Source organism: Arvicola amphibius, chromosome 3 (genome assembly GCF_903992535.2).
Source record: "Arvicola amphibius chromosome 3, mArvAmp1.2, whole genome shotgun sequence".
Taxonomy (NCBI): Eukaryota; Metazoa; Chordata; class Mammalia; order Rodentia; family Cricetidae; genus Arvicola; species Arvicola amphibius.
Window position 1 is genome coordinate 46,101,323 of NC_052049.1, and position 144,179 is coordinate 46,245,501.

The following is a 144,179-nucleotide window of genomic DNA, read 5'->3' on the forward strand; positions in this document are numbered from 1 at the left end:
CATTCGCTAAACTGACTGATGGACAGCTGCAACATTTACTCACCCCTACACCAATCATGGCCATAAGCTTTTAAAATTCAGGAGCCACTCTATTCATGGATGCAAACGATTTTCACTTGGACATATAACAGTGAAAAAGGCCCTTTACCCTCTGCTTTTCCGGGTAACAATAATAGCTTTTCTTCTTAGTGCTAAAGGTTTTTCGGTTTTCTGTAATGTTAGGGTTTTGTTGCTGATGTTTCTGGTCAAAAATCATGTTCCTGAAGTAAATGAGAAAATGTAGGCCGAAAAGTAATATAGTTCCCACCACTGAATAAGAATGTGTTTGTATTGGGTGTGGGTGTGTGTGTTTGTATTTTTATGCAATTATTTTCCATCTCTATACATACACAGAGTTAAGATGCCTAAGTGAAATTTCATTCTGCTTTTCTTTGTACCATACTTTTCTAGCTTCTAGTGGTCATCCCCTATGCTGTTAGTATTTTTAAAACAGTAATCCATAATGAGTTTCAAAGATTTCCACCCTGTGCCTCTCCATGGTAGGACACAAAACACAAACACACACAAACAAACAAAAACCACGGCAGAACTGTAGAATAGAGTTTTGCTCATACCAGGCTGTACTGAAAACCTAGAATGAGCTACTCCTAACTAGCAACTTCAGGAACTGTACCCACGCTGGAAACACACCACTGTCCTCAGAGAAGTTGCAGAGTCCTAGTTGGTTTCCGCATAGGATTTGGAAAGCTCAGACCCACCTGCAGGTGTAATCCAAAGGGCACTGAGGCAGAACGGAAAGGAGCACAGGACACAGTGTGGGTGTGGGAAAAGGATGGAAGCCAGCGAGGGAGTGGTGACGCAGTGCACACAGGCACATGCTAGCGGCTGGCATCTTGCACCAGCTGACACAGTCTCTACTCCAAGGGGAGGAAGGTAAGAATCAAAATGCAGAAGGACCCAGTCAAAATCAGATGGGGCAGATCTTGGAAGATCATTAGACAAAGCAGGGGCAAACGGACCAAGGGCAGACAGTGCCCTTGGCGGTGACTGAGCACCTGTTTCAGGTAAAGCTGGTTCCTGACTGTGTTGAAAGGAAGAGAACAAAGGATCTTGGGTAACCCCTGGGGTAGGGGGGCTTACTGTCTGTCTGATGGGAAGATAGGGTATATAAGTCCTGTAAGCAGAGCGCTGGAGCTGTGTGAATGGAGGAAGGGAATCGAAGGGCTAACGAATGGTAGACCAACAGTTGAGGCACAATTCACAGGAAGAAGTTCGGGAGACAATGCTAAAGCCGAGGGAGAAGACTGGGACCTTGACCACAGGGAGAGTTTTCACAGCTGGGTTAGAAACACAACTGAGGCTTAAAGTTGTCCTTTCTTCAAAGCCAAGTGGGGACCCAGCATTGACACTATTAGATACAGACATGTCTTCCTTTTCTGCCATAGAGAAATTTCCAGAACAGTTTGCAAAAGATTTACTTGGATATTTTTCAGCATATTCCAGATAAAAGTGGACCCACCGTGTAAAAGAACCATACTATAAATTTATTATTTAAATACCATCTCTCTTTTTCTCACATGGATCTCCATGCAATCATGAAACAAGTGTCTTTCCGACTCTACCCATGAATTAATATCAAACCCACCAGGATCTTGCATAAGGTTTGTGCTTACTCACCGGCATACACACAAGCATGGACATTTGCTTACTCACAGAGTAAGTGAATATTCCACTCAGAATTCAGAAGGCAAAATGCAGATAAGAAGGCAAATGCGACCACAATGGATGGAAATTATTAAATCATATTTTTTTTGCAAAAAAATTATTTTTAATTATTTGGAAGCTTACGTGTTTGCAAAGATGGTTTAGTATTTAGTTCTCAGACTCTTCCCCTTAAAACTAGTTTACTTCCTTTTCAAACTTACACAGTGACATTTAAGGTCAGGCAAAAACGTAATTACAGCTCTTCGAATAAGGAAGCCAAAATGAAGAGGCAAGGCTAGCTACATTCCCAAGGCAGAACCTGAAATTGTCACCTATTACTACAGATGTTGTCTGCAGTTACTGGACCCTGCATCAGCAGACAATGGCCATCTATCTAGTCATGGAGCTGTCATTCCTTTTGTGTGTGTATGTATGTTTGGTTTGTCAAGACAAGATTTCTCTGTGTAGCCCTGGCTGTCCTTAGACTCACTCTGTAGACCAGGCAGTCCTTGAACTCAGAGATTAGCCTGTCTATGCCTCCGGCGTGCTTGGATTAAAGGTGTGCACCACCACTACCAGGCTGAAGCTGTCCTGCGTAAGGGCTGGGTCATGGTCCACCTCTGCTAGAGCCTTTGATGTCATTCAAAATATCTGGGTTAAGATACTTTAAAAAGACATAATGTACCCATGAATTTGGAATGGAAGGATCATGTGCCACACAGTTAAGCACCAGGGGAGGGGGCAGGAGTCTGTTCTTATTTTCAAGTAATTTCCCCCTAATCACCAGACTAGCATGTGTCTCACTGTGGTTTAGAGTAAATAAAGACAGACTCAGGGTGACTTTTTTTTTTCCAAAGAGAAACAAAATGCCCAGTCATCCTAAAGCACACTAGTAATGTGAAATAGAAAAACAACTGTAATTTAAAGACATTTTTTCCCATTTTAAGTTGAATTCCCCCCCAATACTCATATCTCATTCATGAATTTATAGTTTGAAGAAACATAAACCATGTTTCAAGCTTACATTTCTGAAAGTACAGGATGTTTTAGGACATCGCATAATTCTATGTTTAGAAGTTTTAGGTTGGGCGGTGGTGGCGCACGCCTTTAATCCCAGCACTAGGGAGGCAGAGGCAGGTGAATCCCTGTGAGTTTGAGGCCAGCCTAGTCTATAAGAGCTAGTTCAAAAACCAAAAAGGGAGAGAAGAAGAAGAAGAAGAGGAGGAGGAAGAGGAGGAGGAGGAAGAGGAGGAGGAGGAGGAGGAGGAAGAGAAGAAGAAGAAGAAGAAGAAGAAGAAGAAGAAGAAGAAGAAGAAGAAGAAGAAGAAGAAGAAGAAGAAGAAGAAGTTGTTTTAGGTCAACTGAATGATTTTCTTTCTATCATTTATCTATCAGTCTCAGAGTTTCTATTGCTGTGAAGAGACACCATGACTATGGGAACTCTTATAAAGGAAAATATTTCATCGTGGTGACTTGCTTCCATTTCAGAGGTTTTAGTCCATTATTGTCAAGGCGGGAAGCACCAGGAAGCATGCAGGCAGACATGGTGCCGGAGAAGGAACAGGCAGCAGGATGTAATCTGTCTTAATGGGCATGGTTTGAGCACATATGAGACCTCAAAGCCTACTCACAGAATGACACATTTTCTCCAGCAAGGCCACACCTCCCATTAGCACCATCACTGTTCCCTTTAGGGACCATGTTCCTACAAATCACTACAATATCTATCTATCTATCTATCTATCTATCTATCTATCTATCTATCTATCTATCTATCATCTATCTATCTATCTGTCTGTCTATCTATCTATCTATCATCTATCTATCTATCTGTCTATATATATACCATCTACCTACCATCTACTATCTATCATCTCTGAGTGGGCTATACCTCATAATAATGTTTTGCAACTGTATCTTTAATTCTGGGCTCTTTTAAGAATAATATTGTTGAAGACATTATTGTGGTCACTGTTAGTGCACAATTGATTACCCCCCAAACCAGCAGCTTAGGCCTGTCCTTTTGTTTTGTTTCCACCTTTAAGGTTGAGGATTCAAGCAGGGCTTCATAGGCAGGTCTCTCCCAGAATGTTTCCTGCAAGTGTAGCCAAACAGTATCTGGGGCTTCTGCCCCAGATGCGGCAAGCACTGGGAGCTCAGAGTTGCTACTGGTGGCCTGTTGCTTGTTGACTCCTACCCAGCATAGCATTGAAGGGTAGCTCAACTTCCTGCATACCTAGAACATGTAAGAGGACAAAGCAAGAGAACACACAAGAGAACAGGACCTCAGAAACTGCAGTGGTGGTTCTCAGCCACTTACTGAAGTTGGTGAGTTCCTGGTGGGAGGAGTAATACATTCTTTGAAGGCATGCTTTAAAGCTGTGGTGAGTGTTTCTTTTGTTGTATCATCTATCTATCATGTATCTATCTATCATCTATCTATCTATCTATCTATCATCTATCTATCTATCTATCTATCACCTATCTATCTATCTATCATCTATCTATCATCTATCATCTATCATCTATCTATCATCTATCTATCTATCTATCATCTATCTATCTCTCTATCTATCTTTCTATCTATCTATCTATCTATCTATCTATCTATCTATCTATCTATCTATCTATCTATCTATCTATCTGATTTTTGATACAGGGTTTTTCTTCAGGGTAACAACCCTGGCTGTTTTCACTTTGTAGACCAGGCTGGCCTTGAACTTACAGAGATCCAGTGCCTCTCTCTGCCTCTCGAGTGCTGAAATTAAAGGTGTGCGCCACCACTCCCCAGCCTTGTTGTATCCTTTAAAATGAACACTCTGGTGTTTAGATTTTTTTTTTTAATTAGACTATGGATCTTCTTTGAGACCCTTCAAGTTTGTGAGTTTGTTTTTTGTGTCTAGAATTTAGCATAGAGCTGTTGTGAACCACACAACGGAACCAAAGGCCTACAGCCCCAAATCCCTGCCATGGGAGGAACCAGGCAGAAGGCTTATCAGGCTGCTAAGACTGCTCTAGAGAGATAACCAAAATACTTTAGGTTGCTTGAGTAAAAGACCTAAGTAATATTGTAATCCAGTTCTTCTCTTTCTCCCTCTCATGGCACAGCCAAGTGGCAAAGACAGGGTGATTGGTGCTCAAAGTCTACTCATTGCTTCTTGTCCACCCTGAAGTGTTGTTTTGGCAGTTACTGTTTGAGGAGATGACTTTATTAAAGTTCGGAGGAACTCCAACAGTTTAGATCATTTTTGTACATGAGGATGAGGCAAGGGCTTCTGCCAATCTGCTGCAGGAGCCTTTCCCTCCCTGACCTTTCTGACCATTCTAGAAAGATAAAGTCTCAGAGGGCTCACCAGAAGGCCTTGGGACTGTGCACTGATCTCTTCAGATGTAGATCTTAAAACACTTACTTCTTGGTGTTTTCTTCATGTCTCCCAGTAAAACCTTGTAGTCTCTTGTGTGTGGGACTGAGCTGAGTCTGAAAGGCTTCCTATAATTTCCTCTCAGCTCTCCTGAAACCTTATCATAATGTCACACTGTATAGGGCAGGGTCTGTGACTTGGAAGTGTCATGTGGGATGGTCATCCTGGCCTTTTGGTGTCAGGAAAGCAGAGTGACCAGTCATTGCCTCTGCATCACAGAGATGCAGACTTGGAAAGAAGAATGGAATTGTTAACAAGTCCTTGCAGTAAGCCAACAGGAGGGACGAGGTCTTGCTTTCCTGCTTGAAGTTTGTAGAGTTTCCCTGAGCAGAAGGCTTTTGTTCTAGTGTATACCATGGCCCTAATCAAGTCTATTCAGGAAATTCTTTATCTATTGGGAAAGGAGAGGATGATCTTACTGTCTGGGAGATGTTCTTTCACAATTTTTAAGGTCATAAAATAGAACCTTAATTCATGTTATTGAGTTGAACTTTATGTAAATGACTGGCTCACAGCAAATGCAAACACTCAAGTCATGTTAATTCCCCTTTTGCCCACAACGCCATAGAGGAAGTGATTCATGTTCATGATGTTCGGTATTTATCTAAAATACTCCAAGTCCTCATAAGAAAAAAAAATTCATTAACATTTGGTCTCCTGAACTCACTAATGTGAAGCAACTCCCTAAGCTCCTTGTTCTACTAGAGATCGCCAGAGAAACAGAATTAATAGTGTGTAGTGTGTTTGTGCATGTGTGTGGTGTGTATGTGTATGTGTATATGTATGTGGTCTGTGTGTGTGTGAGCATGTGCGTATGTACATGTGTGTATGTACGTGTGTGTGTGTGTGTGCATGTGTGATATGTGGGTATGTATTCAAGCAAAGAGATTTATTGCAAGGAATTGGCTGATAAAATTACAGGAAGCTAACAAAGCTCAGAGTGTCTTAGAAAAGTCATGTTTATCACTCTGGGTCCAAAAGACTTAACCAGAGGCCAGATAGACTAGCTCTAGGCAAATGCCAGTAAGGCCAGAGATCCAGGGTGACTAGTACAGCAGTTAGAGCTTGGAGACAGGGAACAAGGCAAAGCAATGCCACAGCTCTGGGCAGTCAGAGGGGAGAAACCGTCTTTCCTGTGGGAGTCAATCTCTTTGTTCTAGGCTTCTGAAATCTCCTTGAGTCCCACTCACTTTAGGGATAATAGTGTATTACCCAGTCTACCGATTCAAGTATTGCATCCATCCACAAACACTCCCATACTCAAAATAAAGTTTGACTTAATATCTGGGAAATCTCTGGCACAGTCAGTTTGATACAATTAACCACCACAGTTATTTACAATGGAGGGCTAATCAAATAGAAATCTCAGATGGATCTGCATGACTGTAACAGGGACATCTCTCTGCTTACTGTGATCTAATAAGCATGTATAATATGTATAATGTTCTTCCTGTTCACTGTATGCCCACAGAATTTCAATTTAGGACATGTGACTAAATGGGACAGCCCATGTGTTTGATCTTCATTGTCATCTTGAATGCATTTAGAATCCTTAGGAGACACATCTGCCGTATGTCTGTGCAGGCATTTCCAAGATATTTAACTGAGGCAGGAAGACCCACTCTAATTGTGGGCTAACGTCATCCCATGGGCTGGGGTCCTAGGCAATCAAAAGGGGGAACACAGGTTGCCTTCTGCAACCTTAACAGCAGCACCCACTCTTCTCACTTTGATGCTGGGGCTGGCGTTGCCCTCAACAACCACTCTGTCAAGCTCACTTCCTGGTGTGATGAGGAATTCGGCTACAACAACAGAACAGTGGGCCTCATGCCTCATATAGCCTCTAGGAGCTAAGAAAGCCAAGATCATCCTCCCCAGCCAGCAAGAACCCAAGAAAAGAGAGGCCCTCACCCACTAAGGAGACCCTGTCCCAGCTCAGTACCCATGCATTGCTATTCTCTCCTCAGGGCTCCATCCCAGACTCCTAGAAGAGGAAGGGCTTATGGGACCCTACTTTGCTGAATACTATCAACACATTTGACTGCACCACCCCCCCAAAGAGGAAAGCAGATAAAACCTTCTCTCTATTTCCTGACTGTGGATGGATGTCTTCTTCCTATGTCATGACTTTCTGATCATGATGAACTACTGGACCTTTTAACTGTAAGCCAAAATCAATCCTTTGCTTCTTTAGATGGCTTTTGGCAGGTATTTTTGTCCCAACATGCTTCCTTTGTCCCTGTCCCTAGAAATATGTTCAGTGATAATGGGGACCTGGGGGGAGAAGATGATCTATGAGCCAGGGTTGCTCTGTGGCCATCTCAGGAAGAACACTCACACAGGTTCTTATCTGTACAGCAGAAGATGCCAGGCTTGCTGGCATAGGGGTGGGGTGGGGGTGTGATGGGAGTGGTGATCATGGAGTAGAGGTTTAAAAGAAGGCTTCAAGGATAGTCTCAGACTGGAAAATAAGTCATAGGTCCAGTTATGATCTTCCAGAACTTCAGGAATCATGAAGAGTCTTCACCCTGATCTGAGTCATAAATCAGGGGCCCCTTCTCATCTGATGGTAGGAAGTTTGGCTTGCTCCCTGGAGGCTGTCGTGTGTGTGTGTGTGTGTGTGTGTGTGTGTGTGTGTGTGTGTGTGTGTATTAAGAACATGCAGTCGCCAAAGCACCAACTCATATTCACTGGAACCGAGAGCAAAAGTGAGGAGATTGATAAGTTAAAATACAAACTAGAATTATATTAAATGGTGGAAGAAGGATATTGATGCTTGTTTAGAAAGAATTTGTTATATAATTTCATTTGTTATAAACAGATTATAATTTGTTCATAATTCCATGTCATAGAGACTCTCTATAATATTATGCATGTGCTGTGAACTGGATACTGCTATTGAAATTTATATAATATAATGCACACACTGTAAATTTTGACTCAGTTTTCTGTCCTGCCCGGTTCCCGCAGTTGTTAAGTCCTGAAGAAATCACATAGAGGTCTACATTAATTATAAACTGATTGGCCTATTATCTCAGGCTTCTTATGAACTCTTATAACTTAGTTTAGCCCATAATTCTTGTCTGTGTTAGCCACATGGCTTCGTACCTTTTTTGGCGAGGCAGTCACATCTTGCATGCTCTGAATCTGGGTCACGACTGCAGACTGAAACTTTCCTCTTCCCAGAATTTTTGTTGCCCCACCTCTATTTCCTGCCTGGTCACCCTGCCTATGCTTCCTGCCTAACTACTGGCCAATCAGCATTTTATTAAAAATAATACAAGTGACAGGATAAAAGACCACTGTCCCACAACAGGGAAGGACTTTATTATCTATATAATCTAATGTGTACATGGTGAAGCAGATACTATTATGGCAATCTATATAATCTAATGCACACTGTAAGGTAAGGACTGTTATCTATATAATGTGTACATGGTGAGTTGGGCACTGTTTGAACACACTGTGAGGTGGGACTGTTATCATCTATATAATGCACACATGGTGAGGTAGGGGACTGTTACCATCTGCATGCTTCAGTTGGGAAGTAGGAGTATAAAGCATACAGAGAGGCCGTCCCGTGGTCACTCAGCAGAGCTACCTACAGAGATGTGAAAGTAGGAAGTCTGGCTCCAGGTGGAACCCCCACATTAGCTACAGTACCCTTAGTTGTGGGAGTTTTTTCTCTGTCACCAAAACAATCTCAGTACAAGCTCTGCTGCACCCTCAAGAGAACTGCCTTGTGCCATCAGGTCCAACAGGACTACTGGACAAATGCTTCCTGTCCCTTTAGTCACAGGCAGAGGAGAACCACAGAGCATAAAGTGGAGACCAGCTCTGACTAGCAGGAGTCTCCTCCAGGCCTCCCATCATCCCGTGGTACAGCCCACCAAGAGTCCTTCTTCCTGTGTCTTTACCCTAATAGAATCTTTCCTTTCAGTGGACATTGTTCCTACATTGGTAGCAACCCACCTCCTTTTGGGCTTCACCCTGTCTTTCTATTGAATACCTGGCTTTCTCATAACTATGTTTGTTAAATTAGTGACAAGAATCTCCTTGCAGAATTTGAGTGCCACAACCCATGGGACAACCCTGCCTTCATTTGGTCAGTCAACACTCATAATGAAGTCCTCTGGAGACAGGCACCACCGAGAAAGGGTGTGATTTAGGATGAGCCCCCATCAGGAGTGGAGCTAATCAGGGAAGGCAGAGAAGCTTTCCCCAGGGGCTCCCACCGCAGAAAGCCCAATCTCCAAGCAGATGGAAGACGGCTGGGCAGGGTGGAGGAAGGAGGCAGCTGAGACAGCCATGCTTGGTGTTTGGACCTGTTCCCCTAGAGCTGTTTTCTTCTTTACAAGCAGAGTACTTTAGACTATCAGCAACAGGGTCCTGCTCCAAGGGGACTAAATCCAAAGTTCTACAAGGAAGGTGAGGAGACATGGCTTGTTGTTGTTATTTTGAATTTTCCAGGTAATGGTAAAACAACAGGAGAGGCCCATTAACCTCCTGAATAGCACTCCAAAGAGTTGTCTGAAGAATACAAGACATATTTTGGAAGATAGATGGCACTACTTTAAAAAAAAAAAAAAGCTTAGGAGGTGGTGGTGCATGCCTTTAATCCCAGCACTCGGGAGGCAGAGGCAGGTGGATCTCTGAGTTTGAGACCAGCCTGGTCTACAGAGTGAATTCCAGGATGACCAGGGCCACACAGAGAAACCCTGTCTCAAAAAACTAAAAACAAAACAAAACAAAAGCCCATACCAAAAGCAACTTAAGAAAGAGTTTGGGCTTTTAGTTCCAGAGGGCTAGAGTCCACTATGGCAGGGAAGGCACGATATGGTGGTAGAAGCAAAGAGCTGAACACATTTCATCAAATCACAGGAAGCAGAGAATAGCAAGAAGTGGAGCAAGGCTATAAACCCTTAGTGCCCATCCTAATGGTGTGCATCCTCCATCAAGGTTTCAACTCCTAAAAGGGCCATCACCTCCTTTAACAGCACCACTGACTGGGGACCAAGTGTTCAAATACATGAACCTATGGGGACACGTCTCATTCAGACCATCCCAGATGCAATGACGGAATCATTCAGACCATCCCAGATGCAATGACGGAATGATCGACACAACAGACTCTGGAAGGGAAATGGGAGCAAAAGACACCGGCCTCTGCTGAGGCCCCTGGGTTCTGTTGAGATAGGAACAAAGACCAGAACCAGAGAGAGCTAGAGGATGGATTTTGATTCTAACAACTGTATCATACTATTCATTTTATTTTGTGATTATTCATTTATTTGAGATAAGATCTCATGTAGACAGGTATTGCACTTCCATTTAACATAACTTCTTTACTTTTCTCTTTGGGTCATCAAGATATCCTTTACAAATCCTTGGTTCTTATTCATTAAAGCCAACCACCGCAGTCGTATCAGCAGCAACGATGAATATGACTGCTCTTGGAAAGCCTTGGCCTTGTGTCCACCCTCAACTGGAACGTGAAGGAGTTTATTGATAAATACATTTTTCCACACACTACACATATTTTCCTAGCATAATTGCCAATCTTGTGCTAAATATTAGTAATTGCATTCCAATGAGCTAAAACAAAAAGATCATTCTACCTTAAGGATACAAAGATATTGTATACACTGTGCTCTAGGAATTAATCTACAGGTAGGGCTGAGGGAAAAAAAATCAGCATTCTGATGGTGTTGCAGTTCTCTCTCTTCAGTGATACTTCCCTGTGCCTGCACTGTTCTGTCTCCTCACAAATCAGCATCTGTTGTAGTTCTTGTTAGTATAAAGAAAACATAGCAAGTGACAGCTTGTAATATGAAGGCCAGGCTTGCTCGTTGGGGTTTCAGTCCCGCCCTCCACGTGGGCGCCATTCTGTAACATGAGAGCAGGGCTTGTTGGGGTTTCTGTCCTGTCTGGTCCCCCAGCCGTTTAGTCCCAGAGAAAATCACACAGAGAGTCTGCATTAATTATAAACCAATTGGCCCATTAGCTCAGTCTTCTTATTAGCTCTTGTAGCTTATATTAACCCATTTTCTTATCTATGTTAGCCACAAGGCTTGGTACCTTACAGCCAGGCAGGTTACATCTTGCTTCTCGGTGGTCTGGGCTGCAATGGGAGGAATGTGCTTTCCAGCATTCTCCTGGTCTCATTGCCCTGCCTCTATTTCCTGTCTGGTTGATCTGCCTATACTTCCTGCCTGGCCAATCAGCCTTTTATTAAAATACATGATTGACAGAATACAGATAATTTTCCCCGCACCAACAGCTGCCTAGGGTTCAGGCCTAGACTTTAGACATTTGTCTTCTGCGGTATGAAATCCACACCTGACTTCGTCTGCACCAATCAACTGTGCCAGGAACTAGGACCCAGAAAATGTTATCATTGGCCCACTTGGGTTCGTATACCTTGATAAACTATAGCCAAAATCAACACTCCTATGATAGCTCTAGCTTCCTGTACTAGGACCGGGAGAATAAGACTTGAAAAAGAAAAACCAAGCTAATGGTGAGAGCTGGCTCTAGCTGGTTTCTTCAGGGTTGTCTGTAAATCCAGGAGTAAAATACTTGCTACTCAGAGTAGAGGAGAGAGGCCTGTGAGAGACAGGGCCTTGTGGGAAGTCTTTAGGTCATTGGGGGAGGGCCCTCAAAGGGAATTATGGGACCATGTTCCTCTTGTATCTCTTGCTTTCCAGTCTAGGGGTGAATGGCTTTGCTGGGTTACATGCTCCATTGCTTTGGGTTACCACATTCCCAAAGTGATAGGGCAACTTAGCATGAACTAAAACTGCCAAAAAGGTGTCACTGATAGACAACTTGACAGAAAGTTCACCAATATAATTCCCACTGAGTAAATTAATATGTATGAACCATACGATTTAAATGAAGATACCTCCAGGAAGGCTTGTAATTTTACAAGATATTTCAGTTTATTAAAAAAATTATCACCATGGCACCTAATGTTTCCAGAATGTCATATGAATGCCAAAAGAGGGATGTTTATATGATTTGGAGTATGAGGTTAGAACTGATTCCTTCAACAAAGCAAATTGCTCATTCTGAAATGATGCTGGTATAAAGTATCATTTGCTTTTTTGTAGGTGGAAAATTGTATAACCAACTCCAGTGTTTTGACTCTCATTCTGATGAACATGAATACTCCTCAGAATGCTGACATGAACAGCAGACACAGAGATTCCGGTGCATTTGGGAAAATATGGACATATGAGACAACAAGTCTCAGGGTGCTGGTGGGGGCCCTGCACTCTTCGACACCCCAAGATCAAACGCGCATATTATGTGCGGTGGCAATGGTTGCACATAAAGATCTCCTGTAGGTTGTTTTATGGATGGCATTTAAAAAAATAATAACATCAAAACCACCCCCTGACCCTCCCCACCAAAACAACACCAGGAAAATAGTTATTACAGGTTTCCTCTTGGTTTCCAGGATGTGACCCTGGGAAGGACCGGGAGACAGATGCCCTACTCCAGGTGTTATTGACTTACTGACCTATGGACTTTCCCCTAAGGAATCCACAACCATTGGGGGAAACATATAAATGGCCAAAAACATTTATAAAATAATCTATGGCTGAGTGCTCAGTAGGCAACCTACATTAGCATAGAGAGACATTAGGCACTGAGAATCCAACAGGCTTGGATAGTACTGCCAAGGACTAGCCTGGACAAAGTTTCAGGTTGTCTCAGCCTTGTACCCTGTTACTAGCAAAGGCTGAAGTCTCTTTCTTTAGCCTTCCTGCATCTGCTTGATATTCCTCCCAGTCTTGCTTATTGAATTGAAAGGGGCCGGGCAGTGGTAGCACACGCCTTTAATCCCAGCACTCAGGTGGCAGAGGCAGAAGGATCTCTGAGTTCGAGGCCAGCCTGGTCTACAAGAGCTAGTTCCAGGACAGGTTCTAAAGCTACAGAGAAACCCTGTCTTGAAAAACAAAAACAAAACAAAACAAAAAACAAAGAAAAAGAAAAAAAGAAAAAAGAAAGGGGATAAATATCCCTTTAATGGTGTCATTGACAAGTGTGAACTTAATAGATCTGTGGCGTCCTCTACCCTAAGGTAACTCAGGGGCAGAGTTTTTGGTTTTTGTTTTTTTTTTAATCTTTCTTATATTAATCTGAATGGTGAAAAATTAGAGATGATAAACTGTCCTTGGTTATTAAACTGCTGCTCTATATAACAGGAAGCCATCAGGATGGGTCAGCAACTAAAGGCCCTTACCTTCAAGCCTGATTATCTGAGTTTAATCCATGCAGAGAGAGCCATCTCTCACACCTTGTCCTCTGATCTCTACATCCACACCATGGCACACATTCCTCATCCCCATCCCCACCAAATAAATAAATGTAAAAAAATAGAGAAAAAACTGCCCTCATGTGTATTTGTACCTTTGACTGAGGTACAGAGGGACAGAGGGACAGTCTCTATTACTCCCCAGTATAAATTACTGCAAAGCCAATGTACTTCTTGAAAAGAGCCAAACAATAGTGTCAGTCTTGAGAGTTGTGATCCATATGGTTTCTGCTAAAGCCACTGAGCTACCGCACTCCGTTCTTGGATGGCAGCATGAAGTCAGAACTGGAAACTAAGCAGTAGATCACTTGCTTCGCTTTGGGGTCTGAGTTTGATGCCCAGAACTGCAAACAAGAAGAAGCAGGTATGGCCCTGAGTCTTCCCATGTGCTGTTTCGCAGATTCCTGTCTGCAGCGAATGGGTTTGAGCTCAGAGCTTAATTCTTTTCTGTAAAATGAGAAGATGGTACCGTAGCTCCCTCTCAGGACATTCGTGGAGGGGAAATGAATTAATATATGCAAAGCATTTCTCTGTTCAGGAACTTTCTACTTGAGAGCGTAGTTACAATCAAACTTTCTTATTACAGCGGAGTGAGTGCCTCAAACTTAACGCTTTGGTGATCATGTCACAATACCCCTTTGACTCTGTGACACGGGGCCTTGCAGCCTTTGGCAAGGTACCCTCCTAGAAAGCCAAGAGGCTTCTGAATCCCTTCCAAGAAAGAATGAAGGAGAAAAAACAAAAACACCGTGACATTCCCTCTGCCACCGGTTGGGAAGACCCCTCATCTTGTACTTTTACTATTGGTAACACTAGACTTTCAGCACGACACAGAGTCCCCAAATGAATGAGAAGGATGTAGGTATGAAGTTTTAATGGGGTCTGATGTGGGTTGTACGATAGAATTGGGAACAAGGATGCGTCCATACATCCAAGGTCACATGTGTGTTTAGGAACAACGGATGTATATTTTCTTTTCCTTTCAAATTCAGTCGCTGAAGGAAAGAGCAGGAACCCACAGGTCCTTTGCACAGAATTCTGCAGTGGACGGTTTGTAGCATTCAAACTGGGTAAGTTTCACCTCCGATTGCATCATCGGCTCTATTGTTCCTTGTGTTTTTCTTGTGGCACAGTGCCTGAAATTTGTACACAAGTATTAATCTTTTACAAGGGCATTGTTGACATTTCTTGTAATCATTTATTTGAGTCATAGAGCTCTTCTTCAGTAAGTTGATGGTGCCTGCTATGTTCAAGTACTGCCAGGAACTAGCTGATCTTGAACAGTATCATAAGGCTAGAGCCCAAACAGCCAGGTTGAGAGCTAGAATAGACTTCAGCTCTTTTCATTGTTCTGCCACCAATCAATCAGCTCTATGACTTGGAGCAGCAAATAATTTTGAAACAGAGAGATAGCTGGCAAACTTTTTTAGAACTCATTTTTCTTTATCAGAAATAACAAATTCAAACTAGTAACATATGACACCTGTCCATTATTCTAAGATGGGTGATACCCTTAGAAATCCTCTTAGAGCCCTCTCAAAGCTCCCTCCTCATGTGCGCAGATAATGGGATGGTTAATGATAGTTTTAGGTGAAAGTGCCTGGATGTGGCCTGGCAGGTTACAAAGGCAGAACTGGGAACAAACAGAGCAACAGGCCATGCGGTCTTCAAGTGGAAAGCAGAGGTTTTGTTCTTCTATGTGCATTCCTGGGATCAGGGCCCAAGGATGTAACCTCCCTGCATCTGCAATGTCGTCTTCAAAATAAAAAAGTCATCATACATTTTATTTCTTTGATCTAGGGCCAGTGCATCAAATAAAACCATCTTTATAAAAGCCCCTTTAGACATTAAAAATTAAAATCTGATATAAGAGCCATCAAGAAGACATAAAGGACCCTTTCAAACACAACAGTTCAAGAAATCAGCCTCTCGCGAAACATTTGAAAGGACTGTTAGTCATGCCTGCAGAACACTTTATTTATGGCTGCTGGAAGCGAATCCTCGTTAGCACGATGATGCATTCCCCCAGTGAGGCCTTTGAGTGACAAGATTCTAATGCTGTCAGAGAAATCCATGAAGTCCAAAGAGCCTCACCTTGTCTGAAGTGTTTTCTGAACATGCACATCATGGCGGGAGCAGAAAAAGGCTCTGAGATTAGGGCTGGATGGAGCAGGCTGATAGTCATGTGTCCCCTGCATCCTGAGAGGCTGTGTGAACACCCCTGACTAGGTTGTGTCAGCAGTCCCAACAGCTCTGGGTCCCATCCAATGGAGGGGACAAAGACTGGGGATTCTTTTAGAAAATTTCTCTGAGCGGCGACATTGTCCGACACAGTTTCTTTGATAAAGGGCTCATTATCTGTCTGTGTGACTTTGCTCTTGGTTTTGATGCTGGCAGTGCCAATGAGAGCATATTTAAGCAAATCCTTTTACCCCGACAGCTGTAGCAGCGCCCTGACAATGTGTGCCAGCGCTCCAGGCTTGGGTGTGGAATACAATCAACCATGGGCTAAATTTCCAATTAGCTGAATCACCAAGGAACGTAATTTATTAGCTTGCTTTCCACTCTGCTCGCCCTTCCCTGTCACTTTTCTAAGGCAAGCTCATTTTCAGATTAAAAAGAGCAGAGGATGCCTTGGAATGGTTTCTGGAATTCAACTGGCATGTGACTTCAGGGCCTGCGTGGGTCAAAAGAAGGCCACTCTAGAACACTGAGTAGCGGGGGGGGGGGGGGGGGGAGACGGGAATGACCTCAAAGAAAAGAAATCAACACAGTGATCCACAATTGAATTGTTCTAGGAGACAGTCTGTGAACAGTAGTGGGGGAAGATCTACCCTCCCAGTCTGAAACGGGTAATTAAGCTTTCGTCTCTAAGAGGGGGAACTGAAATCCGATGGCAAGTCAAGAAGCCCAAAGCTCGGAGAACTGCAACTTTTGTGAAGAAGAAAACAGGTTTTAATTAAAGTAAGGTAACTGTGTGCCATCCCAGGATAGGAAGGGAGGGAACAGGGACATGTTCCTCTTCATCAGACAATCACCAGAACATGGTCCCAGGCACACTCCACCAGGCACCTAGGAGATTTCAACAAAGATTTTTTTTTTCTATAGTCAGGATGACATATTCAGCAATAGTCCCCACCCATTAACCCATTAACAAGAACCTTTCAGTCCAGCCAGGGCAGGGCGTACCTGTAATTCCATCCCTTGGGAGCCTGAGACAGCTGGGCAGCTAGTCTCAGGCCAGCCTGGGCTACACAGTGAGACCCCCTTTCCAAAACAGCAGCCGCAGAAGTAGTAATCTTGCAGTGAATCATCCTGCACTGAAGTTTCCCTAGACTCAGGAAGGGATTAAGGTGAACGAGGAGGTTTTCAGGTTGCTATGCAGGCTGTGTACTAAACGAGAGGATCGTATCAAAGACAACATCAGTAATGGCATGTACTTTGTAGACTTGAATATTTATTGCAACAGCTTTATGGAAGACACTAGAAAACTCCCATTGTTCTCAGCAACATTAATAAATCATTGCAAATCCTGGCAGAATTTAGAATGCTGGGGGAAAAAAGAGCTATCCTCTTTTTTCTTATATCTTTAGTATTGCATAATTGGCATAATAAACTGCATATACTTAATGTGTAAAATTTAGGGAGTTTTAACAGACACCTGAGGCCAAGAATCCATCAGCATAATAAAGACAGTGAGCATAGTCATCATGCCCCAAAATTTCTGCATGCCTTTGCTTAGACTCTCCATCTCTTCACGCCTACATCAACCCAGCAGAGCAGCAATCAATTAATCACAGAGCAGTTCACATTCTCTAACATTTTAAGTGCATTTAAACAAGCCCTTTTAGACCATTTAGTTTGGACTTTCTCTCTCTCTCTCTCTCTCTCTCTCTCTCTCTCTCTCTCTCTCTCTCTCTCTCTCTCTCTCTCTCTCTCTCTCTCTCTCAGCATCGTAATTGGAAGTGGACCTGTTTTATTCTATCAGCAGTTGACTCCTTAGTTCCTTTGCCTCTGCACCTTCAGATACGACTGACAAGCAGTATCCCCCAATGAGCAAACACCAGAGTTTGTTTACTCCTTCACCTGTTCATTGCTGGGGGCAGTGCAAACAAAACGTGTGTGAACATTTACAGGCTTCTGGTGGGCCTGGACTTTCATTTCTCTGGACTGAATCCTTCGGAGAGGAACAGCTTGATCTTATTGTAGATATACACTTAGCTGCTTGGCTGTTTTCTTGACTGTCCCAGTCCGTATCACCTCTGCCGGTGTAGTGGGATCACACTTGTCCTGTATCCTTGCCATGACTTGGCATGGTCAACCTTTGGAATTTTAGTTTTTAGTAGACCAGGTATAGCGATGTTATCTCATCATATGTTCTTTTAAAATCTGACAGTCATTTATTGAGTGCACAGAGAATGCAAAATAACATTTCTTAAATAAATTGGGTCCTTAATTTTTAAAAACGTTGTTGCGTTGAAGTGGCTGTAGTGTCTACTGTGAACCTGTGGTGTAGTAGGAAGAATTATGCTTACAGCACCATGCAGCCATCACCGGCGTGTTTCAAATGGAAACATGCAACCATTAAAGCCCTTCCTGCCCTGCTATTCTGAACCCTCCCTTTCTATGAATTTGCTTAGTCTAGATATCTCATGACAATAGAATGATATTTCTGCATGGTTTCTGTCTCACTAGGCATGACATTTTAAAAAGTTTATCTGTGTCCAGCAAGTTCACCAAAAATATTTTATCTTATGTATATGCACATATGCATATGCTTTTTGTGTGACATGGAGGTATTTATCCATTCATGTGATGATGGACATTTGGATTTGCTTTGGGCAATTGTTGAATATGGCTGAATATTGTTCACAGTTCCTATGAACATGATGTATAAGTGTCTGACGGACATTTGTGGTTTTCATTTGTACTTCCCCATGGGTTTTTATATGTGAATTGGTTTTTCATCCATATTTTTTGTTGTTGTTGAAATTTTGTTTGGAACCTTTTGACCACTTTTCAAAACCACAATTTTTATTATTCAGTTGTAAAACCTTCAAATTTACTTTTACCAAGTTTGCTTTTAATTTTCATAATAGTATAATTTGGGGAGAAACATTTTGAACATTGATAATATCCAACATATTATTATCTTTTCCTTTCATCCATTTCAAATTTTTGTGTCCTAATATTCTGGAAAGCTTTTCCAGGCCTTCCCAAAACATTGAAAAGTTGTATTGCTTTAGCTGTTAAATTTAAGCTGATGATCCATTTCAAGTTAATTTGTATATAGTGAGCGGTAAGGTCAAAGTTCGCTTTTCCTTGTACACAACTTCCCATGCCCATGTCCCATGCCCATTGATGGGTTACAACACATGTAGACTGGTGGTACGTTGGCCCCACTCACCTGTCCTCAAGTCTGGATCTGGATTATATGCCTTTCAGATGTGCTGCATGCACATCACCCACACTGTAATATTTAACAGTCACAGATATAGGAGGTTAGCAGGGAGTCAGAAGTCCTACCCTTCAGACCTCTCTCCCTTGCTGAGTGCTCCCTTACAGAGCAGTTTATAAGGAAATGCATAAATTTTGCTTGTTTTATGTTTTATTTACTTAGCCAAGCGTATTGCTTCATAGCCTACCTTCTTGTTGAAGATGGCTTGAAGAGAAGATATTAGGCAAAATGTTAATTGAAATGCTCAGTGCCTCATTACTTCTCATTCATACCCAGACAGTCAGTCATATAGCATGACAGCACTTGCATACATGAAGCCTGAATTCCATTCCCAGTATCACATATGCACTCATGCATGTACTCCCATTCACCTACAAAAAACAAGGGTCCCCAGGGCATATGCTGTTATCAGAGATTTGTAAGCATGCAACCATGCACTTAGTCTTTCTCTAGAACACAGTGGGAGGTTCCCTCTTTCAAAACTTCATACATAATAGCTTTAATAAGCTCATTACACCTAAATGAGAATTATAGGAATGCTAGCTTCTTGAATTCTTACTCTGATTTTAAGCATCCTGGTCAATGATTTTTTTTTCATAGTATGTATTTAACCTAGATACTCATAATAGTTAAAGATATTGAGATAAGTAGCATGCAGCTTGGATTCACCCCAAGTACTTTTCAACTATCAGGCAGGAAAAAGGGGGAAAGGAAAGTACTGGGCAAAAGACCACAGTGTTTGATTCCAAGGCCATAAGCCATGGTCCTCACCAGTCACCAGCTCTGAGTCATCAAGTGCCTACAATTTCCATAGTATTGAAGAGCAGAAGATGTGGGATGGATGCATCTTCAGACCAGCACCGAAACATCTCAACATCCTTCGTCTTACTTATTTTAAATTCACAAAGTGGTGACCATCATACTCTTGGCTTAACCCATATTAAAAAAGAAAACCAAAAATCAAAAACGATGACTTAATTGCTACCACATAATAATTGGGATATTTCCCATCAATTCAGATTTTCAGTTTCTCTCTGAAAACTGGAAAGGGTGGAAAACCTGGGCTTAGAGTCTAGGCAACAACTCTCAACTAGCCTCCAGCATCAGCTGCTATACATGAGATCAGATGTTTCCACACCTGACAACCTTGCTGAAGATACCCTTTCCTACCTGCATTCTCCACGGTAGTGGTTCTTAAAAGCTGGCTTCACCTTGATGTTATGTGAAGATACTTAAAAAATAATTGATGCTCATGGCTTACCTCTGGACATTTTATAAAAACCATCTTGGGGATACAGGGTAGATCTTGGATGTTGGTAAACTCTCTAGGCAATTTTGCGGCGTGGTCAAAATTGAGGGCCACTTGGATACGTCATTTAGCCTGCATGTGTATCACCTTGCCATCTTGTTAACTGCAGTTTGTGAGCCACTGGGTTTAGGATAGGACCTCGTTTTCAGTCTTTCTAACATGCTCTTAATTCTGACAAAGTTGTTCATCTGTGGGCCTCGTGTTGAGTTAGATTCCAGGACATTTGTATTCATTTGGTTTGTGTTTGGAACTCTAAAATACACACAGGTTTCAATCCTAATGGAAGCATATTCTAAGATGACAGTTAATGCACTGGCTGGAGTACAAATGGTCAGCCAGTAACTGCATCCTACTGACTTTTTGTTGTTGAGGAAGGATATCATCTCCGTTTGTTTTGTTCACTCAAATTCTTTCTCTATAATGCAGGTTCTTTCTTGATTGACTCTGATTTCCAAACCATCTTTGCTGCTATGCATTATAAGTGATATTCCTGGATCCCTGTAGGGGGTTAGGGGGTTGCACATCTTCTGACATTTTTAGGCACCAGCCAATGCCAATGTCAACAATTTGACCAGTACCAGTTAAACTGTGTGTCCTGGTTAGCCTTTCTTCCCTTCTTTCTTTCCTTCCTTCCTTCCTTCCTTCCTTCCTTCCTTCCTTCCTTCCTTCCTTCTTTCCTTCCTTCCTTTGTTCTTGTTTTGTTTTGATTCAGTCAATTTGACATGAGGTGGAGTCTTTCAGGAAGAAGGGATCGCACCTGAGAAGATTCCTTGATTATATTGGCTAGTAGGCAAGTCTGGGGGACATTTCCTTGATTAACTCTTGATATGGAAGGACCCAGACCATTGTAGGTGATGTCACCTCTGGGAAGGTGGTCTTGGATCAGTGAGGAACAAGCTACAAGCAGTTCCTCCATGACTTCTGCTTTAGCTCCTGCCTTGACTTTCCTTCAGGATGGACTGTAGAATATAAAATAAAATTAGCCCTTTCCCCCCAAAGTTCCTTCCCATTTTGGTCTTTATTCCACGAACAGAAAGCAAACTAGAATACTGTGTCTATATGACATATGAGCATTTTATTGGAGTTGGTTCCAGGATGTCCCAGAAGCTCTGGGCCAATCATTCTCAAACCCCAGGATGCAGCAAATGACCTGCAGTTCCCCCCACTTCAATCTGACATGTTTGGTTTAGTGAAGACACCGAATTTAAATTTCCAGTAAGCTTCAAGGAGATGCGCATGGCTCTGACTCAAGTATCTGGAGGTTTTGTAGAAAAGAAAGGCAGGCAAGTCACACAATGGGCCCCTGCCTTATCATATCAGCTTCTTGCTTTATAACAGTTACATTTTGTTTCCAGATAAGATTTTACTCAAGAGAAAGTTACTAGAAAACACAAGTTTAAGGCTGTGCCTCAAAGGTTAAGAACTTGTCATGCAAGGGTAAATTCTCGCGTTCAGATCCCTAGCATTCAAGTAAACGCTGGGTGGGCATGGGGCTCAACTGTAATCCCAATGCACAGGAGGTAGAGACAGGTGATCTTTGGTGCAAACTGGCTAGCTGGACTATCTGATGGGGTGCTCTGGGTTCATGTGGGAGACCCTGCCTCCATAAATAAGGTGGAGAGTTATTGTCAACCACACACATGCACCCACACATACATACATATACATGTGAGCATGTATACACACACACACACACACACACACTCCAAGAATGAATAATGATGAATGTATTGTCACTGCTTTTAATTCATAGAACCTATACCATACTTGCTGTGGGACAATGGTCTGTAACCCTGCCACTTATATTTTAAATAAACGCTGATTGGCCAGAAGCCAGGCAGGAAGTATAGAAGAGACTACTAGGCAGGAAGTAGAGGTGGGGCAAGAAGAACAGGAGAATCATGGAAACAGGAAAGAGGCAGTCTGCAGTTGTCACCCAGACACAGAAGCCAGACACAGAGCAAGCAAGATGTGACTGCCTCGCCGAAAAAGGTACCAAGCCATGTGGCAAACACAGACAAGAATTATGGGCTAATGTAAGTTATAAGAGTTAATAAGAAGCCTGAGCGAATGGGCCAATCAGTTTATAATTAATGTAGACCTCTATGTGTTGCTTTGGGAATGAACGACTGTGGGACCAGGTGGGACAGAAACCTCAGTCAACACATACTAGTCATGTGTGGGAAGTTACCAACTTGATACAAACGAAACAGGTTATTTGGTGCTATGCATGAAGAAATAACTATTTTTTCCCATGTGACCCTCTCTGACATAAGTTGTGTGCCATGTTCAGCTATATGGGAAAAAGTCAAAGAAAGCATAAGTGTACAATAAACTGCTGAAGACTTGTCTAAAAGAAGAATCATGATTAGGAATCACATACTGTTTTCAGGCTGACTAGACTCCTATGGTGGGGTCTCTTTACAAGGCTCTAGTTAGTGCACAAGGAGGAGATAGCTGGAAGAGTTCATAGTTTTAGTTTCCTCAGAGGTGATCCCAAGGAAAACATTTGTGAGTGTTTATTATTTTAGTCATCTTAGTTTGGATTAGATCCAAGGACTTCTACCACAGGAAACACATCATTCCCATCCACCAGGAGGCTCTGCATTTAGCATAGTACAAAGAATGTTCCCTCCTTTCTTAGATTCTTATTGCTGTGATAAAAAAAAAAATATCCCGACCAAAGCAACTTAAGGGAGAAAGGGTTTAGCTCACAGATCCAAATAGTCGGTCATCACGGGTAAGTCAAGGAAGCCAACAGGAACTTGAATTAGTAGGTCATGATTATGTCCTCAATGAGAAAAGAGCAAAAACTAATGCGTGCATGCATAGGGCTCAGTTTCTTTTCTCCACTCAGACAATCCAGAACCTCCTGCCCAGGGGGGTAATTTCTCTACTCATAATTAAGATGGATCTCCCTATACAAATTAACATAATCAATATTTAGAGAGATTCTACAAAGCCTAGGCTGACTTGAACTTCAGACTCCAATGGCCACAACTTCAAAGTGCTGGGATTGCAGGTGTCGGTTACCACATCCCACATGACAGGTGGATTCTTAAATATGATGTGAGCAGCTGCCTGCTTTTTGTCTTTTGTCTTCACCAGAAACCAGGAGTAACAGAAACATTAGTGTACCAAGGAAATCTCAGATTTATTAGAATGAGAGTCGCCTTTAAACGCGGTTACATTTGCTAAGAATAAGCTGTGGGTTTCATCTTTTCCCTTCTGCTTCCAACACTCACAGTAACACAATACCAAATTTAGAATTTGACAAAAGACTAAGTACTTGGTTAAGAAAAGGTACGATTCTTGCCAGAATACTGGAGAAGTGCTGCAAAAAGGAACTTTAGGAAGAGAAGGGTGGGTGGCTGCGGATCCCTGAACTGCAAAATAAGCCATATTTTGGGAGCAAACTTTTTAAAAGTTCAAGAATTCCTGAACATTTTCAGAGAACAAAACACGGGCTGACATCTTCTCGTAATCATGGGAAGGAACATCACTTTTTTCTTTAGGAGCTTCAGGTGTGGCTAATGCTCCAAGGATCTGCATTCTTACATTTTAGAAACCATAGAATTCGAGTTGCAGCCTGTCGGAAGCATTAGAGGGCGGTGGGCTATCTGACCTACATTGGCCCTGCGGTCCAAGGACCGCCAGAGATCCCTCCTCACAGAACTCTTCTTTTCCCCCAGGTCCCGCCTGGCTCGGGAGGCGGCGGTGCCAGGGTTTTGCAGGCGGCAGCAGGCTGCGGGCACTCCTTGCTCCGGCTCACCCTTTCACCCCTCCTTCACCCCAGGAGTGCCACGCCGGGTGGCGCGGTTTTTCTGACCACTAGGGAAGCTGTGCTGGCGAGGCCAGGAATTACAGGGCCTCCCTTCTTTGGCGAGCCTTGGCATCTGCGTCCTCCTGACCCTAGCCACTGCTTCTGAAACTATAGTGTGTTCGAAAGACGCAGGGTCTCGAAGATAGCAGGTAGCAAAGCCGGGTTCCCAGGAGGCCAGAACTTATCTTCCACCTCCCCCTGGGTCCCCACCTCCACTCCCAGTCGGGTCCGGGAGACGCCCCGAAGACGAATCAGCCCCAAGCGCGCAGAAGTAGAGCTCCGCAGCGGGGACCGCCCGCCGTCCGGTCGCCTGGGACATCCCCGTGCCGGGGGCGGAGGCGAAGGCGGCGGGGGAGGGGATTGGGGGTAGGGGCGGTAGGCACCGAGTTCTGCGCCCGGACCCTGGTCGCCCGCCCGGAGACTGGTAGAGGCGGAGGGCGCGGCTCGGGCTCTGGGGGCGGGGTCTCTGGCGCTGATTGGTGTGTGTCTGGGGGCGGGGCGGAGGGGCGGGCCCGGGGCGGGGCTGGCGCCTGGCGCTGGAGCCGAGGGTGCTCGGCAAGGAGTAGCGAGCAGCTGGAGCCGAGTTGGAGGAAGCTGCGGCCAAGGCGAGGACGGCTGTGCAACCAAAGAGCCTGGACAGCGGAGCGCCGGCGGGTCGCAGCTGGATCGCAGGCGCCTGGGAGCTGGGAGCTGGAGAGGCCGCTGAAGCCCAGGCCAGGCAGAGGAAGGAAGCGAGCCGCTCCGGAGGTAGGTGGCGGCGGTGGGTCCCCGTGTGCCCGGGAGGGGGAGGCAGTGCGAACACGCTCGGCCGCCGCTCTTCCTGTCACCGGCAGCCGCTTCTGCTGCGGAGCCACTCGAGGGGAAGCGACCCAGCTGCCAGCCCCCAGTCGCCAGCATCTCCCCGCCGCTGGAAAACCTTCTCGGGCCAGTGGCTAGCCTGCATGGTCGCGATCACCTCCTGCTGTCGTTTCCTCGGTGCTACCCCGGTCCGGCTTTGCTCGCAACTGGGCGCATTCGGTCCCGGAGTTGCCAGCGATCGCCGGCTTCCCTCCTCCTTCGTCACCTCACGCTTCCGAGGGTCCCCTATTGCCCTACAGCTTCCTGGAACCGGGAGCGCGCGAGGAGAGAACCTGGATCTCTGTCTTTGCAATAGCGTGACGTCCCCTCCAGGCCCGCAGCTGCAGCCGGGGTCGCCGGCCAAGCTGGGCCACGGTGGTCCCCGGAGCTCGCCCCCAGCCCCCGCCCTCCGAAGTTTGCCGCCCTCCTCTTCCGGGGTGGGGGAAGTGCGCCTCGGGGCGGTCGGTGGCTGGGGCTCTAGCTTGGCGTCTGGCGGCCGCCGGGCTTGGGCAGGTTGCTAGAGGCATAATGAGTGGGATCCTGGCACCGCCCGGAAATCCAGCTTTTTCTAACGCGGGGCTACCCTGGAGGGACCTGCCCAGCAATATGTGGCCGACCCGGGAGAGCCGGCCCCGCGTCCAAGCCTAGACTAAAATATCAGGGGGAATTGTCTGCAAGCCACTTCCTTCCCAAAGGCAGAAACTGCCCGGCAGATCACGAGACAAAGAGAATAGAAACGCTCTGACCAGGCACGCATGTACAGAAATGCATTTTGGTTACCAGCTTTCGTGCACAATAATGCAAGGGTGTGAGCGGAGTGGCTGTGGCATGTTGAATGCTGTGTGCCGGCACTGGATTCAGGGGAATTCTGCTCCTGGCACTGCTAATACCGGAAAGGTCTCTCTTTCACCGTTAATTCTCGAAGGAGCTGCAGGCTCTGGTTCTGTACTGGTGTGAGTTTAGGCTTTATGTAGGGGTTTCATGGTTTTAGGGCTTAAAAATTTCTCCCCTTTCTTTCCCTGTCTTTCCCCTTTGTCAGACAGTGCGAAGTAGGAAAGGATAAAGCAGTTCCGGGTTTTGAATGTAGCATGAGATTGTCATTTTTAGTGAGATCGAGTTTCAAGTTTTAGGTGTTAGGAGCATTCACAGAGCTGATTGACCTAGACTCCATGTGGAGCCCTCTCTTAATATTTCGTTAGCTCATGGTGTGTTTTGGACACCTTAAGGAGAGTAAATTCTGAGCAAAAAAAGCTTGGAGTAGTAGGCAGATGGGGTTATTTCTGCCACGGATTAGCAGATTAATGGTTTCTAAAGTAGAAACCGCTAGGACTCCAGGGCCTTCTGCACAGGTGAGGTGTCCCTGCACCGTTTGTCACAGAACAAGAAACCAGCACCCCAGGAGAGTTTTTTTTTTTTTTTTTTTTTAACCAGTTACATTCATTGTTTTTGAGATAAAAACAAATGGTAAGCAGGTCGTTTTCTTAAGCACACAAGTTGTTTAAATTTTGGAAAACAACTATTTTTGCCTATTACAAAGAAAATGATCCTGATTCTTCTTGCACCTCTCCTGGTTCAAAGTCAGGCTGAAATAGGAAAGGCAAGTGGGAGAAGCTCCTGGCTTTACAGAAGTTCCCTGCAATGCCGCCACCGGCCGCCTTCCCCTGTGCGCCTGTTGCAGGCCACACTCCTTTTCCATAGCAATCTGTCCGTTCTTATGATTTGAAGAAAGTTGGATTTAGCTGATCCTGGCTCTCAGACTGCTGTGGGAGAGTTTGCTTTTAACTTTCATCTTGCCCTGGGACTTGCTCCTAGTTGCATAACAGAACTCTGCCATGTGCACATTGTTATCTGCTGTTTTATTTGCATTTTTTATGATAGCACTCTGCTTTTTCACATCTGTGATGCACTGTAGCCATGTAAAAAAGTATTTCACTGCCCACTGATCCGATGTGCTTTTTTCTTTAGTTTTATATATATAAAGTTGGTTTGGGGAGAGAGCAATAGAACATGTTATAGGAATATGTATTTTAACTGCTGTTGGTGGGTTTATGCATGTATCTTTTGGAAATGTTAATTACACCTAAGCTGATGGATTGCTTTTTTTTTTTTTTAAAGAATTTTTGTTAGTGCATATTAATTTTTTGGAACTTTTTCTTTTTTGTTTTTTTCCTTTTTGGTTTTTGTGGGACATGGTTTTTCTGTGCAAAGCCCTAGCTGTCCTGGAGCTAGCTCTGTAGACCAGGCTGGACTTGAATATACAGAGATCCACCTGCCTCTGCCTCCCAAGTGCTGGGATTAAAGGCAATGTGCCACCACTGCCTGGCAACTTTTGGGGACAAAAATGTTACACATTTTGGTCATACTCACTCCCCCATTACCCTTTCTTGTCCCTTTCCCCTGTCATCTAAATTTCTCAGAAGGCTTTGAATCTTAAGTACAAGTCTATGCAACTCACAAACTTTGTTCCCTTAAAAGTGTTGGCTGTTCCTTTAAACTTTTGCCACGAGCACCATGAGCTTTAAGGTTATAGTGTTGATTAAAATTTCCTCTCTGCCCCCCTTTCTCCTAAGTAGTGTATGGGAGTGTTGTAAAAAGCATTCAATGTAAAAAGCATTGAAAAATTGTCCACATACTTGTTAAAACAGAAACAATTCTGGTCCAGCTTTTATTGTGTTTGCATTTTTGATTTGCAAAATGTGTTTTATTGGATAGATAGTGAATGATCCAACTGGCGGGGGGGGGGGGGGGAGGGAGGGGATGAAGGGGGGTGTAGAAATTTATGGTAGCCCCTGTCAGGCCATTATGCGTATTGGGTTGGCTAAGCCCAGAGCCTCTTGCATGGTGCAGGGTTTTGCTAGCAAACGCAGGAATGAAGCAGCTGATGAAGCTTTGAAAACTAGAAAGTCACCTGTCAATGGAAGGGATTTTCAGGTGTGTGTGTGTGTGTGTGTGTTGTGTGTTGTGTGTGTGTACATTCATTATTTTGGAGGCAGTGTCACAAGTTGTCCTGACTGGCCTTGAACTCTATCTACTTGTACCAGAAGTTGACTTTGAACTCTTGAGCCTTTTACCTCTACCTCCCAAGCCCTGGGGTTATAGGCTTGTGCCACCAAACCCAACTGTCAGTTTTGTTTTTACTTTAAAATTTTGTTTTACTTTAAAATTAGACAATTTAAATTGTATCATTTTTCCTTCTTGAAACCTTGGTTGTGATTAACTTTTAAAGTTCTCATTATTTTTTGTGTTTTTTAAAGCCTCGTTTGTGTCCTCCCTAATGTGATTTTTTTTTTTTTTTTTTTTTTTGGTCGTGGTTTTGCCAGTACTCTTACTGAAATCACTTGCCTAAAGAAGTGGCAATTAAAGGCCATTTCTTGTACACTAAGGCCAAATGAACTGAAAAGTAGACTGTGTAATTACGTACAGCTTGTCTTGTTTGGCTTATGCTATCTCCCACCCCCCACCCCAATACCTTCTTCTGGTGAAATGTGGGATGAGTGTACTACAATCTTAATTGTAGAAATAAAAAGGGCCTGTAAAAACATGGCTGGAGATTTTGTTCTGTGCCGTTGTTTTCCTTAAAGTCAATCAATTGTATAGCCATCAGCACCTGTAGTCAAAATAGTCCTCAGGTTAATGATCACCTGGGAGCGAACTGAAGCCATAGGAACCTGGCAAAGGGTCAGGAGGCTCCACCAGTGGCTGTTGTGAGTCGGTGGAAGCCAGATGCCTTGCCGGGCGGTTCAGCCTTTGCCCCTTGCCTTCATCCTGGAATGCCTCTGTGGCTCTGAGGACTGGGCTTGTCCCATGAGGACCCAGCTGCCCTCATTCTCCTGAGCATTGCGTTAGCAGGCTCAGATTTTCCTTTCTGAGAGCAGCCTAGGGAGCAGCCATGAAACCCAATTAGACGACAGTGTCATGACTCCCACCTCGTGCCCTGTCACCAAGCAGGCTCCTGTCACCCTCCCTCCCACGCAACACCCCTCTGACCTCTACTCAGCTGCTTTCCACCTTGGGTCTGGAGAGAGAATTACTTGGGCTAAGTCCACAGGCAGGCTCTATCTGACTCTATTTACAGCAGGGTTTTATTTTAGGTAGCTTCAGGCTTCTTTTAGAACTGCTTGCAGCATTGAAAGGCAGCGCAAGAGAGAATTCCTGGCACCTGTCTGTTTCTGTTTTAAATCTGCATTGTGTAAAAGGCAGTGACGTTCAACGCTGATATTGCTAGCAGTCCTGTCGTTCCTGAGAGCAGTCTGCAAGAATGCCACCACTACAGTTGACTGTCACTTCAGGCATGCTATTTCACTCGGCTTGTTTTCTCATCTGCAAAATGGGGCTGATAATTAAGCCACGGCAGTTGCGAGAGTGCATGCAAAACTCCCAGCACTGTGCCTGGCACACAGTGAGCCCCCGAGTCAGGGATAATTATATTAAGCTGGTACCGAGAAGCATGGTGCTACGTGCTTTGTGAGTGTAATTGCCTTTAATCCTCATAATGACCTAGTGAGGGATAGGCCTACGTCTTCCAGGCCTCACAGGTGATGAAATAAATGGTAAGGGAGGGAGGGTTCAAGGACTTGCCAATAGCTACCTATCTAGGCAGGGATCAGGACAGCCCCTGTTAGTTGCAGGGCAGAATTCACCCTTCCTACCATGAATTTTAAGGACTCCTATTGTTTCTTCCTTCCTTCTTTCTTCCTCCCTCCCTCCCTCCCTCCCTCCCTCCCTTCCTTCCGTGTGTGTGTGTGTGTGTGTGTGTGTGTGTGTGTGTGTGTTTCACAAGAAGAAGTACTTTAGGGCATCTCCCTTTGGTCATTCCTCCCAGGGTCATCGTTTCAATCCCTCTCTACTGTGGTGCTGCAAGGAACCAGGCATATCGGCCTCATATCTTCTTGGTGGGAGGATCCCTTCTTGGTCACATGGCCCTTCGTCCTACCCCTCTCTCCATCCTGATCCTCTTAGTCTAGAAGGGCTGCTGTGAGTGGGCCAGAGGAGCTCTCTCCTCTCCCCTTCTGGTGTGCTCAGGGACACCCAGTGCTGTAACCGCTTTGGAGCCCTGTCTCTTTACTGTGTCACCTGGATGTGTACTCTCTGCCCCTAAATGGCCTGCAGGCAGGAATTACAGCCTCCACACCCTACCTACCCACATTAGCTACCCAGCCTGGAGTGTGGCAGCAGGCCGCGCATTCTGCCTAGCTCATTGCTTTCGAAAGGAATGAAGATATCAGATGCTCTGACACTGGGCTTACATTGAGCCCATCTTTTTCATCCTATTTTAATTGAGGCTATTCAATCCCATCACTTTATATATAGACTCATGGTCTTTCTAGACTCTTAGGTCAGTTTAATAGTTAATAACTTCAAGAATTTTGAAAGGTAGGCATATTTTCAAGTAACAGTTCTTGTTTCTCAGAAGACTGTAAGTTGAGGTGGGACATTTACCCTGGACTCTGAGCTCTGTCACATTCAGGGAGGAGGTTACACATAGAGGTGTAGGCTGCCCATCTTGTCTTGGCTATTGAGCCTTTTGGTGCTGCCACCCAGTGTCACACTGCTAATTTTATCACAGGATGATGATGTAGAAGTAGGTATCATCTTGTCTTTTTGTTTGTTTGCTTTTAATTTTAAATGCAGTTTGAGGAGGTCCATTATTTCTGACTCCTCACTCAGTTTCCCACATGCTGTCCTTTGTAAAAGGCGAATAGAAGAATGCGACAAAACCAGAGGGCTTTTCAGGGTGGTTTTTTTTTTTTTTTTTTTTTTTTTTTTGGTTCTTTCTGATTGTGCCTACAGATTAGAAGGTTAAACTAAAAATACATAAATAAATAAGTAAAAAAATATTTTTAAGCCATTGTACATTAAGCAGTCACGGATTTGTAATTGTCAAGCCTTAAAAACAATTTTATTTGGGCAAATAAAAATTGCTCAGTTTGTTAGCAGAGAAAGAAAATTTACTTCTAGTGACTGGGACTGTAGACAGCTATGAAAGGGTTGAGAGACTGGAGCAAAATAATAATAATAATTCCCATAAGGCAGTTGCATATGATCTTGTATAAGAATAAGTTACTTTTCAATTTCTTACAGAATTCCTTTCTGCTCCTTTGGGGGGGATACAATATCCTAGCCTAGCTTACAGTTTACAGCGTAAACTTGCCTGGGTATCTGAAAGTACTACTTTGTTGACAGTGAATATAAAGTGAATCTGGCTGGGAAGAGCTCGCTGGGCAGGTGCTTGTAGTCGAAGAGAGCTGGAGGCAGAATTCGGTGAAAGTGGGAAATAGCTGTGTAGTCCAAACTCCAAATTGATCTCAGGAGGGCGACACGGGCACTTCCCATGCTTCAGGCTGCTGGGTGCTGCAGTCCTGGGGACAGTGCAAGGGAGGGCTTGCCAGTCCTTGTGACTCTGGGTTGAGGCTTCGCTTATCTCCCCAGGGAGGAGCCAAGGTTTTAGAAACTGTGCCTTAAGAGGCCCAGGAGAGTAGCACAGGGCAGACAGGCCAAGAGGAATACAGGTGGCAGGAGCTTCCTTTACAGGTTTCGAGAAGTGGGCGGTCGTCCAGAAGTGATGGACTCGGGATTCTTTTATTCCCTAGTTTATGGACTTCCTAGGCAAGGATGTCTTTTAATGGAGTCGTGTTGGAGGACATTGGCGTAGCTGAGTCTTCAAAGCCGGGGCTCCACACGTTGACTGGATCTGTGTTTAGGTTCTGCATCTGGTGCTGAGTGCAGTCACGCCTGAGAAGCTAAACTTCCTCCACTTGTCAAGTGAGACTATCTAGAGTACCTTGGTTACTGTGGGGATGGAAGGGGTTAATGGAGGCACAGCGCATGTGATGCTGGTTGAGATAACACTGCCTCATTTAAATGGGTATGGCAGGCCAGAGAAGTGTACCTAGTGCAGTCAGAGAGGGCTGCTTGCCTTCTCTGCCAGCCACGGTCTCTCTGAACTTTGTCACCACACGACCAGGTCCCCACCCAAATGAATGACTTGTGTGCTCACTCTCTTTTTACAACATTGCCTTTAGACTGCTTCCCTGACACCCAACCATAACTGTCTGCATTGATCATCCTGGCCTTGTTCTACCTGCCATTCTTGAGACACATTCAACTTGCAATCCGCGAGCCATAAGAGATCTGGGGTTCCTGTATTAGAGTAAAACCCGGGGTTCTGCAGAGCTTTTAAGATTCTCTTGCCAGTGGCAAGGAGAGAGCATTGGCCCAAGCTTAGAGGCCTCGGAGGCGTACAGGGTGGGGATTGCTTCTGGAGAATCTAGCCTCCAACAGTTATCAGACTCCTCCCAGAGTCTCGCTCCCTTCTGTGGACTTAGCCCCAGGCACAATCAAGAGGCTCTCAGGGTCAGAAAGCCCTGAAAAGGCAAGGAGCAGTTTCTGAGTCGCTGGTGTGGAACATGCCTAACTGCATCATTGTGCTGTGTGCTAGGGGCTTGTTTCATGAGAGCTGGGGACTGGAGGCATTGCATTTCCTGTTCTACTGAGAATCCCACCAAGCTGGTCCTCTGGGTGGTTGCAATTGAGGAAGTGCAAGGCACCAGCTGGCAGAAAGATCCGGCCCTGGCTACTGACTTAGGACTTTCCCCTCCCCCCTAAAAGACATACATTGCCAGGAAAAGCTAACAAAAATTTCAGGGCAGATTTGAAGGAATTAAATTATTCTTAGGCATATTGCCTGGTTTCCAAGCTTTTAGGGATATGTAAATTTTCATGTTCTTTGGAGTTCTGTGTCTCTTTTGTACAGAGCACATTAGTACAAAAAAAATGAGATTTGCTAGTTCTACATTTTTGTGTGAATTTATGCAATGAATATTTAATTTAATTCTGGATCTTTCAGAAGGAGAGGTTTTCTTCAAACGTAATCTAGCTTATTTTTCTCATACGCTCCACTGGCCGCATTAATTTTTTTTCCCCACTGATGCTGAAATGCAAAGTAGAGCACTATCCCAAATTAATATTCTTGCTACACAAAGATTTCCAGTGTTTGTTTTCACTTCCTTTTAATATGCAGCCCTCCTTAGAGCGTTATTGTATAAAGCTAAGAGGCTTTAGCCATGTGAAGTTGAATGCTTTACACTTCTGAATGCCAACATAACAATTAATCTGTGATTAGATTTTGCTTCTTAAGACGCCTGCACTGAAAGAGCTCCTGCAACACTCAACTGCTAAAGTGTTTCTCTCTTCCAAACTTAGGAAAGTCTCTTTGATTGGACACAGACCCATGTGGCTGTGTTTGTATCGCTTTATTGTACAGGTTGCTGAACTGAAATCTTTAGCTTGAATTTCGCCTCTGCAGTAAAGGTAGCCTTGATCAGTACATGGGGTGCAGCGTGGATCTATGGTGCCTGCTGTCCTACTAGCCATCCAGGATGACTAAGGCTCTCCCGGATTGCTCCGCCCCCACTACGCTTGGCAACTGAAAGACAATGTTTGTCATTACCCTGGCCTCAGCCAAGCCTGTTTTACATAGTACTTCCGCAGCAGCAGCAGCAGCAGCAGCATGGCTACTTCCTTTCCTATCTTAACTCCTTAAGATCTAGCGGTATCCTCATTACTGGCCTGGCATCCAAGAAAGTCAGTGATGGTTCCTGCCCCCTGAAATCAGCTCTGCTTACAATGCCTCCGGTGTCCTCCTGATTTCAGCCAGAGTTTTCGGCCGGTCATTAGTACTTCTGCAGTGGCTGTCTCTATCCCATGAGCCTAGCATGGCTCATGGTCTCTTGGCTCTCCTTTGCCTAATATTGGTACAGAATTAATTCTCAGCAGCACAGGGTCAAGCACTTGCCCCCCTTGCTTCTGCCAGTGAGCCTTATCCACCTTCCACACATTTTCCCGGAACACCATGTACCACTTGAGCCTGCGCCTTTACAGGCCTGCTGCCGCCTCTCTGTCTCTGCCCTCCCTTTCTCAGCAGCCCTCGCTTCCATCCTTTCCCTGTGCCGGTCCCTCCAAAGCATTGAGGCCAGACTGGGATTCTTTTTGTACAGGCTTCGTCCCGTGACTGCTTCCCCGCATCGCTGTGCAGTGCGCACTGTCGAGGACTGACTTACACTGGCTGTCCGTGTGCATTTCAGATGGCCCGATTGCCTTTCCAACCCAGGCTCACTGTTCCCGCTTTGTCTTCTGATGGATGAGAATGCCTTTGCGTCTCTCTGTAACATGGCATTTGCTTGGTCCGTCTGTAGCCAGGAGCATGCCTTGCATTCCATTCTGGCTGCAGATTCCTGCAGTGTGGTCTCTCTCTCACTCGAACCCCATGGCATTTCGTGTCAGCATCTCTTATGTCATTTACCTAATGTTTTGGTTCCTTGTGTACTGGTCTTTTCTCCAGAACATTGCCACACGCTAGCACGGCTCCTCCTCCTGTCCCGCCTAGTGTTCTTAGAAGGCAGGGCCTGTCTTGCTAATCTTGGTGGTGTATACTGTGTCAAGCAGTAGCACACTGGCCCGTGTATGTCGCCTGCCAGAGTGATTAAGTACTTGTTGAATGGAAGTAGAAATTCAAATCCCCACAGATGGCAAAGTGTGATGTTCATTCATAAGCCTTGTTTCTGCTTTGCTAGGTGAAGCTGAGAGGGGAGTGTGGCAGTAAAATCAGACGACAGATGGACATTGTGACAAGAACGTCAGAAAGGATCGGGCCTCGCTGGGAGAGTCAGCCTGGAGTCGAGGTGTTGACAGGCCGCTGAGAAGGACACCAGGGCGGATTGCGGCATGCCGAGGGAGTAGAGCCTTGTCTTCAGTCACACCATTGATGGAGGACAGATGGACAGCCGGACGGCCAGTCAGCTCTCTTAAGCCTTTGGATAGCGGTCCTTCGTCCTCGGCTGGCCACCCGTTAGGGATTTTAGCCCATTCTGTGAACTCGCTTTCCCTCAAAACGTAAACTCAAGACTGCGGTGTGCAAGCCGACTCCTCTGTTGCCGGGTGACAGAGCTGCAGACATGAGCGCCGAAGGGTACCAGTACCGAGCGCTGTACGACTACAAGAAGGAGAGAGAGGAGGACATCGACCTGCATTTGGGGGACATACTGACCGTGAATAAAGGTTCCTTAGTGGCTCTTGGATTCAGCGATGGCCAGGAAGCTCGGCCTGAAGAGATTGGCTGGTTAAATGGCTACAATGAAACCACCGGGGAAAGGGGAGACTTCCCGGGAACTTACGTTGAATATATTGGAAGGAAAAGGATTTCACCACCCACTCCCAAGCCCCGCCCCCCTCGGCCCCTTCCTGTAGCCCCGGGTTCTTCAAAAACTGAAGCAGACACTGAGCAACCAGGTCAGCATGATGAGTATTTGGTTATTTAATAACCTTTTGTTTTTAGGTTTTTTTTTTTTTTTAACATTTTTTAATTGGTAAAATTTTAGATTTGAGCTGGGACACTAAGCTCTGAGTAGAAGTCATCTTGGCAATTGGACATGAACTGATATATAGTATATAAATGTTTGGGCAATCATGACATGGCTAGAAGTTTGCTTTTGTGTGTGTGGTTGGGAGCTTGTATAAATTGGGAGATGGTGTCTGAGAGCCTGTTTAGTGAGTACCATTGAACACTATTATTATAGTGGCCATTGACTTAACGCAGGCTTCCTATTCTTATGGTTGTTACTGCTTTGGGAAAGCGAAGGACAAGTCTAGTATAAGCATATTTAGTATTAATGTGGTTTGCACGGAAAAATGTCGAGTCTTGTAGTGACCGCAGAACTCAGCAGAGAAGAAACCATTGTTTTTCTAACCTAGAATCTGCCCCTGGGTTTCCTCTCGAGGCTTGGGGTTGGCATAAAAGGAAAGGGGCTTCTGTTCCCACAAGGGCTGTGCCCTTGTGGCAGTTGTTCCAGTCATCTGCTTGGCCCCAGTGAGGAGAAACTCAGGCTCACTGGGTACTTCTCTTAAATGGAGGCTACCTCCATTCAAAATCCATGTACTGGAGATGGCCTGACCTTGGGCTTGGGCACAGCTGTTCCTGGGTAGATTTCTTTTCCTTTTTTATTTTCAGTTTCTCACTGAGATGAGCTTCACAGTCAGCTATGGTGCTGTCTGTTTTGTTAGATACTGTTTCTCACTAGTAAATCTTGGGCCCCTTTGGGGCGAGGGGGTGGCGAGGGTGGTGGGGGTGGCATAGTCTTTCTCCCCACCCCCAGAGACTCAGAAAGGAATAACTAGGTTTGTTAGACAGATGAAGCTGCTGAGCTGTGGTTCCATACTGAGCAGAGCTGGACAGGTCCTGCACGGGAGGCTTCTGGAAGGGTTTTGAATCAGGTGAAGGAGCGCAGGAGAAGAAAAAGGCAGATTTCAGGGTGAGAGCTGCCTTTAGGCACTGGGCAGCAGGGTGGAAAATGTGCCAGAGGGCAGATTTGAGATATCCCCGAAGGGCTGGCTGCTCTTTTGGCCTCCCGCAATGGACTCCAAAGGGTTACTTGTTCTGAGAATGTTATACTATAGTTTTAAAACTATACTAAGTTAAGAAAGCATTTTTTTCCCCAATCAAACCAGAAAGTCTTGAACTGTGCATGTGTTTGGGGCACAGACAGTTTTCTAAGTGCTGTGTTTCTCCCATATTTTGGTTTAGGAGACTGAAGATTTACAAGTCATTGGTTTTTCTTTCCATCAAATAACAGCTTTCTGACCTGACTTCTCTTTGCCATTGTTGTTTGAAAGATTTGCTTATTTTCATTTTATGTCACGTGTGTGTGTCAGACCATGTATATATGTACACCACAGGCATGCAGGTGCCCACAGAAGTCAATAGAGGGCATCAGATCCCTGGAACTGGACTTACATGATGTCATAAGCTACCATGTGGGTGTTGGGAAATTGCACCCAAGTCTTCTAGAAGAGCAGCCAGTGCTATTACTTGCTTAGCCCTCTCTCTCTGCTCCCCTGCCTTCTTATTTTTTTTAAGTTAGAAACAGTTAAGTAGGTTCATTTAAGAAGAAAAATAACCTCGTTGCGCCCCAGATACAAAGGGCTGCAGAACCATAAACAAAAGCTCAGCTGAGTTCAAGATGACTCATAAGGTGGAGTTGAGCGCGCCAGGTCATAATTACTGATGAGAAGACTCTGTGAAAATAGCTTCTAGACAAACGTATATTCGATAACTTACCCTGTATAAGCTTATTTGACTGTCATATGTTGTCAAGGGATAAGACCTACAGGAAAAATGACCCTCTTTTCTGTAAGGCGTTGCGCTATTCATTGTGCTTTTGTACTCTGGTGAGCATGGAGATTTTTAACAGCCTTTTCATTTTTCTTTCCGATATGTGGAAAGAGAGAAAAATGAAAAATTATAATAGGATGCAAGAGGAGGCCCGTCATGATGTACGTGGAAATATTAGGAAGAACGGGCCTGAACGTAAGTGAGACATTTGGAATAACTGGAAGGTCGGGAAGACAGTGGAAGGAAGGGGTCACCAGGAGGGCACTGTACTAAATGTTCATCAGATACGCTAGGAACGTTAGCCTCATAGTCTCATTTAAATATGATTCATGTGACGTGGGAGGTCAGCAGCTCCCAGGTTGGTACCACTGCAGCTTTCTTTTGCCCAAGAAATATTCATTTCCAAAGCTTCGGTAGCGGAAACTTGTGTGACGGCAAGAAAAGAAGCGTTCTTCTCTCTCTTTTTGTTTTTCCTCTTACGTCGTAACTGATGTCCTCGGTCTTGTCGTTCTTCTGTGGACTCTCTCCATCTAAGGTGGCTCCTTTTGAATTCTCTGCTTTCTTTCTCTCACGTAAAAGGCCCCCCTTCAAGCCTAAGAACTGGGTGTCGTTCTCTCCTCTGGGCACCTGGACCCCAGATGCCGTTGGTGGGTGGTGATGTCGACAGAGGAAGCTTGGACCAGTGCGCATCTTCTCCCTATTTCTTTTGGCCTGTTGATTCTCCACAGCCCTGGGCATCCTCTTTTCTCTTCCTCATGTTTGAGAGGAGGTCCTGAACTCCTAGGCTCCAGTCATCCTCCCTCTCTACCTCCCAAGCACCTGGGACTACAGTTGTGTACCCACTGCTCCTGCATTTCAAAGACTTTAACTCTGGCCCAAAGTAGACTCCTTTCGAGCTGTTCCTCCCTATGCAGTAGAATCCACCTTTCTCTTCCCTTATAGTGCATGCATTTCAAAAGAAGACGAGGACATTTAGTTGTGGGGTTGAAGAAATGAGGACAGGCAGGCCCAGGTATGTAGCCAGGCTACTGAGTGCCAGGTACAAAGGGAATGCTCCGTAAATGTCAACAACAAAACCCAGCCTAGATGAACATCTGAGCGAGGAGCTCTTCTCAGGAAACATGTCAATACGTTTTACACGCCATTGTCTGGAACACCCTGGCCTGTGCCGTGAGTGAGTTTGTTTCTCGAACCGTCTTGGACTGAGGGCATCACATTCATTCAGTAAACACAGATGGGGTTCCTAGTTTGTGCTAGAAAGCAAAGCAGCAGACGAAATGAAGACATTTTCCGCGTCCCTTCCCTCCTGGCTGTGCTTCCCTCTCAGCTCCAGCAGTCCTTTCCCAGGTCCCTCATCTGCTCTGACCCCCTCCGCTTCTCCCTGAAGCTGGCCTTGCTGCCCCCCCCCCCCCCCCCCGCCCCTCTGCTCTTTCACGGGGAGCTCTCCGAGAGGAGGCGTGCTGGTCCTCTGTGATCCGGCTGTGCAACACAGTGCACTGGTGTCTCATCCAGTGATGAAATCCCATGCTGGAGCCTGATCCACCAGCCACAACACATGTATGTGTGTCATGTGTAGGTGCCCAGGCCGGATAGCTCAGCCTGCTTCTGGCCACCATGCCTTAGTTGCCCTTTGCTTCTCTTCCCTCCCAGGTGCTCTGTCTCTTTGACCTACAGCACTGCCTGTTGTGCCTCCAGAATGCTTATCTTCTGCCCCAGCCCTTGGGACAGATCGTTCTGCCTCGGGAAAAGTGGGTGACGCTGATAGGGAGCAGAAGGTGTGTCTTATCAGCGGGTGACCTGGGGCACAGATTTTTGTATTATTTGCAGCGCCCTCCCCCTTTATGGCTCTCTCTTTGCACGAGGGTTGCAGTTATCACTATGAGGTTCGTGCTTTATTCCACCTTCCTGTAACCTAGCTTCCCACTTGAGCTTCTTCTGGGACGACCTTGGTCTTGGTTTGTTGGCCTGTGCAACTGTCTGTTTTACTCTGAGGCACACAGCAGCGATCTGGCCCCTCTGCCTGAGCTATTGGGTAAAGGCATTCTGTCTGACACGCAAGCTGACGTTGTTGGGGACTCATGTTTCCTCTCCAGTACAAGGAAGTGACTCAATGGTAGGTGAGGATTTAGGGATGGGAACTACAAGCACATTCTTCTTGTGCGGAAATGTCTGCCACGCTGTTTAGCAACTTGAATACGTACTTTGCAGTCCTCCAGGTGAAGGCAGGCATTGGCTGGATACTTCGTCTTGTGAGCTTCTGGCCAAGACAGTTTGTGTAAATCTGTAAAATCTGCCAACTTGAGGGGCCCCTTGGGCACCCGAGTTTACATAAACCTCAGGCATGCCCCGTGCACCCATGACCCTGAGGTCTCCTGACAGCAGGTCCTAGCTGGCTTCACATATAAAACAAAAAGCAGACATGGGCTTGACCTGTTTGACATTTTGATCAAAATCCTTTCTAAATATGAGAAGAAAAGAGCAGAGTCTGTGTTCTGTTTTCATGGTTCCCCGGGCATGTTATCTTTCTGTTTTTCACCCCCCGGGCCTCTAAGTGTCCCTCCATGCCTGTTCCTCCTTGTCTGAAAGCAAGGCTGCAATAAATCACATAAATCAACTCTGCACCACCCAGAGGTCATAGAAAGGAGAGACCTGATCCCAGATTACACACCTTGTTGGGATGCCGTGTTCTAAATGCGCGATTCTCAGCTGGTGACAATAGATAGGAAGGCCTGTTTCAGAATAGGTCTTTCTTTTCCTTTTTCTTTTTCTTTTCTTTCTTTTTTTTTTTTTTTAACTTTGTCCACCTTCTTTCCTTCTCTCAAGTATGGCATCACCAGGAAGCTGGATGACTGTCTCGGGCATCTGACTTTGGTGGTGGTCCCTCCCTTGTTCTGCGTTCATGGTACTCTGCAGAAAAAGCAGGCTGAGGTACAGGACCTCTGATGAGAGACCCCTTGAGCCTCCCTTCTTATCTTTTTCTGGATAACCAGAAAAAGCTTGAATGTTTGCCTTCTCTGTTTTCCTAGGAAATGGAATATACGTCTTGAAAGCTCGTCAGTGTAATTGATTAATCACAAATATTTATTCTGATTGTTGTTGTCTTTTTACCGGTCATGATGATAGTACTGAGAATCAAACCCTTGCATTTGAGGCAAGTACCACATACCTAGCCCATATCTGTACTTCTTTTTGTTTTTTTGAGCTACAGTCTCACCATGTAACTGGCAGGCCTGGAACTTGCTATATAGACCAGGCTGGCTTTGAAGTCATAGAAATCTGCCTTCATCTGTCTTGGGAGTGCTGTGATTCAAACATCTATCATCATTTCTGATTACAAATGTAATTCTTAATTTTGATAAAATGAGATGACCCTAACCACTTCTTTGGTGATCATAGAATCTATTACTTATAAACTATTACATATTATGATCTAGCCCTCCCTTCCTTGAGAATATAAACACATAATTAACAATTAATATTCTTGTCTATAAATTCTTGATTTGTTAAAATACTTTTTCTGTTAGATTAAAATGTGACCACCCCTCCCCTCCCAGCCCTCTCCTCTGGAAATGATTGCAAGGAAGGAGAGGCATATTCATACCCCTTTGTAAAGGAAAACCAGAAGAAGAGAAGTACTCTCCCTTTCCCCCCTTTCCCAGGAGGCCTCAGTTCCTTCTGACACACTAGTTAGGAACTGACAGGCAGAGCAAAGAGCAGCTGAGTCAAGGATGCCCTGGGCATTCCCAGCCTAGAGGAAGGACACACCTCCCTCCCCTGGGTATTACTCATAGTGCTAGACTGGAGCAGAGCCGGTAGCAGTAAAGTTATTTGCCTGGATAACAGGACCCGTACCCTTCAGAATCAACAGCCGCGACAGGCAGCTTAGGTTCGTTCTTAGCAGACTTATTTCTGGTTTTGTCGTTATGTATGTATTTATGTGGGCAAGTGTTGGTGACCTTGAATTTCCCTGGAGGTAGAGTTACAGATTGTTGTGAACTGCCTGACGTGGATCCTGGCGATCAAACTCCTGTCCTCTGAAAGAGCACACCTGCTCTTAACCACTGAGTCATTTCTCCCACATTTTTTTTTCTTAAGTGAAATGCAGTAGGTCCCTCTAAGTCCCGGTTTTGCTTCTCTTGGCTACCTGAGGTCAACTGGGGGCTGAAAACATCACTATACAACCAGAAATTTTGAGTGAGAAAGGGGCAGTGACCATATTTATCTTATTTTTTAATGCAGTATATTGCTATGATTTTTATTAGTTGTTTATGCATTATACTCTTATAGGTGTGTATGCATAGGGAGAAAATGGTATAAATAGAGAGATTGGTACCATTTGTGTATTTAGGTGCCCATTGAGGGTCTTAGAACGCCTGCATTCCTCATGTGCTATGTTAAATTTCTGGGCTTTGCATTTTTTGGTTAGGTGTGTGCATATATGTGTATGTGTTTGCAAAGTGTGAGAAGGGCCACAGATCTAACCTGCTCAGTGTGGATGAAGCCCTCCCACTTTCGATTCAAACAACTTCTTTTAACCAGAGGGGTCTATTTTCTTCATTAAGGACTGAATTAATGTCAAGGGCCTAAGTTTTCGCTGTCATAAAGATAAAACCCCACAGACTACAAGTATTCTCTCTTTAGTTGTCGCTAGGGTTTTTGATAAGTTTGATGTCGAGTGTGGTTTCTAGGCGGATGTGTGTATCTTTGTCCAAAAAGGGATTAGTAAACATGTCTTCAGTACAGTTGGATCTGAGAAAATAAACATTAGAAAAATTTGAAAGTCAACAACAAATGGTGCCATACATCTGCTAAGTTGCATCCCACAAGGAAAAAAATTTGTACCTGTGGGAAATGCACATGCCAAGTGTGTCGTCATTTGCATATTCATAGTTGAGTTCGTAACGAACACACAGCAAGTAATGTTCACAGTGCAGCTGGCTGTTGCTTATATGTGGATTCCTGTTGCTAACAGATTGCCACAAGAAAGGATGTGAAATGAACCGAAGACCGAGATGGGGATCGGGGAGATAACTTGATAGCACTGGCAAGACAAGGAGCAGGATTGCTCGATAGACTGACCTTCATGCTTCTATGTCTTTGTTTAGCTTAAAGCATTTAATGTCCTGGCAATCTTTAGGTTTTTAATAAATCCACATAGAGACCAACAAGAGGAAGGCAGAAATTGCTTTTATTTCGGTAACTTGGATGCAATTGCTCTCAATTTTACAAAATAGTGTCAGACTACTTTCTTTATCATTATTTATGCAAAAGTATCCTTATTTCCCCTTATGCTAGCGCAGTGGCAGTAGAAACCTTGTTAACTAACAGTCTTATAACTAAAAGTCAAATACAGGGTACATTGTTCAAATACAACTTTGTAGTGGAGAGGGAAGCCTGTGGCAAGACTTTCTATTTAATGGTGTGTGCAGACCTTTCTCCCAGTGGCCCTCAGCCACTCTAACTGCCTGGACGGCATTTTTTGGAAGTCCTTTTCCGGACTATTTCTTTCCTGGAGGGGTTGGCAATCTATTTATTGTTGTATATCTTATCTGTTCTCAGCCAGTGGCATGCATTACACCGGGCTTAGATTATTCTGACTGCCAGCTTGATGCGTCTTGAAGTTGGTGTAGAAGATTATCTGTAATTTGTTGATTAAATTTGATATCTAGGGCAGGAAAGGATATCGGCATACTTGAAATATCTATTTTTTTTTTCCTGATGTGCTCTTTGGATCAGAAACTCTGCTTCACTTCCTAAATATTCCTTAACTACTTTAAGACCAGCGCACGCTAACTGTAAAATGAAAAGTTCATACTGACTCTTCTGAGATGAAGCTATGTTTTTTGCTTCAACCTCTCAATTTCTACTGCTAAGATTTGTTGGAGAACTAACTCCCGCACACCCTAAGGATAAGTTCTTTCACCAGTAATACTACCCTGAACTCCTGGATGCGGGACAAATAGAGAGTTTATGTGGAAGAGTGACGTAGGGTAGCTGGGTAGAAGAAGGGCCCACAGACCTCATCTTGAGATCTGCTCAGAAGCTGCTCTGGGGGTTATATGAATTATTGCTAATGAAGTGTCCAGTTGTTACTTTCTTGCCAATATCTATGAGCCACGATCTTAAGACATATATCACCAGTGTATAGTGATTTCTGTACTTTTATTGGTGGGCACTTGGTGGCTGAACTCCTTATTGGCTCATGACTCTTCAAGGTTTATGGATGGGAGCAAATTAAACAGTGTCTGTGGAATGCTGTCTAATCCTGTGCCACCTCTGGATTCATGTTGTTCTTCGGGATTTGTTTAATGGATATTTGCACTAAATTCTCCCGGATCAGTAAAGGATAGTGCTGTGTATAGATTCCAAAACTTTGTTTATGTAGACTTCACATCTATAGAAGAATTTGCATATTATTAGGCATGACCCTGCCATGGTACTAGTGACAGTCTTGTGTGATCATCATCGTGGTCCAGCTTTCTCTTCGACAGGAAAACATCTAATACCGGTCTCAACACATAGGATCAGTGGCTCAGCAAAAAGATGCTGTCTTAGCTTCTGCCTTGTTCTACTTGTTTTGATAAAATGCAATTTTCAAAATTACTTAAAGGTGCTGGGAAGTCACTGTTTAGTGATATTAGGTATTTTCCTCCAATGTTATAAACTGTTGTGACTGCGTTGAATGCTATTGGCTTTAATTTTACCTTATTTCTAAGAAATGATTTTTTTCTTTTGGTTTTCTGGTGCTGGGACTTGAACTCAGAGCCTTGTGGATGCTAAGCAAGCACTCTAACATTGTGCTATACCCCAGGCTTTTGATGTATATTTTAATTCAGCTTAAGAATGTTGTTTTTTTCACTAAGCAAGTCATTTGACTACTTTCTATTTCTCACTTATTTCTATCTTAACTATAGACACATAGTTGGTGTCATTGTTAAACTTGGTATGTGTGATTGCTTATAGTTTTTATATATAACACTTTAACTTTACATATTTAATTTGTATATTATATATAATTTTAAAGCATTCTCTGTCAGTATTGCGTATGTCGGTGTCATTGTCAAAGAGCTATTTATGATTAATTACAGTTTTTATATATAACATTTAAAAACTTTAATTTGTGCCGGGCGGTGGTGGCGTACGCCTTTAATCCCAGCACTCGGGAGGCAGAGGCAGGCGGATCTCTGTGAGTTCGAGGCCAGCCTGGTCTACAAGAGCTAGTTCCAGGACAGGCTCTAAAAAAGCTGCAGAGAAACCCTGTCTCGAAAAACAAAAAAAACAAAAAAACAAAAACAAACCTTTAATTTGTATATTATGTAAAATTTTAAAGCATTTTCTACCAATAACAAGCTCTACTAGGTTTGCTGTTTTTTTTTTTGTTTGTTTGTTTTGTTTTGTTTTGTTTTTTGTCCTCCCAAGACAGGGTTTCTCAATGTAAACGTCCTATCTGTCCTAGAACTTCCTTGGTAGACCAGGCTGGCCTCGAACTCACAGAGATCCACCTGCCTCTGTCTCCCAAGTGCTGGCATTAAAGGCATGCACCACCACTACCCAGCTCTACTAGGTTATTTTTAAAGGTAGCCAAAAATGCCTTTTTTAATTTTGAAAGAAACATATTTAAATAAGCCAGAACACTGACTTTATCTAATTCCAAGGAATGCGATGGAACAAATGTGTGTAGAATATATCAAAGTATGTATAATATCACTGTTGCTGTCCCACACTTTCTCATAGGTGTATATCTATATATACACTCATAGGTATATATCTACTGAAAATATCTTTGATTTTAAGCTGAACTTAAAATTCTGTAGACATAAGTGTCTACCAGGCCTCTGCTAGGCATTTTATAGCCAGGTTTTGATTTGCTATTTGCTTATCCTACAAAGGTAGGTTCGGTTCTTATAACAATTTTGAGATAAAGCATGAGCTCAGATTAGTGTGTGAATATTTATTTGGAAAGAAAGGGGATTCCATAGCCAAGCAGCCTTTGCTAAGTGAAAAGCCACATCCGGGAAAGTGGCAGCCACAGCATGGGTCTTGACCTGGAATCGTCTTTGACGTCAGGGGCCGCTGAAGTTTGCTTTGGGAATGACCTTCATGTGTGTCTGCCTCATCTGCTAAGTTACACCAGTCATCCCATTCACTCATCTGCAAAAACAGCTACCTTCATAGTACATATCACTTACAGCATTTTCTTATTTCTGATAAAGATGTCAAAGGATTGGCCTACAAAGAGATGGTTGAGGCTTCAGAAAGAAGGCCGTATTTTGGGTATATGCCTACATATGCCCCACCCCACCTCAGGAAATCTGTACCTTGGGTAGATAGTTAACAAGTTATATAGTTTTATGAACACACATAGCTGTCCCCACACACATACCCCGCCTCTCTTATTTTTCAAGCAACTAGATGCTGCTTCACATGCATCTGAGTTTCTAGTTTTCATATTTTGGGCTCATATCCTTTCGATGAGAATGGAGCACAGGCTGGGTCGGACCTGCTTCAAAGCCAAAATCCTGAGACTCTCCAGCCTAAGAGCTGTGTGTCTTGGCGTGTGAAGAGCGGCTGCTTGGAGTCTTTACATCCGAGAACTCGCACGTTGAGTCAAATGAACCTGGAGGCTTGTTCCCTGAATTATGTCAAAGTTAGCAGTAAACGCCGCGTTAGGGGGCTGAGTAAATTACTAAATTCCCGTGAATGTCAAACTTTATTTCTCAACAGAGTCTGCCACTGCCAAGTTTGTAATGTAAACATTGTGTTCTGCTAACCTGTCCTCCAAGGACAGAAGGGTGGATGAGGGCCTGGGTAGGGCACAGGTGAATTTTACTTCTAGGAATTTAAGAAGACAATGTGATAGTATCCTGTGTCTGGAGCAAGGAGTGTCAAGAAGACGTCTTGAATACTTTCATGCTTGCTTTTCCCTCTTTAACTGAAAAAAAAATGTCATGTAAAATGTTCCCTGAGTTTAAAAGGCCCTAACTGGTAGCTCTGGCATAACTTTTTGAGAGCCTCAAAGAGGCTGTCGCTTCCCACTGCAGTCATAAGAGGCAAGAACAAAAACTCATTCTCAATGCTTCCAGGAATCAGGACTATTTGGGGAGCCTGCCTGTTGTAAACTCAGTGGACCCAGGTTTACAAACACAGTAGAGTAAGGTTTGGGCACCCACAGGTATCCAGGCAGCCTCTCGACCTCCCTGTCTCTGTTTCGTCCCTGGGGTGTTTCTCTCCTCTTCCTCACCTCACCAACTGTACCTACCTGTTCAGCAGGAGGTAATAATTCCAAAAATAACCAAGTATGGCACCTGAGACCTGTAATCCCAGTGCTCAGGAAACTGAGGGGCAAGGATTTCAAGGGTAAACTAGACCACATAATGAGATCTGTCCAAAAAATCCAATTTCCCTACAGTAAGCTAGGGGGTGGGACTGTAAGGCAGGGTCTGTAAGGAGCTGAGTGGCTTACCAAGTCGTAGTTGACTGAAGAGCTGTGCATTCGAGGCCTTTGACCAGTCAGGACCTCGGACAACCAGACTAACAACCGGAAAGGATTGTTCTTTCAGGCTAGCAAAACTACGCTGAAATGTACATCTGTTTGGGAATGGCCTGGGAACTGTTGGCTTCACTCTGCCACCTGACTTTAGACTTGAAGCCAGCACCCAAGCGGATGGAGAGGATAGGCCAACAGCATCATCAGTGAGAGATCTTATTCATTCCTAAACAGGAAAAGCACCCCCCCCCAGGCCTCCAGAGAACTGTCATTTTGTGCACACCGTGGGTTGGAAGGCAAGAGAGACTTCTCACTCAAAGTGAGAGAGTTGCAAGTTTCAAGCTTGCCTGCTCGAAGTGGACAGAAAGCGGAGGGGTGATTATGAGCTGAAGAGACAATAGGCTGGGGTGACATGAAAGGGGAATTATTAGAGAAACTTCAGTCATAGCAAAAAACCAGGACGGACATTGCTGAAAAGTAGATGTGTCTTGAGAGGGACGCCAAAGGGAAGATCTTGCAGAGCCCAAAGAAGAAGAATGAGGGAGATGTACAAAGGGACGCGGGGTGAGAACCCGCGGCTTGGTGAGCAGGAACTCGTTCGAGTAGAACGGGGTAACATGGCCGAGGAAGCGTCAGGCAAGTGTGCAATCTCAACGTGTTCTCCATTGTTCCGCATGGTGTCCCTGTAAAGCCACCTTTAGGTAATTTGTAGAAAACTATAATAGAACGATTGTAACAGTAATATCAAGGTTCTTTGTCAAAATGTGTGCAAGGTGTTTGTTACCAAGCAACAAGTTTACCCTCCACCTCTAGCTATCGGTGCCCAAAGCTGTTCAGTTTTAACAGTTTTGAGAAGTGACGGCAAACTAGGGCATGAGCTGCTCCCCTTGGGCTTTGTATCTACTTCCTTTCAGAGATGCTTTAATACACACGTCTTCGGAAATAACGCATTAAACCTTTCATGTCATGTAGGGGCGGGGCTTAAAAATTATACTTTCAACCTTCAGTTCACAGCTAGAAAGTGCATACATTAAAATTAATTGTGATTAACTTGAGGCTTGTTAGCCATATGCAGGGTAAATCTTCCAAATTCCTCGAATTATAAATGATAAAACCAAAGTATACAAATGTGATTGGAAAAATGCTGACTCGGCATAAAAAACTTTAAAGAAATGTATGTATGTCTCTTTGTGTCTACACACATAAATCTAAAGCTAGATTTATACCCGAATTTGCATGTTGCACGTGTTTTGGGTACTCTTTTAACACTTAATAACATGTTAGCTTTCTACTTTTTGTGACAACTTTATGATGGTGGCCTTATATGTACACACACCTGTTGTAAAAGTGTAGTTAAATGTTGCCCCCAAGTCACACAGCCAGTAGAAAAGGGGGGATGGGACCTCACTATACTCTCGGGCAGATGTGCCATGCTAGCAAGGTAGTCATTTTACACCATGTGACTCATCCACTCCTGTTGAGCCAGGGGTGTGTCCTGGAGCCAAGGACAAATGACCCCTTGGCTTTCCAGTGACCTGTGGTCTGCCAAGACAAAAAGAACTAAACAAAGTGGATGTTTCCTGTCTCAGGAAATAGACTCGAGAAAAACTAATGTATGAAGCAGACGTGGGAGTCATTCTTCCTGACGGCAGAGGAATTGCCAGGTCAGCAAGCTGGGAAAGGGTGGTTCAGGTTAAAGACAGTTTATCCCCTCTGCATGCTGCAACCTGTTGTTGTTGTTTAAGGGGTGTGTGTCATTTGGGAGCCAGGGAATAGCCTTAGATGCCATCCTAAGAAAACGATCTATCTCAGCTGAGACAGGGTCTCTCAGTGGTCCAGAAACGTAATGTTTAGGCTAGGCTGACTGGTCGGGAAGCCCCAGAGACTGTCCTGTCTCTGCCTCCCTAGGACTGGGATTGCAGATGTGAACCACCATGGCCAGCACTTTTATGTGGATTCTGGGGAGTCTTTGTCCTGAAGAGGCTAGCCCTCTAGTGACTGAGCTATTCCGCCCCCACCCCAGTCCAAACCTGTGAGTCTATTAAGATTGGTGAAAATATGAGTTGTCAAATTAAGCCTTCACTTAACTAGTGCTTCTTGATGTTATATATCATAGTTTAATCATATATCATCTATACATTTCACATGTTTATATATAAAACATAAATTAGTGTTCATATGTACATTATTATACACTCACACATAATATATATGAAATTATATTTACATAAATAGATCCGATAGTCCAGCTTCTAAGGCCCTAGGGAAGGTTTTGCTGGGCTAATTATAGGAGTGTCCCTTTCTCATGGAGCCGCTTGTTCTGTCAAGCAGGCTGTAACTTGCTGCTACTTTACTGGCCTTCATTGTTTGGAGTTTTATGGACAGTTACATTGTAACTGTCACTTGTGGTCTAATCTTCCCCTTAAGGGAAACTTGAGAAACACTGTCGGCTTTTTTTTTTTTTTTTGAGTAGAGGAAGTTTAAACACATTGGCGCAGAAACTTCACAATTGTTTAGCTTAAACTCCCATTCCTGTCAGCCCACATCTCCCCATCCTCTCTGTGGCTGGAATCGGCTAACTTTGGCTCTCACTAAGGAAACCTTTCACAGAGAGCAGGAATGTTTACCTTTCTTTGCTTTGCCAGATCCCGGATCTGGGCAGCAGGTCCGAGAACTGGTCGCCTATCACAGTTTGGTCAAATAACTCAACTGTCATAGTTCACAGTCTTGAGTTTCATGACTGCTTTTGACCATTTCCAACTTGATTCTAAAACCTAGGCAGGTAATACTTTGAGTAAATTTTTTTCTAAGGGTAAAACAATCCTTCCCTCTCCCTTCCTCACTCTCTTTCATATTTCCCACCGGGCTCCTTCCTTCCCTCCCTTTTTTCTACCCTTCCTGTCCTTGTATTGTCTAGCTGTGAGAGACTTGCCTTTCATACACTTCACAAGGGGATGGGACAGTTTCGCAACAGCCTTTCCAAATGTAGAACTGCCGTCCAGCCTCGCCTCTCAGGCAGCCCGGCTCATCCCGTTTTCTAGCACACACGGAAGCTCCGGCTGTGGTTTCTGCTTAGACGTTGATGAGCCCCTCGGTTCAGTGGGTCCTTGAGGAACCTCCTATATCAGCCTCAGATGCTGTGTTTAGCTCACATTTGGAAATGTGTTTACTCTCACGGGAAGTAGGAAGGTTAGTTAATAGCGACTGGAAACTCGTTTGACACGAAGGTGGGAGTTTTTTTTGCCTATAGAGGATGGAAAAGGGAGTTTGTGTTTAGTGACACCATTGAAGGCAAGGCAGGTGCTAAGGAATGTTGTCACCTGACTCCCGACCTATCGTCTGTGGGCGTGCACCTGAATAAGTACATGGGTTTTCGATTTGCTAGAAAGGTTGTATTTGTGACTTTATGGTCCTAGATTTCACACTCTCATTTTCATATACATACGTGTAAGAGGAAATGCCCTGCTCGGACATGCAAGAAGTTCAGCTTCCACGTGGCCATTCCTAAGTGTGCAGGAATGCATGTGTGGAGTGTGTGTGGTGTGCTGGGCATTGTGCACTGCACTCTAGTGTAACTCCCTAGTCCTGTTTGCAGGTTGAAGCTTAGAGAGGAAAAGAAACCAGACCAGGGTCACGCACAGCGGCTGGAGAGTCAGTCTGCACAGCAGACTTGCTTCCGAATGTGTGTTTCTTAACACCATGCACACAACCTTCACAGCCAGCCCGGAGGAAAGGGACCTCTAGACAGCCGTATTTGACGCATTAAGAAAGAGCAGTGTCTAAACCATAGACTTAAATGTAGTTTCTAATTTCCGTAATTTTTGCTCACGTTCCTTTTACTCTCAAGGTAACTTACAAATACCACAGCTAGGGATGTTCAAGTGCTATATTGATCCATACCCTGTTTGTGTCAGAATCATGTACTTGAAGCTTGTAATAAACCAGAGACCCGTAGGAGGCAATTTGTCTACTCATTACTTTTCAAATTTGTTTTAATTAACTTTTTATTGTACATGGTTACACAAGGCTATTTTCATTCAAGTATATAATGTACACAGAACAAATTCCTCACCATTCTCCACGACCTTCCCCATGTACTTATTTTTATGAGACATATCCATTTCTTTCAAAGTTCCCTTTGTGAGATTTTACAGGTGACGCCATTAATTTAGCAAAGGTGGCAATAGTTCATTATTAGTTTTAGAACCTAGATTTGAAATTCTTACTAGCAATCCCAGTCCAAAAAGGCTATTTTTGCTTTATCTGATTGGTTAGGGGAAAGTTCACTGTTTGCTTACAAAAAGAACAGTTCTGAGCTCTTGAGTCAGGATGTGAATGTTTTTCATGGGGCTTAAAGCTGAGCCTTGCTCAGAGAACATAGTGGCCAGACTTTGTTTCACATCTCCGGCATAATTTGTGAGGGCAAAACTTTTAGGTGTTGGACAGTTCTGTGATGTCATCAGATGGATGCCATGTTTATCTTTGAAGTCCTGATTTCAGGGGACACCAGGGCCAGGAAAGCATGCTCTTCTGAGTCGTTCCCACGTTGTCCTCCCACGTTGGGCCCGTGAGACCGAGTGGCTGTCTGTGAGAGGCCACATAGCCTCAGGGCTCTCATTCCATCCTGCTCAGGAGTTGGGGTATCCCAGTGCTGTGAACAGAGTCACCCTCACTCCTGTGAGGAAGAAGTATGCTGAGCCCAGGCTTGCCCACAAAGCCAAGCAAGAGCTGAGGATTTCCCACTGTGGAAGTACCTTCCTTTGTCTTGTGGATTAAGCCCCTGGTGTCTGGGTAAACTCTAGTGTGTCTATCCAGGGAAAGCCCCTGCTTTGGCAGAGGAAGCTGGACCTAAGTGGGAATAAAATTTGCTGACCCCTGTCTCCGAGGGTCACATTTTTCATTTATGTTTCCCATTACTCATCATAAATTACAGTGCCTACAGATAGGGAACCCGTCCTCTTCCCACCCTCCCCAGACACCACATAATGGAAAATGCAAGTTTTCTGCAGAAAGCGGCGGTGGCCGCTGCTTCTGCTGCTTCTTTTTAAATAAACTAAACAGAATGTCTGTCTTTGATGAGACTTGCTTCCTGCCAGAATTCCCAGTGGTCCAGTGTCAGAGTTTCCGCACAGTGCTGAGATGAAGGGGGGAAACTGGTTTTGAACCCCCTTACGGGAAACCTGCACTTCTGCCTCAGGATGGGGAGAAGTGTTCTGGACCTCGGTGACAAGCACGTAACACCCACTGGACGCTAGCTGCCGAAGGATAATTTTGATTAAGACAAGATTTGTTCCGCCGCTGTAATCAGACACATAAAACTTTTTGTCAGGTTCTGTCGTTCATTTCCTGATTTTTTGTTTTGTTTTGTTTCTTAAAAATCACCCTCTCCTATGAACTCCTAGAAGAAGAGATTTTCCTCAGAGAAAATTCGGCTCTGGGAAGAGACATCCATAGAGGTCATAACCTAAAAACATCTTCAAAGGAAGTTGAAGTGAATGAAAAGAGGGAGGGGTTAGGAAGACCTGAGTTCTGTGGTGGGTGACTGTTGTGGGAATCTCAGGGGGGGGGGTTTAAAAATAATAATTAAAAATAAAGCAACATGAAGTTGAAGGGAAAGTAGTGGGGAGAGGGAAGAGTGCGGTAGAGCTGATCAATGTATATGCATGTATATAAATATTAAATAAATATTGAGAATCAGGTTTCGGTTCCCATATAGGGCCATAGTAGCGTGGCCCACTAGGAGTGTGCACCGGTCTTTGTGCCTTTCTCGAATGACTGCTAGAGAAAGTAGGTGTAAGCCAGCCATGGCCAGCAGGTCATTGAAGAGGCGGTTCAGCATGCCGGCTACAGTAAGCTCCTGCCACGGCAAGACTGGTCCAGCCGGGGTCTTCAGTATACGTCAGGTGCTGAATTGATTTTGATGGCTCAGGATCTGAAGCAGGCTATCTTTGGCACCCAGAGTGGACCGGCTGCCCATCATTGCGCAATCATGTGGCCCCCACATGACAAAGGACTGCTTAACTGAGAATATATAAAATGGTTCCCAAAGCTTCTCAGACAGTCGAGTACCTTCATTTTCCTTTCTGTACCCATGTTCATTTCCCGCTCCCCTAGAACCAAGCTTTAAGTATGCTGGTCTTTTACTATGGAAAGATTAACCAGCTGTAGTTTACATTAAACCGTTAATTTGGCGTGTTCTGTGGCTACATTAATTCTATTCTCTGTTGAGATTAAGTTCCTGTGGATTTGACAGATACATAAAAGTGACAATATATGCTCATCAAGGGGAAATAAAAGCTCCTGCGCACCGCAGTCCTTAGTGGGGTTTTTAGTTTTCTGTTTATAGTAAAAACCTTTTAAAATTGAAATGATTTAACTTGGTTTCCTTTTTATGGCTATGTAGAAGAAAACAAATCAGAAGCACGCAGCAGTTGAGTGTATTTACATGGAGACGGGACTGAGTGATGGAAAATGTGTCTTCTTTCAGTAGGACTTCGCAGAAAGCATGTGTTGAAAGTCTCTTACCTAAATGGGTCATAATTAAAGACATTGGGGCTTATTTACTTTAATTAGAAATAGTAAGCTCACTCAGTGGGCTTTACGGAAAAATTTTTTTCTAATTGCCGATTTTATTTTACGTCAAGTAATAAATTAAATTTTTGTGGGTACAAAAAAGACTTTTAGCCTTGACCACAATCATAACTCATGCTAAATATATTAATGTTGTGCTGATTAACTAACTGCTTCTGAATAGTTAGCTGGTTAGACCGATTGCTGACATTTGCTTCCTTAGTTTTCCAGTAATAGCGATAAGGGCAATCTGTATGTTCCGGAAGAAAAAAATGTACTTGTTTGAATTTTTCAGATCAATATGAATTAGTAGGACTAGAGGTTAAAAAGTGTAGCTTTTACTGTGTGGTCTTTAATGTTCTGCCTGATTCTATTGCGTTGTATTTCCCATGGGTTTTATAGAGAGTTTCTGAGGAACCCAGAGAGGCAGCAGCGTCCTCGGCCTCTCTTGAGTTCTCTGCACAAGGGGCTGAGCAGAAGGGTGACCTTTCTCACAGTTACTGTGGGATTAAGCCAGGCACCCGAGGCCCCTACTTCAGACTGATTCTTAGGTTTGGCTGCTGTCTGTAGGATGGAACACTGTATCTCAGCATCCCCGAAGGGCTCAGTGTACAGCATGCAACAGGCCTTGTGACTTGTCCCCTTTCTAGCGAAAAAGAATCTCCTGATTGTAGAGGAACCAATTCAGATGATTGAGTACACTGCCAAATCCCGGTTGTCTCTCATAGTTCTTTATTTTAATAAAAATGAATACAGTCAGCAGTGGAATAGTTTTCCGGAACATTCAGGAAGTTGTATAAAAAAGTTTCAAGAAAAAAAAAAAACACACCAATTGGTTAGATTTTTGCATTATTTGCTACATGTTGGGCAGGTGGAAGAGAACATGGGGTGCAGGGTGGTTTCTGCTGTTGTAGGGTCCCCGGATGAACCACTGCCCTTTCTTCACTCAGTGTCCCCTGCCTTTGGTATTGTTCCTGTGCCATACTTCTGAGTAAGCCAGGCACCAAGAACTTCCAGGGACATCCTTGGCAAACTGTGCATCTTAGTTACTGTGAATTGTTTGCTGCCCGACCCAAAGATGGTCACATACTTAACCTTGGCTTTCTCGTCTGTAGAATAGAATGGATGGCAAGGGGCTGGGGTATAAGGGCGCTCTCCCGGTCACCCCTCGAGTCCCAGAGGACAGGAGTGGTTAAAGCTTGCTATTTGATGACGATGTTCAAAATGGAAATTACACATTGGACACGCCCAGTCTTAGACTTAAGTGATAGGCCTAAATCCGAGAGAAACGAAAGGAATTGAAGTTGCCTAGCCACAGGAAATAAAGGCCAAGGGCCAGGTTAAACAGTGGAGGATGCATGAAGCAATGGTTCACGGAGAAGAGTGAACTCTTCGTTCCTGGCTTTTGCCGAGGTCCAAAGGAGAAATGACAGCAGAATTACCACGGTTACAGCAGCTGCCTCTTCGAAAACACTCAGCCGTTTGAGAGTTCACTTCATTCTCAGTGGAAGGTAGACAGGGCCGGTGGTGCTCTGTGGACCAATGTGTTTTCTCCGCAGCTGTGTAAGTGCTTTCCCACACACAGACATCCCTGGGCCAGCTGAGTTTCCTAACACAGAGCTTTTATTGACAAAAGCAGGCCCAGAACCGCAGGCCTCTTCTGCTTTGTTCATTTAGCGTGTTTCTTTTGGAGGAAAACCTTCATTTTCAGAACTTCATTTTCCTTTACAAAGTCGGAATTCACAATAGCAAAGTAATTTTAAAATATTTTGTTTTCATATCACTGATTCATTATAAAGTAGCTCGTTAGTAAAAGAAAGATGAGCAAGGCTTTGGTTGGAGGGAGGGGACGCCTGCTCTGAATCCGATTGATTCGCCCAATAGAGGCTGCCATCTGTTGGTAAAAAGAGAGAAGTAGAGGAAAAGGAAGTGCCCATGCTTCAGGTGGTGTGATAATGGGAGAGGAGTCTTTCCATGATGCTCTTTTTAAAAACGTTTGAAAATGCACAATTTCATTAGGAACCTAAAACCTGGTTTCTCTAGTCAGTCTCTGTAAGTTATGGTAAGTATTTAAGGAGAAGGCCGTACATAGCTCTTTTAAGTGCATATTTCTTGAGACCATCAGAATTCCATTTTAGTGGAATAGAAAATAAAGTTTTAATTAGACAAACTGATGGCTGATTTTGTAACTCTGCGGTTGGTTTGGGCTTTCTTTCAAAATTTCAGATTCCAGCCTTTGGAATCTGGTATTTCCTGTCCAGCTGACATGGGACAGGCCCTTGGAATGGGCGGCTGACGGCTCTGGTGCTGGGATCTGGTTAACTTGACCATGGGTACTAATTAAAGACTGTTGATCTAAGTAATGCATCTCTCCAGAGTTGCTTAATGTCATAAGGTGCATTTCACACACACACACACACACACACACACACACACACACACACGGATTCTGGTAAATCCTCAAGCCATTGCAAACAGGGAAAAGTGTTTCTTTACTATGGGTGGATATATATATATATATATATATATATATATATATATATATATATATGGGTGGAATATATATATATTGAATATATATATATATATATATTCAATGATTAAGACAGCTTGAACTTCAATAGAAAGCACTAGTATAGCAATAATTTGTCATTTAAAATCTACTTCTTATCCCAAATGTCTGTAAATAAACCTTATAGATCTTGAAAGCTAAATTGTATACAAATAATTGCTTTACTTGTGGGCTCTGTGTGTGTGTATGTGTGGTGTGTGCATGTGTATGTTAGGGCATGTGTATATTGGGTAATATCCTAACAAACTATGTTTAAGGCGCATATTCTAACTTGTGGCTTTGTTTCCTTCCCGTGTGCCTGCTCATCTTTGGAATTATGAGCATTTTTTTAAATGCCCTGTACTACCCAAATAATGATTTGATGTCTTGTTTTGGGCATTCCATGTTCAGCTAACTAATTCACGTTCTTTCCACCCTGAACAAAGTACGATGACAGCTAAAGAAAGAGGGGGAACAAGCGGAACCGGGGAACCCATATGTTATTTGCTTGCATCTTGACATAGTGCACCTATATATGTGTGAAACAAATATATAAACTGTTACAAAGCAACATGTTGCTAAAGTGAGCGGAGCATGATACAAGCAAGAAGCCGGCAGAAGAATGGTTGGAGGGAGGCCATGCAGAAAGAGCGATGTCTCCTGAAGGAAGGAGAACCTATTTCTGTGTACAGCAGGGTCTGATGAATGCCAGCATGAAGCTTACCCTCGGTGGTTCAGTGTGACTAAAAAGAGGGCCAGGGAAGAAAGGGCAGCGTTGTGGAGACTGTGGAGAAACTTGAGGCATGAACATCTCCTGTAGGCAAGCTGAAATGCATTGTTGCCGTTGGGCTGCGTAATTTCCTGCTGAAAAGGCCTGCCCATTTACCAGTAATGATACCTTTCTTTCTTGTCTATTTTTGTCCCTTCCTTTAGGAAAAGGAATATATGCTTACTCGTTATTTAAAATTCAAAGCCATTTTCCTGTTCGGGTTGCTTTTGTTCCTACTGTTTAAGAAGAATCGAATTAGGTATGCCAAAAGCTTTCAGTCCCTCTTTCAAGTCGACATTTCCCAATTATCTGATATGTATCCCTTTTAAAACAATCCAACAACCCCCTCTCATCCATCAGATCCGTATCTTGGTACCCCGCCTTGGTGTTTCTCTTTGGAATTCATAAGTGCAGATACACTGGGCTTTAAAACCCTACCTGGAAAGACTGTCTACCCTAGCACTAAGAAGCCCTGTTATAAAAGCCAGGATTGAAGCATACACTCAGTTTCCCTTTTAAACAATATTGAACTGGACCGTTGGACATCCTCATAACTACATTGTTTTCTCTAGATGGCACAGGATAATCCCCCAAACCCTTCTAGAAATTCTGTCGCCCACTGGTCCCCTGAACTGCCATTATAATGATCTAACCTCTCAGAGAGCTGCATTTTAGTAGGTGTTTATAGGGCATCACTTACCTCGCATTTCAAGGGCTGTTCGAACAAAAACTGCTGGGGAAGGAAAGGTAACCCTGGCATTTTCTCAAGCAATCATTTGAACATTCCCACACAAAAGTGAGCTGACCGACCATTTGGTAAGGGAGCGTATAACTGAAATAGCAACACTCCATCTCCTACTCCATCTCCAACTGCTGACGTCCAGTTGTTCCCAAGATAACTGGGGAGAATTCCCCGAGGACTCCTCTTTACGGTCTTGTGTGTTCTGTGCTCATTCTATGCCAAGTGCTAGCCTGGATCTCTTGAACGAAGCTCATAACATAACAGCAGGGAGCAGAATGCATGCCACCCAATCAGGCAAGTGGTGTCCTTTGGGATTGGAACTGGAGTGGGGCACCTGGTTTTCAGCTGTCTTCCTTAGTCCCGCAAGTGTTTCTCCCAGTGGCTGCACTTTTCCTTCTGCGGCTGGAGAGCTGGGGTTTGATAAGCCCTCTTCAGATGGTTGGGACAGGAAGGGGTAATAGGCCCCATGAAGGAATGCAGGGGAGTCCTGTGCATTGTTGCCTGCCCGTTGTCATCCTTTCCTTCTGTCTCCTGTGTTTGGTCAACTTTTGAGCTCCTTACCTATTATGGTGGCAGGGAGAAGCCTTGACTATTTCTGTTGGGCTTGACACACCTATATATCAAATGGAAACTTCCTTAAAGTGTGGTGGGTTTCTATATTCATTTGCTAAAATTTAGGTCACCCATAATATCGCTGGTATGCCCACTGGCAGACTTCAGTGCAATCATTAAAACTCATGTTGGTGAGGTGGACTTTGGTGTCCTAACCTGGAGCTCTAACCTTCAGATATATATCATTTCTAGGGGCAAAGTGTGTTTTAGGTTTTACATAGCCAGCTTACAGATGAGCTTGAGAAATAGTATCCATATGTAGACTGGAGACTTCCTGTGGCGACAGCCAGACTACGAGGAGAGCCTACTTTGGGAACACGACTGTGTTCATTGCTTCCCATTCCTAAGAGCAGTACTCAGGAATAGGAATGAGCTGCCTTGAAAGTTTAATATTCGTTATGAGATTTCAAAATTGGGCTTAGCGACATGACTCCTTTGAAAGAAAACTGATTTGTGTCCTCAGAGAGGTCCTTATCTCAATACTCTGCACATAGACATCAGTCCTGTGCTCTGTCCCCCTGGTGGTTTGTGACCCCCAAGGTAAGAGGGAAGATCAATATTAAAGGCTCAACCTCCAAACCAATGGCCTCTTCTGGGTCATTGCTACCACTGTTGTAGGTGCCTCTCTCTCTCTCTCTCTCTTTCTCTCTCTCTCTCTCTCTCTCTCTTTAAAAAAAAAGATTATGTGATTTCTCTCTTTTTCTTTCTCCCTTCAAACCCTCCCTATTGTACCCCCTCCTCCTCCTCTTTCAAGTTCGTGTCTTCTTTTTAATTTTTGTTGCATATTGTGTGTGTGTGTGTGTGTGTGTGTGTGTGTATTTCTAAATACATAAGCACAACCTGCTCAGCCTGAATAATTTTACTTATATGTATGTTTTTCGGGCTAGCCGTTTGGTATTGGATAACCGGTTTGTGTGCTCTTCCCTGGGGAAGTGTTTCTCCCATTCTCAGCATTAGTTACCTGCAGTTTTTTTCTCTATAGTTGAGGCTTTGTGAGCTTACCCCCTGCCATATGAGAAAGTGTCTGCTAAACATGTCAGAAGCTACACCCATCAAGTCTCATCGGCATGGCTGCCTAAGCATGATCTGACCAAGGAGAGTTCCCGATAGGAACTTTCGTTTTGTTTTGTTTGTTTAGTTTTTGTCCTGACAGGATTTTGCTGTGTAGCTCAGGCCGACCTTGGATTTTAGATCCTCCTGCTTGTGCCTCCTGAGTGCTGAGACTCCTGAGACCACGCCCATTTATTGTTGTTTCTGCCAACTGTATTTGATAAGATAGATAATAGATAATATGATTATTGTGCTGGTTGACATTGCCTCTGTTACTGTGGAGGTAAAAATTCTATTGTGGAACTCCTAGCACTTGGAAGACAGGAGCAAGAGGATTTAGAGGCCAACCTGCTCTACATAATGAGCTTGGGGGCTAACCTGGACTATAAGATCATTTCTCAAGCTGGGTATGATGGTGCAAATTTACAGGCTCAACACTCAGGAAGCCAAAGCAAGGAAGACAGTCAAGAGTTCAAGGATAGCCTGGGATACAAGCTGAGACCATGTTTCAAAAGAAAGGAAGAAAAGAAAGTAAAGCGATAGAAGAATAAGAAAAAACAAAACTCTAGAATAGGTTTTGAAATAGTAATGTCATAGTGTATGAGTGATATTATACTTTTGATAAAAATCTACGAAACATCCCTGGTAGCCTGTTATGCCCAAGTCCACTCATGTTCTCAGCTCAAATGGTAGAAGCGCCATTTCTGAAACCCATTGGTTGTTTAGGATCTCTGGATATATTTAGGTAGTCATTTTTATATTGAGTATATCCTTATAATCCCTGTGGCCCATGGCCCTTTAAGTCATAAATTGTTAGGCTATACTGAGCATTCTGAACCAGAGCTTTGGCACATTATAATCCCAGCTGTTTGGGAGACTAAGTTTAAGGCATCCCTGGACTACAGAGCAAGTCTGAGACCCCGTTGAGAAATGAATAAAGGAAGGAAGGGGGCGGGGGATAACTGACATATGAAGGTTAGCGGTTGTTTTAGGATTTCTATTGCTGTGGTAAGACACCATGACCAAAAGTAACCTGGTGAGGAAAGGGTTTGTTCCAGGGGGGTCAGGTCAGAAACTCAAAGCTGAAACCTGGAAGCAGGAACTGATATATAGGCAATAGAGGAGAGCATGGACTTTCTCTTTCTTCCTATGGCCTGCTTTCTTATAGTGCCCAAGACCATCAGTTCAAGGGAGGTACTGCCCCCATGGTGAACTGGATCCTCTCTTAGCAACCATCAATCAAAAAAAAACCAAAACAAAGAAACAAACAAAAAACAAAAACAAAACAAAAAACCCTGCACGACTGACCCATCTGGTGGTGGCATTTTCTTAATTGAGGCCCCTTCTTCCAGAATGGGCTAGCTGAAATAAAACTCGCCAGCACAGCGGTGGCTACTTGCCTAACACACAGGAAGCTCTGGGTTTAATCCCAGTACCACAAAAAAACAAAACAAAACAAAACAAAAGACTGAAAACAAGAAAACCCGAGGGCTCTGGGCCCTTGTAAGCCATCGATGGGTCAAGTTGCCCATGGGTGGGGGCTGCCTGGAGTTCCCTGTGGACTGGATGAATCAGCCCGCTGCCCATGACCATGGACCCAGCCGCAGAGGGTAGGGAGCCGCTTCGTAGACTAGAATTACAACTTCTGTTCTTTCTTTCTAGCCTTCTAGGTTCGTTCTCTTTCGTTTCCAGACTTTGCATGGTTTTGACGTTTTCCTAGATGAACAGAGCAAGGCAGGCAGCGGTGGGAAAGGCAGAACCTGCAGCCCCAGATTGGGAATCTCTGGGGCTTTGACCCTAGTTTGGGGTTGGGTGGGGCCCTGGCTGTGGGCAGGAGTGGCCTACCTGGGTGTGTCTGCTGACATCTTGTGATCCAGCCTGGCTGGCAGCACCCAAGCCTTATGAGCTGGATTGAGGAAGATTTCGATGCTTTGAGCACTAAGGTAAACCACCAAGTATTAGAGCAATCGTCCTGCCTTGTCTTTTGTCCGAGCAGTGCTGGCTAGAAGCCCTGCAGAGATGATGTTTGTTCCTGGGTCCCTTCTCTGCTATTTAGCTAAGGGTTATATCCTAGACCCTCGGGTGCACACCTTTTTCAGTCTAAGGATTATAGGCTCAATTTCAGTCAGAGCTGAGCTTGCTTGCATCTGGTGACAGTGAGGGCCTACATGTGTCTTTGATTATCCTGTTGCCCTGGGAGATGCTGTTTAAGTTGGCAGAGGTCCTCACTGCAAGCAAAGCTTGTCATTGGTGAGGTTACTCACTCCCCACCCTCCCCCCTACCCCCGAGGGAAGGAGGCAAATGTGTAGCATTAAAAAGTGTGGTGAAGCCATCAAGTTCACCAGAAAAAAGTAGGGGTGGAAGTGCAGTTTCAGTTTCTTTCCTGGGCTCAGGATGACAGCATCTCATTAGCAGACTACAGAAGTGTGTGTGTGTGTGTGTGTGTGTGTGTGTGTGTGTGTGTTCCTGTTTGCCAGCGTGCACATGTGTGCCTGTGCATGGCATGCACTGCCCAACTTGCAACCCCCTAGAAATTATCTAAAAGTTCTAGTTGGTTTTAGTCTTCAGTTCCATACCTTGATAATAATTTTCAAGAAATTTATTAAAACATCGGACAGAGATTTGTGATTTCTAGGTCAGAAGTCCCCAACCTTTCTTTGTAGAGAAGAGCTTCCCCCCCTTTTTAAAAAATCCTCTGGGACCTCAGAGCCAGGCGTGTTGGAGAAAAGACAGTAAAGCCATGAGCACGTTCACTAACTAAAACCCCACTGCCATCCAGTGGTGGTTGGCTACACAGCACAGGCGCTGAAAACTAGACCCACTTTTTTCTCCCAAAGCAAAAACTGCTCACTTTTGTAGTTTTTTTTTTCCTTTCCTCCGCTGTTCAATTTTTTTCTCCGCTGGTTAATTTTGTATATCCCCCTCCCAATGCTAGGGATTGAACCCAGGACCTCACCCAGGCTTAACAAGCCCCCTGCCACCGAGATAGCATCCCAGGCCCTACAGATGGTCTTCAACAAAAGAATTTGACTCGAAGTTGGGCTTCAGGCATTCTGGGTAAACTTGAATCTATTTACCTGGTCCCATCTTCCTAACAGTCGTTGCTATCTGGCTACGGGTCCTAGTCTCCAATTAGTCATAAAGTGTGTATTTTCTCCTTGAATGTTTCTGTTCCTTTGGCTTAAAGATTAATGCTCAGTGGTGTGCCTGCTCGCCGCTCTTGCTTTAAAGCTAGCTTCCCGAATCTCTTTGAATTTGGGCTTTGAGCTGTGGTTGACCGATCTCCTAGCATGGTTCACGACACTTAGCCTGCATTTCAGTCAAGGGTTTATGTGTCCCATAGGATCCAAGCTGGACTCAGAGAAGGAGCCAACTGGCAAATGGAATTATTTTGCCTTGTGAAAAGTTCCAGCCTTTAAAAACTGGGCTCTGAGAAATTAACAAAAAAAATGAAAGAAAGAAAGAAAGAAAAAGCAAATATTCTTGGGAAGAAACGTGGTTTGTGGGGACTTGGCTACAAAGTTTGCGAAAGGAAAGACCATTTCCTCCGGCCTCAGGAGCACATTCAGTGTGAAATACGACTGTTTTTAAAAGAGCCCAGTTTAAATTTATTTTGGGGTTATTTATTTGACTTGAAAAATAAATGGATCCAGTGCTATATAAAAAATGTTCAGAATCTTATTTAAAATAAAGTGATATTTTGCTAACTTCGGCAAGGTGCTCCAGCATGTGCTATTAATTAAAAGCAGCTGGGGCCTTTCGGGGTGTTTGCGAGTCCCTTCCCTGAGCAGGGCTATCGGAATCTGGCGCACACATTTGCCTTGCTGGCGTTCTTTCTGGTAACTGGAACCCATGCTTCCTGCCCCCAGCAGCAGAGCCGCATTCACATTGTCACCTGGCACTTGAGGACGCAGGTGGGACATTTGCTCCGTGGGAACCCGCGGCTGACACACAAACCTCTCAGCCTGTCTGTGCCCACACTAAAAAAGTGGCAAGTGGCGTTCTGTAGCTCGTGGGTCAGCGTTAGGCTTTGCTTGGCTTTGGTTTTCTTGTGTGTGCATGTGATTTTCTGTATGAGTTTGTGTTTTGTGTGTATTCACATCTGTGCAGGTCTCTGTGTGTGTTGAGGTCAGAAGTCAGTGCCTAGTGTCTTCTTCAGTCACTTTCTACCTTTAAAAACATGTATGTTTATTTGTGAGCCTGAGCGTTTGCCTGCGTGTTTGGTATATGCACCATGTGTGTTCCTGGTGTCTGTGGAAGTCAGAAGGGGTGTTCTATTCCCTGGAACCAGAGTTACAGGTGGTTTCTGGGAATTGATCCTGGGTCCTCTGCAGGAGCACCCAGCAGCATCAACCACTGGGCCATTTCTCCAGTCCTCTGACCCTATTTTTTTTATGGCAGAAACTTTCTCTACCTGGGGTTCACTGATTTGGCTAGGTTGGCTGGCCAATGAACTCCAAGGATCCATCTGCCTCTGCGATACAGGTGCCGGGGTTCCAGGCAGGCTCTTCCAGGTTTTTAATGTGGGTGCTGGGGATGCAAACTCGGGTCCTGTTGCTTGTGCAGCAGACATTTCATTGACTGAGACTTCTTCTCAGTCATAGTTCCAGGATCTCAAGAGGTGCTCACACGTTGGCTATCTGGTCCTCAGCATGGCCAGTAAATAGAACTCTGCACATTTGAAAGAGACGAATGGGTATCAGTCAGTGTCAGAGCAAACTTCAGGACTCCTGTGAGGTTTCTGTTCATCTGGTGGAGCTCCCAAAATAAAGCCCAGCCAGGAGAGATGCCCGAGAAAGTGGTCATCCTTCACCTACGTGAACTCCGGAGGTGTGTTGTTGCTTTGTGTGATCGCTTCCTCTTTCTTCATCTTCTCCTATCAGAATAGAAGATGGAGAGTTTGGGGAAAAGAATTTTGAGTCATGGATTTCAGATTGCAGAAGGACTGGAGGGGTTATCGTCTCGCACTCTACTCTCCTTAAAAGAAAAAAAAATTAATAAACCCACAGGAAGAGGGATGATGTGATTAGCGCAGACGTGCTGCGAGCTGCCACCAGGACGTCATCATCTGGTTGTTTTCGGTGTAGAATGCTTGACAAAGGCTTCGTCGTTTTAGTGAAAGTTTCAAACTTGATGCCCTCAAGACCCTAAAGCTAGGCCTATAGAAATATCAGTTTAATATGTAAATCATGGTTAGTCTTGGGTTGGTCTGAATGGACCAAGAAGTGTCCTGATTTCTAGTTGTCACTTAGGGTTTACGTGATTCAAGAGATGACACCTTTTTTAGGAATGTAACTATTTTTTTAGACCCACAATCTTTTTGTTGGTCTTAAATTTTATGGAATGCAGAGGTGCGGATTACCTCAGTTGCCTTTTACATTTTTTTCTTCCACGGGGCAAACAAAACAGTATCTTAAATTAAATCACAGTTTCCTGAGGTTCTGGAATCTTATTCCTAAATTTTCCACTGGGTAATCTCCAAGGCCCTCTTGCCTGTGTCCCCAGTTGACTCGAGTCAGGCCCTGACTCCAGGGATGGATTCGATGTGGCCCTGCGGCAGCATTTCTGGGGAGAGAGCCTTAGAGAGGAACAGACTTAGACAGGCCTGGAACGTTTTTGCCATTGGGGTTGCTACAGAGCTTCTGGGAGCTTCTGAGATATGTAAATAGATGATACAAGTTAACACGGTTTGATTGGCTTTCGAGGACACTGTCTTCAGTCATCCCAAATATGTGGTCAAAGATTTTCCATGCCATACATTGTGGAAAACTCACTTGTACCAAAAGAAAAAAAAAAGAAGAAAAAAAATAGGGAAGTTAATGTGTTCAGGAACAAATTCTGAAGTTAGGAGCTTCCCAAAGATTGGGTTGTGTTCATTCTTGACTGCCGATATTGGAATAATTTGATGACCTGGGTCAGCCTCCAAAGCAGCCTCATTGTCTGCTTCAGCAGTGGAGCCAACAACGTTCCTTGTTGGCTATTGCTTTGTGCCTCTTTTGGACCAGGAGTTTATGGAAACTCTGCCCTACAAAATAATCCTTGGGGAACATGAGGCCATGATTAGTGATGGGGCTGGGGGAAATGCGGAAGGGTTGGAACTGGCAGCATCTTCATCGCAGCTTCCCTGTTTGAGCTTTTCCATGCGTACTCAGGCCCCACTGTGCTTCATCTAAAGGGCGGAAGTCAGGACAAAAGTGTCAGCGGACAATAAGGAAGCCGGTAAGGATCTGCTCCCACGCAGCCCTGGATCCTCTAGACTTCACTGCTATGGTAGTGGCGAGGCTCTAACTTGGAGACTCAGAATATTCTTCCAACACCTTTTGGAGTATTGGGCTTTGCAAATTAGACAGAAAGGGTCAAGTTAGATGCACCTCATGGCTCCCCCGTCTTTATTTCCTTGAGTTCCCAGTTCTGTGGCTTGCACTGGTGACTGATTGGGACTTTGAGCCCCAGTAGCCACAGGAGCCTGAGCTTTGCAGACCTGGTAACTCAGGGCCCTTGGGGTACAGTTTTATTATCTCTCCGAAGCCCCTGTTTTAGGGAGCAAGACCCTGAATTTGTAAAGAAGTCTTTAAAAACAGTATCTGTTGATACAAAATGGCCGAGTTCAAAGCAACTGATTTCCCCACCTAGACGACGTTTCCCCTTCCTTCCTGGAAATGATTTGAAGTGACTGACAATTAACAGTGTTTCCCCCGCCCCACTCTGTGTTTCTCTTCACTTAGTTTCTCTTGTTTTCATTTTTAGAATCTCCAAACATAATATATATTTTAAAAAGCCATTTTGTGATGTTTAACATGCAACATCAATTTATGGCTTGCTTCCTGTACTCTGTGGTAGCAAAGTTGATTCTGGTCAAGTGAGTGTGTTGGGTATCTTGATCTCTACTGTTAAATCCATCGTTGTGTGGTGTGTTGATGACCTTAGACTTTTCTGGCAGTTTCCTGTCAGTGAGCAGTCGTTTCCAGGGAAAACTGTTCCTCGCATCTTTGCAATGAGAATTGGGCTCGATGCTTTGTGAAAACTGACCATATCCTTGCGCCCTGGATCATTTTAGTTTCATAGTTTCTATATCCAATATGATGGATTTCTTTTTTAGTCAGCTGAAGAGGTGGGCTTTTGTGTGTGCAAAGGCCAGAGGCTACCTGCAACCTTGAACTTTCTCTTAGACTGGGGAAGATGCTCAGTGGGAGGAAGAGGGGGGGGCATGAATGAATATGAGAGAGACTATGAATGGGTAAATATGGAGGAAGGAAAACATTGTCAAGTTAAGAACAAGGGTTTGGAAAAGGAAGGGCAGCTGTTCAATGAACATAAGCCCTGTATTCTAGCCTGGCCTTATTGAATGGCAGTGCATTCCCTTGGGTATTTGTGGCGTGGTAATCTTGCAGGGAGAGGTGGTACCTTGGACCTGTCTTGCAGTATAGAGCATCCTCAGGCATGGTCACTCTAGGGAGAGGTCAGAAGTACTTTATTGAGACTTCCTGGTGTGCTAGGTGCCACAGAAAGCCGGATACCGGGCTGACTGGTCCAAGGTGGGAGCAGCCCCAATCACCACCACATCTGGACTCACCCTAGCCTCCCTTGAGCATCTTGGGTCAGAGGAGCGAGTAACAGAATTCGCAACTTAGGGAAACACAGATGGGTGGATGACATGCGGAACTCCGATGCCCCCTCAAACGTCACCCTTTCTGTCTAACAGAAAGATGGTTGACGCTACAGAGTAACCATGAAGTAAACTTGGCTCGATGCGGTTATGGTAGCCAGTTGGAATATTTCATGTACGGGGTGTGAAATGCTTGGGCTGTATTATGTCCTGCTGCTGCTTTTATACATATGCTGCGCGATTCTATTCTTCCTTCATTAGATGATTTTGGCGGAGTACTTTGACAGCTCTAACCAACCACTTGCTGTCATTTCTGAAGGAGACTCCACACCGCTGAGATCTGCTCCCTGTTCTGTGTTAGCTGTGCCTATTCAGTGCATGCAGCGTCTGTCACCCAGGAAGTGACATTTCTGAGGGAGATTCCCTCGTGGGAAACATAACTTTCTGTTCTTTTCTTGCTGCTTTTCCTGAATAATCGTTTTTCTTTAATTGGGTGTCTTTCGTTAATTTATAATATGTGATCCAAGATGAGAATTGTCTGCGATTCTCGTTTCTGCTGCCCCTGCCACCCTCACCACCACCTCCCACAAACACCTTGCACTCAGAGAGAACAAAAGACACTCACCTCTTTAAAAGAAACTCTCTTCTGGGCCCAAACTATTAATAGATATATGAGTTATGAAACTCATTGCTTCTCCTAAGTGCCAATTAGGGGTTGGTTGAAGCTCCACAAGTCACGAACTTACAGAGCAGCAGGCAGCGTAGGCACCTCATGCGAGAAGACGGCGTCGCAGCATAAGGAGGATTTGTTGCATGTCTCTGTTCTCTATAGCCTTTCTTTCTTTCTTTCTTTCTTTCTTTCTTTTGTTTTTTTTTTTGATTTTTCAAGACAGTGTATAGCTTAGATTGTAACCACCACCCTTAAAAAATACTTCCATGTCTTTTTAAGAATGAGGTCATTAACCTGAATGTTCTAGAAAGACTGAATTGGTGGCGACTGTGCTGTAAAAAAAATGTACACCATTAGACCATCTTATCAAGAAGAAACAGAGCTCACTAAGGTGCCAGCCTCTGCCTCTAATATTGGTAGATATTCCTACCTCCGTCCCTTCTATATTGTAACTTCTCTTCATTTGTCTTTCAGCCAATAAGGGACATGTTAATGACCCCTAATTTTATAAATGAAATTATTGCTGCTCATATTGTCCAGATGTGAACCTAAGCAGACCGTGGGCTTTCTGACTTAATGGCTCAGCGATGCCAGCCTTTCCCTGCTAATTGAACCTTCTGTCATCTGCAGTCAGCAGACGAGGGGCTTGAAACAGGAGGCAAGCAGTCAAACTTCCTGCTCATTTTAGGGGAGGCCAGGAGCAGATGGGAGAAGCATCAGATGCAACAATTTTATTAATCACACCACTTCACTATGTATATCAGCCCTGCTGATGTCCTGACCTCACGCCGGACGCCGTGACAAACTCTGGGACAGCTGACTTCATATTGCAGCAGCTTCTTTGCTTGTGTCAAATGCTGTGGGTGCTCCCAGCTCCCACTCAGCTCAGCCCAAATGCTTCCCCAGGAGGGCTGATTCATTTTGAGTGGTTCAGTGCTATCAGTAAAAGTACACCTTCCTATTTGACCCTCCCATAATATACTGCGGTATAGTTCCTCATTTGCTTGTCTTAATAATTTTGGTTTTTAAATGGATACATCCCCCAGATAACCAAAGCCACACTGAGGAAGACTGGATGACTCTTTGAAAAGCCCTGCTGCCCACTCCAGGGTCTCCCTTCCTCATGTCACCACCGCACTGAGCTGCTGGCTCTATCCTGAGCTTGTTCAAGTATGGCGTGGGTAGAAACGTTAGCCTGTAGAATTCTCGCTTAATTCTTTGATCTGTTACAGTTGAAGTGATCATATTTTACATTTATAGGAGTAAATAAAAAGTTAATGTAGCTGCTGCAAAACTTAATTCCATACCTGCCTCCATTCAGGGCCCCTTTTTCAGGGCCCTGCGATTCCTTAGAGCGCTAGTCTGACGTCTGCATGGTGACGGGTGTCATGTATTCCATTTGATTTCTTTTCAGATCTGTCTCTTCCCTTCCAAAGTGAATGGTCAGTTGGGAAGGGACAGAACTGTGCCCACAGGCTGTTGTCGTATTGTGATTTTCAGGTGTGAGGAGAGGTGACTGTCACCATGCTGGGTCCTGTTGCCAGTGGGTAGCTAACAATCCGATTTGCTATGTGTTGTGTGGACTCTTAGGGAAAGAAGAATGTGTTCTGTAGGGAGCCGAACCAGTCAGGTAGTTCTCAGTTTCCCAAGCACCATTTCTAACTTTGCCATCTGGCTCTGGGCTGTCCGTTTTTGAAGGCCCATGGGGAGTCCCTTGAATGGGAGGCTGGCTCTGATGGATTCAGCTATATGAGACTGACCACCGCCCCCTCCCCCATAAAGATGGGGAGTATAGAGCTTGCTCACAGTGTGGTGGGAGATTGTATTTGGAAATTTCAGTAAGAACCACTCAAGCACAGGAGCGCAGAACATAGCACATGTTAACCGTAGCACAGTGTCGGCCATAACTGTTGTCATCTTCGTGCCCAGAGTTCAGTTGCCCCGGGCTTAGTGTATTGTTTCTGCTCTTGTGTGGTGTGGGATTATTTTCCATTACCACATTTTACAGAACGTATGATTTTTCTGAAGAATTAAACAACTGAATGGCAAGTCCCCGCTGGCAGACTCAGAGTCACCACCTCTGCCTGTCCTGTCACTGACTGTAGTTCCCAGGCAGACTCGTCCTCCCGACTCCTTTTCTCTCAGAGCCCAGCAGTGCTCTGCATGCATTGCTCAGAAATCCAAAACCATCAAAGGAGATTCTTTGATAAACAACCTGGAAGCATAGAGAAGTGAGGGCAAGAGAAGGAAACCAAAGGTAACTTGGAAAGACACATGCTCTTGGTGCTGTATCCTCTGCTGTACCAAGCACACGTCAGGGGCTCTTGATGCCCACACCCATCTCTCTGAGTCTCTGTCCTAAGCACCAGATGAGACCGATGAGCTTTTCCAGGTTGCCGTCATGGCTCCAGGAAGTACCCTGAGTGTGTAGTGTGGTTTCCAGGTCAGAGACTGGCCCTCTTCTTCCCTCACTGGCTGGCTTTTTGATAGTCTCAGATCCACGTTCTTCCCTCCCCACCGAGTCCACTGCTGTCGCAGTCTGGTTTGTAGCAGTCATGACTTACACACTGGCCTTCCATGTGTCTATGTTTGGAAGTCACCAGAATTCTTGAGTCTCTTTGCTATTTCTGGCAAAGTGAAAATATGTACCTAATTTGCAGGCACCCCATTAAGCCCCGTACCCTGGGCTCAGGATGACAGGGTATTGTATGATGATATGGCAGTCATCGCTGCCCCCTCCCGCACTTTGTAATGTTGTGTGCATGCACACACACACACACATTTGCAGTAACCTGCACGTGGTGTTAACACCAGCTGTCCCACGGGCACCTCACATTGTTCTTGGGTTGCAGTAGCATGGCTGCTGAGAGCACAGAGTTACTTTTTAAAGTGATTCATGTACAGGACACATGCACATTTAATGATTTTGTATTTAGCTATGTGGTTGCCTCCCCAGACCCTAGGATTAAGCTGTTTAATATGGCCAATCAGATTAATCCTTGGTCATTTCTCTCAGCTGCATAAATGTGGCTCAGAGATAGTGAATACTGCAATTTATTTAAAACCACCACGAAGAGAAGTCACACCACGCAACAAGGTTCACATGGGAGGTTTATTGGAAGAGGGGAGAGAAGGGCAGAGAAAGGGGCAGAGACAGGTCCCTAGGGACAAGAGTGGCAGAAGAGAAAGAGAGAGGGAGAGAGAGAGAGAGAGAGGGAAGTGGGCAAAACCCACCTTTAAAAGGGAACATAGCGAATGTGCACAGGAGCTGCTCTTAGTGGCTGCGACTGAGGACGTATCCTGTCAGGACCGCAAGGGCAGGCCAGTACAGATGCCTGAGAACACTAACCCTGAATGTTTAGTCCGAAGTTACCAGACTCCCTGCTCACAGAAAAACCAGGAAACCACTGAACTAATTCTTCACCTCTTGTCTTTTTGGATTAATTTAATTTTATTTTTTTCTGGGATATAGTGACAGTTGTGCCCAGAAAAAGGATCTAAGCATACATACATATAAAAGCAAACAAGCAAATAAATCAGTAGAGGTCGCTGAGCATGTCCAGCTGTTTGTTTGTTTTAAACCCCTTCCTGGTTTCTTTGTTAGAATCCCACAGTTTGTAAGTGGCCTCAAACACAATCTGCGGATGAAAATGTGTCTGTAGAAGGCTGTTACAGAAGCAACCGACAGGCGGAGCCCTAATGCAGCCGTAGGGTGATTTCTTTCAACTGCTCCCCTTTAACAAAGTTGCCGAAGTGCTCGCTCTTGGAGCCAATTGAAAACATCTGTTGCTTTATTTATAGCTACAATTTCTAAGAAGCCTATTCTATAGCAGTTGAAAAAGGAGTTGACAGCTCATAATTCATAAAGTTACCGAGGCTAATCTGATAGAACAAAATGTACGAAACTGCTTCCCATGGTGCAGGCACTATCACTTCCTGTTCGGCCCAACAGAGAATTGGTGGCTGGGGGGGGGGAGGGGCGAGGGGGAGCGGAGCGTAGAAAGGGTCTATCTCTGAGATGCTAAAGGCAGAAAGGGCTCGCCACGGTGCAAGCAGTGTTCTCCCCCCTCCCCCAACCAGACTTAGTCACGGTGCTTTTTCATTAACAACATCCCAGGTATTTCCATTTATAGAAAATCGACATTTCCCCCACCATTCCCACTTGCAGCCAGGAAGTTTCAGCTGTGTCCTGTCGGCAGGGCACCGTATTTCCACTAAGAGCGAAGGTGTTGATTAAAAAACCCGACTGGTCGCCTCCTACCCAGAGTCCGGCTTCTTTTAACTCCACTTCGTTTGGCAGTTAGCGCCTTGGTATTGACTTGACCACTTCACCCCCACGGGCTTGCAAGCAGGTTATTACCACATGCGCGCTCTTCAGATGTCACCTCCCTGTTTGTTAGCTTATTCTGAGACTCGTTGGTGGAACAAGGTCAGATGTAATCAATATATACTTAATATTTTTGCTACAATTCTATCTGCAGTGCTTCCTGGTGTTGCTGTTAAGAAAGAAAAAAGATAGCCTGACAAAAATAACTCCCCACAGCATAGTACTAGTTTCAAATAGGAATGCTTTTAAGAGAATGCATTGGTACTCTCCGTCTTCGGCTTCAACGGACTCACGCAGCAGTCTCAAAATCATAACCAAGCTAAGTCCGCTCACTTTGTTAATGAAGAGGTGGGTACATGTTTGTTCATTTATTTGATGAACATGGCATCTTTTGAAGCAGGAAAATGTATTAGCCCACCAGAATTAATTGCCTGTAACAGAGGTAGTAAAGGCATATTGCTTGATTTCTTTCAAACCATGACCTTTCATGCCTTTAAAGTTGTATTTGTTCCCTTTTATCTCAAGATCATTTGCCTTTATTATATGGCGGTAGCATAGTTTATCTGCCTGTGATTTTTTAAAAAAGATTTTGTTAAGGAAGAACTCCGACTTACAAACTTATTTTCTCCCATTTTATAGAGAATTTTCCACTCAATGTTTTTTGAGTCTTTCATCTTGCTTCCCCATTCCATGTGCAACCCATCATTCTCTTGTTCTTCCTCTTCTGAAATTCTAATCAATATATATATATATATATATATTTCATTTTTATTATTTATTTTATATGTTGAGTGTTTTGCCTGTGTGAATGACTGTGTAGTACATCTGCCTTCAAAGGCCAGAAGAAGACATTGGATCTGCTGGGGCTGGAGTTATAACCATTGTCCGCTGTCATACGGGTGCTGGGAATTGAACCCCGGGTCCTGGAAGAGCAGCCAGTGCTCTTAACCACAGAGCCATCTACTTAGTCCCTGGGTCATTATATTTTTCACTGGCCCTTTCCACCACCTGATGATTCACAAAGAGTCCTTCATATTTTGCCAAATATGATAAGTTGGCCAGTTATTTTTAGCTGAATAAACCCAATGACATTCTTAAGGAAGAATGTGCTTAGTTTAGCCTTATGAGAAAAATATTTAATAAATGCTGTCCTGAAAATATTTAGCCTGGCTGAGTGAGTTGGCAAAATTTCAAACCAGATAAAGCAGGAGCCGTGGTGAGAGCTGGCCCACCAACCCCAGCCCAGTTTGAACAAACATGCTTCTTGTCACCAAGGCCTCCAAATGTTGCCAGAGTCATTTACATCAGTCGCCTGCAAAGTTCTTTGCAGCCCTGCTCTTGGCTGTGTCACCTCCAGAATGCACCAAGCGGACCTCCCAAGAAAGCAAGCTGGAAGTCATTCAAGTCGGTTTGCAACTTTCTGTTGTACTAACTTTGGGCCAATCGCTTTATTTTTTAAATCTTACTTTCCTCGTCTGTAGATTGAGGACAACTATAGGACCTCCCAGGGCTCTTCAAGGTTCTAACTTTTTAATACTTTTTAATACTTTGAAGCCATTGGTAGCAGTGGTCATGGCCTCCATGGCTTCTCCAATGCCCCATTTCTCTCTGCCTCCTCTCCAAACCACGCACCAAATCTAAGGAGCCTTTTCCTTGGCTGAAACTTAGCTTGAGACCTCAGTCAAGCTGTGACTCCTGCCATCCTTCCTCACGCAGGGACACAGGGGTACACAGAGGAGCCAAACAACCCGACTCTCTGCTCCTAGTTTCTGTTGACGTTGAGTTAGGTAGGACATCAAATCCAATCCACACAGTCCACGCCATCTTCCCAACACAACTGAGGGGCTTTGCCACTGAGGTCCCTGGTAAAACCTACCTGTGAAGCAAGGGTTCTCAGTAGCAGGAGCCAGAGAGTCTGGCTCTTTGAATGCTCTTCTCTCTACAGTTGGCACACGCATCCTCAAGTCCTGCTCTTTGAAAGTGTGGTCTGAGATCCTGCAGCATGGGTACCACATGCAAGCTTGTGGGGAATGCACAATCCCAGGCCCGCCACCACACATGCTTAAAAATGATTGCTATGAAAGCTTGGCCAGCGCTCCCATAAATCACTGTCCGACACAGTCTGACACACAGAGGTATTTACTAGATACTTCAGGGAGAGTTTGTATTCGTTACTGACTTTTCCAAGACAGAGGGATTCTTTTTGTTTTGTTTTACATATGGTTGCTGATACATGAGCTCAGATTACCATGGAACTTTAATATATTCTGGGAACTAGGTGAAGACCTAGTGAGCCTCTTCCTGGCTTGTATTTGGCCTCCTTCCATTTATCCTCTCCTGGAAGCAATGAGAGCACTACTTTCATCCTGAAGGACCTACCCCCATGACCTTATCTAAACTCAGTAACCTTCCAGAGCCTGGCTCTGAGTATCATCACTTTGGGGGGGGTGTGCTGGTACCTCAAAGGGCTTCATCCTATGAATTATGGGGAACACATACAACCCGTGGCAACTAATTTGTGCCCCTTATATTGAGATGCACCGAAATATTTATGTATAACATTTACAACAAAATATTAATTACAGGGTCTAGGCGGAACATCGCTAGGCATTCCCTAACCAATTCGATCAAGTTTTCAGTATATTTTTAGATATCAGAGAAAAGCCCTGGCTCCCTGGGGTTCCTAGGATGGGAGTTGGTGATTCCTTTGTGCCTCTGACTTGCATCCAGGCTTTCTTAAAACTCTCAGTACTGTTCATCTGGACCACTTTGCCTCTTTGGCAGTTTTTCTTCTCAAGCTCCGCCCTCCCTGGGCCAGCCAGCATCTGCTTCTACTTGGTCAGTGGTTGGCAGCCTAGATCCGGCTTCCGGTGTCACTGTAATAAGTAACTGTCCCATCCATTTTCTCTTAATTACCTTTGGGTCTTCTCAAATTACAGCTTATGATCGGGCTTCCCTGTAGCATTTGTAACGTGTTTTTATAAGTTCGACTATGAAATTTATTATTGAATTGATGTGGGAGAAATACATATCACCCCCCCCCAAGTAGTTCTGCTATATTCCCCATCTCCGACTGTTATGAACAGGGGGTCACTTGTTGCTTCAGTGAGCATAACGTTGTTGATCAAAACAGTGTGGAAGTGGAGGAGAATACATTTACTGTCTAGCTTGGGGAGGATACACATAAACTCATGCTGCTCTGCTGTCAAGGTGGCTTTACTGGATCCCACCAGTAAATATTACAGCCATCACCTTATGGGATTGAATATCACATGTCTTATGTGTTACAGGACACTGTTACAGCAGTTACTACTGAAATTTGGGAACCTTTAAAGGAAATTTGGGGAAACATCATAAGTTTCTTTCCCTAGCCAGAAACTGACGGAGAGACAATTGGCCCAAGCTGAATACACGTGCACAACTTACGAGTTTATGACATTGACCGAATGACTTAACTTCTCTACCTCTGTTTCCTTGCCTTTAAGTCAAGAATAATTAAGACACCTTTGAGCTGCTGTGAAAAATAAATAAGAGCACGTGTGTACAATGGTGTGTGGACACGACCCCTAGCTGTGTCCTTAATGTGCTTGTTCAGCATAGAGCCAAGTCCATGTGCATGAAATGTTATTTTTTTTCTCCCCATCCCTACCTCCCTATTCTTTCCTTTATGGGGCATCTGAGTCAGGCTTCAGATGAAATCTCTCCAAGCCAACAGACCCAAAGGCCAACTTCCGTATAAATTACTGGCCTCTGAAATTCCTTGGACTCAACTATAAATATTTTCTAGGTAGGAAGTGTGTGTGTGTGTGTGCACGCGCGCGCACATATGTGCACTCACTCTCTTCCTTGTTTACCTCCTACTCAGCATTTTAATTTGCTGTGCGCTGTAAGCTGTCATCTTTACATCAGATTCCAATTTAGGTGATAAGGATCACAATTAATTAGCCTGCCTGTCGAAGATTAAGAGCAACCTTGTGCTTCAATATTCTAGTCACTTTAAGGCTTTAGCAGAGGCCATCAGAGACAGCGCTGTGTGCCGGCTTTTGCTTCAGAGGACCTTTGTCGCTGATGCTAGTCTGCTATGTAGAAATAAAATGAAGTGGGTGGAGTCTTCCCTTGCCCTCTGACCTGTGGAGCAGAAGAGATGGGGGAGGTGAACGTGGAAATCTGAAGAACTAAGGAGCGTAGGGATCTACAAGGACTTGCAGACTTCAGCTTAAATCTGTGAGCAGTTTTGAAAAATTCCATGTTAGTAGTTACCTCTGAAAACCATGTGGTCACGCCTGAAGATTTATTTCCTATCAATTCCCATTTCTCATTGCCTATAATTTTATCTTCCTTCTCCTCCAAAATCAAACCCATCTTGTTTCTGGGAGATTAGTATAATTTATTACACAATCATTTCAACTTAGTTTTTCTTTCATATTCAGAGAACTGAAGTCACATAACTTAAACAGATTAGTATTATGGTCAAATATAATATTTGAGTTGACTCCTAAAGAGATACTAACTATTATTTATAGAGCAAGAGGCAAAATGTTAATGTCTACTCCGTCAGACATGCTTCAAGCTTTCTCTGTTTCCTCGCCTTTAATTCAAGAATAATAAAGACACCTTTGAGCTGCTGTGAAAAATATTTTTTAAGAAATAATAATAAAACTGTCTTAATATGATACATAAATAGTTCTCATCTTAAATTTTGTCATCATGAATGACTATTTAAAAATCTATTAATGGGGCTAGAGAGATTGCTCAGTAGTTTGGAATAATGGCTGCTCTCGCAGAGGACTGGGGTTCAGTGCCTGGAGTCACGTGGCGGCTTACAAACCAACAATAACTCGAGTCCCAAGGGACTCAACAACCCTCTTGTGGCCTCCTTGAGCACCAGGCACACAAGTGACAGCAGGCACGCACATTTGCAGACAAACATTGATGCACATAAAAACAAAATCTTTCAAATCTTTAATCATAGTAAAGATTTCTTGAATAATTCCGACATTAATAACGATTATGCTTCCTCCACTCTGAGTACTGTGTCCACTGACAGAGGTTGTGTTGTTTCCAACCCTTACTAACCTCATATATAATTACTCCCATGCTACACATGAAAAAACTCAGGTCCAAGTTAATTAACTTGTCCAAGACTACCATCAGTAACGGGTACTATGAGGATGGTACCCCTGTCTCTTTGTGCTTTAAATCATGGAAACCCTGCCGATGAAACTAGTGTGTGCCAAGATCAACGAACCCACGGTTTCTTCTCTTTTATTTTGTTTTTGTTTTTTAACGCTGTCTTGCCCAAAGAGCGCACCAACTTTTGATGTGGTTTGCAGCCCGCAGAGCTTAACGAGTTTGGAGTCCAGGGTATTAGCTGCTCTACGTATACAGTATGAACGTGCTTATAGAGTTTGCTTAAGAACAGAATTGGGCTAGCTTTGATTCGTGTCCACTACTTTTTTTTTTCTTTTGAAGTCACAAGAGAAGATTGTCTCAGACAGAAATAAAGCTCGGTTTCAACGAGTCAGTAGACAGTTTAACATCTTGATTTAATATCGGTCCCCATTTGCATATATCCTTTCTTTCCTGTGTATTTTGAGTTACATTTTGAGGGGTAATGAGCAGGTTTTTTTTTTACACACTTCCAAGCTGCTTCCATTAGGAATGAAGTACTTGGCTTGGGCAGTCTCTGCCGTTTTGATGTTTCTGCTTAAACTTTCCAGTCAGTCCTGCCAGGCACTAACTTTAAAATGTCTTTCTCTTTCCTTTCTTTTTATTTTTTTTTTAAATGAAGAAAGCCTCCAAAAGGTGCAGCTGTGTGTTGGTTTCAGCTTGCACTTAGTAGCGGTGTTGGCACCACAGAGAGCACAGAACGCTCCTATCTCCCACGCACCACTGGTGCCCAGGAGTGTTGAGGCTTGCCCGACTTAGTTTGGGAAGGGCTTCAATTGGGAGAGGGAGTCTCTTCTGTTATGTATGATTGGTTGTCACCAGGGCCTGCAGAAAGAGCAAACAAAAGTGTGGCCTCCGTTGTAGCATGAGTGGTTTCTTCTATGACCTAGGGCTTTCTGGTTCAGCAGAGTTCTTGTGAGTGGGAAGGAAGGCTGGCCAGACAAGTCTGCCTTTCCTTAGAAATTATACATGGTTAGGTTCTCCCTTCTCAGACCTTTCGACTGTTTTTCCTTGGTTTCTATTTCCTTGCACAATGTTGACGTCTTCCAATGAAAAATGATTTGGCTGAGTGAGACACTGGGCTTGGATGTGTCAGAAAATCCATGGATGCTTCCAGATGCTTCAGACAATGCACTACGGCGAGCTTCCAAATCTAAGTGCATTCCGTTCCAGGTCAAAGATACCTGGAAATTTTACACCAAATGGAATTATGTGTAAAATTTAGAAGTTTGTGCTGCTAATTTGTGTTTTGCTTGATAGTCCCAACCTGTATGTATGCTCTGTAGTTTTTTGAAAACAAATATTTGGTGCCATTATTTTTTTTTCAGACTATGATTTGATCCTCTTATTGTGGACTAATCAACAACGTAGCAAGCTTAGTCATTCCCAGTAATTGCTGCTTCCTGCTGCAATCTCTTATGATGAAATCTAATGACAGATATATAGACATAGTGTATTTAATGGAATTAGAGAATAGTTGGGTTTAGGATTCTCGAGGAAAGTAACACTTGTTTTGGAATACAGTTTAGAATTCTAGTGATAACCCCACTGTCTACAGCGGGTGACAGCAACTTGCTCTATTACCTGGGTCTACATAGTCCCGAGAGGAAGCACATTGAGTGAGAGACCTTATACTCACGGATAGGAAATCCTGGAATTGTTGTCGTATTCATTGTCTTACCTTGTAAATGTTGCCTTTTAAAGTTTCTCTTGCCAAAGCGCGATCAGCTGTTGTGCTTCACGCCTTTGGCCGATAAAGCTTCTTTCATCTTAAAAAAAAAAACTTCAGCTGGACGTTCACACAGTACAAGCCAGAGAACTCATGCATCCTACACAAGCGTACAGTGACTTGAAAAGGCCGGTGTTCCCCTAGATACGTGGGGACCCCCATGGTGATGTGCAGAAAAGTCGGGACGAGTGAAACAAAAGACATTTTGTAGCTCAGGATAACCAAAGACAAACACAAAGCATCTTTGCCAAGGAAGTGCGGGAAAGACAGGAAAACAAGAGAGTTGTGCTTTTTCCTCTTCTTTTTTTTTTCTTTTTTTCTCATCAGGAGTAGAGAGCGGGATGGAAATGCCTCTGTGCAGCACTTGTAGAACCAGCAACTGTTGGGTGCATATTTCAATCACAATCACATGAAATGTTTAATTATCATTTAATTTGGTTTCATATTTGCCTGCCTAAGTGATCGCGTTGATAAGATTTTGGAAAGAGATTAACTTTATTAAGCAATTCCTATCTCAATGCCAGCTTTGTTTTTTTTTTTTCCTCCATAAAAATGCTTGTTATCTATGGAAGTGGATTTGATGAAGTTAGTCGCACGAGTGCAGGGTTGGTATTCGTACTTACTACTTAGCTGTGGACTTTTGGATTTGGGGCTGTGCTGAGGTTCCTTAGCAGGAAAACGCTGTGTTGAATCCTGATTGATAGCATTTTTTTAACATCATTTCTCTACTGCCAGTTTCCCTTCTAGTACATACATACAGGGACAGGATGACCTTCGTTTTGTTCAGTGTAGAACGGGGAAGGTCTTTGTGGGAGAGAATACTGTTGTGAGCTCAAACATGAGAGCCAAGGGAAGTGGTTTATAGTTTATCAAAGGAAATGAAATGGTGTGCCCTTTGCTGCTGCTGCTGCTGCTGCTGGGTGTGTGTGTGTGTGTGTTTATTTGCTTGCATTTCTATTCTAGCCAGCGTCTTGCTGGGTAGCCTGGGCTATCTTTTAACTTGTGATCTTCCTGCTGTAGCCTCTCACGTGCTTGATTAGAAACCTGCACTTCCACACAGCTTAATTTTTTTTTAATTTTACAATGCTTTTAGTTAAAATGATTATAAACTTTTAATAAACATATTTATATTATAAGCACTTTTCAAAAACATTTCACATCTGAACATTTAAAACTGACTGCTCTCGTTGCTTGGTTTCTCATAGAAATCATCTACAAAGTCAAACTTACTACTAACTCAAAACAATTACTACCCCCCTATTCTTAGAGACCTTGGTTCCAGAAATGAAGTCCTCTACCCCACAGCCTTGTACACAGTAGCTGTCTAGAGAATTAAGGCCATATCTACTCTACCTTTATCTTGCCAAAAGCTAGGGGAATGATGTCATAAGGCAGAGTCTCCCAGGAAGCCAGATGGAGAGCTTTGTAGGTTGCTCAGCACAACCATGGATGCCTTATTTTGAACAAAGATGTCTTCATTCTGAGGTCCGTGGGTTCCTTAACTTTTCATTAACAGAATTTGCCTTCACCCCGGTTCTCAGACTGCAGGCTTAAATACTGTGGTCACAACTGCAGTGGCTACATTTTATTGTAGAGCAAGCCAGTACAAATGTTTCTCTCATCACAGAAAGTGTCATTGTATAGTGTTGTGATAGAGTTTTCCTTCAAAATTTAGCTCTTCTGTCATTCTGGTGGCTGTTGAGGTCAGTATAGTTAAATGACAAGTGCCACGGGTCCATCTATACTGGGCATGTTGAAATCTGCAGGGGTCTTAGGACAAGGGGTTTTAGAGTTTCCAAAATGACTTCCTAAGTTGTACTTAGTCCTTTGAGGTCAGTATTTAATAACACTGCTTTTATATTATAAATCTGTTACTATTTTACATTGATTCTTGGTACTTGCAAGGGTTTAATTAGAATTTTTTAATATCATATACATCTTATAATAATTATACCACTAAAACCTCACTGAAACCTAATTATAGCCATTTAGTGAAGTATACAAACTGTCCTAGATAAGATGCAGGTTATGAATCATAAACCCCTGAAATTACTGGATTTTTGAAAGACAAGTTACTCCTGGAGATGTTTTCATTAAGATTCACAACCCTATATTTTGAAGTTTGAGAAATTTGAGGTGAAATATTTAGCTCCCTCTTCTGGCACAGTTTTGAAAAATACTTTTGCTTCATTTACCCCCCACTTTTTTGATTGAGAAATATGGTCAATATATTGTCAGGAAGTAATTGTGATTGTCGTGGTATTAGATATTTTGTATATTACATTTGGCAAAACATATACATAACTTATGAAGATACCGTTTATCAAAGTATTGTATTTCTTGGGACTGGAGAGATAGTTCAGTGGTTAAGAGCACTTGCTGCTCTTATAGAGGATTCAGGTTAAGTTCCTGAATCCACTGAACTCACGAGCAACTATAATTCCAGGTCCAGGGAATCTGGTGCAATTTTCTTTCCTCTACAAGTGCCAGACACACAAGTGGTACAGATACATCACATACATATATACCAGCAAAACACTCATACATAATATGAAATAAACCTAAAGAGCTTTTTAAAGTATCTTATGTCCTACACATGCACGTGTGTGCGCTCACACACATGAAAGCAAAACTTTGGCAACAATTACACAGGGGTTTAGTTTGTTGTTAGGTGACTACTGGTCATTTGTGTTGCCCTGCATTAATAGAACTCAGTGCAAGGGTACAAAAGAATGTCCAGTTGCTATGATCAGCTATTCAGTTATATATCATGATAACACACTATCTCATGAGATTTTTATCTAGTCTCTCCTACCTGAGCTGCAGTTCTTTCATAATAACCTAGAAGCCAGACTAATTTCAGATTTTCTGAGCTCTCCAGATTGCGCTCTTAAATATCAATGTGCCCGAGACATGGGGGTGAAGAGAGCTGTATGCTACCACATCTCTCGATTCTCCCTGAACATCTAAGCTCCAGTCTAGCCTGGAGCCTCTCTACGTAACCCAGGTACCCTAGGGCAGGGCAGTCTGTCCTAGGAAAGATGCCCCAGAGGAGAGACTGTCAAAGCTCTGTTGTCAGGGTCTTCTGGGATTCTTGATGGGCATTTGGTGAACGTTCTGAAGGGGGAAAAACAAAACCCAGGTATGTCCCTGAAGCCCCAACAGTGTGTAATGTGGTAGAGGACTCCCCTTAGCTCCATTCTGACTTTACTATGGATGGGAGTAATTGAATTATTTATATTTAAATATTCTGTATTGTGGTTGAATGCACCTGACTGTTGCACATGAAATCTAATGTTGGGAATTTCTTTTTTTCAGTTTTCACCCTTCCTGATCTGGCTGAGCAGTTCGCCCCTCCTGATGTCGCCCCACCTCTTCTTATCAAGCTCCTCGAAGCCATTGAAAAGAAAGGTAACCAGACTGCTAGAAGGAGTTAGTGCTTTAGAGCTTTATTTCGTGACTGCTATACTTTATATGTGTCTCTGGGCCATTCATTATGTGAATGTCTTACTGGTTGCTGTGAACAGAGGCTCTGCTAACCACACTAGCTGTGTGGGTCTCTGTAACGGGGAAGAATTGTGGCTGATAATTTCTAACTCTAGAGAAGTGGTTTTCAACCTTCCTAATGCTGCAACCCTTGAATAGAGTTCCTCATGTTGTGGTGACCCCCAAGCATACAATTATTTTCATTGCTACTTTATAACTGTATCTTGCTGTTTTTATGAATCATAATGTAAATATTTGTGTTTTCTGATGGTCTTAGGCAACCCTGTGAAAGGGGTCACAACCCACAGGTTGAGGACCACTATTCTAGACTACTACATAGTTACTATGTGGGAGCTATTCAGTTCTTCATAATTTAATAAATATGATTGACCTGCTTTTTAATGCCCCACTGGAGTTGCCAAAAATTATTGACAAACTAGATACAACTAATTGTTGGGGTTGGCTTCCATCTAGAATAGATGCTGGGTGGAAATGGGACTGTCCCTCTGGCAGCAGGCTCACCGAGTCTCTGGAGAACTGTGTTGTGCACACACGGTCTGTTTTGTCTTCCAGGACTGGAATGTCCAACTCTCTACCGAACACAGAGCCCCAGCAGCCCTGCAGAATTACGACAGCTTCTTGATTGTGGTGAGTCAGTTCACGGAACTGTAGCGAGGATAAGCTCACCTTTCTGTTTCAGATGGCCCGCCCCCTCCCCCACCCCCATCCTCACAACACCTTAAGTCTCAAAGGAGTCCTCAAAGCATGTGCAGTGTCCTCTGCTCAGTGAAGTTAGCCGTGCACGCCTTGTCTATGTGGCTCCCAAGTGGAGGCATGAGTGTAGGCTGTAAGCTTTCCACCTTCTCCCTACACACGAGCCCCTGGGTTCTGCAGGAATTTCAGAAACAGTTTCTTGGCATTTATCAGACTCTATCTCTGCCATGTTCCTCGGCTTTGCTTTTGGTTAGCTCTCATTCATATGGGTCAGCTGAAAAGATTCTAAGCCTGCGTCATTTGACAGGTGTCTCCTGGTGTCCTCTTACCCCTTCTCAGGCTCCTTCCCTCCCACCTGGCTTGCTGGCTTTCTTCCTTGCTCACCTGCTTACGTTTTCATGCCCTATGTCCGTCGAGTAACATCATGGCATTGGGTGTTTATCTAGTAGTGTAATGGTGACCGTACTCTCTGCAGAGGGAAATGACTGGGTTAGAGTATTAGCCCCTTCCTGTGATGTAAATAGAACCACTGTGGTTGACTTCATGCTAACATGATGTCATTGAATGTGGAGTTGGGAAAAACTGAGGACGTTTGATCTCCTGAGCCAGCAGCCAGCTCCAGCCCACCATTACTTAGGAGACACTAACTTACTCTGCCAAATAGTGGCTTTCTGCGACTTCCTCTTTCCTTTTCCATACAGGGAAAAGTAGTGCCCTCATCCCGGAAGCTATCTTCTCGTGCCAACTTCTAGAATGTCTTAAATCCTTCATTCATTTATAGTATTCTTTCTTTTTTCTTTCTCTCTCTCTCTCTCTCTCTCTCTCTCTCTCTCTCTCTCTCTCTCTCTCTCTCTCTCTCTTTCTTTCTTTCTTGTTTTTGTGGTTTTCTACCTCATATTATTTACCTGAATTTGGATATTTAAATGAAAGAGTTGCCTATGTTGTTCTGGGCAAGACTCCTTCGGAAGGATGCTGGCATGGGAATGCCCAGCTGACCCTTACGATGTAACCGTTTGAAGTGGGAAGTAGCTTGAGGCTTAGGCAATTTTAGGGAATTTCTACAAAAGACATTTCTTAGAGAAAAGCATGCAACTAGATGTTTATCAGCAAGTGAGTTCACTTGAAGCAAACCCAAGCAAATGTCTCAACTCCAGTTCCTGTGTCTCTTGAGCTCAGCCAAGCACACACAGGGCAGCGTACCTCTAGGCTTCTGTGTGTGTCCCGGGCTTCCGCCAATCTGCTCGTTAGACACTGGCTGGTAGAAAAGTCCAGAGTGAGAGCCTTTTCTGTTTTCTGTATTTCTACCAACCTTACCAGGGCGTTAAGGAAATACTGAATTTTTGTGCTTTGCCAATTGAAGTCGGGTTATATGTATTGGTTACAAGAACAAAATAGAAGGTAAACTTGCATGCTTGCTAAAAGTCACAGGAAATGTGAAGACACCAGAAACCGATGAAATTGTGAAAAGTTGCAGTTGAGGTTTTAATATGACCAGTACAAAACGATCCACATTAGCTTTGGAAAAAGTGTTGTTTTTATTATTATTTTTTTTTCACACCACTCAGGAGATGGCGCAAAACCACCAAGATTCACTCACGTCACTAATATATTTTGATGGGCAGCTATCCTTCCCCATTGCCACCAAAACTCACATGTAGAAAACTTGACACATTTTCTTAGCCACAAAAGAGCAAACACTATCCAAACTCAAGAGTGCGTCTGCCAAAAGTGTCCCCAGGTTGTAGACTTTTCAATACCTGGAGCTATTATAATGTCCCAGAGGAAACCTTCGTTTTAGCTGACAAAAATTGCTGGCTTCTGAACAACTTTGTAAATTTACAGTGCCAGACAGAGGTGAGGCAAGTAGCTCACTTCTCTTAATGCTCCTTTTGCAGCCGCTCATGGTAGCCTCATTCTGAAGTGTCAGTGGCGCTAAGTCTCCAGTAAAGAAAGCACAACTTAAGCAAATTCACTTAACATGATTTGGCGGGAGAGCGAGCGAGTGGCAAAGCTGTGGTTTATATCCAGATTATTTTGATTGTCCCTGCCCTTCTCGCCTCTCCCTTATTTTACCCTAAAACAAATTGCCCTCCCCGCTCCTTTTAATCTTCCTTGAATTTTAATGGTCAACACTTCCTCCTGACGCATTTTTGTTTCTCTTGGCGGGCACTGGGGCTGTCTCAACCTGGCCCTCTGGATATGCCGCACTGATGAGGAGTGTCAGGTTCACTGCAGGTTAGTCAGCCACATCCCCAGCCCTCTACCCACTAGGTGCCAGTAGCACCCACCCCCGAGTCACGACAGTCTAGAATGTCTCCAGATAGTGCCAGTTTGCAGTCTGTTCTACCCCCACGCCCTAGGAACCACTACACCAGATAGAGATCAGCTGGTGGCTGGCTGGCTGGCTGGCTGGGGGCTGGGGGTGGGGCCTCCCAGGGAGCTGACGTGGTATCGAAGGAACTGGTTCCCCATTGGTAGTGCAGTGAAAAGTGAAGTGACGGAGCACCCTCTCTTTACACCAAGACAGCTGTGGGTGTCTAGGAGCTGCCAGGGTGGCGTTCATACCGAAGACGTAGCTTGTATTGCACAAGTCAGGAACCCCGGGGCACATGGGAAGTCCCATCTCACACATACACACACACAAAAATAATAATAAATAAAACCAAATATACTCCGTCATCAACTCTTGTGGCCTTTGACACGTGGTGAGTTTATTCCGAGACCTGCGTATGTAATTTCATTCAGACACTGTAAAAGACTGGGTAGACCACACTCCCTGGGTTCTTAAGGTCTCTGGAGTGAGCGTCACCCTAACAGCTCCAGACCTAACATACTTGCCATGCTTCTTGGCGTTGGTTGCTTAGGAAGGCAGGAGGAGCAGGGGAGAGGTACACTCTGTCCTTAGGCCCCCTAAGTATGATGTGAGATACATAATTGCCAGACTGCTTGCCAAGTCTCCTGGTGAAAGGATGGCTCATTGGCCTAGCAGGATCACCAAGGGGATTATGCCCAAGAAAGGGCCATGTGTCTCGAGCACCTAGAAGTCTACATATATCAACAAATGGTGGAGCATATATTTTTTCAGGATGAGAAATTCGGTGCCACTGACTTTCAAGGCAAAGAGAGAGAAAGTGAGGCCCACAAGGGCGGCAGTTAGCGGGACCAGAAGCTTCAAATATTCTTTGGGGGTTTGCAGTGATGCCCATGTACTCTTAATCAACACTGTATCATGTCACTAATAATGACCTAGTTTCAGGCTAGACCCTTTACACAAAGGCCCAGTGTGGCACTTGCACATTTGCTAGACTGTGCTGTGTCTGGTTAGCCCTTTGGATGTTTAAGCAACACAGCATTTTATTGCCGTATCCTTCAACTTCTGCAGGGTTTTCTTGGCCTGGCCCATGTGTATTGTACACTAGCCTGATTTTCTGAGAGTATGAGGTGTGGTGTGAGGATCACTTACATCTGGCTATTTAGTGGGACAAGTTCCACTTAATGTCATGTTGTGTCCGGAGAAACTTTTCTACCTCAGTTTCAGCCCAGATTTGCCTCTGTCTCTCCATGCGTGGGTCATTTCCTATAAAGGGTCGAGTAACCGCATGTGGTGCTTGTGAAGAATTTGACAACAATAGAAGGTTTCCGAATCAAAGTTTAAGTGAAAACCAAACATGTAATAGTCGGAGATGTTTTTGGCGGCGTGTACCCACGTGCCGTCCTTCGCTTCCACCGTATCTTTAGTTTGGGACCCAAAACCTTCGCACCTTGTACTGTGCATGCTGTCCGTGCCGTCGGGCCACAGATACCTCAGTTCAGGTTCAACACTGGTGTAGGGTATGAGTTGTCGTGATTCTCCATACACACAAAGTTCTCCATAGAAACACTGTGATTGAATTATGGGAGACTTTGATATGAATTTTCTTATTATCCTTCCTCAGCATGTGTATCTTTAGGGTAGTTGGATACATTTACACACACATATACCTCATACTTAAATATATTCTCATACACACATTAGTATATTTTGGGGTTGGATTGCGTAAAAATGTTTGTGAAAACTGTTGTTTGACTTTCTGATTTGAGTTTTATTTAAAAAATAAATAAAGTTTGGTTTGGGGTTAGAACAAAATTTCCAGGAAGTTTTGGAACGGCCCTTGACACAATTCTGCCATTTTGGATCACGTATTTATGCAAAACAGCATTCCCCTGTTCACAATTTTTAAATAAAAATGTTGATTAGCTCTGAAAAGCACTGAAGGCGCTCTGTATCTTACAGTATCAAATACTAAGCTAAGATTTAATTCTGTATAAGCATAAACAAGGAAATCTCTCATTAGTATGCAAGTTAGCCTTCACCTTTAATCAATGGCAAAATTATATGTGTACTTAAGAATACTTTTAAAACAAACTGCTTTATAATTTCAATAATTATTTGCTTTGCATGCCTTTACAGACCTCTATTTCAGGTGATATAAAAATTTCTTGGCTACAAAGAGATCATGAATAAGCAAAGGTTTTGTTTTTTGTTTTGTATTGAAAAGGGGACAGTTGAAAGGGCCCTGCTTTACACGGCCATCTTTCAGGGATAGGCCAAATACTGTCCTCTCTTCACGTAGAACCTTCTTAGCATGACTCTGGTATTTTCTCATCTCCGAAACACCGCCCCATTCAGCCACACACTGAGTTACATAACTACATTATCTTGCTCCTTATAGCTCCTTCACAGCAGAGCCCTCAGTGCCAGAACTGAAGACAGTTAAAAAAAAATGTAGTGTCAGCCCACCTTCTGAGCACACTCCCCAGCGTGCTCTCCTCCTGGTCTCTCCTCGCCAGATGCCCCTCTTTTATGGATGCCCTCAGCCACTCTCCTTCTTGGTGCCCCAGCTTTCTAGTGGACCTCAGTTCCTTCCCCACCCCAAGAGCTGGGCTACCGACACCTTACATGTGCCGAAAAGTGCTTTGGATTACTGCTACCCCTGTCCTGACCTCCTTTCTAACTGATGGATTTATCGGAGAAACTCGCTCCTCTTCTCTGAGCTAGTTGGATGCTCTCAGGTTAGATAATAGCAGCATCAGGAGAAGCTTTCTGGGACAGTCCGGATTATTCTATAGGTAATCTTGAAACTGATGGCTCAAATGCTGTAGTATCTTGATATTTAGCTGAGCATTCTGTTAAGGCTGAATTTTATGTCGCGTTTATCAGTTTAGATTTGAGAAAACCTGGGGATTTTCATTTTTCATCTTCCTAATGTGGTTTGAGGAAACATTGGCTGTGTGTGTGTGTGTGTGTGTGTGTGTGTGTGTGTGTAAGTGTATGGAGATCCCAGACGATGAAGGTTTGCTTTCTTTGAGACTTCTTTCTTGACTCCCCAACAACTGCCTCTCAGTGTCTGTTCACATGGCCTTTCCTTCGTTCCTGGGTTTCTGGTGTCTCTGGGACTTTGTCTTTTCTTACAATGTTGCTAGTTAGATTGGTTTCAGGGTCTGCTCTAAAACCTTGTTTAACCTGATCATCTGTGATAGGATCCATCTCCAAGTAGCGATGGAGCATTGGGACTTTCAACACAACCACTCGGGAGGATATTAACTTATCAGTAATAATGTCATTATTTTTTGTTGCGCTAAGGAAAGTGGTACCAGCATAATAGCTAAAGTCTGGGCGTGCTGAATGCTTATTATGTGGAACAAAAGCTACGTGAAGAAAAGCTGTTCTGTCCAAAATTCCGGAGCCTGCCCTATGAGAAAGTCGTCACTGTGCCATAATTTCTGTTTCTCTCAAGTTGCTTCCTTCCCTGTGTCTTTTTTAAAGTCCCACATTTGGAAAATTGGCCCAACAGAAGTATGAATGACTGAAATGTTTCTTAAATTACTTCTCTCCCAGATGCCGCCTCAGTGGACTTGGAGGTGATTGATGTACAGGTTTTAGCAGATGCTTTCAAACGCTATCTCTTGGACTTACCAAATCCTGTCATTCCAGTAGCTGTTTACCACGAAATGATGTCGTTAGCCCAAGGTGGGTTTTCTCTCTCCAGACCTCTCCACACAGGTAACTGAGATATAGATAGGTCTGTCGTCCTGTGAAGTGCTGTGTATAAGGAGAAGGCATTGAGAAAATTCCAAGCTGCCTTCCAGTGCCTTGCCACCACCCCAGATTCCCTCCTCTACCACACAGCATCTGAGTATTTGACAGAAGAGACTTAGATTTGTGTTGGCTTAGAAGTCTGCCCATGTGTTAAACTGGCTAATTCACTTCTGATCACGATCTGCAGAGATCGTTGCAGTTGGGAAGGTCATGACTACCAAAGCATTAGCCTCAGATTCAGAGACCTAGGACTAGAATGCACGGCGAGGAATCTTCTTGTCCACGGCCCTGCACACCCAGAATGAAACGTATCGAGGGTGGAGCACTCAGCATCAGCAGCCCAGGCTCTGTTCAGTGCTTTGGGGACAGGAAATTGTGGTTCGTGACCTTCAAAGTTTAACCTGTGCTCCTTATCTGATGCTCTGAGGAAGTAGCCAATCAGGCTTGGGGCTGCCTGATGGAGGCCAGGCTTCTGAGAGCACACCCTGAACATTTTGTGGTTTTTTTACAAGAAGAGTTCTTATATTTCATTCGACTGGAGATCTTTACTTTCTCACAATGCATTTCTTAATAAGAAGGGCAAAGGTCCTAGGTGCCTCTCCTGAAGGTTTCTGTCTGGGCCTCCTTTGGTAGCTACAGCAGAGATTTGAAATGGTTCAAACATTGGCTCATTGGCACCTCTGCATAGCCTTACTCGGTTTCCTGTATTTTTTCTCTGTAACTTGTAGAAGTACAAAGCCCTGAAGACCACATCCAGCTGTTGAAGAAGCTCATTAGGTCGCCTAATATACCTCATCAATATTGGCTTACGCTTCAGTATCTGCTTAAGCATTTCTTCAAGCTCTCTCAAGCCTCCAGCAAAAACCTTTTGAACACAAGAGTCCTCTCTGAGATTTTCAGCCCTGTGCTTTTTAGATTCCCAGCCTCCAGGTAAGTGAAAGATGAGAAGAAGGTTTGGGGGTATGGTGGGGGGTGGTGGGGGTGTCCCTAATGACTATTTAAGGGTGTCTGAAGATCCTGGCCACAGATGCACATCTCCTGGGGGCTTGCTCCACACACATCAGTAGGATGATGGTTGGAGACGGTATATTGTTTTTAGGAAGGACGATTCTCACGAACCACCTTTCTTATTTGCAGCTCCGATAATACTGAACACCTCATAAAAGTGATAGAGATTTTAATCTCAACTGAATGGAATGAACGACAGCCAGCACCAGGTAAGGCTTTGCAACATTTGACGGTCACTCGGCTTTTTGGGCCTTTTCTTTGTACTTATACAAGTTTTAAAAACAAATAATAAATACAAGAAACAAAGTAAGGGTATGTGTAGGTACCATCAAGCAAATGCTTGAACCGTTGTGTTCTCTCTTCCTTAGCTGCAAAAGGAGGCCCATACAGATAGAAACAGTGGTTTCTGTCTCCTCCGAATGAATGCAGGTTTCTGGTACAACTGTGATGTTTAATAAGACGCTAATTTATGGTTCACAGAAAAACAACAGGGTGGCCTATGTGGTACATATCGTTCTTGCCAAACTTAAGCTTTCTTGGTTTTAGTCTTACTTTCCTTAAACTTACTAGTTCAATACAAGGTCTCACCACGTAGTTCAGGCTGGCCTTGAACTCACTTTGTAGCAGAGGTTGGCCTTGACCTCAAGCCTCCTTCCTGCCTCCACCTTTGTGTCTTAGATGAGCATGGGGCAAGCTCTCTGGACCTGACACCTCTTATGCTCCATAAATTTATGGAGTTTGTTTTAGCTGTTGACTTTTTTTTATTCTTTTTTGGTTTTTCTAATATTTATAAGGTGGGGGGGATTTATAATTACTATATAATTTAAAGTAATTTGGAGTGTATGTTTTGGAAGGGACAATGCCGAGAAATGTCTGTCAGAGCAAACACTTCCAACAACACAGGCAACGTGAAAGCAGTGTTGGCTGCAGTTGGGTCGAGCCAGATGCCTCTTGGAAACCAGGTGGTCTTCTAGCTGCACACTGAACAGGGCAGAGAGTGTCGACACACCTAGAAAAGCAGCATGTCGCTTAGAGAGTCCAAGCAACCTGTGATCTAGTAGCACGCAGGGCTGGTCCTTTAGATTCCTAGTCAGCCCTTAGTAGGTGAAGTGTGGTTGCAGGGCCAGGAGGAGGTTGTGCTTGCCTTCTTCATGTATGCCCAGGCTTTTAAACTGAAGCAACCTGCTTCTGCTCTCTGCGATGGGTAACTCATGCAGATTAGCACGGCTGGGTGAGTAGCCACTGGGACAGAGCGGCAGGCTGGGCTTTTTTGTCATGGCCAGCTATGCTTCTTTGCATCTGGATGCAGCAGACTGAGAGAGGAAAGGGCTTGGGCTCAAACTCCACCCTGAAATGACTGGCCATAGATGAGTGCTCAAGATGCAAGAGTTTGGAACGGCTTCTGTGGGACTGACCCAAAATACTTTACCTAGCATGAGCATGATCATAGAGGAGGCAAGCATGGTATCTTCCAAAGGTTCCAAACCGCAGCAAACAGCAGCAAACAGCGTTTAGTGGGGATACCTGGAGCTATAGACAGAGTGCACTGGATAATGGATTCAGGAGCCCTGGGTTATGTTCAGGAACTGCCTTTGGCCCCAGGGGGTAAGGATGAGAGTGGGGCCTGGATGTGGCTGTGAGCCATTAGACTGCCTACGCGGGGACTAACCACCCAGGCTAGGAAGGAAGAGGGCCACCAAGAATAGGCAGGCCCCAGCCAAAGCGCCGAGTGGCAGCTGTTCACTTCCTCCTGACTGACATTGAGATGCACCCTGGAGAAGAAGCACAGCTGTGCTTTGTTTGCCCTGTAGGGCTTGGGGTGCGGTGAGGGGAGCTGAGGAGTTGGTCATCATGGCCTTCTCTATAACACTTACTCCCTGAAGTCACCAGGCAGGTGACAAGGACGCTTAACTCCTGATGGGCCTTTTACAAATGGACTGATTACTAAGGTCTTTATTTGTCTGTTTGGGGAGAGGGGGTGTTTTACCACTGGAGTTTAATATCAATGGATTAAATGTCTTTTATCAGACTGACTTCTAAAAGTAGGCATGTATCATCGTCCGCCGTTCTCACGAGGTGGCCTGGTACGCAGAAAAGCATGACAGTCCCCCACGTAGGAATTGGCATACTAATTTCAAAGCAGGATTAGTTCCGTCAGCTCCGCTACTGAGGATGACAAAGACTGAACACCCTGGATTGTCCCAGTATTTGTGCAGACTTTTAAAAAAAATAAAAAGAAAGAAAGAAGGAAGGAAGGAAAGAAAACGGATTAAACCCAAGTAATTCTTAAGCCCTATCTGAGCCATTTTTCACTTCATGCGGTAATTTTCAGCCACCCTGAGCATTGTCTAGGTCCCTTGGGATTAAATGGATGCCTCAGAGGTTCTCATGTCACGCTCCACCCACAAGAGGGTAGGGGCAGTGCCTTTATCCTGAACACCTTTGGGCTCCAGGCTAGCTCCAGCGCAGTGATTGGCAGGGTATCCCAGAAAAAGAAATGACCTCTTCAACCCAGTGGGAATCCAGTGCCTTCCCCACCAGCCCAGCATGCAAGAGTCCCCAAGGGCTTTGGAAACTCATCTCCAGTGAATGCTCATAAATCAGGCATTTATCTAAGCTGCCACTCTGGACAGAAGGGAGTCTTTGAAGGACCTGTAAATGAGGAGTACAAGGAGGTGTTTGTTGTGTGGCAGACAGACGTGTCTCTGGCTTCTTTGGGTTCTACCAGGTAGTAGTTAGAAAGATAAGGCCGATGCCTGAGGCCAAAATATCATCTTAAATAAGGCCTGTTAAAAATAGCCTCTAAATTCGAGCTGGGAGTGCACTTCTAAGACAGAGATTTGGAGGTACAGTTGATGACTTTTTGGGGGTAACTGAATAGATAAGTTCATGGAAGAATACACCCCGAAAAGGGCCTTGAAAACCAGGTCCAGTTCTAAGTGGAGCAAAGGAAAAATAGCATTTTGATTTGCAGATGGACAGCAAGCCAGCTAATCAGAGTAGTGAAGGCACATCTTTAGGTTGTGTGCACTCAACTAGGACATTTGTACACCGCGGTCGGTCCCTTAAGACTGTGTTTCTCCAAACTGGCCCATCAGGCACTGACTGACAGGGTTATAAGGTACCACTGGGACCCTGAAGATACAGAGATGAGAGGCTCGCTCTGCTACCTGACCAGTGTACGCCACAGGGAGATCTGTCCAGGAGCTACCTTTGGGTCCAGCCTGTCCTGTCTGCAACCTTTGTATACCTAAGTTGTTGGAACCATCTCGAACCATGGGCTTGTGGTCAGTGTCCAGCCAAAAAGCCTTCCGAAGTTTCTAGAATATAATGAGCTAAACCTGAGGGAAGTAAGAGCCTATGGACAACACGGAACAAGGGGCCTCAGGGCCAGGTGGGTAGTTTTGGGAACAAGGCTTCATCAGATGCACAGTGGAGAGAAGAATGAATGGGTCGCTGTCTCCCAGGGTTGGTAGGATGAAATGAGCTGACATAAATAAGCGGTGTGGCTTGGCGGGTGGAGTGGCCTGGATGTCAGTGCCGCTCCCCCTGTCACCTTGCCAATGCGCCTTTGCACGGTGCACAACATGTCCAACTGTGCACAGCGTCCCCTGTGCCATATCCACTTCATCTGGGCCCCAGTAGGCCCCAGTGTGCTTTCTGTGCAGGTTAAAACGGCCCATCCACTGTGTGTGTATTGTTGATTCCTTCTTCCCTATTCTTCAACTGTCCCGTGGGCTTTTTTCAAAACTGTTAGTTTAATCGGTTCGGCTACATTTCTAAAAGGCAAAAAACAAAAACTATTTCTCAGTTTGATCCCTTCCAGTTACAGGTCTGAGCACAGACTAATAATTCTCCAAATATACTCATAACACTGATAAACTTGGGTTTTCAAAGAAATTTTAGAAACCAGCTCATTTTGTTTATCCACCAGCCCTTTGAGGGAAAGATTTCTTGCTCTTATGGAAGGAGGCACAGGTGTGGCCAGGTGATTCAGAGAGTGCATTTTCAGAGTTCTGTTGTTAGCTTGCCATTCCCTCTGTTGCAAGAAGTCCTCAATATGTTTAAAGCTGAGTGGCAGGCTTTCTGGCATTTCTTACACTGCCCAGACGTGGAGAACTAAACTGATCTCGGCAGGGTAGCCACAGTAGGAACAGTGAACACAGGGTACCTCTGAATACCGCCCATATTTTGGATTTCACGGCCGTATTCAGAAATGCTAATGTAGCATAATTGGAGTCTAGTATTGCGCCCTCAAGCATGGAGGAGGCAACAAGTGGCTCTTTCTCCCCCTGTCCTCCTACACCTGTCGGAGTTAATTTTTAACCACTGGCGCATTGCAAAACATCCCTCCTGAAGAGCATAATTCATGCGTTGTGTTTGAAATGCTCTGGGCTGGGTTTTCAGCTGAGGCGTAAGCAAATGCTAAGACAGGGGGAAACAGTTTACTTTTCTCTCAATTCCCCCACCCCCATCCCATTGGGTTTCAAATGGGGTCTGACCTGAGTTGTTTCAAAGGTAAGGAATGAAACTTTGAGAAAGATGCATAGCCTGAGAGAGGGGTAGAGGTGAATGGAGGGAGAGCCCAGCTCCATCCCATTAAAACCAGCCAGTTTTATTCAAAGTCTGCACCAGCACTGTGAGCTCTGGGCACGTGCTGGGGATGGTTTTACTTTTGTTTTCAGGGCACAGCCTTCTCTGTCTCTCAAGGGACAGGATGGGTGGGGGGAGGTGGCTCTAATCACTGGGGAAAGAGTTCCCCTCTCCACTAGACAGTAGGCGTACCTTTGCAGCAAGCCCTTAGCCTGCCTCTGACTTTTTGCATATGTAAGCCTGGGTCTGTTTATTAACTGAAGCATGTTCTTCCTTAGTGTGTGTTCTTTGAGACCTCAGGACATGGAGTTATAGATTTACCTCCTGCTGGATGGCACTACTTTCTAAATTGTGTTCTGTTAAAATTATGAAGGAACTCATTCCTTTTACCGTCGATGATTGTGATTCATTGAGTTTTTTCTGCTGCCTCCTTTTCCATGGCTTTTACTCTTTAATAGTGGTGCTCAGAGTCTTTTGAGAAGAAGCAAGCTTTCCAGGTCTCAGACCATAGGTCCCTCCATGCCTGGAGAGGACTTATTCAGGGCAGAAACCATGTCCCAGAAGTTTCAAACCCATGTTAATGATCAGAAAGTTTCCTGACTCGGTGCATTCTGCTGGAAAGGAGAATCATGGCCCATCTTTGCCTCTGGAGGGAGTTGTACAGAACCCCCGAGGAAAGGGATACACGCTAGCTTGAAACATCCAGAAGGTGATGTGATCCTCTAGTTAGACTTACAAGGTTTCCTGTGTCCTGGGTCTCAGCAGTCCCAAGTAAATGGGACACTGAGAGAGCACAGGTTTTCTTAAAGGGGCTTAACAGGCAAATGGAAATTATTTCCTAGGTGTCATGACATCTGTTCCTTTGGTTTATTAGTGAATTGTATATCCAGCAGCATATTTGTAATCATATCTATTAGTTTGTGGGGCGTCTTGGTTCTAGAGAAGATGAAATGGGAAGTTTGGTTTTCTCTGAAGCAGCAGTGATTTGCTCGGTTCCACCAGCAGAGGGCTCCCTCCCTAAACTTATAAAGAGCATGAATCTTATCAGTGGGGACAGATTGTTCTTACTAACACTTGCAGCCCCACGGTAGAGAGTCCTTGGTAGCCAATTGATTGTACGCATTGGAAGGAAATTGTTTGCAACAAGGTGTTCATGGCTAATTGAAGGCTTTTTGGGAGTGTACTATTTTACCATAGATACTTTCGTTTTGAGACTCTCAAGAGTTACATTTTAATCTCTCTAGGAGGTTCTGAGGTAGGTCCAGACAGGTATGCTTAAGAAACCAAGGTATCTGTTTCTTCCAGAGGGGCACTTTTTTAAAGCAAGGCAATGCATGAATATAAGAAAGCAAATTTACTTTTCTTAAGCTAAAAGGAGCAAACCAGGAAACCAGAGTTTTGTTATAGGTGTGATTTTTTTTTTCTTCATGTGGCCTAAAAGAAAGTAAATTCCATTTCTTATCAGTTTTTACTTTCCTCAACCAAGGGAAGCTAAGAGCAGAGAATGGAGTTTAGTGCCAAAAATCTGAAGGTTGAGTTCTTTTTGTCTGGGGGTTTTTCCTCCCCTATAGTATGAAGGAATTGCCTGGGGTAATATCTAAATTACTGTTATGTTTTGGGTTTGTAGGCTTTTGTGCATTTTCTTTCTGGTTCAAAAGATTTAAGTGGAGGCTTCTGTGTCGATGCAATGGAAAAGTCCCAGGGAAAAACTTGAATTCTTTTCTGGCCAGCCAACAACCCTAAACCTAGTTAGTTGCAACTTTCTCAGATAAAGGACTAGAATCCACAGGAAGGTGTGTCCTTCTCTGTCCTATCCTTTGCAGCGCCCAGCCTGCAGTTAACCCAGTGCAGACACACCTCTTAGAAAGTCCTAGGACCTTGAAGGTGAGCTGAAGTTGACCTCTTGAAAAATCTGGGCTTGCAAGGAGGATGCCCTCCTGGGGCTGCCAGCCCGTGTGCCTGTGCGATGCTCTCTGTGAAGGGCTTTCCTGTTACACCTGCGGGGCCAACTGTGCCAATGTGTGGGAGGAGGGTGGACACGGGAGTGAGGCACCCTGTTCTGGGCTGTTCCGAGAGGTTCAGGCCTTCACAAACGCGGCTTTGATTCTATTTTTTGCTGAACTAGCTGGGCCATTTCCTGTGCTGCTTCACTGCGGGCCACTTGAGCCCCCGGAGCGGGGGCTGCCTGCACATACAGGCACCATGGCCACCAGGGAGGACTATTTTCAGCGCTCCCTTACAATGCCCTTCTCATTTCCAGGGCGAAAATGAGCAAGTTAGTCTTGCCTCGGTCACTTGTCAGCCTGATGACAACTTTGACTTTGACTTGCGTGCCCCTCCCCCTCCCCAAATCCCTAGCTCAGCAAATATTTGAACCTGCCCAAGTTAATCATGAAGCCGCGATCTTTATCTGAGCGAGACGGGCGAGCGTCCGCCAGGGCTCCTTTCTTCCCCAGCGCAGTAGCGCGACCCAGGGGGGCTCTGCTCACGGAGCCGGGGACGTGCTGCCGGGGCGGGGCTCGGGGCGGAGGGACCGGCTACAGCCTAGCCTGGGGGAGCCTGCTGCCGGGCGGAGAGTCGCGCGCCCCCGCCTTGCGCGCTCTCCTGCTAGGCTTGCGACTGCCGGTGCCGAGCGGGCGGGGGAGCCTCGGGGGCTGGGCCCACTTGGTGGAAGAACAGCTTCTTTGGATTTTTTTTTCTCGGTGGGATACTGGCAGTTCAAAGCGAAACCGCTGAAATGCATAACCTACAAAGTAAGTCGCTTTTCATTTATGCACTTTTCCATACCGGGCTCTTTATCTGCAAGCCGTCCTCTCTAGTTTGGCTGGAGCGGGTGTATATGAGTGTCTGTGTGTGCACTGGGAGTGAGTGCTGCCTGGGGAGAACAGATGGGCGATTAGGGGAGACACTCCCTTCTGTCCTCCAGGGGGGGACACTGTGGGGGAAGAGATGGCATTTAGGTTTGGAGTTTAGAAAGTGGGGGTCAGGAAGTTGGGACCAAGCCAGAGCTTGCAGAGAACATGGAAAATCACCTGTCTCTCTGACCTGCCCCTTGGGTCCCCTTGCCACATGGCAGCAGCAATCTGCGGCTAGGCTTCCTGTATGAGTACTGCACACTGGCCCTTTCGGGATGATCCGTGGGGTTGGTTAGACTGCCAAGGGAACTTGTCCCTCTACTTTTTGGGGAAGACTCAACATTTTTATTCAACTATTGTTTTTTTCATCTTTTCTAAGGACATACTTCATGACTTTTTACCATTTTTATTTGAATTTTAGGATAGATTTAAATTTTAGTTTAGATTTACTTCAACTTATAGGCAAATAGTGAAGTGTGAATGGGAAGGAACAGGGTTGAGTCTGCTGCTGTCTCCAATAAGGCAGAAATGCCCTAGGGAGGGGACTCAAGTGGACAGCAGCCAGGGAAGAGAATGCCTTGCTCTACTTTTCATACTGTGTGATTCCAAATGTGGTAGAAATCTAAAGGGGCTTCTGTGTTCCGTCCGTCTTCCCACGGGTGCATAGCACACACCCCCACAGAGCCCACTCTCGTTTTTAAAATGAAGCCATGTCCACATTGGAGCAGTACCCGCCACAGTCATGTAAATGTCAAGAGATTCCTTTCCTCAGTGGCTGTGTACATGAGGCTCCAGCTGCGGTGACAGAATCACATGCAGAATGATTAAAAGAACCAGACTCAATCATAAGGTTTGTAGAGAAATTGATTTCTTTATATTGACCACTGCTAAGTATTGTCCCCCAAGTAAGGCACTGAGCTAAAGAGAGAAGAGGGGAGGGCTTGGAGAGAGAGAGAGAGAGAGAGAGAGAGAGAGAGAGAGAGAGAGAGAGAGAGAGAGAGAGAGAGAGAGAGAGAGTACATCACCTTTTTTAAAGCAGCTAGCAGTGAGACTGGTTCCTGAGTGAGCCACTTGGCAGAGAGCACCTGAACTCTGCCTTCTGATATATGGCCTCTTATTTTGGCAGAAGCACCTCATTGTCCAGTCGTATTAGGTAGAAACATTGAAACTCAATGTGGACCATTTATGCTATCATTTCTGCAAATAATAGGCGTCTTCATTCCTGTGCTGAGTTTGCATGATTTATTCTGTAAAGCCTCGTTTTGACCTTGGGATATTCTGGTAGAGGCATTTTGTCTGAGTACTGTCTTTTAGCTTCCTCTTTTAATGTGGTACATTTATGGCCATGCTTAAGAACTGTGGAAGACTGTCTTAAATATTCAGAGCGGTAGATCCTTTCTGCCTCTTGCATAGAGGAGCGATATCTAAGGGCTGTAAAACAGAGCTTAAGGGCAGTAGTTTGATGCTCCTGTAAGATTTTTATGCCACGGACCAGCCAGGCTATCTCTAAGCCCAGATGCACTGAGGGACAGAGCTAGAAGCTGCCGGTGTATCAGCCCTTGTCAATCTGCCAGCAGCGGAATGTACCATGCTGCAGGGAGTAATAAAAGGGAATTAGAGCACTCACTGCTGGAAGAGAGCAGGCAAATTAAACACCTTTCGAAACGATGAGCGTGCAGACATTGCAGCCGTGTGGCATGGAGGCTCTCGGAGAGAGGCTGGGGCCGTGTGAAGCTGGTATCCAGGAGAACCGATGAAGCAGGAGTGGTCTGGTGACATTTTTCTGACTTGATTGGCTGGGGCGTGTGATGTAATAGGTTACAGTGCAGCCCGTATAGGTTTTAAAATGAATTCCAAGGCACCATTACAAAGAAAGCCGGACTCTTTTCTTATGACTGAGCACAGCCGAGGAAACTCTCGCACAAATGTACACCACGGTTTGGACTATGGAAGACCTGGACTTAGAGTGTGCCAAGACAGATATAAACTGTGGCACGGACTTGATGTTTTATATAGAAATGGATCCACCAGGTAATACTGCAGTATTAAAGGAGAAGCTAGTTAATTTTCTGACTTTATAATTTTTTTTTTTTTTTTTTTTTGGAAAGCTGCTGTTAACAGATCCTCTCGAGGTTGCTATTTTTACTAATTTGTTTCACGGTTTAAAATTAGTCTGATTAGAACTTTAAAATTAAACAGACTGAACTGTAGCAGCAAGCTCGGGCTGTATTTAATACAAGCTGGTTCTTGCTGAACGGCTGGTATCTGGATTCCACTTTTTCCGCTTCTGGCATCCTTTGTTAATTATGATCCTTGGCAAGTTGGGCTATATTGTTGTGTATTGTTCCTTTAATTAAGGGGACGTGTCCTTTGTGCTGTTTTCTCTGCTGGCTGTGGACTCTGGCAGCGTGGTACTTTGCTGTGATAACGCCGGGTGCTTGAGAAAGCTGGTGAGAGAGGTAGCAGTGACTTAAACTCAGGTCTGCTGACCTGAAAGGCTTGTGAATCAGATGTTGGAGACTTGCTTGCTCTCCTGCTGAGAGACTATAATGGAAAAAGAAGTGGGCTTTCCTTGCCTTTGTAAAAAGAGTCTTGTTAGACACCTGAAATCTTTTGGGGGCATAAATTGAAACAGTCACAGTGCTTTCAAAGTTAGTGGTCTCAGATTTAGGTAAAAATCCTAGGCTCCTTTGGTTGGTGCCTCTGGGGTCAGCCCTCCCTGCAATGAGGAAACTCAGAAATGCCTAAGGCATCTTGTCACCTTTTTGTCTGGACAGGCACACTGATTTGACATTGAAGAGGAGGATAGGGGTTCTAACCTAATGTGTGGAGCACAATGTCCCCCCAGCAGAATGGTAGCAGGTCAGAGAGGAGTTTCCTGAAGTGGCTTTGGCAGAGCCATGCCTGACGAACTAACATAGAGAAACCCAGTTCTTAAAACACACTGCTGTAAAATGAGGGCTTTTAAAAAAATGTGCTTACCGTGCTCCTGCAGGACAGAGCAACCAAATTTGTCTTTCATAATTAAGGAAGAGAAAAAAGGAAAGCCAACTTCTGTTATTTCTGCTGCTCAGATGTTCCTAGTTACTTTCTTTAGATGGAGCTGCCTGGGCACACAACTTTAATACAGCTGAAACCTAGAGGTAGAAATGTCGACTCTTGGTTAGCATTGACATTTTCTCCCATAGCCAGTCCTTTTTATTTCTAAACCTCTAGGTCGGTCTGTCTGTCTGTCTGTGTTGTCCTCCCCCCACCACCCTCCTCCACTACTTTTTCCTTTTCAGTTTTTGTTTTTAAACCATATTTTGAGATTTCTTTTGAAAACAAATACCCGCTGTGGTCCATGGAACTGTGAATTCCTGGTGTCTTCTCCCCCACCCCTCTACCACTGTAAATGTCTTAGTAAATTCAACTGCCTTTTAACTGAAAATAGAATTTTTGTGCATTTTTAATTAAAATAAAATGAAACCACTTCCTCCTTACTCTTCGCTGCTGTAATGAAATGTTGTCCATCTGAAAAGATGTGATCCTAATTTGAAACGTGCACTTGGAGTTAGGATTGCAAACAACTTTCTTTTCCTCCTTTGCCTGCAGCACTGCCCCCGAAGCCACCCAAGCCCACGACTGTAGCCAACAACGGCATGAACAACATGTCCCTACAGGATGCTGAGTGGTACTGGGGAGACATCTCAAGGTAAGACCGTGGGGCTCTGCCTTTCCACCAGATGCAGGGAGGCTTCCAGTAAGAGAACAGAAAGCACCAGCTTGCTGAGTTCCATTTTTAGGATGTCATCCAACATAAGCATGAAGCATAGTTGGTTCCCTTCCAAAGACGACCAGAAAAGTCACCGAGCACCGGAGCAGTGTGGGTGCTGGATGACACAGGAAATTAAATACCCAGGAAGCTTCCCTGTGGACAGAGATGTCAGGGAAGCTCCCAGGGTGACAGAGCACTGCCCGCTTTCTCTCCAGTGAGCAGGACTTTAGGAATCCAGGTTATTGCTTCCCTCATAAACCCTTGTAGCTTTTCAAGTGGTTAGTGAGTGGGCTGGAAGAGCCTCTTTGTGGACTATGACTTTCTGTGCCGATTTATCAGAAACTGTTTTTAAAAGGGGGGAAACAATTCTTGTATTATAGAGATGCCAATAGTGTAAATGGATATATATATATATATATATATATATATATATATACACATACATACATAAGTGTAGGTGTCATGCACTTATTTTTAGTGGGATGAATTTATGACATTTCTGTATCAGCAAAGAGAAATTGTTAATTAGTTTTATGTGCAATAAGCAACATGTGACCCCACAAGGACAGGAGGATGTAAGATGTGGGACCTCTGGATTTTCTGCTAAGTGTCTGTGAAGGCTAAGGGTATGGCCCAGTGGTACAGCAATCCTGAGTGCAGGAGGGGAAATGGGGTGCGTGTCTGTCGTCTGTCTGTCTGTCTAAATGTGTGGTCTTTCAAAGTTGAAAAGTAAGCATGGTCCTTCGTTGTGTTCATTCCAGGGAAGAAGTGAACGAAAAGCTCCGAGATACAGCGGATGGGACTTTTCTGGTACGAGACGCGTCTACTAAGATGCACGGAGATTATACTCTGACACTAAGGTGAGCCAGGGAGGCAGCTGCAGTGGGGATGTCTGGGACGTCATGAAAACATTTCTTCATTAGAGTCCTTTCTCCTTAAACCTGAACATAATGGGTTTCATTATAGAAATTCAAAACATGCTTGTTCTTCCCTCTCCCTGACTTCCTTCTCCTGTCTCCCTCTTCTAAGATGCCCCCCCCATCAGAAAACTTTAATAATCATTAGTTTTCTATTGTATTTACAGGAAAGGAGGAAATAACAAATTAATCAAAATCTTTCACCGAGATGGAAAATATGGCTTCTCTGATCCATTAACCTTCAACTCTGTGGTTGAACTAATAACCCACTACCGGAATGAGTCTCTCGCTCAGTATAACCCCAAGCTGGATGTGAAGTTACTCTACCCGGTGTCCAAATACCAGCAGGTAATTTAATCAGCATTCCTCCCACCACAGGAGCACAGGGCCAAGCCACTCTCCGGCGTAGAAAATGATTTGAAATTGGCTTTTGACAAACCTTTACACCATGACTAGAATTTCACAATGGCTGAGTCAGATAACATGTTGGCTGTTTCAGTAAGGACTGTTACTGGAATAAATACCTGATCAACTGAGTTTTCCCCTTCCTTTTGTATATCCTTCCAGGATCAGGTTGTCAAAGAAGATAATATTGAAGCTGTAGGGAAAAAATTACATGAATATAATACTCAATTTCAAGAAAAGAGTCGGGAATATGATAGATTATATGAAGAATACACCCGCACGTCCCAGGTGAGTTTAAGATAGTTTGGACTAACACGTGTTATAATCAGATTCAAAAGAGTTGTGTCTAACCCGTTTCAGTAGAGCCCATGCGTATAAGAATCCCACGTTAGGCTTGCTTCTAACTGGCGGGGTCATTGTGAGCTTTCAGCCGATGCAACATGAGTCCTGACTTGAGACTTCTGTTTAGGCCTGACTTTTCATCATAACTGCTAGTGGCAGTTTGTCCAAACTCTGGGATGGAAATTTCATATCCATCCCCCCTGCTGTGAGGAGAAGCGACTGTGTCCACTGTGTTGATTGCCAGAGGAGAAAATAGCATGGATGATATAAATAATATTAATTGAAAAGACTAACGAGGTTGTACCTATATATTTAGGAATGCACATGCAATAGTTATTGAAAAAGAGGCCATAAATTTGAAAGAGAGGAAGGAGGGGCATATGGGAGGGTTTAGAGAGGGGAAAGGAGAAAATGATATCATTATACTGTAATCTCAAAAACAAAGTAAAAATAATTTTGAAAAGTGAAGGTAGACAGAAAATTCTCCACAAGAAACGTCTGTTTCAATGTCCTTTGACTAGAGTTTGTGAATTCCTGTTCAGCCCTGCCAACAGAGCGCACGCTGGCCTTCCCTATCTCCTGGTCCTGTATTGAGGATGTACAGTACAGATTTTTCCCCACCCCCCAGCCCCTTGCTACTGTTGTCTAGACAACACAGCACAGCTGTTTACATAGCATTGATGTTGTATCAGGCTTAAGCAATTTAGAGATGATTTGGAGTTGATGAGATGAGAAAAATCGCACGGCCCTCGCGTGGCCGTGGCATCATTTCAATAAGGAACTTAAGCATCTGGCTGTTAGGGGCCAAGAGGGCTCCTGTAACTAAGCTGATGGTGCCCATGGAAGCCTGTACCGACCAGCGGCACGTCGGCATCGCATCATTAGCAAGCTTGTCTCTCACGGTGAGAAGTCGTGTTCTGAAAGGGATGACGTTGTCTTATGAAACTTGTGTTGCAGGAAATTCAAATGAAAAGAACAGCTATTGAAGCATTTAATGAAACCATAAAAATATTTGAAGAACAATGCCAAACCCAGGAGCGGTACAGCAAAGAATACATCGAAAAGTTTAAACGGGAAGGCAACGAGAAAGAAATTCAAAGGTAGATGAGCCATGAGCACCCCCTGTACCCATCCCCAGTACCCTTGTGACAGAAGTAACAAAAATTGTTTAGGACTGGTCAGACTGATGCTCCTCCCGTTCCTGGCATCTGAGCAATTTTAAGGTGGACTAACCAAAGCTTCCTAAATTTGGGGGGACCTTGCGTGGTGTGCCCAGATACTTAGCAATATGTTTCCCTCCTGCCTGCAGGATTATGCATAACTATGATAAGCTAAAGTCTCGCATCAGTGAGATCATTGACAGTAGGAGGAGGCTGGAGGAAGACTTGAAGAAGCAGGCAGCTGAGTATCGTGAGATCGACAAGCGCATGAACAGCATTAAGCCAGACCTCATTCAGCTGAGAAAGACAAGAGACCAATACTTGATGTAAGTGTTTGAAATAGAGCCCGAAGAACTGACGGTGGCTAAAATCAAAGACGAGTCCTCAATGGCTTTTCTTTTTTTGCAAAAACTCTTTCAGGTGGCTCACGCAGAAGGGTGTTCGGCAGAAGAAGCTGAACGAGTGGCTGGGCAACGAAAACAATGAAGAGTAAGTAGCTGCTGAGGGTGGGGGGCAGCCGGGGTTGCTGCCAACAGGCGCTCACCGGCCTTAGCACCTCCGACAAGCAAACGTGTGTAAACTCAGTAGCATTAGCCAGTGATTTACAAAGGGAAAGTTGAATCCAGGCCGTTTGGGGCCGTTTTTTGTTTCATTTTGTTCTTTGTTTTCCCCGTAATTGTGGAAATCGACTCTGTGTCCATAATGATGTCCCTGAGCTTCAGAAAGAAAAAAAAAAATCCCCAAATATTTTTGGAAGAATGAGAGAAAAACAATTATGTTTAGTTTAGTTTGAAGGTGAAGTATATGTTTGGTTTGAATTAATTGAGCACTGACAGTCTTCTCAGGACTGTCTGCCCGGGTACCTAAGGGTGATTGCCAACTTGAAGATGGAGATAGTAATAACTTCTGCTAGCGATTCACCCTGGGGGAGGGGTGGCGAGGAGGTGGAGTCCTCTGATCCACCTGCTTGGAAGGGGACCCTGGGGCAGGCCAGGATTCCCACTGCCTGCTCTCACTCACTCACTCACTCACCTTTGCTTTTGCCCGGGCAGCCAATACTCACTGGTAGAAGACGACGAGGACCTGCCCCACCACGATGAGAAGACTTGGAATGTCGGAAGCAGCAACCGCAACAAAGCCGAGAATCTATTACGAGGGAAGCGAGATGGCACTTTTCTTGTCCGGGAGAGCAGTAAGCAGGGCTGCTACGCCTGCTCTGTAGTGTAAGTAGCTCCAGAAAACTTAACTCATTACGTTTCCTTCATTTGTTCATTTGAAAGATCAGGATCTGAAAGCTTGTTAACCTCGGAGGATCATACTATGGTTAGTCTAGCCAGACAAATGAATCCGTTAAGAACCTAACAGACACATGTCACCATATAGTAGGACAACTGGGACTTGGGTTCTAGTATTGGGACAAGTTAATTCCTAGATGTCTTGAGGTCTTTTTTCCCCTCATCTTAATTATAAACAGAAATGGCCATGCCTTCCCACTGCCCCCACCCCTCTAGAAGCCAGTAGAGTTAGAATTCATGGTTATGTTTTGTGAGAGCATCACCGAAAATAGATAAAGGAATTCTTCAGGGACTGACCAAAGTAAGAAGAAAGGTAGGACCCCACCGTGGTCATGCAGAGATACACCCGGGAGGAGGCATAGTCTTGTCTTGTCGCCTAGTTCGTTTTAGTTCATAATAGTTTAGGGAGTACTTTGAAAAGTAAAATTTGAAGCCGGGCGGTGGTGGCGCACGCCTTTAATCCCAGCACTCGGGAGGCAGAGGCAGGCGGATCTCTGTGAGTTCGAGACCAGCCTGGTCTACAAGAGCTAGCTCCAGGACAGGTCCTAAAGCTGCAGAGAAACCCTGTCTCGAAAAAAAAAAAAAAAAAATTGAAGGTTGAGCTTGATGTCTGTAATCCTAGCACTCAGAGTGACTGAGATCAGCAGAGGCTGTGTATGGAGACCCTGAGTCAATCAAAAGAGTCACTAGCATCATTGGGACAAAGAAATAAATGTCCTCTTGTGTGGAAAGACACGACAAGTACCTTATGTTCTATGGCCAATCGTTGCTTCGTGTAAGAGCTGTTCCTATAAGAGAGAGAGAGGGAACTGTGATTAGGACAGGAGAATGAGAGAACGGAATTCTGAGTAAATGCCAAGATGGAGAGCCTGAATGAGACCTGGTGAGCGTAGCCAGAGGAGAGCTAGAGACTCACAGAGACAGTGCTACCAGTACCTAGGAGGTGGGAAATTGCCCCCTGTCACATGCTTGCCAAATGTAACATGCAACCACCCATCTATAGATCATATCTCACAGGCACCCTAATACATATGCCTCTCTCTCCTTTAAACCATTTAACCATTGACCAGTCCAGTGAAGCAGGCCCAGATGATCAGCCCTTGTGTGTGTTGCTTGACCAGTAAAAGTGGCGCTAATAGTTCACTATGGCTTTGAGACTGAGACTTTGGCTTCCCAGGAGGGACACAGACCCACTCACTGTGCCCTTCCCTGATGATGACTTTGTTAAAAATATATATCCAGCAGCATTCCAGATTGTCTGAGACCAGCTCAAAAGACTCTTCTGGTTTCCTCTCCCCTCTCCAGGGTAGACGGCGAAGTCAAGCATTGCGTCATCAACAAGACTGCCACCGGCTACGGCTTCGCTGAGCCCTACAACCTGTACAGCTCCCTGAAGGAGCTGGTGCTCCATTATCAACACACGTCCCTCGTGCAGCACAATGACTCCCTCAATGTCACACTAGCATACCCGGTATATGCACAACAGAGGCGATGAAGCGCGCTGCCCTCGGATCCAATTCCTCACCTTCAAGCCACCCAAGGCCTCTGGGAAGCAAAGGGCTTCTCTCTCCAGCCCGACCTGTGAACTGAGCTGCAGAAACGAAGCCGGCTGTCTGCACATGGGACTAGAGCTTTCTTGGACAAAAAAAAGAAGTCGGGGAAGACCCAGCAGCTGAAGGCTGTTGGATGATTAGACATTTCTAACCTTATTCTTTTTCTTTCTTTTTTAATTTAAAGCCACAACACACAGAGAAAAAGAAATGCAAAAATCTCTCCGTGCAGGGACAAAGAGGCCTTTAACCATGGTGCTTGTTAATGCTTTCTGAAGCTTTACCAGCTACAAGTTGGAACTTTGGAGACCAGAAGGTAGACAGGGCTGAAGAGCCCGCGCCTGAGACCGCTTGGTCCAGCCTGGTTTAGCCTGGGTGTCGCTGGGTGTGGTGAACCCAGACATGTTGCACTGTGGGTTGTTTCCTTTGTAATGAATGAACGATATGGAGCAGAGAGGCACATCTGCTTCCACGGGACACTTTGAGAGAACACCGACCTGGTATGTTTGGAGGAAAAACAGAAACACCAGAAAATGTCTTGCTTAAAACTTGTCAAAGCAACAACAGAAAAATGAGTGTGGACAAGGGGACTTGAAAATGACATTCAGTATATAAAATATGTATATAATATTGGGTGACTAACTATCAAATAGATGGATTTGTATCAATACCAAATAGCTTCTGTTTTGTTTTGCCGAAGGCTAAGCGTGCAGCGCTATGCAATTCTTCATTTTTGTTATGTTGTTACCAGTTTCAAATACACTTTCAGAATAAGCTTCCTTCATCCCGATTTTTTTGTTGCTTGAAAATATTGTTTCTCGTTTTTGTTAATATTTGTTTTGTTATTCTTCATTTTTTTTTAAAAAAAAGAAATGTACAGGATGCCAGAAAGGAAAATGGCTTAAGAATTAAAACTATGAAATATTTTACAGTTTCTCTTGTACAGAGTACTTGGCTGTTAGCCCAAGGTTAAAAAGTTCATGACATTTTTTTTTTTTGACTAAATGTTGGGCAGGGCCTGATAAGCTTCAAAGCTGCTTTATTCAATAAAAAAGAAAAAGAAAATGCTATATGATATGACAAAGTATTGCTGAGTCCAACAGTGTTGTTTTAAGACTCTTGAAGTACGGTACCTGGCAATGTTTCTTTCCTAGTGAATTGTGAACTTCTTGAATCTGGAGGGGAAGGTAGCCACGGGTTGTCACGGGGGTGGGGGTGGGGGCAAGGTGGTGTGCACTTTCTCGGGATTCCAGAGAAGGGGAGAACCATTGAAGAAGGAGGCTGCTTGTCTCCATCTTTTGCCATCTGAACATCTGAATGTGGTAGGCATTACCCATCAACAGCAACTCCAGACCTACTGTAACTCCATGCAGTGCAGCTGGCCAGCATCTCCGTTCTCACCAAGGAAGTGCTGAGTTTGTTTTGGGGTTCCTGGAACGTGCTCGTTGTTGTTGTTGTTGTTGTTGTTATTGTTGTTGAACACACTGGTTTTCAAGGTTGAATCCCTGCATTTAGAAAATGTGTTCTTTCTCTTTTTTAATATTGGACTAGTCACGGCAGCCAGCCACCCTTCCTTTCAGCAAAAGCATGGTCTGAAAAACAATCCTTTAGTTGGACGCTTGTTATTTTCCTGGCTCTCCGTTCACTTTAGAATGTACAGCGAGTAGACCCGAGTAGATGGTCGCTGTGCTTTGTGGAAATTGTTAAAAGAGATACAAATGGCAGTTCTTCTCACTCACATCTTTGTGCATGCTGTACTTCACGGTGAGGAAGGGGAGCAGGTGGTGGCATCTTTAGGATAAGAGTTCGAGTTTCCCTACCCTGATGTACGTGTGCGAAAGCTGGCGTGTTTGTCGGGAATTGTCACGTGCAGTGAAGAGGGGAGGCTAACCAAAGTCACGGTCACAGCCCTGGTAGACTCAAGGGCCGTCTCTTCAGTTTCACGTTCCCTTTTTATATCAGACGCACCCACGACTTTCTCTCCCCTTTCGAGGCTGAGGTGAAGGGTTTCTGTGTCTTTGAATGTTGCTGTTTTCACCTTTTGGAATTTGCAACCCAGTGGCTGGGTTAATGGTCTGTAGACTGTATTGTTTTTCTTCCTCTGAAACCACTGCCCATCCTCTCAAGCAGAAGTCAGTCAGCCAGACTGTGAGCCTGCAAACCTGACTCTTCTAAGCTGACTGCACCCTTATTGCCAGACAGTTGATGATTTCCCTGGGTTTACTCTGGGCTTTGCAACCTCCAGTGGCAGCATTCCGCCATGCCACCTACGACTGAACAGTCAATTGTAAGCTAGGTTTGCAGGTGGACTTTGCTTTCTTTCTTTTCTTCCTTTTCCTTTTTTATTCTTTTCTTTCTTTCAATAGCACATCATGTATGCTATCAAATGCAAATAACTTTTATTTTAATTTTAAAATGGATCTGAAATTGGCAATTTCATTACAAGTTCTGTTACCTTTTTTTTTCTTCAACACTCTTTGCAAGATGACTTTCAAAACCATCTCATCTCATAAACTTGGGTACAATAGATTTTCCATTCGTCAGAAGGCAGAAGTCATTTGTCCTCTCTAAGAGGGAGCTCTGCCACACCTGGCCTGCTGAATGCCTTTTTGATGACAGGTTAGTACGCCCACCAACTCTGTCCTTAGAGAAGCTTGATCATTAAGCTTCTGTGATTCCATCAGGGCAGGCATTCAGAAGCGTTCATTGAGTGGCCCGTGAGTGTAGATGGATACAGCACTCCTGATCTGTAAGTGTGCCTACATAGTTTTTCTCACATCCTAAAGACAGCCAGACACTAAGCTGCGGACAGGCTGAGCTAGACTATAGAAGTGGGAGGGCTGGGACCTCATGTCTCACACCAGAGTGGTCATAACCACATGAAAAGGCAGCAAGCGTATGTTTGCAACATTTGGCAACTTCACGGCCCTGGATATATGTATATATGTATATGTGCATGGACTGTGTTTCGAGTACACCTTTCAGCCACGCAGATCCACAGTCGAGTTCAAGTGCATACCAAGCAGATGTCTAGTGCAGTTCTTGTGTATGTGTATGGCCTTTTTCCCCTTTGGTGTTGCTTTGTGTTGTCTTATAAGAGTGAAAATTGTTGGCAAATGAAGTGAGAAGTTCATCATTTGACTTTTTTCTTTCTGTTTTTAGGAGCTATGCCCTTTCAGGTAGCAGGTCTGGATGACTTGCTTTCCTGACGTATCCTCGTTTTCAGTGTTGTCAAGTCAGTGTGTGTGTCTGTGCGCTGTCCTTGTGAGGAACCAATCGCTTTGTCATAGATCTGGTCTTGAACTAGTAACTTGTTTGGGAAGTCCTGCTGATGTTCCTTATTGGGAGACAGTTCCTGCTGGTTTTCCCAACTGTGCTTTTCGCGATGCATGATATCTAAGTCAGTTGGAAAGCGGGCTTTGCTGTCTGTTCGAATTTAGGGTCATTTAAGAAAGGGGCAGTTAAAAGCACAATGCCTCACATGGGACAAAGTTCCAAAATGCCAAATTCTCCTATTTTTTACGAAAATCTATAGTTATATAAAATAACTAGTACTGGGGGGTAGGGAGGAAGTGGCTCAACTGGTCAGACTCTCCAGCTTCACACTGAACTTGTCACCATGAGATAGCATTGGCTGCCCAGGATGCTGCTATTTAAGAAAAAAAAAAGCAAACAAAACAACAAAAAAAATACCCCTCATTTCTATGTGTGTATTTTTTAAAGCTACACTCTGTTCAATGTTTTTACAGATCTGTTTATATGACATTGATAAAATAAAGTTGGTCTTTTGACGAGAGGGAGGATGTGATTTTGACGAGAGGGAGTTGTAATTTTGCCTTTACAAGGCAATGGGGGTGGGGTGGGGAGGGAGTGTGCCTCCTTGACATTTTGTTCAAGCTATAGATTCAGTGAAGCTATGTATTGTTTTAAGTTGCTTAATGCATTGTATTAGGTCCTCAAACAGAATAAAGGTTGTTTTGAAACTTAAGTTTCCATCTGGAGTTCTAGTTTTCACCAGAGACATTTCTAAACCTCCACCACCCCATTTGTTCCTCTCTCCTAACTCAGCTTTATAAACAAAAGGTACAGATTGGTCGCTCGGGAGTGCTCAATATTATTTACGTAGCATCTTAATGCTTTTATGGTAAAATTACATATGTCTAGGTGGTAGCATTTCAAGGCTTGTTCATAAAAATAAAAAGTCTCATTTTCCTCCATCCTTCCCGTCCTCCACCCAACCTTAACAATTAGCTCCTAATACCTATGGTTTGGATGGCTTCTGGTGTTGTCTTTTGTACACTGGGTGATTTAAACTGGTACAAGAACAGAGTGCAGTGGTGAGACCTGCAGTTGTAAATGGGGCCAAGTTACTCCCCTAATACCAGTTAGCATCGCAATGCCTGGCCAAGAAGCAGCTCTTCCTATGAACCTTCCCCACTGACATTTCCTGCTTGCTGAAGCTATGGCCGCAGCGCTGTGTGTTCATACGTGGGTCCCGCATTTTATGTGTTGAGCACAGTGAGGCTGCTGGATAAGAAGACTTGATCTAGGGGTAGGTGTTGAGAGTAAGCCACTGTCATGCCAACAATGACCATTGCATATTAAGCATGGTGGTGGCTCTGAGGTTAATGTCCCGTCTATTTCTAGCTCTGGGGCATCATAGAGCTCATTTCCTGGATCTTATACCCTCTGGTGTCCATGAGTGAGTCTCCTCCATGGCTGCAGTTTCTGCTGTACTGATTTTCTCCTGCAGCTGCGAATGTTAACCTGTGTATTCGCTCTTCGATAAGGCTCTGGTCAAGTTTTCCAAATATCTGCAGTCTGGTGCTGCTTTTAACCCTGTTTTCCCAATATAGCCTCGTTTTGGTTTCTGAACCCTTTCGTCTGCTGAGTGAGTCTCCTTACTTAATTCTGCCTGTAAGGAGAACACATATTACCGAGTGGCAGGGATACATTCTGGGAAATGGAATGCCTGTATAATTTTGTCACTGTGTGAACGGCATAGAGCGTGTCTGCATGCATCTAGCAAGCATAGCCTGTCGTACTACACCAGGGCTGTATGGCATAAACATATGGGCTCCTAGGGCCCAAACAGGCTACAAGAATGTGAGAGGAGATGAAGCAGAAGAGCAAATGGTACAATCAAGGCACATGAACTTGAGCTGTCTGGGACTACTGCTGATGTAATAACATAGCAAGCTCTCACAGAGAACACTATACTTAGGTGTGTGCTCTAAAATACGTCAACTACATAAGCCAATAACAACTCTCAGGTCTCAGGTACTGCCCAGGCTACTTTTAATACCAGCTTTTACTGTAGGTTTGTTTGCCATCAGCCTTTCCACAATCGTATAATAAGCTGTGCCAGCGTCACAAGTGTGTATGTATGTGTGTAGGGGGGTGATTTCTAGATCCATTCTAATCTTAGGGAGTAGCTGTTGTACCTGTGACCCAGAGTCCCTGAGATGCCACTATGTGACACAAGGCTATACTCTTCCTGACTGGCCTCTGATACACAGTGATTATTAACCATTAACCCCTCCATACCAATGGGGAGGTTTCTCCATACCAATCCCCCAACAATTATATATGAGTTAGAAGATATTACCCCCATTCTACAGATTGGAAAAGCCTAGGTGTGACATGACTTACTCAAGATCTTGTAGCATGTTAGAACACAGAGTGCCAAAGTCACCTCACTCAAAGCTAAGCCACCCTCCCCACTCAGGATAGAATCTAAAGACTTCCCATGAAAAACATGCATGGAACAGTTCAAAGAAGGGTCACCAGAAACTCTTCCTGCTAGGGAGTGAACAGTGTGGCGAGTGGTAGAGAGAACGTGGTGACCAACAATGAATGGTTTGGAATAGCATGATGTTGCTAAGAACACAGCAGCATCAGTAGAGAGAACGTGGTGGTAGCCAATGATGAATGGTGATGCTGCTCAGAGCACATCAGCATCAGCTGGTACTTGGCTGAAATCCTAGCTCCCAGACTTCATCCCTCACTTGGTGACTGCAGAGCAGAGCTGTCACTCTACTCCAGCAAACTCTGCAGACTCTCTCCATGGAAGCAAAGGCTACTTTGTGTCACCTCTTCAGAGCACTTCTGGTACTTTGCTCAAAACATGTAGACATTAATGAGTACTAGAAATGTTACTTCATGACACAGTGGGTGCCTGTGGTATGGACTCCGCAGGGAAAGGAAAATGGTCTCATTTGCAGTGAGAGAGACCCAATTGATCTTACCGTCGCTAACATAGCTCTAACCAGCTATGGGAACCTAGCCAACTCATGGACCCATCCAGGCCTCCAGCTCCTCTATGTGAAAACCAAGTCTGAATCTGGGCCTCTTTGTAGGATATAGAGAGGGAATTTGGTGAACTGAGAGAAACATCTCCATCCCCCAACACTCCAATGACAATCTGACTACAGTTAGAGCCCACAAGCATGACCGGTGACTACAGGGCTGTGTTCGGTCTGCATGGCTGTCAGCCCTTTGCAGCGTCGGCAAGATGGCCAAGAGACAGCGTTGCAGACCTGGAGCCTGGTAGTCTTGCTGACATCTTAAAAACTGTCCTTTAAGTAAACCCAAACTGGCAACTGAGTTCTTTCTACACAGCATGTATGGAAGAATATTTCAAAATGACTTTTGACCACCTCCTGACTACAAGAGGCCTACCAAATTCTCCAGGCCAGGGGTTCTCAACCTTCCTAATGCTGTGGTCCTTTAAATCAGTTACTCATGCTGTGGTGATCCCCAAGCATAAAATTATTTTCATCACTACTTCATATCTGTAATCTTGCTACTGCTGTGAATCCTAATGTAAACATCTGTGTTTTCTTATAGTATTGGGAGACCCCTGGGAAAGGGTTCTTTGACTTCCAGAGGGTCACGAACCACAGGTTGAGCACCACTGCCCTAGGTTACCAGTGGTTAACGAGTCTTTTAAGATGTGATTTCTCAGGCTCTAGAAACTACAGGGAAACCCTGTCTCGAAAAACCAAAAAAAAAAAAAAAAAAAAAAAAAAAAAAAAAAAAAAAAAAAACCCAAAAAATGTGATTGCTGAGCCCATTTTTTCAAACAAACAAACAACAACAAAAAAAGATTTTTCTTAACCAGTTTCTGAAACAATCTCTAGAAATAAGAATCTTGTTATGCATTTAGCATAAATAGATATAATAGATTGTTTCCTATACAAAGTTCAGGTTATCTTATCCAAAGGTCTCTGTATCCTGTAGCTGGGTTTCACTGTCATAAATCAGCTCAACAGAAAACGGCTGAGTTGCTTTCAAAAGGGGGACAAGAGGATAAACGAGTAGCCACCAACACATGCTTGCTTATCTGCATTTGGCTCTCCAGAAGGAAAGGGAGAGATTCTCTTTTCTCTCCAGCACTCAATCATGATGGCCTGAGCGTGGCCGCAGGCTCAACTTGCTGTTAAATAAAAAATTCCAAGCTATACCTGCCTTGACACATGTCCAGATCTGGCCCGTAACATGAGGACAGGACACTGAACCTCCAAGACCGCCACTCACCACGTTAAGGACAGAGTGCCACAAGAGCTCCATCCATCACCAGGACGGCTCATTAAAATTGTCGCGGTGACTGGAAAATACGCCGTCCGTTGTCTGACTAGCCCACTGGAACCAATTTATTTATAGAGCTTTCATCTCGGAGCACACTGATTTACTGTCCAAGCTCTCGCCAACCAAAAAATATGGAGAACTTTATCACCATGGAGGGGAGGTACTGGTCATTTTATCTCGTGTTTGCTGTCATCTACCGAGAGGCCTGGTGCCACATGCCTTGCACTGAGTTGCTAAGGGCTGTGGATGTTTCCACCTCCCCCCTCCCTACCGGGATCATGACTTTAAGAGTCTGACAGTGCTTGTTATCCATTCAACAGAGCTTCACTGAGGGGGCTCCACCCAACGATGACGAAGGAAGGAAAATGGCTGCCTTCAAAGAGGTCCGTTGTCTACTGGAGGCAAACCTGTCCTCTGTTGTTTAAGACTGATAATAGTAATGAACAATTTGCTTCCAGGTGACCAAGGGAGAGTTAAGCTTTACAGAGCAGGGCACACTTCAAATGTCACCTAGTGGAGGACTGGGCCCACACGCAGACTCCTCATGGCGGTTTCTCCCAGCCTGTACTGTTGAGACACTGGTGTTCTACTTCTCCCATTGCCCTTAGGTTATGCCAAGGGTTTCAAGTCCCGAAGGCTCCCTTCTCCACTACGAGTGTCTTCACATATGAGCAATACTCTAGCTGGTGGGACTCTTTTAGAAGGCTGTGGAACACTTAGGAGGATGAGCCTTTTGGAGGAAGTTGGGGCCCTGGAGAGGGGACCCTGAGATTTTTATAGCCAGGTCCCATTTCCGGCCCACTCTCTGCTTCATGATTACAGATGTAATGTGACCAGCTGCCTCATGATCCTGCTGCCATGACTTCATGCCATGACCCAGTGCATACCATCCAATGCTAAGTGCTTCTCCTTCAGCCGCCCCTTGTCAATTATTTGGTCACTTCAACAAGAAACCCATCTAAGACCGTGAACTCACTCCTAAAAACAAATGTCTGCATCTGTGGTTCCCATGTTGCAGGGAGTTCATATGGCTGACATCACACAGTTCAACTCCAGGCTGGCTACTGGCCTTCCTGCCCAGGGACAGTGGCCAGGCCTTGCTTGGCTCTTTTGCCTTGGCATATTAGAAGTGAGCTGCGTTCGATGGCACATATTCCTTTTATTCCGGATGAGAACTCCTCACCCTTGCTGTGCAATAGACTCACCCAAGTACTGCTTTTACAGAACACATCGGACTTCTCAGCATCTGGGCCAAGATGCCACACAGAATGCACCAAGCTCATGACTGGCATCTCAATAGCGTATGCCAATAAATATGCTCCCTGGTCACATTTGCCTGTCTAATAGAAGTGTATTCCCCAGGAATATATCTCCCACTTTTCATTTATTGTTACTCTTAGCATAGGGATGAATATGTGGTGGATGATGAAAAATGTATTTGCTTGACTTTTAAACTATATACATTATATAAAATATTTATGATTCCTTATACCTATATCTAAAATATTATTTTGTTTTTATTGGATCTTGGGCATGCAGTCTTGGATTTCTCACAAGCAACACACTAAAAATCACTGGTCTGTGCATGGGTGATTGCCTATTAATTAGTCTGAAAAATATAATTATTAAATACAAGTATACCAGAAAAAAATTTAAAAAAGCATAACACACAATAGACACAAAACAAATAAATAAAGGGATAGGGGAAAGTTATTGATAACAAAAATTATATTGGGAAAATTCCAATAACTGAAGGGAAAGGGAGCCTTCTATCAGCCAAAAAAAAAATAAGACCATGCAATAGGGTCATAGCTTAATGCTCCCATACAAGGACCTTGTTAGCACATCAGGGGATAACATTTAGCATCCCCTGAGGAGTCTGTCACAAAGTCTCTGTAAATGATAGTGATCCTTGTATAATATTCTTTAAGTTTTGTCAGAAAAATTCCCTGTATAATGCTTTCTTATCCAACCTGTAGATCAAAACCAAGTACGGTTCTAGAAAGCATTGAGGGCTAGGCTCAAAAACCTACCTGATGGCCAGGCGATGGTGGCACATGCCTTTAATCCCAGCACTCGGGAGGCAGAGGCAGGCAGATTTCTGTGAGTTCGAGACCAGCCTGGTCTACAGAGCTAGTTCCTGGACAGGCACCAAAGCCACAGAGAAACCCTGTCTCGAAAAAAAAAAAAAACCCAAAAAACAAAAAACCCTACCTGATGGCCATCCTGTCCCTTTCCCAAGACTCTTTTGGGCCACATTTCTCAGGCCTCACCCAGCCTGAGAAAGTCATTCTACAAAGTATACAGAAAGAAAGGGCAGCGGAATTAGAGCCAGCTGCTTGAATGCTGTACTCTCACGGGCCAAAGGCTCAGTGGGAAGTGGCCTACCACTTGATAGTAGCTTCATGGCATACATAAAGAACGAGTGGTGCTACTTTCCTTGATGCTGTGAAGTCTAGACCCTGTACTCCCCCACTAGACATCAACTCGGCCTGGTGCCTAATCTCATGTGGCACTATAGTTCATTGTTCTCCCCTACCACACGTTTTTGGGTTGAATTATTTTACTTCCTTTGAAGAATGACAGTACTAGCAACCAAATCCAGGGTCAAGAAAGAGAGGATCGTTCTGTAAATTCTGTTAAGCTAGAGAACCCTGCCTAAAGAGTGCCCGTTGAAGCCCTACCCACAGGACTCTTTTGACAACCTGGATCAACTTTGTCTCTGGCTGTCACCAATCCATGGGTACACATGACGTGGAGAAATAAGTATAGTTTCACCTAGCTCTGACAAACGTCCTATTCTTGGCTGGGCTACCATTGAGGCAGGTAATAGAGACCTAAGTTTCTATGGCCACCTCATCCCTTCCTTGTTCCTGTTTTCACACATTGTCTGACCAACGTGAGTTTAAGCTGTGCCACTTCAGGAGAAAGGGCTTAATTGGCTAACAGTTTCAGGTTAAAGTCCATCATGGGGGAGATATCAGTGGTGGGAACTTGAGAGTCCTGTCATACTTCAGTCACAATAAAGGGCAGAGAGCAATGGATTAATGAATCCATACCTGAGATTAGCTTACTTTCTCCACTCCTGCACAATCCAGGATTCCCCTATTCAGGGGATGTTGCACCCACAGTAGAAGGGCTTTCCCAATAATCAAGACAATAACCCATTGACATGCCCACAGGGCAACCAACTCTAGACAAATCTTTATAGAGACTTGCTTTGCGGATGATTCTAGACTTAATTTGATGGTTAAAACTAACCATCACAGGGTGTGAGGACCACACAGGGGACACTGGAATTCCTACCCTACTTCTCCCCATGTCACACCTGTGAACTTCTGCCACTGCTTGGTCAGGAGGCACAAGTCTCGGGTAACCTCATCAGTGCTGGGGCTGCCAGGGCCAGGGGCCCTTGCTAGTAGCATGCTAATTAGCATCAATGACCATCAGCATATAATTGGGGGTACACCATTTTCATTGTAGGGGTAGGTAAACAGTGAATGGCCCATATCAACGGTTGTCTCTACCATAACTCTTTCAGGGACCACAAAGACAATGAGTTTGATTCTTTTCACAGTATATACTTTGCTCAACCATTAGGGATAGCCAAAGATGCTACAGGTAAGCTACTGTGGTTCCAGGCCAGAAACAAAGCAGAAATGCTATAATAAATCAATACCCTAAAGGCATCTTCAAGAGAAAACCACCTCCAAGACCACCCCAAAACAGTGGTAGAGAAACTCAATCTTTCAAATGCACAAATTTCAATGCAAAAGAGCAAGAATATGAAAAAAATAAGGTAGTATAATTCTACTAAAAGAATACAGTAGTTCTCTAGAAATGGGTCCCAAAGAAATTAATATGGGATAGATATGATAGACAGTTCAAAAGAATGATTATTAAAAAGTTCAACAAGATCTGAGAACATCCAGGTAAACAGTTCACTGAAATAATGATGATACAGAATAAAAATAAACCAAATAGAAAGTTTTTTAAAAGAACCTTATAGAAAAAAAACATTTGAAAACTAACTCAATAAATCAATTAATTGATCAAAATCTTCAACAATGGACTAGATTAAATGGAGAAAAAAATCTGAACTCAAATCTAGGCCTTTTATTATAACTCAATTAGATTGAAAAAAGGAACAAACAAGTAATAAATAAAAATGGAAATAAAAGGAAATGAAGAGAAGGAAAAATTGGGAGCATTCAAGGCTTTCAAGAGACCACTTAGTGAATAAGTACCTGCATTTGAATGCCCAAAGATAACTAGAAAAAAAGTTTATAAGCATAGAAAACCTAGTCAGGGTAGTAGAAAACTTCTTCCATCTTAGTAAATATATAATCATATGCTGGAGGCTTATAGAAGTACAAATAGACATGATCAGAAAAGATCCTCTCACTTCAGCATATTATAGTCAGACTGCTAAGGTAAAAAGAAATATTCTAGAATCTTACAATGTGCCGAGACCCATTTTAAGGCTAACCCCATTATACTAATAGCAGGCTTCTTAGAAGAAACCCTAAAGGCCCAGAGGAAATGGAATTATGTATTCCAAGTTCTGAAGCAAAGTGACTGCCAGTGGAGAATGCTATACCCAGCAAGAAAGGCTGTCCTTCAGAGAGAGAGGGTGAATAAAATCCTTCCGAGACAAGCAAACACAAAAGATGCTTAAGAGAGCCCTACATTCAAGAGTCAAAAACCCCAGTCACCAGAAAAGTATAAATCCCCACTAGGACAGTGTGCACCTAAGAAGTGGAAAAGCCGAGCATAACTATTAAACCAAGGAGATAAGCAAGAGAGAAAGAATAAAAATATCTGTAACAGCCAAATGAGAATGGGCAAAATGACATCTTTAGTTATCAGTGATGAACGTGAACACAAATGAACAAATTCTCTAATTCAAAGAGCCTGGGTTATTTCTCTGAACCTGGGTCACCTCACTTAATATGTTTTCCAGTTTCATCCATTTTCCTGCAAATTTCACTTTTCTTTTTCTGCATCTTCTCTGATCAGAATGGAACGAAAACTAGACGTCACCGATGAGAGAAAATGTTAGAGCAATTACACAGATATGTAAAGATTAAACAAGATGTTTAAACAGTGAGTCATGAAAACAATCAAAAGAGAAATTCAATTAAAAAAATTTTAATGGTAATATAACATGCTCCAGTATAACTTGGGATATAGCAAAATCAGCATTGGGAGGCATGGTTAGATCAATAAGTACCTGGGTTAAAATAAATAAGCAGAATTCAAGTAAATGATCTAACAGTGCACATTAAGAATTTTCAAAAAGCAGGGATAGATAGACCAATCTCAAAACTAGAAATAACAATCAAAGCAAAAATAACTGAGCTAGGGATAGATCAATGTCTCAGTAGCTAAAGGTACTTTACGGCAAGTCTGATGACCTACTAAATTCAATCCCTGAGACCTAGGTAAAGGTAGGAGAGAACGGATGCCACAGAGCTGTATTCTGAGCTTCACACACACTGTGGCATGCACGTGCCCCTCCCTGCCACACACAGATCATCCATCCTAATTTTGTAAAATATGTTGTAAAAAATTTAAAAGAAATAAATGAAATAGACACAAAAGAATCAATTATGTTCTTGTATAAAAGTAAAGATCAACAGAACCTCAGCTAGACTAATGAAGGGGGGAATAGACAACCCAAAAAAATGAAATGAGAGATGGGAAAAGGAAACGTTTTCATTAGTGTCACGCAAACACAGAGAAGCATTAGGATTATGAAAAACTCTATGTTAACAGATTGAAAAGCTTTGGGTAGGTATCAGTTTTTAGATATATATGCTCGAGCAAAATATCAAAACCTGAGGGCATTTAGAACAACTGAATGGACCAATAGCCAGTAACGGGTAATGAGACAAAAATCAGTAATAGAATATCTCCCAACAGAGAGCCCAGGATTACATGATGGCTCCATTGCTGACTTTCCCCTTCCAAATCATTCCAAAGAACAGAAAGGCAAGGAACTATCTACAATACCAGCATTGCTCTATTGTCAAAACAGACAACAGCAAAAGAAAATCACAGACTTATTCCTAATGCATAGGGATACAAACATTCTCACCGACTTGCTAGCAAATGGAATTCAGTACCTCGAGAAGATCTCCTACTGTGATCAGGTTGATTCCATCTCAAGGATGGTTTCATGTACTAAAATCATTAAAGATAATATATCACATCAAGATAATGAAGGATAAAATAATCACATGATCAGCTGGCAAGGATCCCAGAAATAAACTTACACTTCTACAGACAACTGGTTTTCAACAAAAACATCAAGAACATATGTCTCAGAAAGGACAGCCGCTTTAATAAATGGTGCTAGGAAAACTTAATATCTCCATGCAGAGGACTGAAACTTGATCTTGTGTCTGTCACTCAGTAGAGAAATGAACTCACACAAGATCAAAGACCTAACTATAAGAGATGGAACTGAAATGAGCTGAAGAAAAAGTACAATGATTTTCTGGATAGAGCCCCATAAGCTTAGTTACAAGCAACAACTGACAAGAAAGATTTGCATCAAACTAAAATGTTTCTATATAGCAAATGGAACAGAAAAGAAACACCAAGAGACACTCTACAAAATCTGTAGAAAATATTTACCAACTATTCCTCTGGCAGAGGGTTAATAACCACAATATTTAAGAAACTTAAACTACTTAAAAGAATTCCACCAAAAATCTAAATCCAATTTAAAAATGGGAAAATGATCCCTTGCTCAAAACAAAGAATATAATTTGTCACCTGGAAGTATGTGAAAAAATGCTCAGCATCTTTAGTCATAAGGGAAATGCAAATTGAAACCACAATGAAATACCATCTAGCTCCAGGTAGAACAACTATCATCCAAACAAACTGGTTGAGGATACGGATGAGTGGCAGAGCGTTTATTTCAAATGTGTGAAGTTCTGGTTCAATCTCTGGTACATGTACACATGTGTGCAAGCACACACACACACACACAATACACACACACACCACCCTGTTAGTGAGAATGTAGGGGAAAAGGAAGTCTATACTTATGGTGGGAATGCAAATTATCATAGCTACTAAAAAGAACTATATGGAGGTTAAAAAAAGAAGCCAACACCTACCCCAAAATACCCAGAAATGTACCTCTCTAAAGGTGGAAGACTCTATACAATGGAAACTTTTAATACACTGCAGAAAGAAATTGGAGACATTAGAGGTAAAAAAAAAGACCCCCCCACACTCACGAATCAGAAGAACCTGATTCTTTTCACGAATCATGTGAAAAGAGCTACACAACTAAAACAACCTACAGATTCAATTCTTCTCCATCAAGAGCTCAATGATACTCTTCACAGAGCTAGACAAACTCTCCCCAAACCCTGGTGGGAGTGCAAAAGGCCCCAAAGAGCTAAAGGAATCCTGAACAGAAAGATCAAGGCTGGAGATGATCACAACACTGAATTTCAAATTATACTGCAGAGCCATAGTAATAAAATCAGCATGGCACTGGCATAGAAAACGACACATAATCAATGGAATGGGATAGAGAACAAAGATATAAATCACACAGATAGAACCACTTGACTTTCAGCTAAGAAGCCAGAATCATACATGAGAGAAACAATAACATCTTCAACAAGCAAAATCGGGAAATGAAACTAGATTCCCCTTCACTCTGGACAAAAATCAGTTTAAAATGGATCAAGGTCTTAATATAGACTTGAAATCTTGAAGTTGCTAGAGGAAATCAGAGAAAATACTTCCAGACAGAGCAAGGACTTTTTGAAATGGTCTCTAATAGCCTAGGAATTCATAGCAAGAATCAACAAATAACGTCAAATTCAAAGCCTTCTACACAGTAAAGGGAGTAGGAATGGAGCCGCAGCCTACAGAACAAGAGGAAATCTTGGCCAGCTATACATCAAACAGAAGCTTCATACCCAGAATAAAGAAAAAAATTAAACATGCTTAAATCATCTAATCAATAACGAAGAGCAAATGAATTGGATAGAAACATCTTAAATAAGGTACAAATGGCTTATTAATACATGAAAATATTCAGAATCCCTAGCAACAAGGAAATGCGAATGAAAACACGAGATTTCAGCTTTACCCCCGCAGAGCGGTTACCATCAAGATAGCAAACAACAACAAATGCTGGCAAAGATGCAGGGGAGAAGGATCCTTCTACATTGCTAGTGGGGATGCAATGAATGCAGCCTCTATGGAAATCAGTATGGGGGAGATTAAGAAACTAGAAATTGAACTACCACATGAACTAGTTATTATACCATTTGGTGGGTATACACCTGAAGGCCTTACGTCAGAATGTGGTAGAGATACCTTCCCGTCTGTATTTACTATGGCACTGTTCAGAATTATCAACATTTTGAACCAGCTTACACGTCTGTTGACAGACGAATAGATAAAAAGAAGATTTACTAGGTTGTATAAAAGAATGAAATCACACCACTTGACAGAAAATAGATAGTTTGGAGGTCATAGTGTTAAGCAGAATAAGCCAGCCTCAAATACCTTGAATTTTAAAATCTCGATTGTAATATATATGTATATATATTTAAATATATATAAACTATGTGAAATAAGGCACTATTAGAAGAAAAGGGGTAGGGTATGAGGGATGAATATTAATAAATTACAATGACATACATGAATAAAATGTTATGATTGCACCCATTTCTTGGCAAACTAATTTAAAATGTAATTTAATCAAACTAAAAATAGAGCTTCAACATGATCCATTATGATCCATTTATCCAATTTCTGGAGATTATATATGTATGTACAAACACACACATACACACACCAAAGAAATACTCATGCTTACTGCAGCATATTCACAACTACTAAGGCATGGACACAAGCTAGGATTCTATCAACAGATGAGCTGGTCAAATAAATGTTCTCTCTGTGTGTATATAATACTATATATATATTTTCCATACATAAGGCAACTAAATGCTGTCATTTAAACCAAACTGGATAGAATTGGTAACTGTTATGTTAAATGAAATAAGCCAGACAGAAAGGCAAAGATTGCATGTTCTGTCTTATGTGAAAGCTAAAAAATGCTTACTAGAGAATGGAAAGGGGAAAGTGAAGTAGAAAAGGGATATGGAATTTGATACAGCATAGAGCATATTCTATATTCATGTCTGAAAATATCATACTGAACCCCATTAATATGTAGAATTAATATGTGTTAACAAAAAAACTTAGAAAAATAAAATATAGAAAAGGAGAAAAAAAGATATCCAAGATAAGTAGATAAATAAAAGACCTTGGGCATAGATCGGAGACACTGTGTGCATGCACACTCTAAGTTCCAGAACAGAGCAGAGCAGGCAAGGAGGCACTAATGAAACTACTTTGCCGTGAGAAAGGACCGAGCTGTCATACATCAAGGGCCACAAGAAGAATAACGTCCACAGGCAGAGTCTCAGAGTGAGAATACAAGGTGTGTTTAGCTTTCACAAGGCTGTTGGTGGAATAGAAGGAAGACAAGGGGGACAAGCGGAAGAGCTTTAGTATGTTTGGTTCCTTTTCTAGGGTTCAAAAAAGTATGCATTTCATATGTAACCAGGAAATAACAATAGTGGAACAGAATGTTTTGAGTAAAATATTAACACTACTGAGTACTTAAGTGCTTAATGTGACTTAATATTTTAAGTATTGAAGATATTTTAAAAATGAATCTTGTAAAAGAAAAACTTTCCATTATAGCTTCCTGGGTTAGGGACTGTGACAACAGCTATATGACATGCCAAGAGCTAAGTCACCTCTGAAGGCAAGAGAAACATAAGACATATAATGCCCACAAATGATCACTCAAGTCATATACTCCCTACAAATGACCACTCTTTACCGTCTCTGAAGAAAATTACTCAAGATAAATAATCAATCCTCCAGCCTAATGAAGAGAAAATCAAGAGTGTGAGGAAATTCTGATGGGATACCCAGAACCAAGCAGTCAGCTTTGAGCACATATGAGCAACACTAAGTTGCTGTATTTATGTACACGCAGAAATAATTTAGAAAGAGGTTATAAACTTGAGAGTGGGTGGGCAAAAAAGGAGTTGGGGAGGGGGAAGCAAGGGCTGTAACTGATACAAATATAGAACTCACCAACTTCTGAAAGAAATTTTAATTAAAAACTAGTGGCTAAAAGGCAGTGGAGTTAATATCCGAATAACTGTTAACATTTCTGATAATGAAAAGTGACAGTTGATTGCTTGAGAGTATATATAATAGATAAATTTAAAGGTCCTAATCATTCTCCTAATTCTGAAGGTGTTAATAAATATGAGCAAGTATGCTTACAGAACTTGCCTTTAATAATATTAGACCATTTCTTAAATTTCATGAAAAATTCTCTAAAGTAAATCAGGAGATATCAATGAAAATTAGAAAGCTGTTTTACCTTCTGCGGCTGGAGAGATGGCTCACTATTTAAAAGCATGTACTTTTCTTCCAGGTGAATCAAGTTACCTACCCAGCACCCATGTTGGGGGGGCTGACAACTGCCTGTAATTTCATCTCCATGGGATCCTATGCCCTCTTCTGAACTCTGCAGGTAGCTATTCATTTATACATACATACATACACACATACATACATACATACATACCTCCACATGAAAAAACACATATATATTATAGAATATTAATAACAACAACATATATAGAGATATGCACAAATATTTATTGATATATAAATATGATAATATTCATATTTTCATAATTTAATTTGCTGTTTGTATGGAAACTGATGCATAGGGTATACATACATGGGGGTGCATATGAGGGAATGCATACATGTGTGAATGTGTGTATGTATTCTTGAAGAGTCATCTACCTTGTTTTGTGAGATAAGGTCTCTTACATGGCCTGGAATCTCTGGTTAGGCTAGTCTGGCAAGACTAGGGAGGTCCGGGGATCAATTTGTTTTACCTCCCCAAGGCTGTAGTTGTGCTCTTGGCTTTTTTATATGCGTTCTGAGGATGGAAGTGGGGTCCTCATGTTTGTGTGACAAGCACTATTCTACCCGAGTGGTTGCTCAGCCCCTGATTTGCTTGACACAGAAACTACCTGATTCCATTTTGCTAAACAAGTATGCACATATATATTTTCCTACAAAAACATATTCATGAAATGCAGCTTTCTATGCAAACACTTTTACAAGGCTACCTGTTTAATAGCAAAGACTGAAGCATGGCATGTGTGCTTTTCCTCACACTCAAGTGTGGGGCAGTGTCTTCCACAGCCCTCTGGACAACTGGAGGGCAAGAGGTGGCAGCTGCCAGGTTACTTCCTGACACTGTAACTCTGTCCTGCCTCAGCTTCTCCTCATTCCTCTGTGGGAGTGCAATTCTCAGAGGTCTTTAACAAAGCATAAGTTCTTTGGAACTTGCCACAGTTTAAGAGGTTTGGTTCAGACGGGGGCAATGTTGAAATCACCACTCTAGCTAAAAGTCATGGTTTATAAAGTTTTGACCTTCTTGTCTCATGGGATTCTTTCATTTCTGCTGGAAGAAAAAGAATCCCATAATGATTTTGTATTCAAAAATCCATGTAAAGGGATTAAAAAAATCAAACTCTGTTATTTACACATGAAACAAGTTTGCTTCAAAGGAAACAATTTCTGAAGGATCCTGTTGTGATATACTTTGAGAAAGGATGGTTCCATTTGAGAGACGGAGCAACTGTCTCTGGTTAAGCAGACATTTCTATGATAACAGGTAAAGATGGCAGTAAAAATAGTGGTAATCACCCTTTGTTCACATTGTCAAACACTTACCGTGGATCAAACACGGTGTTTGTACTGTTATATTGTTGAATTGTATTGCCAACTTGCAAATAAGGAATATGAGAACCAAGGAGATTGTGCAAGGAAGGGCTTAAGGACACAGAGTTAGTCTATGATGGATCAAGGACCCAGCCTGTTTAATGCTAAAGCCATAGCTCAACTTCCCAACCCTGAGCTGTCCCTCACTATACAAGTTGCCCCAGCTATTGTCACCTGTTAGGGAGTAGGGACCTGCAAAAACCTTGCCTCTAAAGACATGAACTCAGGACAAGCTGTGTACTGTGCTGGTACACCCTCTCTCCTACACTTCCATCTCTTAAGCAGTCCCTCTGATCCCGTTCCTTTCCAGTCTGTCCTTGCCTCTCCAGCTCCCAAAGTCAGTTCAATTGATCCTCTAACTGCATTGCCTTTCCAAAATTCTACTTTCAGTCTAAAATGTACCTTCAATATCAGTTGGTAAGAGAAAGCTTGCCTGCAAGGGACTTCCATACTCAATATCTTGATGGAAACACAATGTCATCCAAGACTTGGGCTCTTTTTCTTCTTTGCTTCCCATGTGGGACTTTTAGCTATATTTTTGGTTGTCTCATGCCCACTAAATAAGACTGCTCCACTGAAGCCAGCACGTTCACATCAAAGGAAGGAAGTGGGAAGAGCAGCGACGGCAATGAGCCCTCCCTGCACACACCCCTTTTCTGTGGAAAAGGGGAATTTCTCATGTCACCTCCTCCCACCAATGACTTATAGCATGCAGTGTCCAGGACCACGTAAGACAGACAGTGTGGCCAGGAGTTGCCAGGAAAGACAATTCTTTCCCTTAAATGAAAACAAACAAACTATAGTTAGAGGTAGTCAGGGAGATGTTACCCCTAGGAAGGTTGTTGAAGCCGTGCCATTCCATCATTGGAGCATCTCGTAAGCTTCTTGGCATCCCTGAATAGAAGCTCAGTAGTGAGAATAGAGGGGACCATGGTGATTGCACCACGTTCTGAGTGCCTTGTTGGCACTATACAAAGTCCTGTAGCATCTCGAGCATTAAGTATGAATTCCCCACTGCCGGCCTCCAAGCAGGGCTCTTCTCTGGCACCATTTGATAATGTCTTGATTAAAACAGAACTACATTCAGATTAGATCATATTTCATCCTGGTTAAAGGCGACATTGCAAGCCAGAGGGAGTTGACTGAGCCTTATTCTTGGCCCTTGAACAGCCTTTCTAACTGTTTCCGTAGGGGACGGCTGACCCCAACACAAAAAAACGAACAGGAAAAAGGCACAGGAAGTGAAGCTTACACTTCATATTTTGCTGGCAAGATGGACAGAAGATCGGTTGGGGCAGACTTGTGAAACCACCGCCTTAGGTAGATTCTTCCTCTGCCTCTTATAGCAGGAACAATGAGGTCTGAGCATGGCACCGTTGGCTTCAGGTCCGGAAGCTATCCCGAGTCTTTCAGCAGCCCTTCCCCATGCTCTTTAAAATATCCACAGCACTTCCTGCCCTGACCTTGGCTGTCATCTGCACTCTTCCCTCCTCTTCCAACTAGCCGTTGGAACACACATTCTGGAGTCATAAGTTCAGAACGCAGAAAGAGTGGTCACGCTGAGGGACAGCCTGAATTTTAGCCAAAGTCATCATGGAAGCTAGCAGTAGTTCCAGCTTAGAGCAACACTGTCAGCTAGAACAATAAATCTGACAACATCCACAGTAACCACCTACAGAATGGCCTCTCAAAGGTCCCTAATGATCCTTGACTTCTGCTTTGTGCTCCATACAGTGTAGAGCTGATTTGTGTTTCTAAGGGAAGGCCTGCTGGGAGGGCAGTCAGCTGGAAGTTGTAAGATCACTAAAACAGTCCTCTAGAGAGACCCATGTAGTGATGGACCAGAGCCTCCAGCCAAAAGCCAGCATCAACCTGCTCACTGCCTTAAAAGCGTATCCTGAGTCTCCCGATGAGTGCTGCTTCTCAAGTGACCTAGAACTTGAACTTCTCAACATCCCCTAATCCCAGGCCTTCTGAGACTATGGGACATAATGATACCACTAGGAAATTAAAGCCGTTGATTTTTTTAAGTCTCCATTCTATATCTCAGTTGATTCTGGGATCTATCCTCCCTAAGTGAGAACAGACATAAACCTCCATCCACAGATGAGAACTGACAAGCAAGCCTAGAGACAAAGTCACACAGTCACAATCACATTGCTAACATTAGTCAGGACCAACCAAGTTCCCTGGCCATCCGATTTCCAGTTTGGGATGTGTTCTACTGTGATTATCTACTACAGAAGTGGGTCATAAGGAAATGGATCAGAGTCCTTACTCACTTTATTCCCTGACCAGATTAATGGACCACTGCTTAAATGCTAGGTTGATTTACAGCCATGTTAATGCCAGCTGTCTCATTGCCAGGGGTATGCCAAGGGCAGGAGGCATACTTCCTAGCACGAGTGAGAGAATATACTTGTTTTCTCTAGGTATTATTTTCTTCCTCCCTCTGTAAATGTTCATGGTCTTCAACAAGAAGCAAAGATTCTGAAGTGAACGGAAGATGGTACTCTGCCTAGGGTCCTCTCATTACACATCACATGGCCTCACCTGAAGCCTATCATCTTGCTAAAAGATAACTCAGAAAGCACTCTCTCCAGACTTCCCCATATATGCACTTAAAGCTCACAGTTTTCTGTGTCAGGTTTGGAGAAACCTTCTCCTTGAGATCCTCTTAAAAAGAATCAGCTTTAGAAATCTGGAAGACAATGCATTTTACAGCAAATTCTTACTTAACCTCTCTTTGTTTCTTCTATAAAATGGTAATATTACTTGCTATATAAGAATAAAGGAGGGTATCTATGTTTTAGATATCAGCACAGAACCAGATGCACAGAAAATACCTAATAAATGTGAGACATAGATATAAAAAATACCTAATCACACAAAGAAAACACATCTAGAGAATAGGTAGCACTTACCAGGAAGGAAGATGCCCATGGCTTCCCATCCCTTGGCAGCAGAGTGTTCAACAGGATCATATATGCATTGGCCATACACAGGTGAGAGATTAGGCTAAGGAGAGAAAATGAGACATATCAGAGGATTACAGGAGTAAAGAGCTAGCAGGTAGACAAAACAAACAAGACAGAAAAAAAAAATCCAAGAACCAGACTGACATGATGCATTTAATTCTCTTATGCAGTAGGCAAAGGCTATAACCTTACCTCCATCCTGGCAAAGTTACTACAGATCTGCTCAGTGAGGACCAAGGGATAAAAGACTTGCACACTCATCGCTTGGTCAATGAGATCTTTGCCTACTCATTTGCTCACCTATATTATGAGGGCTCCTTCCCAAGCACACACAGGGTTGGGGCAAGCCTTCAGGTCCTTAGACACCCAGGGCCCTGAGATTTTCCCACTTACTGTCCCTAAGCCATTGCATTAACTACACTCTTCGCAGGGCCACTAGGCTTCTTCTTGACTGAAATATCAATACTTGGACTGGCTGTTGTGTGGCTACAAGTCCACTTGGATGCTGGTGGGATGCTCTTTCTCAGTGTTTGGATGGATGGTAGCCATGCTCTTACACACCCACTAATCATCTAGAAAACTTCAAAAACAAAGCAAAGCAAACAAACAACAAAAACGAGATCCGAGAAAGAAGTTGGAGGAGAAAGAAAGCAATGCAAAGGGCTCCAAGAGGAAGAATCTGATTCTTCCCATTCTTTATTTTGTCCACAATGAGTCATACCATAGCTCCTGTTCACTTATCGCAGTGACCCTTCCTCTCAGGAGAACTGCTGAAGCCAACAAACCTGAATGACCACACGCATCTGTGGGTAATGATCAGGTCTTCACTCCAAGCAATTTGGGGCAGGTAAGTTAGCCATCCACAAAATGAAACTAATAAAACCTTCTTTGATGTTTTCCCAGGGAAGTATTGTGTGTCTATAGATTATAAAATAACTTGCCTGGAGATTACAGATTAGTTAAGTGGAAGTCATTGTGATTTATTCAGGACTCTGTCAGGGAGGAGAAACAAAGAAGGAGGAAGGAGAAAGAAAGTTACCTAGAAACTGTGACAACCCTACAAGTTGTCATCCCCACTCTCGAGAGAAACTTGGGCTTTTGTTCCCAAGAAAGGTTTCCATAGAATGAGGGACTCTGACAGACTGTAGAGGGGTGTTCAACTAATGGTGTCTCAGATGTTCTAAAGACAGTCTCCTTGTTTGACTAGAAGTAATTTTTTAGGGTTCTTAAACTGTTCTGTGTAGATAAGGCAGGTAACTATTTAGCTCACTTTGGTGGAGAAACCAAGATGGTGGCATGACTTGCCCTGAGAGATACCGGGACTTCCTCCAAATCTTCCCCATCCCCTACTGCTCTACACCAGTGATTCTCAAAATATGGTCCCCAGGGAACATGTTAGATGAGAGTCCTGGACTCTCTTGAAGACCTGTGAGCTGGGACCTGGCAGTCTGTGACGTGAGTTGGCCAGGAGGTTCTAATACTGTTGCACCTGCCGAGCTCATGCTTTTCAAACTGTCACATGCATGTGAAGTACCCAAGGCCTTGGTAGTGTTAGTGATTTGATTCAGGAAGTACAGGGGGGCTGAGCTTGGCTTGACTCTCAAGCCCCCACACCTTTCTCATGGTCTGTGCTTCAGATCATTCCAAGTGGCACCAGTTCATGGGGATTTCTTTTTAGAGATTTTGAGAACTAGAGTCCCTCCTCGGCATTAGGATTTTTATAAAAAAAACCCAACCAAACAAACAAACAATTGCTACTTGCCCTTTCAGCTTCCAACTACATTTTTTGTTTGCTTGTTCATTGTTTTTGTTGTTGTCTTACCATGAGAATCTACACCAATCTAGGAATACATTCTTCTTTTTTGTGCCTTCTCTTACCAATCATGGCTATCAGTGGATTTGGTGACCCAGTGATAGGAAGCTGAGGAAGAGCTTGAGGCATTTAGCAAAGGTGGACAAATTATGCCCAACTGGAAAAGGACTGAGAAATAGGCTGGTTGAGGACTACAGGAAAATTTTCACTTGGAGAAGGTGTCAAGAACATTTTGAAGAATGAAATAGACAAACAAACCAAAGATAAATGAGGGCGATACTGGTGTCTGTATTATCTGTTTCCCAACGAAATCCCCAGCTCTGCCAGCTGTAGAGTTCTGCTGGTAACAATTCAGTTTTGTCCACGGCCCCGTGAGTCACACGCTTGAGAAGGCCAGTGCATCATGGTGTACGTGCTGATTTGGGAAGGCTGACCAGGCAATGACAACAGCGAGTCCTTGGGGGAATGGAGGCAAGGAGATCAGCCCCAAAAGCAGAGGCTGGAGTCATGCAAAGTGTTCCACAAACCAAGGATGCATGGTCCCTAGGAGACGGAAAAAGCAAAGCAGATTCCCCCCCCCCACCCCCCCCACACACACCGCAGCCTCCTGAGGCAGTGAGTGCATCTCTACCAACAACCAGATTTTAGCCCGTGGCACCAGATGACAGATTTGTATTGTTTTCATTTGTTGCAGCAGAAACAGGAAGCTCATACGGTGGTGAGCAGCAGGCTGCTTCCTGTGCCCAGAAAGTGAGTAAGCAGGGTGTAGCCTTTGACGCGTAATGATGTTCACAGGCCCCTGGCTCTGGCTCTTCATGACTGACAAACTTTGACCAACAATATAGCTTCTCACCTTCTTCCTGCCTTGAGTTCTAGATTCTAGGCCAAACCACTGAATGTCTCTATGTCTCTTCATCTCTTGTGATCTCAGAGCCCATCACCTCATTCTCTCTCTCTCTCTCTCTCTCTCTCTCTCTCTCTCTGTCTCTCTCTCTCTGTCTCTCTCTGTCTCTCTCTCTGTCTCTCTCTCTCTCTCTCTCTCTCTCTCTCTCTCTCTCTCTCTCTCTCTCTCTCTCTCTCTCTCTCTCTCTTTCTCTCTCACCTAAACACCCAAACAACATCACAGTGCTAAGCCCTCATTTCTTGGATGGTCTCTGAAGCAATCTGAAAACCTCACCTCACACTGCTGAAGCATTGTTATCACTTAAAAACAAGGAAACCAAAAGACCAAACACAAGTGACTCACTGAGGCCACTGAGGGAGTAGTAGTCAAGCCTTAGTGGTCCTGTCCAAGGACTCCAGCTGCCCTGGATGCCACGCGCTTTCCGCCCGCACACCTCATGCAGCCAAAAGCTGCTTCATCTCTGAGCCTGCCACTTGGTTCTCCTGTCCGAATCCAAATATTCCTCTAGCCTTTCCAAACATTTGTTAAGCTTAAAGAATCCCATTATAGTCCTCACAGAAGGGCTATGGCGTCACCCACTCGCTCGCGTTGGTCCGCTCGGACGGCTGAGACAAAGCACCGCAGAAAGAGCCCCACAGAAAGCATCAAAGGTTTACTCACAGCTCTGGGAACTACGAGGCCAAGATCAAAGCACCGGAAGGTCTGGTGTATGAGAAACCTCCTCTCCCTCCCGTGCAGCGCCTGCTATCCGTACTCATGAGCTAGAACTGGAACGCAAGCTTCCACAAGCTTCTTTTATAAATCCCACCCCACTCACACGTGTGGACCCTCAGGACCTAATTGCTTTTTAATAGACCCCACCTTGTCATACGCCACAGTGGGGATTCAATTTCAGTTTGCGTTTGGGGTCTAAATGTTTAGACTATATCCACTTAGGTCAGAGGTAAGTATACAGAAAGTGGTGAGCCAGGCTAAGTGAATACCTGGGTTAGGAAGGGGGACAGATCTGAAGGCTCTGAGTCCAGGCAGGATTGAAGGAGACAGCAGAGCCAGACTCCAGCATTCAGTTTACGATGAAGATGGTGGCGTTCCAGTGACATCAGTGAACTTTTCCCAAAAGGCAGTGAGTATGAGAGACTGGGCTCCAGATAGCTGGCGCTTAGTGGATTCCAGGAGAATGATGGGGTGCAGGCCTGGAGAGCTCCCAGGCAGGGTGAGTCAGCAGATGCAAATGTCTCCTAATAGGAGCCCTGCAGGCATTGCTCTCCAGGAGAAAAGAAACCAGGTTCCAGCTGTATCAGCCAGGCCGATTTTTAGCCAGTTGTACCTACCATGAGCTGGAAACAGTACCAATGAGCTGGTTTGATTGAGCCACAGTCAGGTGAACAACCACATGGCTGCCTGCAGCCTGTCTTCAATCTGGACTAGTCAATGTTCCTCAGCTGGCTGAGGCAGGGAGAGAGCTGCAGGGAAACTGTACCATCCCCAACTTCAAAGACGGGACTGGAAGAGGCCCACATTGAGGCCTGAGATATCAGGAGCAAAATCCCACTGCCCTTCCTTCTCCACAGACACAGGGCAAGAAGGTGGATTCATTCGATGTCAGAGACCCACTGGGAAGAACACTTTAAAAAAAATACTGGTGCAACAAATCTGTTTTCAAATAAGGATGCAAGTGGCAGCTTCAGCCCCCTCTCTTAAAGGCACAGCCACCTAGCATTCCTCATTTCCTGTCGGCTCACAAGCATCACTCCTCACTTGGTGCCCTTTATTGACTACAGTAAGCCAGGATGCAGCATCAGATTGGGCAAGGCGAGGAGGACCCCTCTCTAATATGCCCTTGCCACGCATCTCTGCTCGTCCTACCTGCTTTCTTTTAAATGGTTTTTTCTTACCAAGGCAATATATAAACTTAATTATAAAAGTGAAATAAGATTTACTGGGTGTTTGCTATGTGCCAGGCTTATAACAAAGAGTTTACAAGGGCAAGACCCTTTAACCGTGCACACCTGTGAGCCGAGCCCTGATTGGACATGACCCTTTAACTGTGCACACCCGTGAGCCGAGCCCTGTTCCTGCCGCTCTTCTGAGTTGAGTTGATGCAGAGCAGAAGAAACTCCTCCCTTCTCACAGAACTTCTCCACTGTGGCATTCGAATTGAACTCTGGTTTCGTTTTATTTAGAATCAACACACTTAACATCACGGCACTCTGCTTCAAGGAAGTTTATAATAAAACATTAGAGTTTAGACTCTGGAAAAATAAAACTAACATATTCCAAGAAAGCACGCACATGTGCATACCCACACACACACACACACACACCCCTCTCTGTCCCGTTCTTTAGAGGCACCGATTTTTAGTTCTTGATGTGTGTCTTTGTGCACCTGTGTCGTTGTGTAGTTACTATAGAATGCTAACACATTTCCAATACTTAATCTCTTGACTCCTATTAATAAAATCTACTGTTTATTGTAGTGGATGAGCACTTCGACTCTCATTTTACTTCAATACATTTACCCTAATTTTGGTTGAATCCCTGCTTAGTGTTTCCCTGATGATGACTCATTTCAAAGGCAAGTGATATGTGGTTTTCTTATTTTTGCATAACTTTTTGTTTTTTTTCCTGGAACTTAATCATTACCTGATGTTTTATTTGATCAAGTTTAAAAAAAACTATATCAAGCCTTGCTATGGCTGTATAGAATCAACATTAAACCTTTCATATTTTCATACTCACTGGAAACTGTTCAATTTCAATATATATATCGAATTCAATTGAATATATATTTCTATATATATATACATATATATATATATATACATACATACATATATATATTTTTTTTCCCTGGAATCTTCTGTATGGCTCCACTCCGGGCCGCTTGTTCATGCTTGTTGCACAGCTGTTGTTGGGGACTTCCCTGCGTCATCATCCTGGGATTTCCCTTCACCTCCTTCCTGTGTGGGCTCCGGTTTCCTAAAAGTCTGCCTTCCTCTTCCCTGGTTTATCTCCTATTTTGGTCAGTACATCCTCCATTAGTTTCCTGAAAAAGAAAAAAAAAGATGGAAAGGTACAATCTCCCAACCATGAAGGATGGGAATGGATCCAGAGAAATTCAGTGAGTTTTATGTGGCTGTCAATCATACCTTCTCTCATCTTTTCCAGTCTCCTAAGGTCCTAGTCTCTTCTCATTGCTTTTCTGCATGTGTGGTATGTCAGGGTTTTCCTTGGCTTCTAGTTTCATGGAAGACATTGCCAATGCTTTTAATGACTAGTGTTATTAAAGGATGAAGTTTTGAGATACGGTAGATTTCACTGTCATTACCCTACAGCAACTAAGCCCTGTGCATCTTTTTACTGGGTATCCAGTTTTGGAATCAGACTAGTTTGGATCTCCAGAAGATAAATATTCTTGACTCGATGTTAATATTCCACAAAATTAGTTCATTCTTATTTCCCTGGTTAATTAATAACTGAAAGCCTGGCATTGACACCATTTTCTGAAACCTCAGTGTGCAGCTGTTGTACGGCTGTAAATCGATTTGGATCCTGGTGGGATGCTTTTTGTCAGTCCTTGGGTGGATGGTGACCAAGCTTCCAAGCACCCAACAATTATCTAGGAAACTTTTATTTAAAAAGAAGATCTTGGAAAAAAGTTCGAAGAGGAGAAGGAAGAAGAAGAGGAAGAGCAGGAGAAGGAAGAAGGGGGAGGAACAGGAGGAGAAAGAAGAGGAACATCAAGAAGAAGAAGATCAGGAAGAAAAGGAAAAGTAGGAGGAAGAGGAGGAGGACCAGGAGGAGGAAGAATAGGAAGAACAGGAGCAGGAAGAAGAGGAAGAGCAGGAGGAAGAAGAACAGGAACAGGAAGAAGAGGAAGAACAGGGAAAGCGGGCAGAGAAGAAGACTCCCAGGGCTTCTAGATTAACAGCATCTCGGAGTTCATAGCTTTAAAAGTGCTCAGGAAAGTGTTCCTCAGACGTAACTGATCAGCACACTTGACGATTGTATTTTCTCAAATCAAGGCTGCTGGGGTCCTTCCCTTTCAATTCTGCCATTCTTTCCTTTTGCTCTGCTTCCTAATTGATGGAGAAGCTCACGTTACAGTTCAGCGGCATTGCGGTATACTTGCGAAATACTATGTGTCAGTCTTCTTCTGTACTCATGTCATAACCGGTTCTTAGATATCATTATTATCATTTCTAAGATGTGGTTGGACTCTAGTCCCTAATATCCCCATGAAGGCTTGAGAATTCCCAGAAACAGTGACTAACAGATACTGAGTGCACAAGGCGGGTGCTGTGATAATACTGATTTATAGATAGGGGAACTCATGGGTAGAGAACTTATTCAGCTCTAGTAATTTGAAGATCTGGATGTGATTCTGTTATGGAGGGCTGACAGCCCTTTTTTGTTGTTGTTATTTGTTTTGTTTATCGAGACAGGGTTTCTGTGGCCCTTTTGTTGGTGACCAAATGACTGAAAAGCAAAGACCCAGTGAGACTCACATTTTTTCCCTCTTTTCCCTGCTTGGCTTACTGACCACCAGGGAGGTCCTCCTGGGTGAGGTAAGGGCCAGCACGTGAACCAGTTCCACAGGTGTTAGCTGCAGTGACTGTTTTGAGTGCTGGAGCAGCATACGAAACTGGGCCGGTTACAGCACAACACTCCCAATACCAATGCCTCTGAGATCCGTGTTAACTCCAGTCAGAGACTAACAAGTAGAGCCTTTCAGGCACAAGGCTGTGAGTCTCTAGACATTAGTAGAAATAGTGATGACATCGGCATCAGAGCAGCTCAGAATCTATTCATGGAATCTATGCTAACAGAGCAATGCTAATTATGATACTGCTAACAGGAAGACTAAGCTTCTGAGGCTATAAAATAATCTTTTTATTCCTCTTCTCGCCCACCTGCAAACCAATAGTTTGCAGATAATAAGGATATACCTACTTAATTAAGAATGAAGTGAGCTGATATGTAATAGTACCTGTCTCTAAGTGTTTAGCAAATGCTAGTTGTCGTGATTAGAACAACCTTTCCTGAAATTTACGTTTTTGGATCATGAGATTTTTTTTTGTATGCAAGCAAAAATACGGATAACAGTCTCAAGTCTCAAATTTTATTTTTTGTTTGTTCTCTGTTTTAGCCAACGGCTGGTTGCTTCTTCCTCTCCAACAATAGAACTATCTGATTTATAATAAAACAAAGAATCAAGTCAGCCTACTGTAACGTCACCTCTGTGCTCCAAGGGGCCCTCCTGACCTTCAGCAGCTCACTGTATCTACAGCGCTCACTTAATATTTCCTGAGCAATCAGAGGCCACATACTCACTATTCTTCCAGAGTAGTGTCTCTGTGAGACTCTTCTCTATTAACAATATGTCAGTGTGTATGAAGGGGTGTTTGTGTATTTATATTTGTATGTGTACATGTGTGTGGGTGCATGGATACACATATGCCTATATATGTGGAAGCCCTAATTACATTCAGGATGTTATCCCCCAGCTCTCTCCACCTTATTTTTTATGACAGCCTCTCTTGTTGCACTTGGAGCTTACCAATTCAATTAGAGTAGCTGGCCAACAGGCTCCAGGGATCCTCCTGTCTCTGTCTCAACATTAGGATTACAGTGCCATCTCAAACTTTTTTTATAGGTGATGGGAATCAAAATTCAGGCCTTCATGCTTTGATCACAAGTACTTTATGAGCCGAGCTTTCTCCCTAGCCTCTAAGATGTTTTTATTGAGACCTTTCTAGCATTCTAGGCTAAGCCTTGGTTCTTTTGTCTTACATTGAGCACCAGAAAATTCCCTTGGTCAGTTAGCATCATTTAAGGAGCCCTCTCATGTTCAGCTGACTCCATACAAGATTTTCTTTTCAGCTCCCTTCCCCTGATCAGACTCCAGACACTTGACCCTGCTGAGGGGGGGGGGGAACCTGATGCTTACAGCACAAGTCTTTTTTTTTTTTTTCAGGCATCCTAGTACCTATCCAATGAACTTTCCAGCTGCCCCACTTATATAAAAATGTGAGCTTGTGAAGAAAAGAAAGGAAGAAATGAAGGAAGGAAGAAAAGAAAGAGAGGGGAGAGAGAGGAAAAGAGAGAGAAAAAAGAAGAAAAGAAAAGGAAGGAAGAAAGAAAGGAAAAGGGATTGACTGATTTTTGGCTAAAATCCGTGCTCTGCTAAGTGGCTCCCTGCAACTGTCCCCTGTGTCATAGCAAAGTTTTGGTCATACCCTGCTTCCTCCTAGAGGGATTCCTCCTCTCGAAGTCTGAAATCTTTTTTTTCCTTCATTAGCTAGAGCATCACTTTCTCTTGATGGTGTGCCGCTCCTGTTGGCAGTTATACTTTTACCTAAACACTTATTTTGTAATTATGTGTGCTTCTTTTGGACCTCTCTTCCTGGACCCACCACATTTGTGGGTGCCTGAATGAAGATTCGGACACTCGGAGATTGAAAATATTTAGGAAAAATGTATATATTAAAAAAGAACACTGATTTTTGTCTAAATAATAGAGCATGGCAACTTCTGACTCATGTCACATTATATTTGAGCTTATTAGTGATTCAGAGAGAGTTCAGAGATAACAGAAAGAATGAAAATGTTATCCACAACTCTGTGCTATTTTATATAAGGGACTTGGGCATCTGTGACTTGTATTATCTAAGGGGGTCCTGGAACCAATCAACCCCTGTTGGATATTGAGGGACACAGGTACTATGAAATGCTTTAGATAGACAATTCTAACAGCAAGCCTATGAGGCAGTTCCTGTAATAAGTCTGGCATGATATTAGGGAGGTATCACAGAGAAAGGTTAGTCACCTGAGCCTGGAAGTGGTGGGGCTGTTGATGCAATGTCTGTGTGTTTAACCCACTGTTACATCCCTTGCACACAGTAGTCAGGCGAGACACGCTACTCACGCAATGGCTATTTTCTCCGCCTTGCTCTGGCCCAGTCCTGCCTATACTTCCCCCTCTAGGAGAAGCAAGATGGGGGAAAATGATCAAATGTCTCCATTACTTTGACCTCCTTCGGAGAAAAAGGATTCTAAAAATAGTTGAAACTGTTATTTTAAGCCTGTGTTTTATCACTATGGTTTGCGATTCCATTGGAGATCTTTTTTGTGGCCAGAACGCCTTGATATTCTGACTGTTGCAAACTTGTTATTTTTGATATCAGAGGGTTGGAGATGTTTCTGTTTGAAACATTGTCTATTTACATTCTTTAGCCCAAAATAGTCTGAAGTGTCAGTATTATGTCTTCATGTTTCTAGTAGAATTTAATGATGTTACATCAATAGCCACAAGTCCCTTTGAAGTATTTTGGCCCTTTCCAGACTTTGGGAAAATACATTATGATAATGACTAAGGTCACATTTATGAAGTGATACCATCCCCCAACAGGAAAAAGGAGATGTGTATAGAATGAAGTTGGCAGTGACACCCTGGGATGACCTGCCCTCCTAAAAGCAATCGTTCTCACACTATGTTCTCAAAACACTCTCATTACAATATCATAATTCAGCATACCCTTCTGCTTTTATCCCGGCCCCCAGAAGAAAACCATGCCCCCAATCAAGGCCATTCCTGCGGGCCTGCAGGACACAGGGCACACTACATTACACGCTGTCCTTTATCCCTCTCCCAAAGCTATTAAAAGCTATTAAAGCCTGGTCACTCAGAAAATAATACCAGGGACAATCTGCAGCGGGAATAAGTCACAAAAATTCATCTTGGCAGTGAGAAATGAGAGGAAGGTCTTTTAGTCCCAGTCACTGTCATTCCCCAGCCTCAACGCCCACTACCCTATGTTTGTGAATTACCATGAATCCAAGAAAAGTATAAAGAGTGAATCATTTGCTTGACCATTAATTTTTTGTTACACTTAATTTGTTTTATGTACCTATGTGTGGGGGTGGGATGGGTTGGGTGTGGGCCATTTCATGCAGAGGTCAAAGGACAACTTGTGGGAGCGGGTTCTCTTCTTCTACCATATAGGTCCTGAAGATCAAAACCAGGTTCTCAGGTTCGGTGGCAAGTGCCTTAACCCACTGAGCCATCTTTCTTATCCATGTTTGAGCACTTTTAAAAGAAAAAACTCATTAAAACTAATACCTATACAACAGTAGGCTCTTAAAAGTAGGGAGATTGGAAAGCTGGTGCTCCATCCTGCCATTGCTTGTGTATGATTTTACTTCCTTTTGGAACTGCCTTTGGAACAGGATACCATGATTATGGAAGAAGTCAAACAAAGCAACCGAGGCCCTTTGAGAAAGACCCTTGTTAGATGACAGGCGCTGCCCCTGGAGGGGGATCAACCACACCTCATAGCCTATCTAGTACCACCCTTAAACTGTCAAAACTCAAGACAGAGTGGGACAAAGGATTGGCTTGCAGAGTGACAGTCTGATTTCTTAACCTAGTTTTTTCATTAAACTCAGATGCTCCCCTCTGTTTGCTGTGAATACCATTGGTTAATAAAGAAGCTGTTTGGGGCCTATTATAGCACAGATAGGGCAAGGTGGGAATACCAAGCGGAGAGAGGAGGAGAGAGTAGGCAGAGTCAGAAGAAGCTGCATAGCACAGTACGAGACAGACGCTGGACACTGGACAGACCCTTGCTGGTCTGGGCAGCAGGGTAACAAACAAGCAGTCTCCACCAACACTCAGAGACCTTGTAAGCTAGAGACCTCTCCCCACTAAAGTCTATAAGATTAGGAATTCCCTTTGTTCTGAGGAGTGTTCTATTTCCTGGTTTCCCCTCAGTAAGTGGCTGGTGCCACTAAAAGATTTTCATCTGAATTTCACCTAAAATTCATCTCACCATAACTGTGGAGCCTGGGAAGAGTATTTACTTAATATTCTTCATTATAACCCTCATGACTACAAGCAATTAAATTTCTATAACCAGGCAAAGCCCAATCGCCACAGTCAACTAAAATAGGTGGTCACTTTGCCCCAAGGATATACAAGCAAATCAGCCGAAGCATTTATTTTTTTACACTCTCGAAATATTATTAAGCTAATATTTCCACTTTTTGTATGACTTGACTTGTGCTCACCTTTTGTGACATCAAAATAAACATTTTTTTTCTCAAAAAGATGGATACTTCTACGCTCTCACAATTGTCGAAGAATGCATTTTGGGTCTTAAGGAAATTACAAGAGTCAATTTTATAGGGGGATGTGCCCGACAGAACATCTGGCACACATGACACACCCTTAACTACAAGACCATCTCTTCACCCCTAGCCAGACTTCCTCCGTGAGCAGAGGTTGCAGATTTTCCTTGGGTCAGGGGCAGTTCTTCTTTTAGCTCATGACTTTAAATTCCTCCCTGGACTGCTGCGGAACCATCTAACCTCCCTCTTAGCTATCAGGACCATAAAACTTCCCAAGTATAAACATGGAAGGGAGTGAACACACAGAGCCTGACCCAATGGCCCGAGTCACCCCCTCCATCCACTCGCGGTAGGAATAAAGCTGGGCTCTCTGGGCTCCATCTCAATAGTTGTTGTTCCCAAAATAAAGACAGATCTGACTCTAAAAAGACCGTCAAAAGCAAAGAAGGGACAGGAAGTTCCAGGGCAGAGGTCCTGTCCAGAGAATGCAGAGACGTGAGCAGGAAGAGAAAGGTGCGCTTCGGTTGTAGGATTGTTCTAGTGATCAACTGGGAAAATAAGGGCTCCTCTGAAGATGCCCACATCCTGATCCTAGACTTTGAGTAAGTTACCACATAGCAAAAGAGAAATATACCTACAGATGGAATAGAGGTTCCTAGTCAGGTGACTGCAGCATAGGAAGACCGTCTGAGAATGCCCAGTAGAATCACAGAGCTGCCAAAAGTAAACAAGGGGAGCAAAATGCAAGAGCTAGAGAAGAGATGGCAATGGAAGTAGAGCCAGCATGGCACCGAGCTGTTGGCTTTGACAATGGAGGTGGGGACCAAGATATGTGAACAGCCTGCGGCTGGCAGAAAAAAACCAGAAAAGGGGTCCAGACTCTATATGGGAACCAGATCGACTTCTCCATGGTCAATGAGTAATGTGTAGGTGCTATCTTTAGCAATGGGGTTTGCTGTCAGTTTGTGAACAACCAAGAGTTTTGGTAACGGCCTAGGTAGTTTGGGAGTTCCCATGGGACCCCTTTGACCAGCAACTCAATGAGATGAAACCCAGTCCTGGCACTGGGTGCTTCATTTGGTGATAAGAGATGGCCAGGTGGATTCTGATACTCCATATATATATGGAAGCTTCTACTCTATTAGGTTACCATACTACCTCTCAGATGACCCTTAATTTTTAGCTGTCTGTCTTTCCCAATATTCCCTGCCTCATGCCCTCTCCCCGCTCTCCTCATTTGATCCTCCCATTTGAGCCATGCCCCCCAATTCCGCCATAACTATCAATTCTATTTCCCTTTCCTAACAAGACCTGTCTGTCTCCAGCTAGTCCCTTACTCTATACCTCTACGATTCTGTGGGTTACAATTTGATTATCAATGACTTAACGTATTATTCATCTCTCACCTGCTAATGCCTATTGGCTGCTTGTCTCTTCTCTCCCTTCTTCCCTATCCCATTTTCTCTCAATTGTTTTCTTTCTTCATTTACCTCATGGGAAAGCAGTGGAAGAGGGGCTGCTCTCAATTTCCACCATCAGCCCCTCTGGAATGGAGTATGGGACTATGTAGACTCCTACCCTATGAGGAGGGACCAGCAAAGAAGAGATCTTTTGTTTGTTTGTTTGTTTTTTTCGAGACAGGGTTTCTCTGTAGCTTTGGTGCCTGTCCTGGAACTAGCTCTTGTAGACCAGGCTGGCCTCGAACTCACAGAGATCTGCCTGCCGCTGCCTCCCGAGTGCTGGGATTAAAGGCGTGCGCCACCACCGCCTGGGTCAAGGAAGAGATCTTTATTCCTTAGACAGAGTTTCTCAAATTGCAGTGCACATTAGAAATACAAGGAAATACGGGTAAAAGTAGACTTCAGAGGTTTAGGGAAGAACCTGGTATTCTCTTGGTCTATTGAGTTTCCTAATATTGCTGGCACCATGGTGCACCATCTATACTTTGCCTAAGATATCGTCCAGAAGGAATGCTGGCTAGGTGTACAGCCGCGTAGAAGTGTATAGGGAAAGGCTAGGGCAAGCCTGAACCCCTCGTCACCCTTAGTCAGCCACCCACTAGCCCCAGCAAATACCCACTGTGGCTCTCAACCTCTGTTTTCAATCACTTCCTTGAAACTTACACAACATACTCACAAATGAATAGAAACGTGGGGTTGGACTCTACCCGGGGAGGCAGCTGCCATCAGCAATACATTTAAAATAGTAAACCCAGGCTGTCAGAAAAGAATGGAAAAGATAAAACATATTGTATTAGATACCATTTTCATTAACATTTCTGTAACAATTAAATGCTCTTCGTTATAGGAATTATTAAAATAATCTGTCTTTCTTTGATAACTCCTGTTCCTTGCCATGAAGCACTAAGAGGAGTGCTGTTGATTTTGAACGGCCTCATAACCCAAAGCAAAGCAGGCCCAGAGAAGTAACTTCACAGCTGACTCATGACCCCCCTCCCCACCCCCCCGCAGGAATCACTGACTAGATTTCTCTTCTGTCTCGTCCCTAACCTAACCATACTGTGGGCTGAAGCGCTTGGTCATTTTCCTCCCAAAGATAAAACATAGGGGGACAGGTTCCACCTCATCCCTACCACTGCTATACTAACCCCAGAATGTAGCCGATTCCATTCTCTCTGCTTTACACATGAAAAAGCTATGGGACAAAGATGGTTAAGAACTGTGTGCCCAAGATCACAGAGTTCGTGTCATACAATGTATTTCAAGGCCACATTCTTTCCCACTACAAAAAAAATAAATAAAAAAAATCAACAAGCCAATCAACCAAACAAACAAAAAGCTAGTTCAGTTTGAATTCTCCCAAAGCTAGATGCTGGAGCTTGAGTATACAAGTCGTTGTTTGAGAGGTAGTTGCAGGTCACTGAGGGGAGAGGGAGAGGGAAGTTAGAAATGGAAAGGAACAGTTCATGTGGGCCGTTCCCAGAGATTGAGCAGAGGAATGCAAGGTATCCAGCAGCTGCTAGGAGACAGCATCAGCTCTAAATGATGCTGGCCTGGCCTGCAGCTGATATCCATGTAGCCAAGGGGCTATGCCAGGATCTCAATGGTGTTTGGAGTAGACCATTTCGTTTTATTTTTTCTTCTTTCTTTCTTTCTTTCTTTCTTTCTTTCTTTCTTTCTTTCTTTCCTTCCTTCCTTCCTTCCTTTCTTTTTTCCTTCCTTCCTTCCTTCCTTCCTTCCTTCCTTCCTTCTTTCCTTCCTTCCTTTCTTGTTTGTTTTTTGAAACAGGGTTTCTCTGTGTATCTCTGGCTATCCTGGAACCCACGCTGTAGACTAGGCTGGCCTTGAACTCACAGAGATCCACCGACCTCTGCCTCCCTGTGTGCTGGGGTTAAAGGCAGCTGCCACCGTCACCCAGCTGAGTAGATTGTTTCTTAGCTTG

At 43.9% G+C, this 144,179-nt stretch overlaps 1 protein-coding gene across 3 annotated transcripts; it reads left to right on the forward strand.

Annotated features, from left to right (window-relative positions):
- Positions 1-24,581: 24,581 nt before the first annotated feature.
- Pik3r1 (phosphoinositide-3-kinase regulatory subunit 1) lies at positions 24,582-110,474 on the forward strand. 3 transcript variants are annotated; one of them, XM_038321582.2, is made up of 16 exons: positions 24,582-24,786; positions 34,449-35,163; positions 81,644-81,736; positions 82,385-82,459; positions 88,404-88,535; positions 89,333-89,534; positions 89,742-89,821; positions 100,655-100,754; positions 101,579-101,677; positions 101,902-102,082; positions 102,302-102,427; positions 103,439-103,581; positions 103,791-103,967; positions 104,062-104,130; positions 104,694-104,864; positions 106,242-110,474. In XM_038321582.2, the coding sequence occupies exons 2-16, from the start codon at positions 34,830-34,832 to the stop codon at positions 106,429-106,431; spliced, it is 2,172 nt and encodes a 723-aa protein (XP_038177510.1). In that variant the 5' UTR covers positions 24,582-24,786; positions 34,449-34,829; the 3' UTR covers positions 106,432-110,474. The 3 variants fall into 3 exon arrangements, with proteins under 3 accessions (XP_038177510.1, XP_038177511.1, XP_038177512.1); XM_038321583.2 differs by lacking the exons at positions 24,582-24,786; positions 34,449-35,163; positions 81,644-81,736; ... (2 more) ...; positions 89,333-89,534; positions 89,742-89,821 and adding an exon at positions 96,720-96,958; XM_038321584.2 differs by lacking the exons at positions 24,582-24,786; positions 34,449-35,163; positions 81,644-81,736; ... (2 more) ...; positions 89,333-89,534; positions 89,742-89,821 and adding an exon at positions 98,122-99,091.
- Positions 110,475-144,179: the final 33,705 nt, after the last annotated feature.

Bases quoted from the DNA above. Each gene is read 5' to 3' on its own strand.
- Pik3r1 (XM_038321582.2), top strand. From the start codon at position 34,830: ATGAGCGCCGAAGGGTACCAGTACCGAGCGCTGTACGACTACAAGAAG. The intron at 88,536-89,332 runs GTGGGTTTTCTC...TGTAACTTGTAG, and splicing joins AATGATGTCGTTAGCCCAAG to AAGTACAAAGCCCTGAAGAC. The intron at 104,131-104,693 runs GTAAGTAGCTGC...TTGCCCGGGCAG, and splicing joins GGCAACGAAAACAATGAAGA to CCAATACTCACTGGTAGAAG.